The 144,179-nt window shown below is 37.4% G+C and overlaps 3 protein-coding genes across 3 annotated transcripts in view; 2 read left to right on the plus strand and 1 right to left on the minus strand.

Annotated features, from left to right (window-relative positions):
- The window catches only part of LOC139734198 (uncharacterized), a 25,854-nt gene extending 12,389 nt beyond the window's left edge, over positions 1 to 13,465 (plus strand). The window contains exons 5-9 of the mRNA XM_071645008.1: positions 1,195 to 1,293; positions 2,070 to 2,372; positions 3,088 to 3,176; positions 12,803 to 12,902; positions 13,365 to 13,465. Of these exons, the coding sequence (XP_071501109.1) occupies positions 1,195 to 1,293; positions 2,070 to 2,372; positions 3,088 to 3,176; positions 12,803 to 12,902; positions 13,365 to 13,465 (692 nt within the window). The remainder of the gene's footprint in view (positions 1 to 1,194; positions 1,294 to 2,069; positions 2,373 to 3,087; positions 3,177 to 12,802; positions 12,903 to 13,364) is intronic.
- A 6,379-nt stretch (positions 13,466 to 19,844) lies between these two features.
- On the plus strand, positions 19,845 to 76,334 carry LOC139734210 (uncharacterized). The gene is made up of 10 exons (XM_071645015.1): positions 19,845 to 20,286; positions 26,272 to 26,463; positions 54,860 to 55,147; positions 58,186 to 58,476; positions 59,957 to 60,229; positions 62,456 to 62,758; positions 63,471 to 63,559; positions 74,521 to 74,620; positions 75,156 to 75,261; positions 76,253 to 76,334. The coding sequence occupies exons 1-10, from the start codon at positions 20,037 to 20,039 to the stop codon at positions 76,332 to 76,334; spliced, it is 1,974 nt and encodes a 657-aa protein (XP_071501116.1). The 5' UTR covers positions 19,845 to 20,036.
- A 34,159-nt stretch (positions 76,335 to 110,493) lies between these two features.
- LOC139734220 (uncharacterized) lies at positions 110,494 to 120,614 on the minus strand. Its single transcript, XM_071645025.1, has 8 exons — positions 120,479 to 120,614; positions 119,772 to 119,903; positions 117,867 to 117,940; positions 117,133 to 117,403; positions 116,469 to 116,582; positions 115,359 to 115,624; positions 113,057 to 113,309; positions 110,494 to 111,731 (listed from the first exon to the last, which is right to left on the minus strand). The coding sequence occupies exons 1-8, from the start codon at positions 120,612 to 120,614 to the stop codon at positions 110,494 to 110,496; spliced, it is 2,484 nt and encodes an 827-aa protein (XP_071501126.1).
- Positions 120,615 to 144,179: the final 23,565 nt, after the last annotated feature.

Below are 144,179 nucleotides of genomic sequence, written 5' to 3' on the forward strand. Positions count from 1 at the left end.
ACAGTGACCCACAGTGTGTTCGCAATGTGTTCACATAGTCGGTTATGTAAAAACGCTTGAATTTAATGGAAATGTACAGTACTTGTTGAGGTGAGGATTGAGGTTTATAACATTTTTTTTTCTGTGAGATATTGAGAAACCTCTTATGAAATATGAAAGAGCATGTAATTTCAAGAAGAATTCAACGTTCATTTGATGAAAATTGGTCTTGAAATGGCTGAGATGTCCAAAAAGGCAATCCTGATAGAATTGGCAGGCCACGACTTTTATTAGAAGCTCTTTGTTTTACTTTGCTTTTAGATATCTCAGTCATTTCAAAACTGATTTTCATCAAATAAACGTTTGATTACTCTTAGAATTGAATGCTCTTTCACATTTCAAAGAGTGGTTAATATCTCACAATATGTTACAAGATGAATACTCACCTTTACCAGTACTGTTCCCAGTCTCTTTAACAGTGTAAAAATATTTTCACACTGTGAGGTGTGTTTTTCACATAGAAATGTCCCGTTTCAAATTGTGATTTAATGATTCAGAATATCTTATCAATGTTAATTGAATCTCAAATCTTTGAAGCATGGGTAGGCCATTTTTTTTTTCATTCTTCCAAATGGACCTTCGTTTTGAAACTTAGACTTCATGATGGAAAATGTGGATTTATTTGTTTAAGACATGAAATCAAGAAGGAGAATAACATTCATAAACGTACACCGAGAAGAATTTTTAACTTTGAACAAGGCATCTGGGCAAGCTGACACAAGTCGCCGCCTCACTACACGCAGGAATGCTGCTATGGGGTTGATGAGACGACTAGGTCGTTTCGCTTTTCAACCCATCCCCCCCCCCCCCCAAAAAAAAAAAAAAAGAACAAACAAACAATAAAAAAGATACTTTTTGACGGAACACATTATTGTTCTCATCAGGGAGAATATTCATTCTATGGAAAAAAAAAAACAAACCTATTTTGTAAGCCGATGAACCGAATACAATGCAACGAAATACAAACGATCGTTAAGATGAAAAAGAAAACAAACGCACTCCATTAAATTTTATCTCATTATCCTTCAATCTTACCCTAGTTTCGTTTTGCGTCTTTGCTTTATGAAAACTGATTCACTTCAAAGGAATGCTAACTTTAATTAAATTTGAAATTATTTGCTTGTTATGTGCATGTCTGTTTGTGACATCCCGTAGACGCACCACCACGGGACATCGTAGCCATTCAGTACGAAACTCTGGAGCAGGACGGTGAGGGCGCTACTGAATATTTCATGCCACGTGAATCCAGCCGATGTACCCGCCAATCAACACGTTCGTTATAACCGCAGACGTTCCACACCTTCAGCAACACTGAATCCCATACTGCAAAATCTCTTGTACTGGTATAAATGGATACGGAAAGACTGTAACCAGAGAAAACTACTGTCCAGGTAATATTCATGTTCAAAGCTTACGATTCTATCATCATCCTTACATACTTGTTGTTAACCTGTTCCTTACTGAATTCTAAAATGTCCATAGACTTATGCAGGCCACCAGGTGGTTCCTGAAGGGAACGGGTTAATTTCCTTCATTGCGCATCGCATGCGCAGGTCAAGAAGGGACCGACCTAGCACTTCCTGTCAGAACGTGTATTTTCTTTAGATGATGTGACATCTCTGAATTAACGTCCTCCCGTTTTTTCCCCTTCTCAAAAAGTGTAGGGCATAAAATTATATTTTATTCATAGAAATGAAATTTCACAGCTAACAGCTACTAACATGTGTGTCACCTGAAAAGCTATAGGCAGGAAAGCTTGCCAGCCTGGCCTTTTTTACTCTGGGGTCATAGTGCGATCAAGCATGGCCTTTTTGATTGGATCCTGCTGGATTTAGCACCTTTTGTAGCTAAACAGAAATTGATCCAGCACATTTTGGAACAAAACTCATTTTCAATTGCCTGGCTTCGCCCTTTTCACACAAGAATTACAATTTTTGAAGAGATGACTGTGCATGACTTCCAAAAATGAATACATATGAAGCACCTTTTTAACAGCTCTTCAAAACATTGCTTTCATTTTTTTTTAACAGCAACAAAGTCAAGACCCCCGCCAGACCACATTCTAACCATCGAGGTCGTAGAAATCAAGAAGAGAGATGACCAGGTAGCGCTTGTCATTACATGTCACGTTACACTGGACAACCAGCCTTACCCTCACCTCCACACGTACACTATAGGAGCGGACAACACCAACATATCCACGTCTAGCTGCGCATCGGCGATCCTTAGAGCGCGCCCACAACGTTGCATCAATGTCACCTGTGCTGCTACCAACGGACTCGGAACGACATCTGTCCGGCGTGAATACTGTCCGATCGGGGATTCTGTCCAAGGTAGATATCGAGAAGACTTTCTTATAACAGGAACAGTTGTCAAATATACACAATGCACACGAAGCACAATATGTCATGTATGCATTGACGACGTGGGCACACATCTACAATAAGCCAGCATAATAACGATAATAATAAAAAGATGCATTTTGAACATTTATGAAGTCATTTAAGTGTCACGTTTTGGTTTTCCTGATTTCAGATTGTTCTTCCAGAGATTGGATTGATATGTAATTATGATAGTGAATTATTTGTAGACTCTGTTTATACTCTTGATTTCATCTTTGCCCCTTCCTGTAGCTTCAGATTTTTTTCACATAATTTTTTTCTTCCATCGTCTGCAATATAATATAAACGTCAGTATGATTAACCTAGGATGTAAAATATTGTCAGTGTCCCATAATTTAGTCAATGGATGACGTTGCCAAGTTAAACATTATAATGTGTCATATATTATCTAAGTAAGAATAAAGTTCACTTGCTCTCTTTATGGAGCAAATAGAATTATTTGTGAATGGCTGATTCTGAGCATCCCTTCCCACTCATTAATATATCAGATATAGTGCTTGATGGGGCAATGATATAACAATAAAAGATAATTATTCCCTTTACTCTCCTACGGCCTCGATGAATTAAATTGCATTATTGAATTGATGTTATCTGCAACAGTGCATTCGAGACAATTTCCCATTATGATATTGTTGTTTCACTAAAGCTGGTCCGACAGCAGGTTACCGCCAGGGCGCCCTCCAGCGGTCGTCCACCACCTATTCCCTGCTCGTCGTCATTTTTGTCCTGTCGATGGTAACAGGTGCCATGGTAGTCTTGAAGAAAAGAACTTCATACCTGAATTAGGTGAGTTCGTCCAACAAAGAAGAATCACGTATAAATTACAGCAAATATTCGGTGCAAAGTGTTGGTCGCTGGAGGCGATTACGGCATCAACTTATTGTTATTTTACTGGCCACACCATTTAAGATTTAGAGAAATTTGGAGGAAAACAGACTTTGCTATTAATCATTAATCAGCCATCTTGCTTTATTAGATGCCATTATCATTATCGAGACCCCGCTGTCACATCATTCATCACCAAGTATAAATCTAAATGGAAATTAAGCCATTGCATCATTACATAGATCCAGTGTATGGATGGTCAACAATGAAATCATATCAGTCATCAGATCTGTCTTTACAGGTTCCAAGGTTTGCCTGATCATTTGCTGATAGAACACTGAGGGAGCACCTGTTACCTCTACAGTGCACTCCCGTTGTAACGAACACAATTATAACGAAGTTACGCTTACGACAAAGTAAAAATTCAAGCCCCAACATTGTCAGCTCTAGATGACTTTTTCTATTGTTAATTTTGTTCGGTTATAACGAAATTTCGATAAGATCAGGCGGCCTACAACGAAAGAAAACTGCCGGTTATGACGGGAGACAACTGTATTGTTATGATGCATGAGTTCCTAGATTCGTGCACAGGGTATTTTACGTTGGCATCTTACCAAGTGCATACATCATTGAGCAATGTCCTCTGTAAACTCAACCTCCTTAAAATTGGGTTTTTTTAAAGTAATAATTGGTACCTGCCATTGGACTTGGTAATAACGTGTATGAGTAATGACCAGAAGTCATTGAAAGACAAGTGGTCAAACAAGAAAAGAGCAATCTCTTAGCGGAAAAGGCCCTATCATAATGTATAATTACTGAAGTAGCCCCAGCAGCAGTAATCGTGAACTGCAAGAGATAAGTTATGAGTTCTTTAACTTTAACATTTTGTTTTATTTTAATTTTCAACGCAATTGTTAACTCTCATCAATCAATAACTGTTAATAAATGAAAACTATCATTTTATCGGGAATCGGGAACAATCACATAAAGTTATTCATAACAGTGTGTCTTCCTGTACAACGGGAGACAAGAAATTCGTGTTACTTGCTGGATGAGTTATTTCTCAGAAATATCAGACAATGTCAGATGTGCGTGTCGTATGAAAAGATAATGTAATGATTCAGAATACTCGGGTACAATGAACATCCCAACCTTCATCTCTTAGTTATCAAAGTTGTGCTTACCCCTTCTCTATTACAGCTATAACATTTTGATATTCTCTTTTCCTGTCGATGCTTTGTGTGATATTCGTTTGGTTGGAGTATAGGTAGTTGACCGTATTAGATACTTCCACCAAAACATTTTGAAGACTTACATCTTCAACCTTCGTACTCAAAAAGGATTTCATGCAGTCAGATTTAATGTACACCATATTATTATATCCCATGATGGCGTCGACACCAAAACAGCGTTATTCTTAAATCTAAGAAATGGTCATAGTCATACAAAATTAAGTGTATGTATCTTCTTTCTAAAGTTGTTTTGAAATCGTTGATTAATCAAAATTCATATTGGGTCTCACTGGGATAATGTTACAGGTACACCATCCTCTGTTCTGCATTGTATGAGACCTGCGTTTGTTTAGTGAGTGTCATAACCAAGACTGATAATATTAGTATAAGTTTATACAATCATATATCCAATAATGGATCGTCTGTCTTATTCAGTTATATAGATATCTGGTTAACAATCGTGACTATCCGGATTTCTTTACTTTTTTAGACTTTCAAGGGGTTCTCATTCACGGCGTTGTTACGGTGCGTTATTGTGACTGCGGATAGCGCCCTCTCGGGTCGTTAGTTTAACAGGATTGAGGTCTACAAGTGGACATGGATCCCATGACGGCTGTCTGATACATTGAAGAGTTTTGATCGCAAAGTACGTCAAGCGTATTTTTTTTTTTCTTGATTTTAAACAATGATTCAAGGAATAAAACTTCTCCGGTGACATTTCACTTTTTACATAACAAGGAATATTCTTGAATATGATTTAATATGTCTCATATTTTCTTATTTTTAGCAGCTTTAATCACAAATACAACGTACCTCAAATCAACACTTATTGCGTCAACTTATTCGGCTATTAACTCTGTATATATTCATGTAATTACTCATTTTGTAATTGATGGCATGATACAATTGATTGACTGATTGATCAATTGATTTCTTGGCTAATCTAATAATTGATTACGTAAGTTTGGGCTCCTCCTGTACAGCTGTTTGTGTAAACATGAAATAAATTAGATTATGAATTCACCAAAATCCTCTAGGTTAAGTAATCATAAGAGAAATATCACTTGAGCATAAATTGCTAAATTATGAATATCAAGACTTTAAAAACTGATTAAATCTGTTTACAAGTTGACCAATTGGTTGTTGGTTAATCAACATTTATACTCAGAGAGAGAGTGAAATGAAATTGAGATTTTGATTTTGATACATGACGTAGTAGGCTCTATATTTGTACATCGAAACACGGCGCCATAATACTTGTTTTAATACGTTCAGCATACGAAAATAAACAATGAAATGCGTATGAGTTTAATATTACCTATGACGTAGATGAAGCAGATCAGAAAAAAAAAATATCTGTCTTTTAGTTTGTTTGTTTGTTTGTTTGTTTGTTTGTTCTATTGATCATCCATCGCAATGAAAACATTGTACATTGGCATTTTCTTTATTTCTATATTTTATACTACTAGTCTCATAGTCAAACAAATTAGTTATTAACATCTTTTCTGTATGTTCGTGTTAATACACGTAGTTATGTCTTTTTCTTTTCATTACTAATATAATATATTTTGATGTTATACAGTGTTGATTTTGTCATACTGATTTCATGTGTACAAGTGGATTAATAGATTAAAGTGAAGCTAAATTACTTGTCCCTGTAACCATTTTTGGATTTGATCAACGTTTGTCTTATATTGTGAGCTTCAGTGTGACCCGTGATTATCAACGCGTATTGAGATATGTCCATTATGGCGTTTCAGATTATGGGGACTTCGATTTCCGAACTAATTTTCTGTTAAGATACTATTTTATTTCCTTAACTTACACCTCTGAAGCATAATAACATGAATGAACGCAACTACTGCGTTGTTAAGTTAAGAACATGCGTTTTTATCAGTTCAAATGCTTTCAAGGCTCAAAATGTATGTGTGTGTGCGTGTGTATGTGTGTGTGCGTGTGTGTGTTTGTTCTGGAGCTTTTCAGTAAAGTGATTGGTATCAGAGGCCAATAAAAGACGTCTTGATTCTACTTGATTTAGTTGCTCTTGACATGATATATCATGCATCATATTATGACGGTTGAAATGTCAGAATTTCAAAATATCATTTTTATTGTAAAGGCTTGGAATAATTTCAAATAGGAGGATAGACCCCCCCCCAAAAAAAAAAATAATAATAATAATAATAAATAAATAAATAAATGAAATGAAATAAATAAATAAATGAATAAATAAATGAAAGAATAGATAAATAAATAGATAAAAAGATAATAATAATGATAATAAATGATAAATAGATAATAAAAACAAGAGCCCCGATGAAAGACCTCAACACGTAACAGCACTCATTGATTTCTGTTCATGTCAGATATCAGCTTTAAGCTTACAATGACGTCTGAGATAATACAATGCACTGTCAATGGACTTATAGAAATATGGACACCTTTCTTCTTCTTTTATTTCTACTTTATTTTTTTGTCTCTTTCCTCTTCCCCTGTTTCTTTTATCACCTCTCTCTCTCTCTCTCTCTCTTTCTTTCTCTCTCCCTCTTTCCAATTCCGACACACGTAAAACACCTAGACACAAACACATTCATGCCCTCTCATGATGTTTGTAGAAAAGTAAAGAAAACAAAACAAAAACAATCTTACACGATTAATCCACCACATCACAGTTCGGTTCTTCATTTTCATTTTTTTTTTTTAATCAAACGAACAAAACGATGTTTTGTACATGGACTTTATATACGATGCACGCAAAAACATGTACATATATATATATGTATATATACGAAAATAGTCATTTTGCCCACGAGGAGACTGCAAAATGCAAGCTTAGCTTTTCAGCATGTCTCCTCCATTTCCTAAAGTTTTAATTTTAATTCAATTTCATCTGCTTTTGTGATGCGTAGTATTGTTACCTTCATGTATTTTTCTTTGTAGGTACATTGTATTGATATTGTGTTATTTTGTGTATGAAAATGTTTTGCATATTTGGAAATGAAATATAATATATGAATATGAATATTATATATATATATATATATATATATATATATATATATATATGAATTTTTTGTTTGCTGCCAATACATTAACTGTCCTTGCACCGCCCCGCCATGTTGTGTTTAAGTCATTTGCTGTCACTATGAAAATATAAATAACAATTTAAAACACTACTGAAAAGTAATAGTTTTCATTACAGAAAGCATTGGGTGAAATTGGGTATCTTTCTTTCATCCCAGCTCTCAAATTACGTCTCCCTCACACTTTCTCTGTCTTCGCTTCACATACACGTAAATCACAAACAAGCAAAGAAATCTGGTCTCTTGATGTATTACGAAAAAGGATTTCTGTCAACAATGATTCAGACAACAAACTTCTGAGACCACAGAAACCCGCAAAATGATAACATCACAAAACTTTGAAATTATGAAAAGCAAATGAAAACTTATTTATTCCATCGAATAGAAATGATGTAAACATATTGAAAATTTTAAATCATGAATATACGTAGATCAGTGACAATAATAACAACCGAAAACAATGAAAGCCTCTTGGAACTATCGTTGAAATTTGTTTCCGTAGCTCTGACATAATTATAGAAGATTGATTCTCGTCAAAATTATCTGGAGCACAAACGAATGATGCATTGTAATAAGAAAAGGAAATTCACTGCAGAAGAAGGAACGTGAGGCACTATACACCTGTCTCTGAGGTTATTTTGATACATATCATAGAAAATATCAGCAGTTTGAATAGTGTGTTCGTAAGTTTAATTTCATATAGATACCACTAAAATGTGATCAATGCGTTATCACCGAGTCTCATTTTCAGCACACACCAAATCGTTCATGACGTAAAGGCTGTCTATAAATCGTTGATTTACAGTATGTACCTCGGAAACTGCATTATTCATGTATACACATAAACCAGCTCTCTGCAATTAAAGAAAAGTGTTTCCGACATTTTTGTAATAGATTTAGGGTCAAGATATATTACATTTAGATGGTCAAGGTGGTTGTTAAATTTAGGGTTAAGATGTATTAAGTATGGGGCTGGTAGTACATTCAGAGTAGACATGCATTACATTTAGGATTGTCTCCAGTATTACATTTAGGGTCGATATTAGTCCTATATTTAGGGTTAAGATGTACATGTATTGCAGTTAGGGTTGATATTACATTTAGGATCAAAAAGTGTTATGCATTTAGGGCTGGAGGCATGCGCGCTACCGACTGAGCCAAATCCCAACCTTCGATGATACAAACCTATCCCTGTAATCTTGGACCATCATGTTCTATCCCATGATTCTTTCATTTTCAAACTTCTTCCCTTTAAACGCACACGAAGGCTCATGGTCAGTGTGCACCTCAAACTCACGTCCATACGAGCAGTTATCGAACTTCTCAGGTGCTCACACTTATGATTCAATTTCAATTCAATATACTCGTTTGTGCAATTAATAAATGAGAATACATAAGACAATGAGACACATATATCAATTCATCTGCTTAAACAATGTAAAGGTCAAATCAATACAATACAAAATGTATTTTATAATTATACGAATAAGGTAACGAAAAGGGAAACTTTGCTAAACTTTGTTGAGTATAGTATTGTACTCGTGACTAAAACTTTTTACCTGCGTATCCATATGTGATTAAGAATTTTTCTCCCTTTTTTGAATGATTTTAGCTAGTTAGAACTCCATCTATGGAAAGGGTAAATCATAGGTCATTATTCTTCACATCTCTTAGAAATCTAAATTCGTTTGAAAATAAATGATACAATGGGTGTGAATTTTTCATAGTCTGACGAAACTCTGCTTTACAGTTGTCTGCAGGTACTTCAGAAAAAAAAAACGAACTGAAATTATCATGATATCATTGTTAATCATACATTTATGATATGGGTGACTAGAATGATCTGTGACTACCTGTAGAGACTCAGCATATCAATGTTGCTGTGTAATATTGTCGAATATGTACATTATAATGGTAGTCTAATGTATAGATCGTATATTGAGTCGGTAGAATTATCTCCATCAAACGTGTGTTTTTACGCGTCTTCAGAAGAGTCCAGCATGACCTTATGACGATATCACATGTGTTTATAGATATCCCAGGCTTTAAAGAGCTTTCAAGATATTATGTTACAATAATCTTAACCGTCATTGTAATCATTCTCTACTGATACAAGAACTATTAGAACACGTGTGGAGAAGTGTACAGAATATCACATTCTTATTGGAGTATAGGTTCACCGGAAACAAGTTAATACAATCACTCACACACACATATAAATGATTATACACACTGCATGCAAGCAAATCCACCTGAACAAGCATGGGTGCACACACACACACACACACACACACACAGAGCAAAGAGAAAAGAAAGAGAGAAAAGAAGGTCATATAGCAAAAGCATTCAGTAGAAAATAAAATGAATGCCTGAAGAAAATAAATGTATGAAAAAATAAGAAATTTGAGATTAGACCATGTTTACTTGTTTACACAACCATGCGGAGCAGTGTAAATCACTATTTCAAATCTTCTTTTGATACATGTTGTCATCTAGAATACATGTAGGGCCTACTGGAAAGAAAAAGACGTTTTTAAGCTTATATCTATAAATCCGTATGTCCGTTATTAATTAGAATTTAAATTGGACTATTACAAATAGAATTATGGTGCAATATTCGCGGTGTTAGTTTTTATGGTACTTACACTCCGTCTAGTTGAATAGTAATGTATTATCGACTTGCCTGAGCTTCCCCTCCTCAAGTATTTAGTATTCAGATACTGTAATACATGTATTGTAATATCATTGTTGAATGCAAGATGAAAAGTATTTTGATTGGATTATAATAAGCGTAAGTAATGACCGTATAATAACTGTTAAGAACAATAATGACTGCTACAGTTAAAGTACCTTGGCATTATAAAAGCTAGAATGGAATGGTCTCCATGAATACACACATGTGATTGTGTTATTTGGAAAAAAAAAAATGTGGTAGTTTTCCTTTTTCTTGCCATGTTCGTGAATCTATCTCTAATTAATAGATATGCAATATACAATGAAAACAGAAGTGATGAAAGAATAAACTTGTCTAACATTTCATGTCTTCAATAAGGTCAATCGGTATATTTCAGCTTCGAATATATTGTATTAATGCAATTCGTACGCTCTCTTTAAAGCATTTACCTCCCAGTTTCTCTAAACTATCTAGTTAGTTGTAGATGCTGAGTTGCTAAAAACCAACTCTTTAGCTGAAAGCAAGTTTTTCATCCCGTGCTGAAATGAATATATACAATACAATAAAATACTTAATTTATGCAGAGCAGTCACGGACACTCAGCAGGAGAAAACGTATTCGTTTTCCACCAAGTCTCAATCAGAGTCACATTACCGCATGATTGGTTCCAGTGTCATCATTAGTTAGCCGCAAAGCTTATTTAAGAACCAGGAAGTAACATGGCTTGAATTTCCCGATGCTTTGACAAAATTAAAGTTTCGGATACACGCTCTCAGATGATTTTGTGTCTCATGTTTAAGAAGCGGAAGTAGGTCACGATGTCACATTCATCCCACATCAAGCATACTGAAAGTCTTAAAGAAAAAGAAATAGAAAGTGTTATTACATTATGTAAAGAAAGACACATTACGTATTACATTGTTATTTTCGTATCGTTTATTCCGTTTTCAACAAACAGTGACAACGTACACACATACCGCGAGGTAAAGATGTAAATATATATATATTTATTGTTATCATTTTTTTTTTTGCTGTGAATGCAGGGAATGGAATAAGTTAAACATTGTAGTTTCCTCACTGTTTCATAATGTTCAGTCAAACATAAATTTCAAACACTAATTTACCTAATGAAATTTGGGGTGTTTTGGAAAACTACGGCCAGAAATGTCCCAGTGTTTCCCTTTACAAACACAACGTAATCATAAGATTACACAATTCATGTGCATGTTGTTATGGTTCCGTTCATGAATAATGTATAAATCACATCAGAAACAACCATTATGGTGAATCCAAGAGTTAGGCCTGACTAACGTCAGCATATAAAAATGCGACATAAGATAAATATCAATTTTACTACATTGCAAATATTGGCGTGTCGCAGTAATTTTGAGAGAACACTGTTTTTCATAATGAATAGTAAACATGCATGCATATAAATGTTATCCAGAGATAGGGGAGGGGACAAACAGATATAAAAATCATCAGAAAAAAAAAATGCGACAATGAGTAGTCCAGGGAAATTAATTGTCAACATCAAAACGGCTTTGCACGTGTATCACTGTTTGGAATCATATAAAGGAATGCTTTAGAGATGCGTGCACCCGAATAAATACCAAATATCAGTGAGAATAATGCATTGTGCTACACAAAGTCATATCCGGGCAATTACCCCCAGAGGCCAGTTACCCCCGGCTAAATACTGGTTAGTGGTAAGGTGAGAGTAAAGTTTAGGGTTAGGGATAGGGTTAGGGTTAGGAGTTAGGGTTAAGGTTAGAATTAGGTTCAGGATTAGGATTAGGATTAGGGCAAGAGGAAGGGTCCGGGGTAATTGCCCGCGGGGTAATTACCCTAGACCCTCGCAAAGTAGTCTGCTTTTAAGTGAAGGAGGATACAAAAGTTAGTATTGGGTTGTGTTTTTATTGGGAGGGGGGACAAAGTCATGAACCACTAATTATTAAAGGTTGACTATAGATAGGCTACACGAGCCTCTCTCCTTCATCGGAGAACATTGTTTTACTTTGTCAAGTGACACTATTTACATGGTGTAAACAAACTACATTCTCAAAAATCATGTCTGCAATATGATCCCCAAGTCTCGAATCTTCTTCCTATTAAAACTGAATTATGACATTCGACGCTGACGCGCACGCGGAAGGATATTTTTCCGTCCGTTGTGTGATAAGAAAGTGGGCACACCCAACACTGCATATAGGGCACACAAGAAATTCATAAATCTCATACCTACTCTTCCGTCCGACTCCAGACTGGACTTCATAGAACTGTGGTCTGCAAATTCATCGTCCAGATAGTAGAGTATAATTTTCCAAAAAGACAGGTTTGTATATGATGTATATTAAATAATGATTATATATGATTATATAATAAATAGACAGACCCTTTGCTCCTTGAATAATATTTAAAAAAAAGTCATATGGAACGATTCCTTCAACACTTTGAAGATGCGTTTAAACAACGCCAAATAAGTTTTCATGATATTCTGTCATAGCTTGTTATAGTTTTTACTCTCATGTCTTTCTCCAACTATAGGTTCATCGGCTTCCGGTTGACGAGGATCTGTTTATCACAATGAATGGCAACGGGAATTTAGCGCACCTGTGGACTCTTTTCATAGCAATCAACGTATGCGGTAAGGCAGGATTAAAAGAAACATCACAAAAGAAAAACTATTTTCATTGTAGCTGCTTTTCAGGCCTATCATTGCTGTGTGTCTATCATTCAGAATTCATTGAATCATTATTCACGAAACTGCAATCCGTAAACTTTCGTTTTAATATCAAATCAGAGTTCATAGGAAACACTCATTTTCGATGACTGGTAAGAAGATAGACGGTGAAAAGTTAAAACAAAGTCCTATACAGTCCAAAAAGCTTTTTATACACAGAATGTACACTGCATATTGTGATGTCGTAATGACAGCAATACCAATAAAAACTAAGGATATATTGGACTTACATCTCTCCCTTCTCTCTCTATCTCTCTCTCTCGATTCTCACTTTCTCTATCTCCATCTTTCTCTCTGGCTCGCTCTATCCATCTATCGGTCTATGCCTGCATTTCTATCTCCCTATTTTTCTACTCTTACACCCAGCTGCAACGAGTGTTACATTGGAAGTTCCCAGTTCTGTTCAACACGACGACTCGTTTACGGCAGTCTGTTCTGCACAGGAAATCTATGGATCAGACAGATAGAGTGGTACTTGAATGGCGTCCAAATTACTGAGGGCATACAAACTACGAGTGAAGTGAACCGAGTAACACGCATTGCTAGGGTGTTTGAAACAAAATCTAAAAATGGCTTAACGGTCACGTCACTCGAGGATCGACTGTCCCTTTTCATGACAAGAAAAGTTGAAAAGGTTATTTTATCAAATATCTATAACCTGATGTGGTTTTTTGACAAATTAAACTCAAATTCACAACCGTTTTCTGCCACTGGTAGAACTTGGAACGTACCCAGTGATCACTTCATTGTCCTTGAAATATCTGACGTCATTCAAGATGAACTGGATTCCCCCTTACGAGAAAAAAAAAAAACAGGAATGAATTCAAACAGAAAATATGAAGGTTGTTTTCACCAATACATCAAAATCATTTGGGGTATTCTTGACTATAGGCATATAAACACGCTTGCAGCTATACTTGTAAAATCATTATTTGACATCATACTGGTAAAAAGAAGAAGAAGAAGAAGAAGAAGAAGAAGAAGAAGAAGAAGAAGAAGAAGAAGAAGTATAAGGTCGTAGTACACTGATCATCATAACAATTTTCACCACCGTGACTGACCGTTCCTGGCAGCAACTTTTTTAGTACCTTTACCATGACGATCAATAGTGACTCAACATGAATTTTTGGGGGGTTCTTATAGCTTTAAAGTTCTTGCTCCTGCACACCTCTTTTGAAAAAAATTGTACGTCTTTTACATCAACTGAATATTTTGGTGGAAAACAATATGACTCATGAAGCTACAGCATATAGTGGTTTTGGGAAAACTTGAAGAGACATTTCCACTGCAGATACAAAAATCATGGCGTTAAGGTTCATATCCACATGTCTTAATTAGGTGATCCGAGTATCCTCTCGGATCACCTTCTGTTTCTGTACGGATTCTTTCTTCTTCTTCTTCTTCTTATTTCTCCCCAAAAGTTGTGCAGCGGTTAGCTCAAAAAGTCCTCTTCCTATCAATGTCAAAATCATACCATATATGTATCGTGTCCCAAAGACGACAGATCATGTAAAATCATTGTGATCAGTCGACCGTGACGTCACTATGACGTCATTATATGAAAACACATTCTCAATCATATCTCATTAATAGAATAAGATTTTTCAATGAAATTTACGTCACATATATTTTAAGTCAAGTGCATTCTACTCATATTCTCAAAATTCATCTATACCCTTAAAACGTGCGCGTACGCGCGCGTTAAAATATTTCTATGCTCAAATTGTGCTCAAATTTTTTTGGCCCGCGTTTCAGACAATTTGGAGCATTTTTTCAAAAATTGAAAAAATTGGACGGACGCGTACGCGCGCGCACATATACGCACGCACAGCTCTTATGCAATAGAAATCTCCCAATTTTTTACACTTAACGGATGCTTGAAATGTCAAGGAATATTTCTACCAAGTTTCAAGTCAATCCGACTCTAAATGACGTCATACGGGCCCGTCAAAGTTGAAATTCCGTGCGCGCGTCAATGGCGATATACAGTGCAACAATGCCAAAAAACCGCCAATTTTAAATCCGAATTTACTCGCCAGGATGGACGATGACCCCCCCCCCCCCCCCCCCATTTTCTTTACATATTTTGAATGCTGATGAGTTGTACATGTCATTCCATGGGTTGGCGATGCTGGGAAAATGATGAAAAGATATCAAATTTCTTAATAAAATAAAAAAGTAAATTTTCAAAATGACGTCATCAAATTTCAAGTTTACTGTTTACTCGAGCGTATCTCACTTATCCTTGGCCAATTTTCACCCAGATTTCAGTATGTTGTAGCTTATTTAATGGTTTATCAGTTTTCATCATCAACTATTTCGCTGGATGAAGTCTTCACCCCGTAAAAATAGATTGAAGGTAACCTTGTCAAATTTGTCCTATTTGCGAGTTATCTCTATAGGAGTGCAGTTTTTCTTGAAATGAAAATTAACATGACTGTCTTTATCGAGCACTATCTCACTTATCCTACGGTGAATTTCTCCCAGATTTTGATATGTGTTAGCTGAGACTTTGCGCTATTGGTAATGTGTCCTCCGGTTTTTTTTTCATACGACGTCGAAATCACGTCGAAAAACTTCGCTTAAATTAAACCTTAGCTTCGATGTATTTTCATATTTCTTTCTTTTTGCAAATTTCTTTGCAATAACACATGAAAGACATTCCCTAGGAACCCCATATTTTGCACATGTTTAGTTCATGTGACGTACATTATTTTATAAGGTAACAACTACTTGATCGAACACCATCTTGGGTAGGTAAATTAGGGTCAAAGGTCATAAATGTACCATCCTGTATCTCGGTGAATACATGTCTTATCTTTCCAATATTTCGCACACTCAAAGACCACGTTACCAGGATCATTTCACAAAATAACCAGTTTTTTGGTGTTTTTTTTTCAGATGCCATCTTGGCTGTGCAAAGTGGGGTCAATGGTCAAATGTACTTTATTCTGTATCTTCGTTATAGTGTATACGGAATATGGTACCAAAGATGGCAAACCCGACTCCCTTTTTTCTAAATGAGAATCCAAACATCACACGGCCAATGTCCATAACCACAGATGAAACCTTTACGGTCATGCCTATTGGGATCAGGACTCAAATCATTGATTTTCGAAAAGATCGGATCACCTAATTTGTCAGTGTTGACAAATTCCAAGTCTAGTTGATCATGATTATTGTCGTAAATGAACATCATCATTCAAATTTTCGAAACTACAACCCCCCCCCCCCCCAAAGAAAAAAAATTATGTTGCCACTTATGGACTGTATACTATTCGTCCCTCCCCTTTGTCAATATCAGTTTGAGGCACAGCTTAATATACAGGAGTCATTTAAAAAAAAAAAATCATTAGAAATGACGATATGCAGAATATAAAAATATGCATATATAACTACGTAACATAAACAGTCTTAATGGCTAAAACGGAAAAATTAAAATGATTACAGCGAGCATCCGAAAACAAAGGCTAAAATTCATTTTTCTAAATGACACTTTTAGCTTCACGATGGAAACACAAATTTCTTCAATTATTTTCATGATACCATTTGAAACAGGTAAAAGTCATAACAATGAATTAACCAAAAGGTACCTTCCTTTCAAAAACGCATGGAATTAACAAAGTCATGGATAACAAATAAGTTTAAAACATCGAGGTCCAATTAATTCACGTGTACTTATCGGGAAATGACTCAGACATTGCAAAACATACAGTCTTCCGAAACATAACACTGTGAAGCTTTCACTTCTTACCCCAAGACGGAAGTGAACTTTCACCCAAAATACACACATCATTTGCTAGTATGGAAATAATTCCATTAAGATAAGGTAGAATTCCATGATAACTGTGAATATAGATGAAGTAATAACTTGTTTTTCTTTCAGGAACGATAAAGAGGATAAAACAGGCATATCTAAGCCACAATGTCCGCTACAAAAGGCTGGTTGAGCTAAGAAAGAGAAAAACGTGATAAGGAAGAAATGTTACGCCTCTCAACGGACACCCTGGGATATTTATAGGAAGGACGGAGATAATTCAAGATGAGCAAATGAATGGTAATAATGTTAAATTTAGAAGAACCTTTTCCTATGAAATTACAAATCATGAGCCAATCAAGGAAATTCTTAAAGTATCTAAAGGTAAAAGCTGTTATCATTCGGTGATGAAAGTGCATTTTTCTGCTCGTGCTTTCTGTTGTGTAATGCGACGCAGGTTGCCCCAAAAGACAACGTCAGTGGAAATAACATATCCCCATAGCATATTGAGCAAAACCGAATTGACAACACGGTTCGTTCGTCAGCGCCATGAACGTACCGATTATGGCTGTCTTTAATGCTTGGTATCACTCTTACCAACTTTTCTTCAAAAAGATGCAATTAATAGTTCAATACCTTTGGTAGTACGCTTTGATTTTTCCCCAAAAGATGAATTTTACTTAAGTTTTTAAGGCCAGACTCCACAACTGACTGACTAGACAATAAAGACGGAAATGAACTGTAACTTACAAGACTGGTTCTTATCGTTTGGCTCCATTTTCGTAGACAAAACAGCTTTCCATTTTTGTTTAACACCTGTTAGACAAACGAAGAGCTATTGTTCCCTTCGCTGATATTTACTGGGAGTACAGACTTTATCTAAAATGATGCAAATTGTCGAATATGTTTTCACGATCGATTACTACTTGTCTGGTAGAATCGCTTAAATGAACAACGGTCTGTCTAGTGGGAGTAGACAAAACGCAGAAAAATATTAGCAGTCGATTTGAAAACAAAAAGCCTCTTAAAATTAAAGACAAAATGTCAATTTATTCTAAGAGTATGTTTCTGTTTCAGTATCGGTGTCCTCACTCGTGCAAAAACAGAATTTCATGAAGCCCAGTGGAAGAAAATTTCGTCATATTTCGTCACATTGATGAGCACTGCTGGAATCACTTGGAGTTTCCTTCGAAACACGTTCCTGATAACTGCAAATCATGGGAAATATTACAGGTATGAACGCAAGGTAGGCTTAGCAAATAATCGTGACACCTTTCCCGTAGTATGAAGAAGACAAGTTTTGATACCTTATATAGGAATAAACTAACAATAATATTGGAATGTATAGGGAGAAGTTTGTATTTGCTTAACACCCAGTGGTATATGATACACCATTGATGTGGTGGGGACACAGATAACCTCTCACCCATATATCTGTCAATTCAACAAGAAGGAGCTTTTTAACATTACTTACAACTTGCACCTGAACCGCAGTGAGGTCTTCTCAAAAGATGGTTATATCAAGCAGCAGAAACAGCAAAAATCAACGAAATATCCAAGTAATGTCTGCATTTGTACTCTTAGAGAGAGTCATGTTTGTGTCTGTATTTTGCAGCGACATAAAGCAGAAACATCATGTCTTCTAGCGGACTCTCTACCATATGCTAGAGTGGTCCGACAAAAATTAAAGAGTAAGAATTCGCCAATCGCAAACGGGTTCTGTGAAATATGCCATGCTAAAAAGAATAAAAGTCTACTTTTTACAAATGCATGAGTTGCATATCTCAACACAAGATGGACATTTGAACGAACCATTGACACCGTTTTCTTCCAACGACCTAATACACATCCAATAGCGGCAAACTGGTCATAACTTAAAAGTTGTCCTTATTCCACCTCGATCTAGAATTCATTCACCTTGTGCCTCAAAAGGATGTCGCGAAAACCATAAACAGTAGCCAAGGACCAAGCAACAGTTTTCTTGTGTCCAACAGACACAAGGATAATACTTTTAAGTCAACCCTTTTACTTATATTTGACATTAAATTTTGAATCATGCGAAAGACAAAAAATGGTTTCCGTGGTTTGTTTCCATAAGTTCTGTTGAAGCACGTTGTGGTAGTATGGAAAGTTTTCAAGTTGTTTGTTTATTTTGTGAGACTGACGATTTTACCATTCTTGGCAAATTAAATACGACTTCGACAGAGATCTGCATTAAAAGACGGATGCTAGTCCAGACTGTAAAGCATTAAATCTTGCATTCATCAGTTACAGTCTATTCTGAGATAGAAAACTTGAAGATTACACCGTTTAGATTCTCCGTGCCAGTAGTCTAGCACAGTTAAATAGAACATCTGCTTTGATGTAACATCGTTTGAAAGCATGACAGGGATTTTTCGAGTAACTCTAACAAAAGCAGAAAAGAGATACTCCATGATGGGTTCACTAAATTATTACCAACTGCTGGGAGATCAGTGCGCTCGCCCGTGCGACGGTAGAACTGGTGAGTGTTGCACAAACACATGATTTATTGAACTCGTTCCAAAACACATACAGGCACTGTAGCATAGCTCAAGTAAGGTCACATGGAATATATCGGAAAGATTTCCTCTCTCTCCCTCTCTCCTCCTCTCTCTCTCTCTCTCTCTCTCTCTATCTCTGTTCTCTCTTCCTTTCCGTCTTTTTTCTTAAGATTTTGGGAACTTTTGCAAACATAATATGTCATATAATATGTATATATACACACACGCACATACTTATATATGACATGTGTGTGTGTGTGTGTGTGTGTGTGTTTTAGATGCGTTTACACTTTGACAAACTAGGCAAGTTCTAAAAGCTGAACGTTGATATCGACTGCAAATAATACCAATGACATAATGTAGGATAACAACAACTGCGCGGTGTTGTTGTGACATATTTTGTTGCGTCAATTTCTACTTTGATATTGAATTTATGCAATTGAAGAAAGAGCCCAATTACGACTGAATACAACTCCAGAATATACAACACCAGCATGACCTGGTTCAATAAGAGCAAAGTGACGGATGCGTTAAAATGAACACGTACGTTTAATCATCATTGGTGAACATATAATCGTCGATTGCCAAAACGTTAAATATTGCAACAGACACGTCGAATCAGAGCTGATTGAATTAAATTTGTGTTTGATATGTTTCTTTCTTTCAGTGCGTCTTGTCGGAGGGTCGGATGGTCACGAGGGTCGAGTTGAGATATTCTGTGACGGTCAGTGGGGCACGGTTTGTGACTATGGATGGGATATGAAGGAAGCACACGCCGTTTGCAGACAGCTTGGTTACACCGCAGCTGCATCGGTGCATGTCGACGCCCATTTTGGACAAGGATCTGGACCTATTTGGATTGACCACGGAACTTACTGCCCAACGGGAAACGAGAATTCCCTCTTGGAGTGCCAGAGATTACCGTGGGGTTGTTTCTCTCGTCGATCAGGCACTAGTTGGGTCAGTTGCGGTCATGGCAATGACGTGGGTGTACGTTGCCAAGGACAAGGTAAGAAAACGAATGAATCCATCCGATCCCACCCCACCTCGATGTCCCACTAGATTGTTTTTGTTTTTGTTTGATAGATACTTTATTTTCTGCAAATCAACAAATCAATCAGCAAATCAATATACATAAGGCACATGATCATGAACATGTGGGAAATATACAAAATAAATTCAAAACAGAGTCGTTTGACTTGCGTAAACAAAGATATAAAAGGTAATTAATGATACAATATACAGTATGCATGTCTATGCAGCGGGGATTACAACAATTACAATTATGGAGCGATAATGCAGAGGGCCGCCATTGTAAGCATAGCTTGAAAAGATGGCCGGCCAGAGGAAAAGGTAGGGACGTATACTAGTTTCGTAATACTACAAGACAATACAAATTCTGCTGCGGAGATAGCAGGGGAAAAACGTGATGGTGGTGGATGTGCGTGCAAGTGCTAGAAAGTGCAGAAGGGCAGATATGCTGGAATGTAGAATAATCGAATTGGTTTGCTGAAAGAGGGAACGGTATGCGATGTTGCTATTTGGGAGACCAACATTAATCATATGAGTTATTTGTTTTAATTTGTATTTGAAGTATACTGTAATAAAATGTGATTCTTTAAGTTTGCTTTAAATGAAAACAAGGAGGCACACTGTTTCAACTCCTCAGGAAGAGTGTTCCATGTATCCGGACCGTGATGTCTAATCGATTTTTGAGCAAGTAAAAGCTTTGGATTACTTAAATGAAAATCATGGGAACGACGGGTTGGGTATGAATGAATATGGTCATTGGCTACTAAGGCATTATGAAAAAAATGGTAATAAATTTCGAGTGTGTTTATACATAAATATAGCAGTTAGATATATATGTATGTCATGGGCTTTTAAAGTTTTTAGGCGATGAAATATAGGATCGGTGTGAGCCAAAAAATTTGAGTGTGTGCATATACGAAGAGCCTTTTTCTGAAGAATAAAAATTGTATTTAATTTACTTTTGCTACAGTTGCCCCATACAATATTGCAATACATTACATATGGTAAAAATAAAGTGTTATATAACATTATTAAAGTTTGATCATTAATCAAATACTTTATTCTCCTTAAAACACCAGTTGTTTTAGATATTCCTGTAGTAATATTCTGCACATGAGTATTCCAAGTTAAATTGCTATCTAGGGTCACTCCTAGAAACTTGGTTGAGTGTTTCTCAGCAATGTTTATACCATCAATATAAATACCTTTAGGAAGGGTGGGTTGGGATTGAAGAGTATGAAAATGTATAAAACATGTTTTATCAATATTCAATAAAAGCTTGTTACTTCTAAACCATTTCGAAATATTACCTAATTCCATATTAAGTGTATCAATCAGTGTTGCAATATCCTTATGAGAATAAAAAACGTTAGTGTCGTCTGCAAATAAGATGAAGTTCAAACGAGGAGAGCAATTGGTGATGTCATTAATGTAAATCAAAAAAAGTAGGGGCCCGAGGATAGATCCCTGAGGGACACCACATGACACGTTAGAATATAATGAGTGACTAGATTTAAATGCAACATATTGTTTGCGATGACTTAGATAACTTCTGAACCATGACAAAGTAATCCCTCTCACGCCATAATTCTGTAATTTTTCAAGTAAAATGTCATGATCAATAGTGTCAAATGCCTTACTAAGATCCATAAAAACTCCAATTATATGTTCTTTTTTAGTAAGCGCATCAATAATATTATCGACAGATTTGATTATAGCATAATCGGTAGAAAATCCTTTCCTAAAACCAAACTGATTCGTATTCAATATATCATTTTCAATCATAAACGAGTAAAGACGCTTGTAAACTACTTTTTCTAAGATTTTCGATAGAACATTCAACAATGAGATGGGTCTATAATTTTTCACCATTAATGGATTTTCTCTTTTATAGATGGGGATAACTTTGGCGATTTTAAAAGAGTCTGGATACTTGCCATTAAGTAGGGATAGATTGAATATATGGGTGAGAGGGGCTGCTAGGGGGTAAATTATCTTTTTCAACAAATTTACCCTCAAATTATCGGGCCCGCAGGATTTACTACATTTCAAAAGTCGAACAATATCAATAATTTCAGATTCATTAATTGGAGTAAAAAACAAAGAATTTTGATTATTTTCAGGTAAATATTCTTTATAATTTTTTATATCATTTATGGGAATAGATGCTGCTAAAGAAGATTTGATCCGTGTAGCATACAGTTTTGTTTGAAACTTAACTTCAGGTTTCTGACATTTTTTTTTTGCGAGATAATGAGCAATCTCTTGTGAAATATGAAAGAGCATGTAATTCGGAGAGGGATTCAACATTTATTTGATGAAAATTGGTTTTGAAATGGCTGAGATATCCAAAACAGAGCAATCCTGATAACAGGTTTTATGAGGATAGCTTTGTTTTACTTTGCTTTTGGATGTCTCAGCCATTCCAGAGCCGATTTTCATCTAATAAACCTTGAAATCTTCTTAGAATGGTTTGCTCTGTATTATTTATCAAATGGCTTCTTGGTATCTGGCATGCTTGTACAGTGACGGGGCGATCGTTAACCCTATTAAGCCCAAGCTATTTTGACCCCTCGCAGGCCCAAGGGGGGGGGGCACATTGTGCCCCCCCCCCTATATAACTTTTCTATCATTTGATGTATCATCGTCATATTTGGCACGTGGGTAGAGTAACTCACACTCTACATGACCGTACATTTGAATTTTCACAAGGTCACCCATGGAGGGCGCTATTTACCAAAATATGAAGAAAACCATAGGAAATATGCTAAAAACATGATTTTTCTGTATAATTTCTTTATCCCCATTATATATGTTTTATTATAGACCAATCATTTTAATATTTGCCACAAATGATAGGCAAGTGAAATTTCATTATTTGTTATGGTTGAAATTTCTCAAGGTCACCACATGGGGGCGCTATTCATATCAACATAGTGATACATTATGAGACCTGAGATGAAATGTTTGGGATGGGTACATGTATAGTTATGACATTTCATATTTGCATAATACTGGAATTTTGAGATTGCAAATTGATGATATGATAAACTAATGATATCAGAGGCATAACTTGGGTGAAGGAATCAAAATAACTCAAAATATAAGGGCAATCTTTAGAAAATATCATTGTTTTCAATTATCTCTATTATATCTATTGTTTTATGCCTTTGTCACATAAAAACAAAGGAAATAATAAGAAAAACTTTCCAGGACCATAATTACTTCGAATATTGCTCCTTCAACAAATTTCAGCCAAGAAACACCCATTTCATACACTGTAATGCTGTTAAATGAAATGGGAACAGAAAAAAGATGCAAAATCTGACTGACATGGTTGTCAGTTTATGGTTGCCATGGCAACCAGCAACATCAAATATAGCTAAATTATATATCAAGCTGTTTGTAATAAAATTTTAGGAAAAGTCACCAAATTTGGTTGAAATCGGATAAAGGGCGAAGGAGTGGCAAACGAAAATCTGGTAGGGGGGCACAATGTGCCCCCCCCCCCCCCCCTTGGGCTTTATAGGGTTAACGGAAGCGTTAACGATCGCCCCGTCACTGTACAGGCATGCTAACCTGGAAACATTGAAAACCATATTACTTGAATATGAGATCATTCTGAAGCAAACAATCTCACACAACAATAGATATATAATGTATACTCCTTAATGAAACCCACAATGATTGGAACAATCATCCCCCAGCATTCCCACTGATTCCCACTGATCAGTTACTAGCCATCCCCTTTAAGCAACGACAAACGTCAAAAAGTTATGATGGAACCGAAGAGATATGATTCGAAGAGCAGTCACAAATCACATATTGTAAACTTATTTACATTGTGATGATTGAATACAGGGCAGTGAGGTCTTGATCTCTACCATCTCCGTGATTGGATCTATCGTCTTTAACTGTCTTTCAACTTACAGATCGAAGAATTGTACAAAGTTGTCACCTACATTAACTTTTCACTTAATCTAAAGGTCATTGAGAGTTACCCATAGGAATCATCAAAATACATGTTTAAAGGGACGGTATAGCTTCATTTTAAATGGGGCTTCAGGTCTCCAACGTTTTTTGATGATTTTTGGAATGATGAGAAACCTCTCATAAAATATGAAAGAGCATGTAATTCTAAGAGGAATCCAAAGTTTGTTCGATTAAAAAATATATATGTATTTTTTAAATGGCTGAGATATCCAAACAAAGCAATCCTAATTAAAGATCTGACCCACCTTTTTTTTTTGTAATGGTTTTTTGGGCCTGATGTTACCATCATAATATGATGAGAAGTGGCCCTCGGTTACCAAATTGTAAACCATAGTCAAAATAGCGTATACATTATACAAAATAACACCAATCATTTCTTACAACAAACTGATTAAATACGAATTAACACAATTCTTAAATCTCTCCATGTTTGGAGCTTGAGGAAGCTTGGTGGGAAGTGAGTTTCACAGCAGAGTCGTCCTTGGTATGTAGGAAGACTGATGGAGATACCTGTTCGACTTTGGTACGGTAACTCTGTAGGGGTGAGCAGTTGCAGAGGAGCGTGTCAATCGAACATTGGAGACCAATGGGGGAAGGATTCCAGACAGCTCAAGGGACGGTCTCAAGAAGAAGTGGCGGTAGAAGGTACAAAGAGATGCCACATTTCTCCGATGCTCCAGTAGATAAATTCCAACTTTGATGGGGTCATCAATTCTTTGGAGGCGAAGGGCTTTTCTCTGTAGCCTGTCCAGTAGCCCAAGTGCAGTGGCACCAGCTCCAGCCCACATCGGGCATGCATACTCCATTAAGGGCCTAATGTAAGCTTTGTAGATGGGGACTCTTGCCTTGAATGGAACAGGGAGGTGGCTCTCACCTCCCTGAATGGAAGGAGATCTCTTGAACGGCTGGAACGGCTTTTACTTGGATCTGCTTGTTTTACTCTGTTTTTTTATTTCTCCATTTAAAAACGATTTTCATCAAGTAACTTTGAATTCCTCTAGAATTGTTTGCTCTAAAAACGTTTCATTAAGAGATTTCTTATCATCTCGCATAAACTTAAAAGCTGAAATCTCCACTCAACCAATACTATATCATCCCTTTATTTCAGTTTCGGCGCTTGTGTTATGATAACCTCAAGTCGCAAGTTTTCATCTCCTTCCTACCCCCCCCCCCCCACACACACACACACATTTTCCTCTCAGCAATGGAAACGAACACAAAACAAAGACATAAACTGATAAACATCTGATTTAACTCTGACGCACGTTGTTTGAAGCTTCCTGAAATACAATTATTCGATGTGGACTTCTGCGTTCTTCATCTCACATAATGAGGGAATTTAACATTTTGATTTAAGATTTAAAAAACATGGACTTCTCAGCCTAATGTGTGTGTTTTTTTTTTCTTTTCATTTTTCCACCTAGACCCGCCTCTTGGAAAAAAAAAATCCTGGTGGTTGTGCTGCTTAACTTCTCTTGTAGTATTCTCATGTTGACACTAAGAAAGTCAAAATATCCTCTCTAGGGGCTGAGCGTAGTTCCTGCAAAATGAATCTTTGACACCGATTCTGATCAAACAATTCCCGAATTTGTGATGTATGAACTTATTCAGGCCTTCGAAAATCAGTATCTCGGTGAATTCCATTGAGCCTTTAATTGGAAACGAATTGATCTGAATAGTGCGTACCACAAAACTTATATATCAAACACTATGTTTCGTTGTCAATACCACACCCAAGTAAGCCTATGCTCATGAATGAGAAGCTATCATGCCTGCAGATGGACGCAGGGAGTGGGTAGTATACTAGCCCTGTGCAGGAAAGCTCGTTTAATCATACACGAGGGATCTTTTTCAAATTAGATTGATATCTATTCCACGTTTTGTCAGTGGTTTCTGTCTATCTTCCGTATATATTGCGCACTCTTCTTTGTTTCGTTATTCATGAAGTTTGAGTATTCATATTTCCCAGCGGACAGCAGCGCTCCTGCAAGATTGTATGCCGAAGGCACCAGGACCCAAGGTCTCAACTATGGGTTCACCAACCATGTCTACTACAACATGAGAAGCGAGTTGACTTTCACCCCTACAGCTACCAACCACGGTGATCTCCTTCAATGTCACGTGCTTGGACTGCTGCGATCTGCAACCTTACAGGTCTCCGGTAAGTATGACGTCATAATGATCAGGAAATCAAACACCCTATGTAGCTTACAAGCTGACTTCCTCAAACAAGCTAATAAATTCGTTAAATATTCATGAATATTTTGTGAACTTTCAGGTTTTTTCTCCAAGCACTGATTAGTAACACGACTTTGAACTTTCAAGGATTATGTGCTTTAAGTCAACAAGAGCCCTTTTTGTTCCTTGCATTTTTTTAAAAGAAGTTGTTTTTCTTATATCAATATTTAAAGGGATGGTATAGTATTGGTTGAGGTAACTTTTTTGCGAGATACTTAGAAACCACTTTATGAAATATTAAATAATAATATTCTTTTAAAAACTTTGTATTCCTCTTAGAATTGTATATTATACAGTTCTAAGAGGAATTCAAAGTTTATTTCATATATTGGTTTTGAAATGCCTGAGATATCCAAAAACAAAGGAATCCGAGTAAAAGGAGGGGTGTCCCACCTTGGAATTCCTCTTAGAATTACATGCTCTTAATCATGTCATAAGAGGTTCCTCATTATCTCAACAACAACAACAACAACAACAACAACAACAACAAAAATCATTTAAAAGTGAAAACCTGAAGCCCCACCTCAACCAAAGCTGTACCATTCCTTTAAAGTTCTGAATGATGGGGCGAACTACTGGTATGAGATATTTCTTAGCATTTCAAGTAAAAATATAATTTTGCTTTGACCCCGGCTTTCTATTTTCAAGCCGTGTGATGAAAGGAATCGTGCATGGAAACCATACAATCTGATGATCCCTTCGTAGAAGTTTCATTAGAATTGATTTAGTCATAACAGCACCGTTCGCTACGGAATATTGAAGGGGAAATTTAGTCCAAAGTAATATAAGTTAGTCTGATAAAAAAGAGTGAAATATTACGAGTTCAACGGTATAATTTTGATCGAAATCGGATGAAAAATAAGGAAGTTATGACATTTTTAAGTTTTAGCTATGGGGGAAACAGTTCTTGAACAGTCAATAAAGATATGCAAATAGAAAAGTGAGCATGTACCCGCACAATTTGCCATATAGTTTGTACATTAAACTTTGACATTTCCAGTATTTAATTCAAACGCAATTATGTTCGCGGCTCAAATTCTCGTATATCTTATTGATCACTATTCTGAAGTTATTCAACCAGGAATAACATCATGTTTCAGACTGCAATGACAGAAACATGGATTTTTTGTCATTTTTTGATACTCGATCAATGGAAAATTGTGAGGATATGACATAATAATTAGCTCACTCATTTGCATATTCATATCCACTGTACAAGAACTGTTTTGCAGAAAAAAGACAAAGCTTCAAAATATCATAACTTCCTTATTTTTCATCCGATTTAAGTCAAAATTTTACTGTTGAACTCATAAGATTTTACTCTTTTTATCAGACTAACTTATATTGGGACAGGGGTAAGGTCTTCATTATTTATACATTTTGCACAAAACCTTCCAGGCTTCCGTATTTTGTACATAGATACTTTTGCAGGTATCAAGGTCAATCAAAAAGTGCGTTCAATGTTGTACAACTGTACCAATAGTCACAAGTCACATACAGTAATCAAATGTAGACCCCAATACCAAGAAAAAAAGGCTTTGTTTTTCATTTTTTGTGTTACGTGCCGCTTAACATTCCATTTACCATCTGGAAGGTCGCCCGGCGGAACGCATCATTTCCGTGGAATTCGAAGACATTGTGCTCGGCAACGAGCCCGAAAGACTGAAGATAACTTGTCGCATTAACTCGTGCGACCAGCCTTCCCCGCCCATCAGTTGGTTCGACATCACGGTGGATGGTCGCGTCATGTCGTCTTCCAACTCACCTACTGCGATGGTCAGTCCGAGGCCAGCCAGCTGCGTGCAGGTGAACTGTACGGGTATCAACGACCACGGGCGGACGGAGAGTACGAGGACATACTGCCCGCCACCCCGCCGGATAGGTATGACCGGAAGAAAGTAGAAAGTGTCTAAGTGGTACAGTCCCGAGTAAAATGTAAACTTATTGTCACATCATGGAGCTAATTACATTCGTTCCACGGTTATACACAGACAAATCTGGCAATCATAAGAGACGGATATCTGATTATGTAGAAATATGCAGTTCTTCAGGCCTCTCTCAGACAATGTCAAAAGAATTTGAATAGGAGCTGTAGATGGCTCCAAGCATGTTGAAGGATACTAATAACCGGATTCTTCCAGAGATTTCTTGGAACATAAAATGCAGGTGACGTCTTCATTACCTTCTATTGTATCCACAATTAATGAATAAGACCATAATACCAATACGAAAACAATAACACTCTTAAAGACGCTGATAATAGCAACACTAGTAAAGATAATGATAAATACTTTAATCATAATACCTGCGATGAATGCTATTAGTATGGTATACTGTTCTGGGTAAAGTGCACAGTACCTTATTGAAAGGTCTCCGTGCCTACTAAGTGTATATGGTAAAGAATTGTTTGTGTAACAAAAATGTATATACACTTTCGTGACTGTGTGCTCATCATAATGAGGTGATAATTGGGTTCTTTATACTCTTAAATTATGAATACTTAATTCTAAACTCCAACATAATTTCCAGGTATGAAGGTCAAACGAAAATTATCCCACAATCCACGCCAATTTCCCATTACTGTAAAGGAAGCGTTAGGCATGCTGCTATAACTGTCCTATGACCTTTAAACTGGAAAAAAAGGAAAATTTGTCGTGATGTCCGGTTGCACTCTTCGACCAAAGTTCAACATTTACAATTTCTACGGACAGCAAAAGACGGATGAGTGTAAAGCTCTGACTTCCATCTCCTAAATTATCTATATGTTTTTTTTAAATTCCTCTTTGAAATTCAAACGGCATAGCAGTAGATTTGCAAGTCTAAAATGACATCGAAAAGTTGGAGCTTGTTTGAAACTATTCTTCACTTTTGTTCACTTTGTTCGTCAACCTCTTTTTAAGGATTGCTTGTCTATGATATTTATTTATAATATCTGGTCAGATTATGAGATGAGCATGGTATACTATAAACAAGAACAATATGTCTCAAAATGACTATCGGCAGCCTTGTAGGGTTTTTGTTGGGTGCAGGAGTGTACCACGATACATTTGTTAAACAATAGTGGTTTGGTTCGCGGGGTTTCTAAAGGATTACAATATCATTACGAAGCAATTACTCTTTCATTTTTTTATAAAACAAAGATTTAAACGTGTGTTATACAATTCACAAATCAGTTAAGTAAATCTTACAAAGGCATATTAACTGCGTTATTTTGATATAAGCTGTGTGATATACATTTCTAATCTTTGTGAATTAGAAGTTATATTTTCTTGTTCTAATATATTTTTGAGACGGTCACTTTTGTCTGCCAAACAGTGATATATCAAAATAAAGCAAGCAAAATAACCAGCAACCTAACTGTGTCTTTCGTTCTCAATCCAGTGTTTTCCACTTTAACGTGTTTTATGTTTGCGGAATACAGATTATCAAATAGATACAAATCTTTTTCATCGTCGATATCATCCTTCAAACAATTTTACAAATAAATTCAGATCACACTCACAAAAGCAAATCTTGAAAAACAACTTGTTATGTCTGTTATGATGAGTGCACATCACAATTCGTCATCCTGAGCTTGAAAGAAACCCCAGGAATAAGTGAAATAGAGTGTAAGAAGCTACATTATTTCTATGTTATCGTTAACAAACTAGCGCATCGCATGCACCATACGAAATTGGTATGAGCAGTGATGAGGATAAGAACAAATGTGGGTTGAACAAAATGTTTCATCTGCATTTTGCTGAGATTGTATAGTGTCCTTGCATGCAAGACAACAAATTATGCGCGAAAGCCTATCAGTATTGATAGAAGCTTATATGTCTCTATCCTTATCACCCAATGCGGAAAGAGAAATCTATAACATAATGTCAGTAGTATAGGTTGTGTTACATTACACTTAGATCTCAGTAACAGTGGGATACAGGACCCCAGTCTCTTAACACGGAGATCCCGGTTTCGAATCTTAAAAGCACTTAACTCTTTCGGTGCCAGGGACTTTGGACAATGTGTTCAATTCTGTAGGGTTTTCAGTGTCAAGAACTAAGAGTACACAAAATGGTTGAATTCCTGGACAGAGATACGTCACTTTTTATGCAACTCTAAAATAAATTGTATGAAAAATCGTCCTTTAGATTCGTTGGAGAGAGGTTTTTGAATAAAACATTTTTTTTTTTTTGCTCACAATACCATAATATCATAATAGACTGATAGAAGATGTCTCGTTCTCATTTAATAATCTCAATCTAAGCTCAATAATCAAAAACCTCGTAAATAGTGGTTCGCACTGCTTGTCAAATTTCAATTTTAGGTCATTGCTCTCGCTACGTCATATCATTTCAGGATATGTTTCACATTATATGATTTAATACTTCAAGTAGACACTATACCTCAGCGGTAAGCTATCAATTTCGAGGAAATTCATATTCTTTCTAATCTAACATCTTCAGCTAAATATGACAGAAACACTAGCAAAATATTTTCCACACATTATACGTACGAAAGATGTATGAGTAACAGATATTCAAGAAATCTGACTGCGATGATGTTGCCCTTTGATTCTTAAGAGAGAGAGAGGGAGGGAGAGAGAGAAATGTACTTTGAATGGGACGTAACTGATGCAATATTTGGAGATTAGAGCTTGAATAAACAGAATATTTGTGTACCGCTCGGAAAAATTAAAGTGATGCGTCATCGCGAAAGTCATATAATATTGAAAAATATTTAACTTTTTCGTTTGTTTTTTGTAAACCTAAATTTGTTAGATGCTAATCTTTAAATCCATATATAATTGCCATGCACAGAAAATGTCTTTTAAATCAGCTGAAAGTTAGAAAACCGGAGAAGTCATATGGCCAAAGTTGCCAATAGGCTAATTTTTCTTACGTGTATAATTTATGACATCTTCGACTTTACAAGGGTTACGAGATAACGCACCATAAATAACAACAACAAAACGAGGAAACAAAAACCAATTTCTTATATTTTGGTTTATTTTACTTTGAAAGAATGCCAGGAGTCTGAACTCCCAACAGATGGCATCCTAAAAATCGACAACATGGAAATACGAGGAGAAAACAAAGAGATCAATCTATTGATCACGTGTCATGTGAATGTGACCGACCAGCCTTACCCATACATCCACACTTACACCATCGGAGCGGACGATACCACGCTGTCCTCGTCTAGCTCTGGCTCGGCGGTCCTCACGCCACGCCCTAATAGGTGTATCAACGTCACGTGTGAGGCAACCAATGGCGTCGGTGTAACCTCGTCCTGGCTTTTCTACTGTCCTCAAGGTAACCTTTTAATCAAAGCCAAATCTCGTAAATGTGTTTTATACAGATGGCCTGCCATACATTTTCTTCTTTGAGAGCATTATACCTAATATTTCTCCTAATTTAATACATTATTACTGAAGCGGCTTCATTCGCGTTCAGAGCACATTGTCGATTTCTTGTCGGTTCTTAGTGAAATCACAAATTTCTTTGCGACTGATTGACATCTTGACGGAAGAATTTCATGAATTCGAACAAATTTCTTCTTTAGGTCTATGAATATTTTTTTATTGGAAAGTGTTTGTGTCATCATCAAGTACGTGTCTAGGAACAGCTATATCACATGTCAGTTACTGTTAACTTTTTTTTTGTTCATTTATTTATTTTTTTTCATTTATTTATTTTCATACTTCTCATTTATGAACATTACAACAGAAACCAGACAAGTTCTTTTACCTTGTGAACAATGTGCAGAAAACAAACAATATACATGGTGATAACACAGTAATTACATGTAATGCCTTCAGCAACACTCGAACCAATCCCTTACAGATGCATTGAAGTCTCTTGTACCGGTATAAATGGATACGGAAAGACTGTAACCAAAGAAAACTACTGTCCAGGTACAATTCATGTTCAAAGCTTACTATTCTATCATCATTCTTACATGCTTGTTTTTAATTTCCTTTTTCGTACATCGCCTGTCCAGGTGCAGAAAGTCCCTAAAGATTAAAACACGTAAAAGTCGTTTCACTGAGTACAAGTACTTCCTGTATTATCTCTATAACCTCGTCCCGTTTTCTCCATCTCTCCAAAGAGTGTATTTCTTATGCATAGAAATGACGCATTCCACAGCTAATAATCAAGTACTACATGTGTGTCACATGAAAAGCTGCAAAGGCCGGAAAGCTAGTCAGCCGTCCCTGGCCTTTATTACTCTGGGGTCAAAGTTCGATCAAGCACGGCTTTCTGATTGGATCCTGCTGGCTTTAGCACTTTTTGTAGCTAAACAGAAATTGAGTTTTACACGTTTTGGATCAAAGCTCAATTCCAATTGCCCGATTTTGCTCACAAGAATTGCAATGTTTTGAAGAGATGACTGTACATGACTTCCCAAAATGAAAACACTTTTGTCAAAAAGTCCAATTTAATGAAACTTTGATGAAGCACCTTTTTGTCACGGCTCTTTAAAACATTTATTTCATTTTTCAACAGTAACGGAGTCAAGACCCCCACCAGAAGACATTCTGACCATCGAGGTCGTAGAAATCAAGAAGAGAGATGACCAGGTAGCTCTGGTCATTACATGTCACGTGACACTGGACAACCAGCCTTACCCTCACCTCCACACGTACACTATAGGAGCGGACAACACCAACATATCCACGTCTAGCTGCGCATCGGCGATCCTTAGAGCGCGCCCTCACCGTTGCATCAATGTCACCTGTGCGGCTACCAACGGACTCGGAACGACATCTGAACGGCGTGAATACTGTCCGATGGGGGATTCTGTCCCAGGTAGAAATCAAAATGACTTTATCCTAACAGGAAAAGTTACAAAAATTATACGCATTGCTCGCGTAGCATAGTATGTCGTGCATACATTGACGATGTAGGCACACATCTATATAGGCCTAAGCCGGCATGATTTAAAAAAAAAATGCATTTTTGCACAGACAACCATTTTGTTACGTTGTGTTTTGATTTGTTTTTTCCTCAGTTCAGATTGTGCGGTACCGATTGGGCTTAACCCAAGCCTTATATATGATAATGTTAGTGAGTTATTTTTAAACTTTGTTCATACTCTTCATTCCATCTTTGCCCTATCCTCTAACTTCAGAAAGAATATGAATCCTGTTTGATTTTTCATATTATTATTTGTTTGTTTGTTTTTTTTTTGGTTTCAATGTCTGCAAGTATAACATCAGTATGATTTACTGTAAGCTAAGATGTAAGATATTGTCAGCGTCTAAAACGTTAGTCAATAGATAAGGCTGCCAAGTTGTATTAAAATAATAATGTGTAATATATCTCAGATTGGGTAAAGGTCACTGGCTCTCTTTATGAAGTTAGTAGAGTAATTTGTGAATGGCTGATTCTGAGCGTCCCTTTACACTCCGATATATAGTGCATGATGGGTCAATATAAAAATAAATATGTATTCCTTTTACTCTCCTTCGGCCTTCATGAATTAAATTGCAAGAAAATTATTACATGAAACAACGCATTCGAGACAGTCTACCATTAATATGTTGTTGTTGTTGTTGTTTCACTTTCCAATAGCTGGTCCGACAGCAGGTTACCGTCAGGGCGCCCTCCAGCGGTCGTCCACCACCTATTCCCTGCTCGTTGTCATTTTTGTCCTGTCGATGGTAACAGGTGCCATGGTAGTCTTGAAACGAAGAACATCATACCTGAAGTAGGTGAGTTCTTCCAGCGGACAATAATCAAGTATTAAAGGACAAATTCACCTTCATAAACCTGTGGATTGAGTGAATGCCGTAACATTAGTAGAACACATCAGTGAGAGTTTGAAGGAAATCGGACAATAATAAAATCCGTTCAAAAGTTATGAATTTTTGAAGTTTCTGCTCAGTCACTGCTGGATGAGAAGACTACTGTAGCTTGTGATGTCACATGTGTTGAACGATATAAAGAAAGATAATGGAAATTCAACATATTTTCACTTTTCTTGCATGATGGAAGAACGTTTGACTTGCCTCTTTCAGGAGGCAAGGGGGATAAAATTACCCTTATTATACGTCTGTGACAAGTCGAGGAAATCTGCACTTTTAGATAGATAGATAGATAGATAGATCTTGCTTGCGTGTTCTTGATGTAAATATACAAGCAAAACATAATACAGTTAATACGATACAATAATAATTCACATTAAACAGTCTATCCAAAAAATTGAGCCTTATTTCATATTCATATACTAAAAATACTCTTTAAAAGTACATTATTTCATCAACAACTAATTATACATAGATAATTCAATAATCAGAAAAAATATAACAATATACTTATCTACCTTTTACTTTACTATCAGCTAACAATTGGTAACTTCCCCCCCCCCAAAAAAAAAAAAAAAGAAGAGAAACGATAAACTATACAAATCCCCTACACCAAACTTTGAATAAACTACTCAAAAATATCAGGGGGGGGGGTCAGCCAAATCAGCTATCATTTTCACAATACAAAAAGAAATATAATAACCACATAATATCAAAACTCAAATCAAATACTCAAACTTTTAGAGAACCAGATCTACCCCCAAATCTGCTATTATACTTCATACCTCCAGCAACGGCAAAGAATTAATTCTGTGAAATTATCCTCATATTTTCTATGATAATAATAAATGCATACATTTTCTTTTTGAAGTTGTTTTGAAATGGTTAATCGATTAAATTTCATCGGATTCCACGGGCGTATATTACAGGCACACCATACCCTCTGTTCATTGTATTGGGCCTACGTCTGTTCAATGAGTGTCATAAGACTCATAATACTGGCATAACTACTGTAATCATTTAATATGATTGCTCATCTGACTTATTCAGTTATAAATATCTTTTTGATAAGCAAGACTGTTTGGCTTTCATTACTTTCACAGACTTTCAAGGCGTTCACATTCACGGTTTTGTAACGGTGCCTTATTGTGACTGCGGATAGCGCCCTCTCGGGTCGTTAATTTAACAGGATTGAGGTCTGTGATTCGCTGTAGTATAATGGATCCCACGGCGGCTGTCTGGTATATTGAAGAGTTTTGATTACAAAACGAGTTTAACGCAATATTTCAGCATTTTAAAGCATACTTTTAGTTTAAGTACATCATGAAATTGAGCAGAACAAAACCTCTCCGGCAACATTACACTTCTTACGTAACAAGGAATTTTCACTATTCACGAATATGATTTGAAATATTCCATATTTTCCTATTTTCTTGTTCTTAACCGGCACAAATACGGTATACCTCAAATCAACACGAATTAATTCAATTTATTCGGCTATCAAGCTCTGCATTTTAACTATTCATTCTGTAATTGATACATTGCTGATTGATGGCCTGATTAAAATGTATGATCGCACAATTAATCGATTGATTTCTTGATTAATCCAATGATTGATCGCTTGAGTTCGGACTCCTGTGCATCTGTTTGGGTAAACATAAATATTAGATTATTATACATGAATTTGCCAAAATCCTCTGGGTTAAGCAATCACAAGGAAGTATTACCTGAGCATCAATTGCAAGGTTATAAATGCTAAGACTTTACTGAAAGATGAGTGTGATTAAATTTATTTACAAGTTGACCAATCGGTAGTTGGTCAAACAACACGTATACTCAGAGAAATCGAAATCAAATTAAGACTTTGATTTTAATACGATGTAGTAGGCTATATTGTACATCAAAACACGGAGTCATAACACTTGCTTACGTTTTGCATACGAAAATAACAAATGAAATAAAAATGAGTTTAACATACCTATTGCGTCGATGGAGCAAATCAGAAAAAACACTTTATCTGTCTTTAAGTTTGTTTGGTTTTTTGATCATCCATCGCTATGAAAACATTGTACATTGGCACTTTCTTTATTTCTATATTTTATACTACTAGTATCATAGTCAAACTAATTAGTTTTTGATAACAGTCTCTTCTGTATGTTCGTATTGATACACATATTTATGTCTTTTCTTTCGGTTGCTAATATATTCTGATGTTACACAGTGTTGATTTTGTCACACTGATTTCATTTGTACAAGTGGAGAAATAAATCAAAGTGAAGCTAAATTATTTGTCCACGTAACCATTTTGGGATTTGATCAACGTTTGTCTTATATTGTGAGTTTCATTGTGACGCATGATTATCAACGCGTAATCGAGATATGTATGTTTAGGATGGCGTTTGAGATTATGGGGTTTCAATTTTCGAACTAATTTTCCACCGAGATACTATATTTCATTTCCTTAACTTCCACCTCAGAAAGGGTAATAACACGAATAAAGGCAGCTACTGCGTTGTGAAGTTAAGAACATGAGTTTTTATCAGTTCAAATGCTTTCAAGAATCAAAATGTGTGTGTGTGTGTGTGTGTGTGTGTGTGTGTGTTCTGGAGCTTTTCAGTAAAGTGATTGGTATAAGAGGCCAATAAAAGACATCTTGATTCTGCTTGATGTAGTTGCTCTGGACATGTTATATCATGGATCATGGAATGACGGTTGGGATTTCAGAATTCAAAAATATAGTTTGTATTGTTTATTATTTTTGTTATAGGGTTTTCCGGCCAATTTCGCACTTTTTTCAGTCCAATTCCTAGTTGCTGCATTCAATTTAGCACAATTTAGCCTAGATGGCATGTTCGGTATTTCAATTTTATAATCTTTTCATTCAAGTTCATTTTGGAGCATTCAAATTACCTTTAACCTCATTCGAATCAGCACTTTTTCCGTTCAAATTCGTAAGACAAGCACCTTTTCGTAAATCGTTCATTCAATTTAGCATGATATAGTCACGTGATCACGTATACGCTGCGCGCGTTCATTCGAATTCATTCTTGGGCATCCAATTTCGCATTTACTGCAGTCAATTTAGCAGACACGTTTATGCTCTTATTCTTTTTTTTTCCATTTTCATTCATCATAGGTATTGTTTGCAAGAATCATAACATTTCATATTTTCGCATTCATTCTTTATTCTGATATCATCTTTGCAACAGTACTTTCAAAACATGTGTGCATGTGTTTATAATGTTCGACAGCATTATTTCATTCACAGGTACATTAATTTTAGATTTATTTTGATATTAATTGGGAGAAGGGAGTTTCAATTTACATGGTGATTATTTCTTTCATCATTATTTTTTCAATTCAATTCAATTCAATTCATTTATTTTCATTTTCATTTGGTGGGTGCTATATTGCGCCAATCATCATTAGAAATAAAGTTCTTGGATCAGCTCTAGCCATCAATTTGTCAAGGTTATTACCCTCAAATGCTTCTTTGATTCTTTTCCTGTCTTCTTGAGAGATATGCCTGTATCTAACTTGTGCTGCCATGACTGGACATACGACATAAGAAAGTGAAGTGAATCTATGTTACTGGTGCATGTATAGTTCTGATAACATAGTATGAAAGAATATGGGCGTTACAGAACAACGAACTTGAGTATTTAGGGTCAAAGACACCTTTACTATGCTTAACAGTGTGTGGATGAAACAAAAATTCACATTTAAATACGTATAAATCACGGTTCTCACCTTTTCAAATTAGAAATAACATTACGCCAACTTGAATGAACATGTTTGGAATTTGACTGCCCATACGAGAAATTGAATGACTGAAATGCCATTTTCCGCCAGTGCTGGCGAATTTGAATGACTGAAGAGCACGTGCCCATTTGAATGCCCGTTTTACGAATTCAAAAGGCACATGTGCGAATTTCATTGATCGAAATGCTAAATTGAACGAACAACTTGCAATTTTGAATGACAGAATGTGCAGTGACGAGGATTTTTGCTAAATTGAATTAACCTTTTATCAAATGGACTGACAAAAGTGCGAAATTGGCCGGGAAAACCTATATTATTTTGTTTATTATTGTAATGTTATTTCTACTTCGAATGATTCCAAATAGGAGGATACTCCCCCCCCCCCCCCGACATGTTATATCATGCATCTAGGTATGACGGTTGGGATGTCAGAATTTTAAAATATCATTTGTATTGTAAAGGCTTGGAATAATTTCAAATAGGAGGATAGACCCCCCCAAAAAAAAAAATAAATAAATAAATAAATAAATAGATAAAATAGAATAAACGACATAAAATAAAATGAAAATAAATAAGTAAATAAATAAATAATTAAAGATGAAAAATGAAAAATAATGATAAATAAATTATAAAAACAAGAAGCGCGATGAAAGAGCTCAACACGTAACAACACTCATTGATTTATGTTCATGTCAGATATCAGCTGTAAGCTTACGATGACGTCAATGGACTTTATATAGAAATATGGACACCTTTCTTCTTCTTTTATTTCTACTTTCATTTTTTGTCTCTTTCCTCTTCCCCTGTTTCTTTTATCACCTCTCTCTCTCTCTCTCTCTCTTTCTCTCTCCCTCTTTCCAATTCCGACGCACGTAAAGCACCTAGACACAAACACATTCATGCCCTCTCATGATGTTTGTAGAAAAGTAAAGAAAACAAAACAAAAACAATCTTACACGATTAATCCACCACATCACAGTTCGGTTCTTCATTTTCATTTTTTCTTATCAAACGAACAAAACGATGTTTTGTACATGGACTTTATATACGATTCACGCAAAAGCATGTATATTATATATATACACATATACATATATATATATATATATACATATATATACATATATATATATATATATATATATATATATATATGTATATACGAAAATAGTCATTTTGCCCACGAGGAGACTGCAAAATGCAAGCTTAGCTTTTCAGCATGTCTCCTCCATTTCCTAAAGCTTTAATTTTAATTCAATTTCAGCTGCTTTTGTGATGCGTAGTATTGTTACCTTCATGTATTTTTCTTTGTAGGTACATTATATTGATATTGTGTTATTTTGTGTATGAAAATGTTTTGCATTTTTGGAAATGAAATATGATATATGAATATGAATAATATATATATATATATATATATATATATATATGAATTTTTCGTTTGCTGCCAATATATTAACTGTCCTTGCACCGCCCCGCCATATTGTGGTTAAGTCCTTTGCTGTCATTATGAAAATATAAATAACAATTTAGAACACTACTGAAAAGTAATAGTTTTCATTACAGAAAGCATTGGGTGATATGAGGTATCTTTCTTTCATCCCAGCTCTCAAATTATGTCTCGCTCTCACTTTCTCTGTCTTCGCTTCACATACACGTAAATCACAAACAAGCAAAGAAATCTGGTCTTTTGTTGCATTACGCCAAAGAAAAAGTTCTGTCAACAATGATTTTAGACAACAAACTTGCATTGTTAGATCACAAAAAAAAAAACCCGGCAAAATGCTAAAAACACCAAACTTTGAAATGATAACAAGTAAATGAAAACTTTTTAATTCCATCGTATAGAAATAATGCAAACATATTGAATGATTCAAATCATGAGTATAGATCAGTGACAACAATAACAACTAAAACCAATGAAAGCCTCGTATATAGAACTATTGTTGAAATTTGTTTATGTGGATCTGACATATTTTGATGGCACTTTGTTAGAACGAGTTTCTCATATAAAATTCCTTGGTATCACAGTGGACGATAAACTTTCGTGGAGGCCGCATATTACAAACATTAGTACACTAATATCACGCAATATTGGTATTATCAATAGACTCAAGTTTCATATTCCATTGCCCTCTAATTTGTTGACGGTGTATTTTTCTCTAATTTTACCTCATCTTAATTACGGACTCCTAGCGTGGGGTAGTGCCCATCAAAACTTACTAGATAAATTACTTGTATTACAAAAAAGGTTATTCGTATTATTTGTGGCGTCCCGCCACGTTCCCATACAGAGCCATTGTTCACTAAATATAAGATTTTGAGAATTAAAGATTTGTATTTGTTTCAACTTGGTCAGTTTATGTTTAATTATAATGTAAATGCACTTCCCAGTATTTTCAATTCGATGATTATCCCACTAGACAATCTAATGAGTTTCATTTACCCCTCCTAAGAACTTTACTGGCCCAGAATACATTTATATACACCGGTCCTAGATTTTGGAACTCACTGAGCTGTGAAATAAAAAAAATCCCCATCTTAGTATTCTTTTAAGCGCAAGTTGAAATCTTTTCTATTAAATCCTCTCTAATATTTTTTTTTTCTTAGCTATAGGTTTCGTCAACCTCAGGGTTCATCATCCACCCACCAATCATTCAATCACCGAATTCATTATTACGTAAAGAAGTAGCCATTACAATCCTTGCTCAGCTGCATGCAGCACCAACTCTATGAAGCACATTCTCTACCATCCACTGTTCCAGCGTGTAGGCATTCTCTCATTCTCTCATTCTCTCTTTCTTTCTTTCCTTCCATACTTTTCATCTATTCTGGCAAGTTGTGTCATGTTGTTGTGTTTCTTCTGTTTTGTCCCGTCCTGTCGTGTATCATATTTTTTCACAAGTGTTTGTAGTAATTCATAAGTTTTGTGAGTGGTTCACAATCTACAAGCTTTGCTTTTTAGTGGACCTCTCTATTCTTTTTTCCTTTCTTTTTTTCAACTGAAGCATGACTTTGTATAATTATTTGTTTTTGCCAGTATGCGCTCTTATGTTTATCGATATCATTTGTTTATTGCAAAGGCAAATGTTTTTGTTTATGATGTAATACCTGATTAATCTTGTATTATGTTATTGAAAGAAAGAAGAAGAATGAAAATTAATGAATTGAATTGAATTGAATTGAATTGAATATTTAAAAAAAAAATGCTTTCTCCGTCAGTATTATCTGGAACACAACCGAAAATTGCATTGTAAACAAACAAAAAAAGTCACTGCAGAAGACGAAAGGTAAAGCACTGTACGACTGTCTCTGAGGTTATTTGGATACAATAACACATCAAATATCAGCAGTTTGACTGGTGTGTTCCCTAAACTCAATTTCATATAGTTATCACTGACATGTGATACATGCGTTATCACCGAGTCTCATTTTCAGCACACACCAAATCGCTCATGACGTAAAGGCTGTCTATAAATCGTTGGTTTACAGTATGTACCTCGAAAACTGCATCATTCATGTATACATATAAAGCAGCTCTCTGCATTTAAAGATAAAAGTTTCCGACATTTTTGTAATAGATGTATGGTTAAGATGTATTACATTTAGGGTCGAAAAGTATTACATTTAGGATGATTATTACATTGAGGGTTATTCTGGACATTTTGGAGTGGTTGTTAAATTCAGGGTTAAGATTTATTAAATATAGGGCTGGAAATGCATTCAGGGTTGACATGCATTACATTTAGGATTGTCTCCAATTAAAGTAGCTTTAAAATGTATCACATTTAGGGTTAAGATGTATTACAGTTAGAGTTGATATTACATTTAGTATCAAAAAAAATGTTACATTAAGGGCTGGAGGCAGACGCGCTACCGATATAAACCTGTACCTGTAATCTTGGACCATCATGTTCCATCGCATGATCCTTTCATTTTCAAACTTCTTCCCTTTAAATGGAGACCAAAGCTTATGGTCAGTATGCACTTCAAACTCGAGTTCACACAAGCAATAATGGAACTTCTTAGGTGCCATACTTTTGGTTCAATTACAATTATACTTTTTTATTCCATTTATAAATGGGAATACATAATAATAATGTGAAACATCAGTTCATCTGCTTAAACAATTGTAAAGATCGAAGTACAAATCATTACGTACAATACAAAATATATGTATAATATATGATAATGTATGAATAAGGGAAACTGTTGCTGAACATTCCTTCTCTATTTTTAGTATAGTTTTTACTAGTGACAACAACATTCTACTTGCGTATCCATTTGACGACAGATTTTTTTTCTCCGGAATGCCTCTACATGGGCACGTGTGATGGGCACGGCACTTATAAAGGCCTTAACTTTTATCAGATGAGTTTACCTTTAACACAGACAACCTGTGCCTGAAAGAGAACAAAGTCGACTTCAACCCACAGGGGGCCAAAAGTGTTCGTTTTCCACCTATCTAGCCTAATTCAGAGTCACATTACCGCATGCTGGTTCTAGTATCATCATTAGTCAGCCGCAAAGCTTATTTAAGAACCAGGAAGTAACATGGCTTGAATTTCGCTATGTTTTGACAAGATTAAAATTTCGGATACACGCTATCAAATGATTTTGTGTCTCATGTTTAAGAAGCGGAAGTAGGTCACGATGTCACACTCATCCCACATCAGGCATACTGAAAGTCTTAAAGAAAAAGAAATAGAAAGTGTTATTACACTACGTAAAGAAAGAGTAATCACAATGTTATTTTCGTATCGTTTATTCCATTTTCATCAAAGAGTGACGATGTACACACATACCGCGAGGTAAATATATTGTTGTTTTTTTTTTGTGAATGAAGGGAATGGAATAAGTTAAACATTGTAATTTCCTCACTGTTTCATGATGTTGATTTCAACATAAATTTCAACACTAATTCACCTGATGAAATTCGGGGTGTTTTAGAAAACTAAGGCCAGAGATGTCCCATTCTTTTTCCTTCATAAACACAACGTGATCGTAGATTACACATTTCATGTGCATAGTTGTGTTCAGGAATTATGTATAAATCGCGTAAAGAATGGGTTAATTCAGGAGTTAGGCCTAAGCAAAGTCGATATAATCAAGAATGCGAATAAGATAAACATCAGTTTTACAATTTATTGTAAATATTTGCGTGTGGTCAGTAATTTTGAGAGAACACTGTTATCATGATAAATAGTAAACATGCATGCATATAAATGTTATCCAGAGATTGGGGAGAGGACAAACAGAGATAAAAATCATCAGAAAATATGCCACAATGAGTAGTCCAGGGAAATTAATTGGCCACATCCAAACGGCTTTGGACGTGTATCACTGTTTGGAATCGTATGACGGAATGCTTAAAGAGTTGCATGAATCCAAATAGATATCAAGAATCACTGAGAATAATGAATTTTGCTTCGCAAAGTAGTCTTCTTTAAAGGACAAGTCCACCTTCATAGGCCTATACATTTGGTTTGAGTGAATGCAACAATATTAGTAGAACACATCAGTGAAAGTTTAGGGAAAATCGGACAATCCGTTCAAAAGTTGTGAATTTTTAAAGTATCTGCGCAGTCACTGCATGATGGATGAGAAGACTACTGACTATAGTGTATAATCACATGCGTACAACGATATAAGGAAAACAAAAAGAGAATTTCACAAAACTTTACTTTTTGTACAAAGTGCACATTTCTTTGACTTGTTACTGACGTATGTTAAGGGTAATATCATGCCCCTTGCCTTCTGAAAGAGAGAAGTTGAGTATTCTGTTATGAGAGAAAAGTGAAAATATGTTGAAATTTCTTTATTCTTTCTTTCTATCGTTGTACTCATGTGACATCACAAGCTATACGTCTTCTCATCAAGCCGTGACTGAGCAGAAACTTCAAAAATTCATAACTTTTTAACGGATTGTCTAATATTCCTCAATCTCTCACCGATGTGTTGTACTAATATTGTTGCATTCACTCAACCGACATGTCTATGAAGGTGAACTTGTCCTTTAAAGTGAAGGAGGATACAAAATTTAGTATTGGGTTGTGTTTTTATTAGGGGGCGGGGCAAAGTCATGAACCACCAATTGTTAATGGCTGACCATAGATAGGCTACACGAGCCTCTTTCCTTCATTGGAGAACATTATTTTACTTTTTTAATTGACACTACATGTATTTACATGGTGTAAACAAACTACATACTCAGAAATCTAGTCTGAAATGTGATCTCCAAATCTCGAATCTTCTTCCTAAACTGAATTATGACATTCGACACTGGCTCGCACGCGGAAGGATATTATTGCGTCCGTTGTGTGATAAGATAGTGGGCACACCCTACACTGCATATAGGGCACACAAGAGATTCATAAATCTCAGACCTACTCTTCCGTCCGAATCCAGACTGGACTTCATAGAACATTGGTCTGCAAATTTATCTTCCAGATAGTAGAGTACAATTTTCCAAAAAGGACAGGTTTGTATATATATATCAAATAATAATTAGATATGATTATTATAATGAATACACTGTTAAGACCCTTTGCTCTTTTGTACGGTATAAAAATAGCCATATAGAACGATTCCTTCAACTCTTTGAAGATGCGTTTAAATCACGCCAAATAGGTTTACATGTTATTCTATCATAGTTGGTAATAATTTTTACTTTCACGTCTTTCTCCAACTATAGGTTCATCGGCTTTCGGTTGACGAGGATCTGTTAATCACAATGAATGGCAGCGAAAATTTAGCGCACCTGTGGACTCTTTTCATAGCAATCAACGTATGCGGTAAGGCAGGATTTAAAGAAACATCACAAAAAATCTATTTCCTTTCAACATTGCAGATGCTTTTCAAGCGTGTCATTGTGCGTGTCTACTGTCTACTGGAACATTTGTCTCTCATTCAGAATTCATTGAATCTTTAAAGTCACAATTATATATAATATACAATCGGTAAACTATCGTTTTAATATCAAATCAGAGTTCATACGACACACTCATTTTCGGTGACTGGTAAGAAGATAGACGGTGAAAAGTTAAAACAAAGTCCTATACAGTCCAAAAAGCTTTTTATACATATAATGTACACTGCATATTGTGATGTCGTAATGACAGCAATACCAATAAAAACTGAAGGATATATTGCACTTACATCTCTCCCTCCTCTCTGTTTTCTCTCTCTATCTCTCTCTCTCTCTCTCTCTCTCCCTCACACACACACACACACACACTCACTTTATCCATCTGTCCATCAATCTATAAGTGTAAATCCATCTCTCCTTATTTTTTTCTTTTCACATCCAGCTGCAACGAGTGTTACATTGGAAGTACCCAGTTCTGTCCAAGACGACGACTCGTTCACTGCAGTCTGTTCTGCACAGGAAATCTACGGATCAGACAGAGTAGAATGGTACTTGAATGGCGTCCAAATTACTGAGGGCATACAAACTACGAGCGAAGTGAACCGAGTAACACGCATTGCTAGGGTGTTTGAAACAAAATCTAAAAATGGCTTAACGGTCACGTCACTCGAGATTCGACAGTCCCTTTTCATGACAAGAAAACTTGAAAAGGCTATCTTATCAAATATCTATAACCTGATGTGATTTTTTGACAAATTAACCTCAAATTCACTACCATTTTCTGCCACTGGTAGAACTTGGAACGTACCCAGTGATCACTTTATTGTCCTTGAAACATTTGACGTCATTCAAGATGAATTGGATTCCCCCTTACGAGAAGAAAAAAAAAACAGGAATGAATTCAAGCAGAGAATATTATGATGGTTGTTTTCGCCAATACAAGAAAATTATTAGGGGTATTCTTGACTATTGGAATACTGCATACTTGCAACTATACTTTGACATCATTAAGGTCGTGGAACACTGATCATCATAATTTTCACCACCGTCCCTGGTAGCAACTACAGTACCTTTACCATGATGATCAATAATGACTCAACATGAATTTCTTTGGGTTCTTATAGCTTCAAAATTCTTGCTTCAGCACACTTCTTTCGTGATAATTGTACGTCTTTTGCATCAACTAAATATTTTGGTGGAAACAATAATATCATACAAAAAACAGAAGAATTTATGAAACTATATACTGGTTTTGGCAAAACTTGAAGAGACATTTCCCCCTGCAGATACCAACTCATGGCGTTAAGGTTCATATTCACATGTCTTAATTGATCGTGATTATTGTCGTTAATGAACGTTATCATTCAAATTTTCGAAGCGACAATCCCCCCCCCCAGAAAAAATAAATAAATAAATAAGTAAATAAATGTTGCCACTTATGAACTGTTTACAATTCGTTCCTCCCCTTTGTTAAAATTAGTTTGAGGCATACCTATGTACACTTCTGGCAAGTATTCATTGAAAAGAAAAGAACATTAGAAATGACGATATTTACATATAAGTAAACATGAAAACTCTCGATGGACGAAAAAAGAAAAAACTGAAGTGATTGCACCGGGCATCAAAAAACATAGACTAACACCCATTTTTCTAAATGAGATTTTTAGCTTCACGATAGAAACATAATGTTATTCAATTATTTTCACAATGAATACCATTTGCAAGGAATCGTTGCCACCTGAAACAGGTAAAAGCTATCATAATAAATGAAGCACAAGGTACTTTAAATTAATTCACGTGAACAAAATAATTGTATGTCCATCCCAAATGCTCCATTGAAACATAGTGAATAAAGTTATGGATAAAAAATGAGTTTAAAACATCGAGCTCCTAATTCACGTGTACTTATCGGGAAATGACGCAGACATTGCAAAACATACACCTTCCGAAACATAACACAGTGACGCTTTCACTTCTTACTCCAAGACGGAAGTGAACTTTCACCCAGAATACTTACATCGCTTGTCCACATGGAAATGATTCCATCAAAATATAATGATATGCTATTATAATTGTGAGTATATACAAAGTAATAACTTCTTTTTCTTACAGGAACGATAAATAGGATAAAACAGGCATATCTGAACCACAATGTCCCCCACAAAATGCTGCTTCAGCTTAGATTGGGAGAACCGCAATAAGGAAGAAAATGTTTTGCCTCTCAACGGACACCCTAGGATATTTATAGGAAAGACGGAGATATTTCAAGATGAGCACATGAATGGTAATAATGTTCCATATAGAAGAATCTTTTACTATTAAATCAAAAATCATGAGGCAATCAAGGAAATTCTCAAAGTATCTAAAGGTAAAAGCTGTTATCATTCGGTGATGAAAGTGTATTTTTCTGCTCATGCTTTCTGTCGTGTAATGCGACGCAGGCTGCACCAAGAGACAATGCCAGTGAAAATACCATATCCCCATAGCATATTGAGCAAAACCGATTTGACAACACGGTTCGTTCATCAGCGCCCTGAACGCACCAATATGGCCGTCTTTAATGCTTGGCATCACTCTTACCAACTTTTCTTCATAAAGATGCAATTTAAATTTAATACTTTTGGTAGTACGCTTTGATTTTTCCCCAAAAGATGAATTTTACGTAAGTTTTTAAAGGCCAGACTCCACGACTGACTGACTAGACAATGAAGACGGAAATGAACTGTAACTTACAATACTGGTTCGTATCGTTTGGCTCCATTTTCGTAGACAAAACACCTTCCATTTTTGTTTAACAACTGTCAGACAAATGAAGAGTTATTGTTCTCTTCGCTGATATTTACTAGGAGTACAGACTATCTCTAAAATGATGCAAATTGTCGAAATATGTTTTCACGATCGAATACCCCTTGTCTCACAGAATCGCTTGAATGAACAACGGCCTGTCTAGTGGGAGTAGGCAAAACGCAGAAAAATATTAGCAGTCGATTTGAAAACAAAACGTCTCTTAAAATTAAAGACAAACGGTCAATTTATTCTAAGAGTATGTTTCTGTTTCAGTATCGGTGTCCTCACTCGTGCAAAAACAGAATTTCATGAATCCCAGTGGAAGACATTTTCGTCATATTTCGTCACATTGATGAGCATTGCTGGAATCACTCGGAGTTTCCTTTGAAACACGTTCCTGATAACTGCAAATCACGAAAAATATTACAGGTATGAACGCAAGGTAAGCTTAGCAAATAATCATGATACCTTTCACGTAGTAAAAAGAAGACAAGTTTTGGTACCTTACAGGAATAATCTAACAATAAAAATAGTATAGGGAGAAGTTTGCATTTGTTTTACACCCATTGGTATACGATACACCATTGATGTGGTTTGGACACAGATAACCTCTCACCTATATATCTGTCAATTCAACAAGAAGGAGGTATTTAACATTACTTACAACTTGCAACTGGACCGCAGTGAGGTCATCTCAACAGATGGTTATCTTAAGTAGCAGAAACAGCAAAAATCAACGAAATATCCAAGTAATGTCTGCATTTGTACTCTTAGAGAGAGTCAAGTTTGTGTCTGTATTTTGCAGCGACATAAAGCAGAAACATCATGTCTTCTAGCGGACTCTCTATCATATGCTAGAGTGGTCTGACAAAAATTAAAGAATAAGAATTCGCCAATCGCAAACGGGCCCTGTGAAATATGCCATGCTGAAAAGAATAACAGTCCATCTTTTAGATAAGCCTGAGTTGCATATCTCAACACAAGATGGACATTTGAACGAACCATTGACATCGTTTTCTTCCAGCGACCTAATACACATCCAATAGCGGCAAACTGGTCATAACTTAAAAGTTGTCCTTATTCCACCTCGATCTAGAATTCACTCCCTTTTGTCTCAAAAGGATGTCGTGAAAACCATAAACAGTAGCCAAGGACTACGCAACAGTTTTCTTGTGTCCGACAGACACAACGATAATACTTTTAAGTCAACCATTTTACTTATATTTGACATTAAATTTCGAATTATGCGAAAGACAAAAATCACTTCCGTGGTTTGTTTCCACGAGCTCTGTTGAAGCATGTTGCGGTATTATGGACATGTTCGAATCGTTTTGTGTTCTTTGTGAGATTGACGATTGTACCATTCTTGGAAAATTGAAAACGACTTCGACAAAGATCTGGAGATAAAGACGGATGTGAGACCAAATGATCATAAATTAAATCTTTAATTCATCAGTATACAGTCGATTTTCAGATAGTAACTTCAGGCTTGCAGCGTTTAGATTCTCCGTGCCAGCATTCTAGAACAGCTAAATTGAACATTGGCTTGGATGCAACAGGGTTAGAAAACATAAAAGACATTTTTCGACTAACTCTAACAAAAGCAGAAAAGAGATTCTCCATGACGGGATCACTAAAACTATTACTACCAACTCCTGGGAGATCAGTGCGCTCGTTCGTGTGACGGCAGAACTGGTGAGTGTTGCACAAACAGATGATTTATTGAACTCGTTCCAAAAAAAAGAAGGCACAATAACATTGCTCAAGCATTATTTAGCAATTTGCAAGGTTAATTGAAACCAAGTTCGAAATATGATTGAAAAGATTTCCTCTCCCCCTCTCTCTCTCTCTCTCTTACTTCCTGTATCTGATTTTTGGAACTGTTGCACATATACAATCAGTCTTGTTTCTATATTACGACATACAAATATATATCATATATAAATGTGTGTGTGTTTGTATATAATTATGTTATATTTACATATATAAATATTATACAGATATTGAGTGGTACGGGGTGGAATATAACCTTCTTTGGACCGCCAGGGAGTTATAATTTCCCAAGGGATTATATTTTCCCGAAGCGCGCACCGCTGAGGGAAAATATGATCACGAGGGAAAATATAACTCCCTGGCGTTCCAAAGATTGTTACATTCCACCCCCTACCAGTCGATATCTGTTATATTAGATGGCCTTGCCCTTGATTATGCTTTACAGAAGAGCCTACAATAACGACGCATAGCCTAACCGCTTATACGCTCATGTTAGCCCGACCAGGGGACCGTTTCATGAAACTTTTTGTCAGTGATTTACACTGACAACTGTTAAAAGCTACTGAAATCCTTGCGTCTGATTGGCTGATAGCAAATTTGTCGGTGAAAACCTCCGACGAACTCGTTGATGAAACGCCCCCAGACGCTGTGTGTGCGCGCTGTCGCGATTTTGTTGTACAGCGGCCACTCGACTAGACTGTGTAGTGTGTAACGTTAGTTAGGCTCTAATGTCCTCTAACGACAGTAGGAGCCTATAGGCCCTACTTTTTCTATACGTTAATGTTAGGCTCAAGTCAAGTAACGACGCTTTGCCTTTATAGGTAGGCCTAAATTTAGGCCTAGGTCCAAAAGATCAACAGATGTTTTAGGGTCTACTCACAAAACAATTCTAACTTTAAGTCTAACGTTATGGCCTATACTGGGCAATTTTTATCATTTGACATTTAACTTTAGACCCAGTGCAGTGTCTAACGCCGTAACGGAATATAGGTAGATTCTAATGTTTGTTAAATGTTATATTCTAGGCCTAATTACGTAGTCATAAATCGCTTAGGTTATCCACTGTCATTATTACTATAGATGTGACCTACAATCAATGCTAGATGACAAAACATAACTTCTTTTGTGCCATGTTAATAGCTGTGTGCGTGGAATTTGTGCTCATTGGACAATATTATACTTTTTTTCCCGGAATGATGCGTTTAGAAACATCAGTATTAAGCGCTAAATAAATGTTATTTATTAACATTATCATTATCATTGGACGCATTGACACAGAAAGCGTTAAGAATTCCAACAGACCTGTCGAACCAGGGCTGACTGAATTATATTTGTGTTTGATACATGTATTGTGTTTCCTTGTTTTCAGTGCGTCTTGTCGGAGGATCGGATGATCACGAGGGACGAGTTGAGATATTCTGCGACGGTCAGTGGGGCACGGTGTGTGACGGAGGATGGGACATGAAGGAAGCACACGCCGTTTGCAGGCAGCTTGGTTACACGGCGGCGGCATCGGTGCATCACAACGCCCACTTCGGACAAGGGTCTGGACCTATTTGGATTGACCACGGAACTTACTGTCCAACGGGAAACGAGAATTCCCTCTTGGAGTGTCAGAGATTACCGTGGGGTTGTTTCTCTCGTCGATCAGACACCAGTTGGGGCAGTTGCGGTCATGGCAATGACGTAGGTGTTCGTTGTCAAGGACAAGGTAAGCAAACAAATGAATCCATCCGATCCAACCTCGCCCCTATGTCCCACTAGATTTAAACCATGTAGGTTACAGTTTTGTTTGAAACCTAACTTCAGGTTTCTAACATTTTTTGGTGAGATAATGAGCAATCTGTTATGAAATATGAAAGAGCATATAATTCCCAGAGGGATTTAACGTTTATTCGATGAAAATTGGTTTTCATACGGCTGTGATAGCCAAAACAGAACAATCCTAATAACAGGTGGGAACCGTCTTTTATTAGGATAGCTTTATTTTACTTTGTTTCTTTAATGTTTCACCCATTCCAGAGCCGATTTTCATCTAATAAACTTTGAAATCCTCTTAGAATGGTATGCGCTGTATTATTCATTAAGTGGTTTCTTGGTATCTCCCAAAAAGTTAAAAACCCAATCTCCACCAATACTATAGCATCCCTTGAATATAACAACTTTTTTTAAAACAACGACAAACGTCCAAAATCCATAATGGAACCGAAGAGATCTGATCCAAAGAGCACTCCCAAATCACATATTGTAAACTTATTTACGTATTCATGTGATGATTGAATATAGGTAATTAGGGTCTCGATCTCTACAAATTCCCTGATTGCATCTATAATATTATCGTTTTTAACTGTGTATCAATTTACAGATCGAAGAATTGTACAAAGTTGTCACCCACATAAACTTTTCACTTAATCTAAAGGTCATTGTGAGTTACCCAAATGAATCATTAGATTCACATTTAAAAGGATGGTGCTGCCACAGTTTCGTTTGAGATGGGGATTCAGGTGTCCACCACTTATTGATGAATTTTGGGGGCTGATAAGAAAATTCTCATTAAATATATGAAAGAGCATAAATTCCAAGAGGAGTCCAGGGTTTTTTCGATAAAAAATTGAAATGGCTGAGATATTCAAAACAAAGCGATCCTAATTAAAGAAGGGACCCACCATTTATTTAGATCTGTTTGTTTTATTGTGTTTTTGGATATTGCTCCATTTAAAACGATTTTCATAAATAAACTTTGAATTCCTTTAGAATTGTATGCTCTAAAACGTTTCATAAATAAATTTCTAATCATCTCACATAAACTTAAAAGTTGAAATCACACCTCAACCACTACTATAATCATCCCTCTACTTCAGTTTCGGCGCTTGTCGCAAGTCGCAAGTTTGTATCACCTTCCTACCCCCCCCCCCCCCCCTACACACACACTTACACACACACACACACAAACACACACGCATTTCGCTGAAAACAAACACAAAACAAGACATAAACTGATAAACATCTGATGTAACTCTGACGCATGTTGTTTGAAGCTACCTAAAATACGATTCGATGCTGACTTAGTCATTCTAGGTTCTCACATAATAACGGAATTGTTTGATCATGGTTAGATGAAAAAAACAGAACTTCTCATCCTGATATTTGTTCATTTTCTTGCTTCCACTAATATCCGCCTCCCCATGAAAAAAAATGGAATGATAACGATAGTAATGATAATGATAATAATAATGATAACAATAAGAAGAAGAAGAACAAGAAGAAGAAAAAGAAGAAGAAGAATAAGAAGAAAAAGAAAAAGAAAAAGAATTGGAACACAATTTGTCTGAATAGTGCATACCTTAAAACATATCACAAATTAATTATTTCGTTGTCAATGCCACACCCAAGTAAGTCTATACTCATGAATGAGAAGTTATCATGCATGCCGATAGACGCAGGGAGTGGTTAGTATACTAGCCCTTTGCAGTAAAGCTTGTTTAATCGTGCATTAATAGTGCTCTTTTTCAAATCAAATTGATATCTATTCCACGATATATTATTGGTTTCTGTATGTCTTCAGAAGTATCGCACACTCTTCTTGTTTCGTAGTGTTTTTCGTAATGTTTTGTTCGTAATTCATGACGTTTGAGTATTCATATTTCCCAGCGGACAGCAGCGCTCCTACAAGATTGTACGCCGAAGGCACCAGAACCCTGGGTCTCAACTATGGGCTTACCAACTATGTCTACTACAACATGAGAAGCGAGTTGACTTTCACCCCTACAGCTACCAACAACGGTGATCTCCTTCAGTGTCACGTGCTTGGACTGCTGCGATCTACAACCTTACAGGTCTCCGGTAAGTATGACGTCATAATGATCAGGAAATCAAACCCCGTATGTACAAGCTGACTTCATTAAAACAAGCTAATAAATTAGTTAGATATTCATGAATATTGTGGGAACTTTCAGGTTTTATCAAAGCACTAATTGGTCACGTGACTTTGAATTTTCAAGGATCATGTGCTTTAAGCCAACAAGCGCAATTTTTGTTTTTTTGCAGTATTGAAAAGAAGTTGTTCTTCTTATTTCAATATTTTAAGGAATTGTATATTATTGGCTGAGGTGAGGATCACGCAGCTTTTAACTTTTTGCGAGATACTTAGAAACCACTGTATGAAATATTAAAGAGTATAAGTCTAAGAAGAATTCAAAGTTTTGATGAATATTGGTTCTGAAATGCCTGAGATATCCAAAAACAAAGGGATTCGAACAAAAGGGGGTCTCACCTTTGAATTCCTCTTAGAATTACATGCTCTTCATCATTTCATAAGAGATTCCTCATTATCTCAACAACAACAAAATCATTAAGTAGTGGATACCTGAAGCCCCACCTCAACCGAAACTGTACCATCATTTTAAAGTTGTGAATAATGGAGCGAACTACTGGTATGAGATATTTCTTCGCATTTCAAGTAAAATTATATTTTTGGTTTGACCCCGGCTATCTATTTTCAAGCAGTGTGGTGCATGGAATCTTACATGGAAACCATACAACCTGATGATCCCTTCGTAGAAGTCAGTAGAATTGATTTAGTCATAACAGCAACGTTCACTACGGAATATTACAGAGGAAATTCAGCCCAATTATAGATTAGTCTGATAAGAAAGAGCAAACCACTACGAGTTCAACGGCACAATTTTGATCGAAATCGGATGAAAAATAATGACTTATAATATGACATTTTGAGGTTTTAGCTATTTTTTATTTATTTATTTTTTTTTTGGGGGGGGGGGGGGAACAGTCAATATGAATATGCAAATGACAAAGTGTGTATGTCATACCCTCACAACTTGCCAAATAGTTTGTATACGAAACTTTGAAATATCCAGTATCTACTTCAAACGCAATTATGTCCGAGGCTTAAATCCTCGTATATCTAACTGATCACTATTCTAAAGTTATTCAACCAGGAATAAAATCATGTTTCAAACTTCAATGACAGAAGCATTGAATTTTCGTCCCTTTTTTGTACCCAAACAACGGAAGTATGTGAGGATATGACATGGTTAGCTCACTCATTTGCACATTCATATCAACTGTATGCAAGAACTGTTTTGCAGAAAAAAAAAATAATAGAATTTCTTCATTTCCTTATTTCCTTATAACTTCCTTACATAGATACCTTTGCAGGGTCTCAAGGTCAATCCAAAAAGTGCGTTCAATGTTTTACCATAACTGTACCAATAGTCACAAGTCACATAGATTAATCAAATGTAGACCCCAACACCAAGAAAAAAAAAGTTATTTTTCATGTGTAACGTGGAGCTCAACATTCCATTTACCATCTGAAAGGTCGCCCGGCGGAACGCATCATTTCCGTGGAATTCGAAGACATCGTGCTCGGTAACGAGCCCGGAAGGCTGAAGATAACTTGTCGCATTAACTCGTGCGACCAGCCTTCTCCGCCCATCAGTTGGTTCGACATCACGGTGGATGGTCGCGTCATGTCGTCTTCCAACTCACCTACTGCGATGGTCAGTCCGAGGCCAGCCAGCTGCGTGCAGGTGAACTGTACGGGTATCAACGACCACGGGCGGACGGAGAGTACGAGGACATACTGCCCGCCACCCCGCCGGACAGGTATGACGGGAAGGAAGTAGAAGGTGTCTAAGCGGTACAGTAACGAGTAACAAATGGTTACATCATGAAGCTAACATACATTCGTTCCATGGTTTATATACAGACAAGTCTGGCAATCATAAGAGACGGATAATATTATGTAGAAATATGCAGTTCTTCAGACCTCTCTCGAAAGAATCTGAATAGGAGTCGTAGATGTCTGCAAGCATGCTAAAGGATACTAGTAACCGGGTTCTTCCAGAGATTACTTGGAACATAAAATGCAGATGACGTCATCATTACCTTCTATTGCATCCACACTCTGTGAATGAGATCTTAATACCAATATGAACAGCAATGAAAACAATAACAACGAAAAAGTTGATAATAAGAGTTACATTAATAATGATAATGATAGATATAAGAATCATAATACAGTGTACCTGCAATGAATGTAGTATGGTATACTGTTCTGGGCATAGTGTATAGTACCGAAAAGTCTCCGTGCTTGCAAAGTGTATTATGATGAACTAATGTCTGTGTAACAAAAATATAGGTACACTTTCGTGACTGAGTGCTCATCATAATCAGGTGATAATCGGGTTCATCATTTACTGTTGAATTATGAATGCTGAATTCTAGCCTCCAACATATAATTTCCAGGCATTAAGGTCAAACGAAAATTATTTTAAAGTACACGGCACCCGATGGTTTTACTTTCCCATTAAAGTATAACAGGAAGCGTTAGGCATGCTGCTATCCCTGTTCTATGACCTTTAAACAGCCACATTTATTTCAAGTGGAAAATTCTTTGCCCTGATGTCTGGTTGCACTCTTCGACCAAAGTGAAATATTTACAATTTCTACGGACGGTAAGAGACGGATGAGTGTAAAGTTTTGACTTCCATCTCCTCTTATTTTTTTTTTTTTGAAGTTCCTCTTTACCTAAGTTCCTCTTTGAAATTCAAACGGCATAGCAGGAGATTTGCAGTCCTAAAATAACATCGAAAAGTTGGAGCTTGCGTGAAACTATTCTTCACTTTGGTTTACTTCGTTCATCAACCTCTTTCATAGGGATTTTCTTGTCTAGAATATTCGTTTATATTATTGTCAGTACATGTGAGATGAGCATGATATGCTATACAAACATGTACAGTATGTCTCAAAAATAAGTGCTTATCGGCAGCCTTTTAGGGGGTTTTTTTTTGGGGGGGGGACGGGAGAGTACCACGATGTATTTGTTAAACAATAGTGGTTTGGTTCGCGGAGTTTCTGAAGAATTGCAATAGTGTTACGATGCAATTACTCTTTCATTCATATAAAACAATTATTCAAACGTGTGTTATACAGTGTACATATTGATTTCACAAATCAGTTTAGCCGTGTTAGTAAATAATTTTTTGCTAAAAGTTCGTTCCGCTCTATTCATATACTTACAGAGGCATGTTAACTGCATTATTTTGTTAAGGTGTGTGATATCCATTTCCAGTCCTTGTGAGTTTGAAAATAAATGATATTTTCTTACTCTATTATACTTTCAAACAGTCACTTCAGTGTGCCAAACAGTGGTATATCAAAATAAAGCAAGCAGAATCACAAGCAACCTAACTGTGTCTTTCGTTCTCAATCCAGTGTTTCCCACTTTAACGTGTTCTACGTTTTGCGAAATACCGACTGTCAAATAGATACAAGTCTTTTTTATTCCCGATATGGCCTATCTATTTAACAATACAAATAAATTCAGATCACTCTCACAAAAGCAAATGTTGGAAAACAATTATTTGTTATGCCTGTTATGGTGAGTGCACATCACATGTCGTCATTGTTAGGTTAAAAGAGATCCCAGGAATAAAAAACTTTGTATTAAAGCTAAGTGAAGTATAGAGCGTAAGATTCTATGTTCTTAAACTAGCGCATCACACATCACATGTACCATACAAAATTTGCATTAGCAGTGATGGGGATAAAAATATATGAGCGTATGGGTTTAATACAATGTTTTCAAGTAACCTGCACTGTGTGCTAAGGTTGTATAACGCGTACAATGCTATGGGATTTCAACACCAATTAGTACTCAAAGCACACAAACAATTAAATCTCTCGCTGTACAGACATTCTTTACTTTTTATGCACCTCGTGAAGGAACAAAAGATCAATTTCAGATAGCAACAGAGTCCTATATGAGACACGTTGGGAGAGCAGTGTTTAAATTTAAGAAATTTACCGTGACAATCAAATACGACAATATAAAAGTAAATGAGGTCTCGTTCTTCACTAAATTGATTACAGCTCGATAGTCAATAGCTTCATAATTCTTGGTATACGCACTGCTTGCAATTTGTCATTTTTAGTCATTACTCTCGCTATACCATATCATTTCAGATTATGTATCAGGTTGCTAGGATTTTATACCTCCAGTAGACCCTGCACCTCAGCGGTAAACTATCAGTTTCGAGGAAATTTATCTTCTTTCTTATCTAACGTCTTCAACTAAATATGACAGAAACACTAGCAAAATATTTTCCACACACCATGTACACGACACATGGAGTAACAGATATTCCAGAAATCTGACTTATGATGCCCTTTGATTCTTAATGAGAGAGTGAGAGAAAGAAATGTACTTTGAATGAGACGTAATTGGTGCAATATTAAGAGATAACACTGAATGGAATGTTTGCGTCTTGTTGGTCGCCCCTCCAAAATATGTGACGCGTTATTACGAAAGGCATATAGGAATATAATGTGGGGAAAGTATTCCACTTTTTTTACAGACCTAAATTTGTTAGATGCTAGGCTCTCAGTCAATATCTAATATGCCCTACTTCCATGCACGGAAGATGTCCTTTTTTTTAAGAATTGAAAGTTAGAAAAAAACGGAAAGGTCATATTGCTAAAGTTGCCAGAAGGCTCATTTTTCTCTCGTGTATATATATACGTATATCATTATTACATCTTCGACTTTATACGTGTTAAGAGACAACGATCCACAAATAACAACAACAAAACGAGGAAACAGCAACAAATCTCTTATATTTTGGCTTATTTTACTTTGAAAGAATGCGAGGAGTCTGAACTCCCAACAGATGGCATCCTAAAAATCGACAACATGGAAATACGAGGAGAAAACAAAGAGATCAATCTATTGATCACGTGTCATGTGAATGTGACCGACCAGCCTTACCCATACATCCACACCTACACCATTGGAGCAGACGACACCACGCTGTCCTCTTCTAGCTCTGGCTCGGCGGTACTCACGCCACGCCCTAATAAATGTATCAATGTCACGTGTGAGGCAACCAATGGCGTCGGTGTAACCTCGTCCTGGCTTTTCTACTGTCCTCAAGGTAACCTTTCAACCAAATCTCACAAATCTTTCTTATACAGATGACCCGCCATCATCTTTTATAGCATTTCGAGTAGTTTAACCTGATTATTACTGATACAGCTTAAATCGCGTTCACAGCACAAAATGCTTTATTCTCGAATTTTTGTCCGGTCTTAGTGAAATGATGAACTTCCTTTTAGATAATGAACATTTTATTGAAAGGTGTTTGTGGCATCATTGAAGTGTACATGTCCAGGAACAGTTATCACATGTCAGCTACTGTTAACTTTCGTCCTTGCTGAAAAGGCACAGTGACCCACAGTGTGTTCGCAATGTGTTCACATAGTCGGTTATGTAAAAACGCTTGAATTTAATGGAAATGTACAGTACTTGTTGAGGTGAGGATTGAGGTTTATAACATTTTTTTTTCTGTGAGATATTGAGAAGCCTCTTATGAAATATGAAAGAGCATGTAATTTCAAGAAGAATTCAACGTTCATTTGATGAAAATTGGTCTTGAAATGGCTGAGATGTCCAAAAAGGCAATCCTGATAGAATTGGCAGGCCACGACTTTTATTAGAAGCTCTTTGTTTTACTTTGCTTTTAGATATCTCAGTCATTTCAAAACTGATTTTCATCAAATAAACGTTTGATTACTCTTAGAATTGAATGCTCTTTCACATTTCAAAGAGTGGTTAATATCTCACAATATGTTACAAGATGAATACTCACCTTTACCAGTACTGTTCCCAGTCTCTTTAACAGTGTAAAAATATTTTCACACTGTGAGGTGTGTTTTTCACATAGAAATGTCCCGTTTCAAATTGTGATTTAATGATTCAGAATATCTTATCAATGTTAATTGAATCTCAAATCTTTGAAGCATGGGTAGGCCATTTTTTTTTTCATTCTTCCAAATGGACCTTCGTTTTGAAACTTAGACTTCATGATGGAAAATGTGGATTTATTTGTTTAAGACATGAAATCAAGAAGGAGAATAACATTCATAAACGTACACCGAGAAGAATTTTTAACTTTGAACAAGGCATCTGGGCAAGCTGACACAAGTCGCCGCCTCACTACACGCAGGAATGCTGCTATGGGGTTGATGAGACGACTAGGTCGTTTCGCTTTTCAACCCATCCCCCCCCCCCCAAAAAAAAAAAAAAACAAACAAACAAACAATAAAAAAGATACTTTTTGACGGAACACATTATTGTTCTCATCAGGGAGAATATTCATTCTATGGAAAAAAAAACAAACCTATTTTGTAAGCCGATGAACCGAATACAATGCAACGAAATACAAACGATCGTTAAGATGAAAAAGAAAACAAACGCACTCCATTAAATTTTATCTCATTATCCTTCAATCTTACCCTAGTTTCGTTTTGCGTCTTTGCTTTATGAAAACTGATTCACTTCAAAGGAATGCTAACTTTAATTAAATTTGAAATTATTTGCTTGTTATGTGCATGTCTGTTTGTGACATCCCGTAGACGCACCACCACGGGACATCGTAGCCATTCAGTACGAAACTCTGGAGCAGGACGGTGAGGGCGCTATTCTGAATATTTCATGCCACGTGAATCCAGCCGATCAGCCGTACCCGCCAATCAACACGTTCGTTATAACCGCAGACGACCACACTCTCCTAACCTCTTCCACACCTTCAGCAACACTCGAACCAATCCCATACAGATGCATTGAAATCTCTTGTACTGGTATAAATGGATACGGAAAGACTGTAACCAGAGAAAACTACTGTCCAGGTAATATTCATGTTCAAAGCTTACGATTCTATCATCATCCTTACATACTTGTTGTTAACCAGTTCCTTACTGAATTCTAAAATGTCCATAGACTTATGCAGGCCACCAGGTGGTTCCTGAAGGGAACGGGTTAATTTCCTTCATTGCGCATCGCATGCGCAGGTCAAGAAGGGACCGACCTAGCACTTCCTGTCAGAACGTGTATTTTCTTTAGATGATGGAAAAGTGAGCAAAGAAAATGGGATTCCATCGGGATTCGAACCCGAGACCTCCGGATTGCTAGACCGGTGCTCTACCGACTGAGCTATAGAAAGCCCTAGTGCAGTGTTCGTCCCAGAAACCCTTAATTCTCAATGCTCGGGTGGTCAGAAGCTATAGCAGTGTGTTTGTGTGTGACACACACGCACACACTTGAACCTGGCATAAACCCGAAGGATAATTCAACTTGGGGATAAATGCTTTCTGGTCAGTTTATTCTGTCTTTATTTGTTACAAACTCAAAAAGCTGCATCACTTCGGTGATCCCTCGCATTTATCCCCAAGTTGAATTATCCTTCGGGTTTATGCCAGGTTCAAGTGTGTGCGTGTGTGTCACACACAAACACACTGCTATAGCTTCTGACCACCCGAGCATTGAGAATTAAGGGTTTCTGGGACGAACACTGCACTAGGGCTTTCTATAGCTCAGTCGGTAGAGCACCGGTCTAGCAATCCGGAGGTCTCGGGTTCGAATCCCGATGGAATCCCATTTTCTTTGCTCACTTTTCCACTAATAATTTATATTCTTTCTGGTCAGTTTATTCTGTCTTTATTTGTTACAAACTCAAAAAGCTGCATCACTTCGGTGATCCCTCGCATTTATCCCCAAGTTGAATTATCCTTCGGGTTTATGCCAGGTTCAAGTGTGTGCGTGTGTGTCACACACAAACACACTGCTATAGCTTCTGACCACCCGAGCATTGAGAATTAAGGGTTTCTGGGACGAACACTGCACTAGGGCTTTCTATAGCTCAGTCGGTAGAGCACCGGTCTAGCAATCCGGAGGTCTCGGGTTCGAATCCCGATGGAATCCCATTTTCTTTGCTCACTTTTCCACTAATAATTTATATTCTTTCTGGTCAGTTTATTCTGTCTTTATTTGTTACAAACTCAAAAAGCTGCATCACTTCGGTGATCCCTCGCATTTATCCCCAAGTTGAATTATCCTTCGGGTTTATGCCAGGTTCAAGTGTGTGCGTGTGTGTCACACACAAACACACTGCTATAGCTTCTGACCACCCGAGCATTGAGAATTAAGGGTTTCTGGGACGAACACTGCACTAGGGCTTTCTATAGCTCAGTCGGTAGAGCACCGGTCTAGCAATCCGGAGGTCTCGGGTTCGAATCCCGATGGAATCCCATTTTCTTTGCTCACTTTTCCACTAATAATTTATATTCTTTCTGGTCAGTTTATTCTGTCTTTATTTGTTACAAACTCAAAAAGCTGCATCACTTCGGTGATCCCTCGCATTTATCCCCAAGTTGAATTATCCTTCGGGTTTATGCCAGGTTCAAGTGTGTGCGTGTGTGTCACACACAAACACACTGCTATAGCTTCTGACCACCCGAGCATTGAGAATTAAGGGTTTCTGGGACGAACACTGCACTAGGGCTTTCTATAGCTCAGTCGGTAGAGCACCGGTCTAGCAATCCGGAGGTCTCGGGTTCGAATCCCGATGGAATCCCATTTTCTTTGCTCACTTTTCCACTAATAATTTATATTCTTTCTGGTCAGTTTATTCTGTCTTTATTTCTTTAGATGATGTGACATCTCTGAATTAACGTCCTCCCGTTTTTTCCCCTTCTCAAAAAGTGTAGGGCATAAAATTATATTTTATTCATAGAAATGAAATTTCACAGCTAACAGCTACTAACATGTGTGTCACCTGAAAAGCTATAGGCAGGAAAGCTTGCCAGCCTGGCCTTTTTTACTCTGGGGTCATAGTGCGATCAAGCATGGCCTTTTTGATTGGATCCTGCTGGATTTAGCACCTTTCGTAGCTAAACAGAAATTGATCCAGCACATTTTGGAACAAAACTCATTTTCAATTGCCTGGCTTCGCCCTTTTCACACAAGAATTACAATTTTTGAAGAGATGACTGTGCATGACTTCCAAAAATGAATACATATGAAGCACCTTTTTAACAGCTCTTCAAAACATTGCTTTCATTTTTTTTTTTTAACAGCAACAAAGTCAAGACCCCCGCCAGACCACATTCTGACCATCGAGGTCGTAGAAATCAAGAAGAGAGATGACCAGGTAGCGCTTGTCATTACATGTCACGTTACACTGGACAACCAGCCTTACCCTCACCTCCACACGTACACTATAGGAGCGGACAACACCAACATATCCACGTCTAGCTGCGCATCGGCGATCCTTAGAGCGCGCCCTCACCGTTGCATCAATGTCACCTGTGCTGCTACCAACGGACTCGGAACGACATCTGCCCGGCGTGAATACTGTCCGATCGGGGATTCTGTCCAAGGTAGATATCGAGAAGACTTTCTTATAACAGGAACAGTTGCCAAATATACACAATGCACACGAAGCACAATATGTCATGTATGCATTGACGACGTGGGCACACATCTACAATAAGCCAGCATAATAACGATAATAATAAAAAGATGCATTTTGAACATTTATGAAGTCATTTAAGTGTCACGTTTTGTTTTTCCTGATTTCAGATTGTTCTTCCAGAGATTGGGTTGATATGTAATTATGATAGTGAATTATTTGTAGACTCTGTTTATACTCTTGATTTCATCTTTGCCCCTTCCTGTAGCTTCAGATTTTTTTCACATAATTTTTTTCTTCCATCGTCTGCAATATAATATAAACGTCAGTATGATTAACCTAGGATGTAAAATATTGTCAGTGTCCCATAATTTAGTCAATGGATGACGTTGCCAAGTTAAACATTATAATGTGTCATATATTATCTAAGTAAGAATAAAGTTCACTTGCTCTCTTTATGGAGCAAATAGAATTATTTGTGAATGGCTGATTCTGAGCATCCCTTCCCACTCATTATATCAGATATAGTGCTTGATGGGGCAATGATATAACAATAAAAGATAATTATTCCCTTTACTCTCCTACGGCCTCGATGAATTAAATTGCATTATTGAATTGATGTTATCTGCAACAGCGCATTCGAGACAATTTCCCATTATGATATTGTTGTTTCACTAAAGCTGGTCCGACAGCAGGTTACCGCCAGGGCGCCCTCCAGCGGTCGTCCACCACCTATTCCCTGCTCGTCGTCATTTTTGTCCTGTCGATGGTAACAGGTGCCATGGTAGTCTTGAAGAGAAGAACTTCATACCTGAATTAGGTGAGTTCGTCCAACAAAGAAGAATCACGTATAAATTACAGCAAATATTCGGTGCAAAGTGTTGGTCGCTGGAGGCGATTACGGCATCAACTTATTGTTATTTTACTGGCCACACCATTTAAGATTTAGAGAAATTTGGAGGAAAACAGACTTTGCTATTAATCATTAATCAGCCATCTTGCTTTATTAGATGCCATTATCATTATCGAGACCCCGCTGTCACGTCATCCATCACCAAGTATAAATCTAAAGGGAAATTAAGCCATTGCATCATTACATGGATCCAGTGTATGGATGGTCAACAATGAAATCATATCAGTCATCAGATCTGTCTTTACAGGTTCCAAGGTTTGCCTGATCATTTGCTGATAGAACACTGAGGGAGCACCTGTTTACCTCTACAGTGCACTCCCGTTGTAACGAACACAATTAGGCCAAGTAAAAAAAGAAACCAGTTTCTCGTCCTCGCGCGCATCGATTTTGGCCGCCGCATCGATTTTTTTACTATTTACTATTTTCAAAATGGCGCTGAAAATACCAAGAAATTCATAATTCTCGTCCCAGCCCGCTCCCCGCCCGCATCGATTTTCAGTTGCCGCATCGACTTTTTTGATATTTACTATTTTTTCGGCCGCCGAAAAAAAAAATCGACAATTCACCTACCAATCGTGATGTCTCATTTCTAATTACGCCTTGCGTCCTCTACTTAGCTGTAGTACAGCTGTAGCTTCTGGTATGTATATAAACGCATGCATTTCACTGCGAGCTCGGCAAGAAGGAATGACCCACAAAGCAGTCGAACTGTAGTTGGATGGGCGCGGGCGCGGTCCTGGGCTAGCTGTGATGTACAGCGCACTCGGTACGTCGTGAGCGCGATAGCGGCAACATTTTTTGCGATCAATCGCTGATATTCCACGCATATTTCGCGCATTGTTCGTATTTTTCCCCGTTTCTCATATTTCAAGCGGATGAATTGCACTGTACAAATGCTTGTAAGGATTGTATCGAGTTTGTATACATTTTCATGTCATTGTGACTACAATTGTATGTGCATGTGTGTGCAGTGTCGGAAGGTACGGTGCCGGTGCAGTGGCCTTGCCGCACCGTATTGGCAAAGTGTGCGTGTCTGTAGCTGTCCAGGGTCGCCATCCCCTGGTCTGTCAGCTGTCTGCACGCACGCATGAACACATTCGAATGTGTAGAGGCCCGTACACTCTGCTCTGTAACGTTGCATCGCTGACGGCGATTTATTGTTCTATTTTGAAGAGAAAATGAATGCGCTTTTCCAGCAAATGTAGAATTATCGAATGGGTGTATCTACAAAATAAATAACTTTTCCACGGATTCTGGTTTGTCTCGTATTTCTGCGGGATACTTTTCTTTACGATGTAAATTCACGGACACGGCCGTGAGTCGTATCATCTGTAGTGTGGTATACAATCATTCGTCATCCAAATGATGAGTGATTTTCAAATGTCTTTTTAGAACATGAAGAAACATCTTTAAATGTTTAATACTATAATGACATATCAGTATCATTTTGACATCCATCTGCAATATTGTACAACAGTTTCCAGTTAAATGTGCTACAATTGTACTGTGAAGAAATGCAGATACATACCAGCTGTGTGGACACAAAAAGTCACAAACACCAATGATGAATAAAGCAGTTTTTTGAATATCATGGAATTTATTTCAGTCGTACATTCTTTGTTGAAAGACATGTTTTATACCTGTTTCTAAATAGCGCAATACATCAGAATTGCAAGTACACTGGTATCAGAAATGCCATAAACACTAAATACCAGTATTAAGATGGTCATTTTTCCTTGACATCTGTAGTGGAAAGAAAAAGCAAATGTATTTCTGCATGCATGAAGTTTCATTTCAAGTATGGTACATAATCTATTTGTTTGAAAATGCACAGAGTGCAGGCAAAACATACACTTGGGACCTGGGGGGCATTTCATGAAGGAACTTGTCGGATAAAATATCTGACAAGTCAATTATATCCGACAAGTTTTGAGAAATTCTTTAGTCTGATTGGCTGATTTCTCTGAACTTGTCGGATATAATTGACATGTCGGACATTTTATCCGACAAGTTCCTTCATGAAATGCCCCCCTGGGGGGCATTTCATGAAGCATTTTGTCTGACAAGTTGTCGGACAAATTGGGCTCTCAGCCAATCAGATGCAAGGATTTCAATATATAGCTTGTAACAGTTTGTCAGAAAAATATCCAACCAAAATGCTTCATGAAATGCCCCCCAGGGGGCGTTTCAAGAAGGAACCTGTCGGATAAAATGTCCGACAAGTCAATTATATCCGACAAGTTCAGAGAAATCAGCCAATCAGACTAAAGAATTTCTCAAAACTTGTCGGATAAAAGTGACTTGTCAGATATTTTATCCGACAAGGTCCTTCATGAAATGCCCCCCAGGGGGGCATTTCATGAAGCATTTTTGTCCGACAACTTGTCTGACAAATTTGCTCCCAGCCAATCAGATGCAAGGATTTCAGTAGCTTTTAACATTTTGTCAGATGAAATATCTGAAAAAACGCTTCATGAAATGCCCCCAGGTCTCTCATAACACAGCTACCAGAGTGATATTTCATTTCATAAATTGGATATAGAAAATAGTAAAGCCCTCTCTCGTTAGGTACCTTTCTCAGAATTACCGGTCGAGAAACACACTTTCATTTTGACAATCCTCGAAAAAATAGTAAGATATCAAATAGTAAGGACCTCCCTCATCGCCTTGCTCAAAAAACCCGGACGAGAAACTACTATCTTTTTTTACTTGGCCTTATAACGAAATTACGCTTACGACAAAGTAAAAATTCAAGCCCCAACATTGTCAGCTCTAGATGACTTTTTCTATTGTTAATTTTGTTCGGTTATAACGAAATTTCGATAAGATCAGGCGGCCTACAACGAAAGAAAACTGCCGGTTATGACGGGAGACAACTGTATTGTTTGAGTTCCTAGATTCGTGCACAGGGTATTTTAAGTTGGCATCTTACCAAGTGCATACATCATTGAGCAATGTCCTCTGTAAACTCAACCTCCTTAAAATTGGGTTTTTTTTAAAGTAATAATTGGTACCTGCCATTGGGCTTGGTAATAACGTGTATGAGTAATGACCAGAAGTCATTGAAAGACAAGTGGTCAAACAAGAAAAGAGCAATCTCTTAGCGGAAAAGGCCCTATCATAAATGTATAATTACTGAAGTAGCCCCAGCAGCAGTACTCGTGAACTGCAAAAGATAATTTATGAGTTCTTTAACTTTAACATTTTGTTTTATTTTAATTTTTAACGCAATTGTTAACTCTCATCAATCAATAACTGTTTATAGGTGAAAACTATCATTTTATCGGGAATCGGGAACAATCACATAAAGTTATTCATAACAGTGTGTCTTCCTGTACAACGGGAGACAAGAAATTCGTGTTACTTGCTGGATGAGTTATTGGAAAATTTTTCTCAGAAATATCAGACAATGTCAGATGTGCGTGTCGTATGAAAAGATAATGTAATGATTCAGAATACTCGGGTACAATGAACATCCCAACCTTCATTTCTTAGTTATCAGAGTTGTGCTCACCCCTTCTCTATTACAGCTTTAAGATTTTGATATTCTCTTTTCCTGTCGATGCTTTGTGTGATATTCGTTTGGTTGGAGTATAGGTAGTTGACCGTATTAGATACTTCCACCAAAACATTTTGAAGACTTACATCTTCAACCTTCGTACTCAAAAAGGATTTCATGCAGTCAGATTTAATGTACACCATATTATTATATCCCATGATGGCGTGTCGACACCAAAACAGCGTTATTCTTAAATCTAAGAAATGGTCATAGTCATACAAAATTAAGTGTATGTATTTTCTTTCTAAAGTTGTTTTGAAATCGTTGATTAATCAAAATTCATATTGGGTTTCACTGGGATAATGTTACAGGTACACCATCCTCTGTTCTGCATTGTATGAGACCTGCGTTTGTTTAGTGAGTGTCATAACTAAGACTGATAATATTAGTATAAGTTTATACAATCATATATCCAATAATGGATCGTCTGTCTTATTCAGTTATATAGATATCTGGTTAACAATCGTGACTATCCGGATTTCTTTACTTTTTTAGACTTTCAAGGGGTTCTCATTCACGGCGTTGTTACGGTGCTTTATTGTGATTGCGGATAGCGCCCTCTCGGGTCGTTAGTTTAACAGGATTGAGGTCTACAAGTGGACGTGGATCCCATGACGGCTCTCTGATACATTGAAGAGTTTTGATCGCAAAGTACGTCAAGCGTATTTTTTTTTTCTTGATTTTAAACAATGATTCAAGGAATAAAACTTCTCCGGTGACATTTCACTTTTTACATAACAAGGAATATTCTTGAATATGATTTAATATGTCTCATATTTTCTTATTTTTAGCAGCTTTAATCACAAATACAACGTACCTCAAATCAACACTTATTGCGTCAACTTATTCGGCTATTAACTCTGTATATATTCATGTAATTACTCATTTTGTAATTGATGGCATGATATAATTGATTGACTGATTGATCAATTGATTTCTTGGCTAATCTAATAATTGATTACGTAAGTTTGGGCTCCTCCTGTACAGCTGTTTGTGTAAACATGAAATAAATTAGATTATGAATTCACCCAAATCCTCTAGGTTAAGTAATCATAAGAGAAATATCACTTGAGCATAAATTGCTAAATTATGAATATCAAGACTTTAAAAACTGATTAAATCTGTTTACAAGTTGACCAATTGGTTGTTGGTTAATCAACACTTATACTCAGAGAGAGAGTGAAATGAAATTGAGATTTTGATTTTGATACATGACGTAGTAGGCTCTATATTTGTACATCGAAACACGGCGCCATAACACTTGTTTTAATACGTTCAGCATACGAAAATAAACAATGAAATGCGTATGAGTTTAATATTACCTATGACGTCGATGAAGCAAATCAGAAAAAAAAATTATCTGTCTTTTAGTTTGTTTGTTTGTTTGTTTGTTTGTTCTATTGATCATCCATTGCAATGAAAACATTGTACATTGGCATTTTCTTTATTTCTATATCTTATACTACTAGTCTCATAGTCAAACAAATTAGTTATTAACATCTTTTCTGTATGTTCGTGTTAATACACGTAGTTATGTCTTTTTCTTTTCATTACTAATATAATATATTTTGATGTTATACAGTGTTGATTTTGTCATACTGATTTCATGTGTACAAGTGGGTTAATAGATTAAAGTGAAGCTAAATTACTTGTCCCTGTAACCATTTTTGGATTTGATCAACGTTTGTCTTATATTGTGAGCTTCAGTGTGACCCGTGATTATCAACGCGTATTGAGATATGTCCATTATGGCGTTTCAGATTATGGGGACTTCGATTTCCGAACTAATTTTCTGTTAAGATACTATTTTATTTCCTTAACTTACACCTCTGAAGCATAATAACATGAATGAACGCAACTACTGCGTTGTTAAGTTAAGAACATGAGTTTTTATCAGTTCAAATGCTTTCAAGGCTCAAAATGTATGTGTGTGTGCGTGTGTGTGTGTGTGTGTGCGTGTGTGTGTTTGTTCTGGAGCTTTTCAGTAAAGTGATTGGTATCAGAGGCCAATAAAAGACGTCTTGATTCTACTTGATTTAGTTGCTCTTGACATGATATATTATGCATCATATTATGACGGTTGAAATGTCAGAATTTCAAAATATCATTTTTATTGTAAAGGCTTGGAATAATTTCAAATAGGAGGATAGACCCCCCCCCCCAAAAAAAAAATAATAATAATAAATAAATAAATAAATGAAATAAAATAAATAAATAAATAAATGAAAGAATAGATAAATGAATAGATAAAAAGATAATAATAATAATGATAAATGATAAATAAATAATAAAAACAAGAGCCCCGATGAAAGAGCTCAACACGTAACAGCACTCATTGATTTCTGTTCATGTCAGATATCAGCTTTAAGCTCACAATGACGTCTGAGATAATACAATGCACTGTCAATGGACTTATAGAAATATGGACACCTTTCTTCTTCTTTTATTTCTACTTTATTTTTTTGTCTCTTTCCTCTTCCCCTGTTTCTTTTATCACCTCTCTCTCTCTCTCTCTCTCTCTCTCTCTCTTTCTCTCTCCCTCTTTCCAGTTCCGACACACGTAAAACACCTAGACACAAACACATTCATGCCCTCTCATGATGTTTGTAGAAAAGTAAAGAAAACAAAACAAAAACAATCTTACACGATTAATCCACCACATCACAGTTCGGTTCTTCATTTTCATTTTTTTCTCATCAAACGAACAAAACGATGTTTTGTACATGGACTTTATATACGATTCACGCAAAAGCATGTATATTATATATATACACATATACACATACATATATACACATATATATACACACATATATATATATACATATGTATATATATATGTGTATATATATATATATATATATATATATATATATATATATATATATATATATAATATACGAAAATAGTCATTTTGCCCACGAGGAGACTGCAAAATTCAAGCTTAGCTTTTCAGCATGTCTCCTCCATTTCCTAAAGCTTTAATTTTAATTCAATTTCAGCTGCTTTTGTGATGCGTAGTATTGTTACCTTCATGTATTTTTCTTTGTAGGTACATTATATTGATATTGTGTTATTTTGTGTATGAAAATGTTTTGCATTTTTTGAAATGAAATATGATATATGAATATGAATAATATATATATATATATATATATGAATTTTTCGTTTGCTGCCAATATATTAACTGTCCTTGCACCGCCCCGCCATGTTGTGGTTAAGTCCTTTGCTGTCATTATGAAAATATAAATAACAATTTAGAACACTACTGAAAAGTAATAGTTTTCATTACAGAAAGCATTGGGTGAAATGAGGTATCTTTCCTTCATCCCTGCTCTCAAATTATGTCTCGCTCTCACTTTCTCTGTCTTCGCTTCACATACACGTAAATCACAAACAAGCAAAGAAATCTGGTCTTTTGTTGCATTACGCCAAAGAAAAAGTTCTGTCAACAATGATTTTAGACAACAAACTTGCATTGTTAGATCACAAAAAAAAACCCGGCAAAATGCTAAAAACACCAAACTTTGAAATGATAACAAGTAAATGAAAACTTTTTAATTCCATCGTATAGAAATAATGCAAACATATTGAATGATTCAAATCATGAGTATAGATCAGTGACAACAATAACAACTAAAACCAATGAAAGCCTCGTATATAGAACTATGGTTGAAATTTGTTTCTGTGGATCTGACATATTTTGATGGCACTTTGTTAGAACGAGTTTCTCATATAAAATTCCTAGGTATCACAGTGGACGAGAAACTTTCGTGGAGGCCGCATATTACAAACATTAGTACACTAATTTCACGCAATATTGGTATTATTAATAGACTCAAGTTTCATATTCCATTGCCCTCTAATTTGTTGACGGTGTATTTTTCTCTAATTTTACCTTATCTTAATTACGGACTCCTAGCGTGGGGTAGTGCCCATCAAAACTTACTAGATAAATTACTTTTATTACAAAAAAGGTTATTCGTATTATTTGTGGCGTCCCGCCACGTTCCCATACAGAGCCATTGTTCACTAAATATAAGATTTTGAAAATTAAAGATTTGTATTTGTTTCAACTTGGTCAGTTTATGTTTAATTATAATGTAAATGCACTTCCCAGTATTTTCAATTCAATGATTATCCCACTAGACAATCTAATGAGTTTCATTTACCCCTCCTGAGAACTTTACTGGCCCAGAATACATTTATATACACCGGTCCTAGATTTTGGAACTCACTGAGCTGTGAAATAAAAAATTCCCCATCTTAGTATTCTTTTAAGCGCAAGTTGAAATCTTTTCTATTAAATCCTCTCTAATATTTTTTTTTCCTTAGCTATAGGTTTCGTCAACCTCAGGGTTCATCATCCACCCGCCAATCATTCAATCACCGAATTCATTATTACGTAAAGAAGTAGCCATTACAATCCTTGCTCAGCTGCATGCAGCACCAACTCTATGAAGCACATTCTCTACCATCCCCTGTTCTAGCGTGTAGGCATTCTCTCATTCTCTCTTTCTCTCTTTCTTTCTTTCCTTCCATACTTTTCATCTATTCTGGCAAGTTGTGTCATGTTGTTGTGTTTCTTCTGTTTTGTCCCGTCCTGTCGTATATCATATTTTGTCACAAGTGTTTGTAGTAATTCATAAGTTTTGTGAGTGGTTCACAATCTACAAGCTTTGCTTTTTAGTGGACCTCTCTATTCTTTCTTCCTTTTTTTTTTCAACTGAAGCATGACTTTGTATAATTATTCTTTCTTTTTTGCCAGTATGCGCTCTTATGTTTATCGATATCATTTGTTTATTGCAAAGGCAAATGTTTTTGTTTATGATGTAATACCTGATTAATCTTGTATTATGTTATTGAAAGAAAGAAGAAGAATGAAAATAAATGAATTGAATTGAATTGAATTGAATTGAATTGAATATTTAAAAAAAATTGCTTTCTCCGTCAGTATTATCTGGAACACAACCGAAAATTGCATTGTAAACAAACAAAAAAAGTCACTGCAGAAGACGAAAGGTAAAGCACTGTACGATTGTCTCTGAGGTTATTTGGATACAATAACACATCAAATATCAGCAGTTTGACTGGTGTGTTCCCTAAACTCAATTTCATATAGTTATCACTGACATGTGATACATGCGTTATCACCGAGTCTCATTTTCAGCACACACCAAATCGTTCATGACGTAAAGGCTGTCTATAAATCGTTGGTTTACAGTATGTACCTCGAAAACTGCATCATTCATGTATACATATAAAGTAGCTCTCTGCATTTAAAGATAAAAGTTTCCGACATTTTTGTAATAGATGTATGGTTAAGATGTATTACATTTAGGGTCGAAAAGTATTACATTTAGGATGATTATTACATTAAGGGTTATTCTCGACATTTTGGGGTGGTTGTTAAATTCAGGGTTAAGATTTATTAAATATAGGGCTGGAAATGCATTCAGGGTTGACATGCATTACATTTAGGATTGTCTCCAATTAAAGTAGCTTTAAAATGTATCACATTTAGGGTTAAGATGTATTACAGTTAGAGTTGATATTACATTTAGTATCAAAAAGTGTTACATTAAGGGCTGGAGGCAAACGCGCTACCGATATAAACCTGTACCTGTAATCTTGGACCATCATGTTCCATCGCATGATCCTTTCATTTTCAAACTTCTTCCCTTTAAATGCAGACCAAAGCTTATGGTCAGTATGCACTTCAAACTCGAGTTCACACAAGCAGTAATGGAACTTCTTAGGTGCTCACACTTTTGGTTCAATTACAATTATACTTTTTTACTCCATTTATAAATGGGAATACATAATATAATGTGAAACATCAGTTCATCTGCTTAAACAATTGTAAAGATCGAAGTACAAATCATTATGTACAATACAAAATATATGTATAATATATGATAATGTATGAATAACGAAAAGGGAAACTGTTGCTGAACATTCCTTCTCTATTTTTAGTATAGTTTTTACTAGTGACAACAACATTCTACTTGCGTATCCATTTAACGACAGATTTTTTTCTCCGGAATGCCTCTACATGGGCACGTGTGATGGGCACGGCACTTATAAAGGCCTTAACTTTTATCAGATGAGTTTACCTTTAACACAGACAACCTGTGCCTGAAAGAGAACAAAGTCGACTTCAACCCACAGGGGGCCAAAAGTGTTCGTTTTCCACCTATATAGCCTAATTCAGAGTCACATTACCTCATGCTGGTTCTAGTATCATCATTAGTCAGCCGCAAAGCTTATTTAAGAACCAGGAAGTAACATGGCTTGAATTTCGCTATGTTTTGACAAGATTAAAATTTCGGATACACGCTCTCAGATGATTTTGTGTCTCATGTTTAAGAAGCGGAAGTAGGTTCACGATGTCACCTTCATCCCACATAAGGCGTGACGTACAGTGTATAATAATACTGATAGTGTTACAGAAAATGAAATAGAACGTGTTATTACATTATGTAAAGAAAAAGTAATTACATTGTTATTTTCGTATCGTGTATTTCATTTTCGACAAAAAGTGACAATGTACACACAAAGCATGAGAAAGGAACAAACAATGAGTTTAGCTTCAATGAATGAAGGGAACTAAATAAATGGAAAATTGTTATTTCTTCACTGTTTCGTAATGTTCAATCTAACATGACTATACTCAGTCTATACGAGCCTCTCTCCTTCACTGGCATGATTGGAGAGTATCGTTTTACTTTTTCAAGTGACACTATTTACACGGTGTAAACAAATTACACACTCAAAAACCTGTCTGAAATATGAGCTCCAAGTCTCAAATCTTCTTCCTTAACTGAATTATTGCATTCGACGCTGACGCGAACGCGGAAGGATATTAGTCCGTCCGTTGTGTGAAATGATAGTGGGCACATCCTACTCTGCATATAAGGGCACACAAGAGATTCATGCATCTCAGACCTACTCTTCCGTCCGAATCCAGACTGGACTTCATAGAACTGTGGTCAGTAAATTCATCGTCCAGATAGTAGAGTATAATTTTCCAAAAAGGAAGGTTTGTATCCATATTGAATAATGACTAGATATGATTATAAAATATTCACTACAATGTTAAGACCTTTTGGCTCTTTGGTACAGTATAAAAAAGTCATATAGAACGATTCCTTTAACACTTTGAAGATGCGTTTAAACTACGCCAAATAAATTTTCATAATATTCTATCATTGGTTAAGCTGGTAATAGTTTTAACTTTCATGTCTTTCTCATATAGGTTCATCGGCTTCCGGTTGACAAGGATCTGTTTATCACAATGGATGGCAGCGGGAATTTAGCGCACCTGTGGACTCTTTTCATAGCTATCAACGTATGCGGTGAGGCAGGATTTAAAGAAACATTAAAAAAAATCCTTTCAACTTTCAATTTCCTTTCAACATTGTGGAAGATGCTTTTCAAGTGTGTCATTGCTTTGTGTCTACTGTCTACTGGAACATTTGTCTCTCATTCATAATTCATTGAATCATTACAGTCGCAATTATGATATAGAATTCCTAAACTTTCATTTTAACATCAAGTCAGAGTTCATAGAACACATTCATTTTTGGTGACTGGTAAGGCACATGTATGGAGATAGTTGGGGAAAAGTTAAAACAACGTCTGATACAGTACAAAAAAGCTTGTACTCGTACACAGAATGTACATTGCATATTGCGATATTGTAAGGATAGCAATATTGATGAAACTAAGGATATATTGGACTTACATCTCCCCTCCTCTCTCTTTCTCTCTCTCTCTCTCTCTCTCTCTCTCCCTCACACACACACACACACACACACACACACACTATTCATCTGTTCATTGGTCTATATCTGTATTTCTATCTCTCCCTATTTTTCTTTTCACATCCAGCTGCAACGAGTGTTACATTGGAAGTACCCAGTTCTGTCCAAGACGACGACTCGTTCACGGCAGTCTGTTCGGCACAGGAAATCTACGGATCAGACAGAGTAGAATGGTACTTGAATGGCGTCCAAATTACTGAGGGCATACAAACTACGAGCGAAGTGAACCGAGTAACACGCATTGACGGATATATTTGTAGGAAAAACGGAGATAATTCAAGATGAGCAAATGAATGGTAGTACTGTCAAATATAGACGAATCTTTTACTATTATATCATAGATCATGACGCAATCAAGGAAAATCTTAAAGACTTAGTATCTAAAAGTAAAAGCTGTTATCCTTCGGTGATGAAGGTGTATTCTTCTGCTCGCTTTCTGTTGTGTAATGCGACGCAGGTTGCCCCAAGAGACAGTGCCAGTGAAAATACCATATCCCCATAGCATATTGAGCAAAACCAACTTGACAACATGGTTCGTGTCAGCGCCATGAAAGCACTGATTATGGCCGTCTTTTATACTTTGATGAATGTTACGTGAGTTTTTAAAGGTCAGACTCCACGACTGACTGACTAGACAATGAAGACGGAAATGAACTGTAATTTACAAGACTGGTTCGTATTGTTTGGCTCCATTTTCGTAGACAAAACACCTGTCCATTTTTGTTTAACACCTTTCAGACAAATGAAGAGCTATTTTTCTCTTCGCTGATACTTACTAGGAGTATAGACATTCTCTAAAATGGTGTAAATTGCCGAAATATGTTTAAAGATCGAATACCCCTTGTCTGGCAGAATCGCTTGAACGAACAACGGTCTGTCTAGTGGGACGTCATATGCTAGAGTGGTCCGACAAAAATTAAAGAGTAAGAATTCGCCAGTCGCAAACGGGTTCTGTGAAATATGCCATGCTAACAAGAATAACAGTCCACTTTTTACATATGCATGAGTTGCATATCTCAACACAAGATGGACATTTGAACGAACCATTGACACTGTTTTCTTCCAGCGACCTAATACACATCCAATAGCGGCAAACTGGTCATAACTTAAAAGTTGTCCTTATTTCACCTTGATCTAGAATTCATTCCCCTTTTGTCTCCAAAGGATGTCACGAAAACCATACACAGTAGCCAAGGACCAAGCAACAGTTTTCTTGTGTCCGGCAGACACAAGGAAATACTTTTAAGTCAACCCTTTTACTTATATTTGACATCAAATTTCGAATTATGCGAAAGACAAAAATCGTTTCCATGGTTTGTTTCCATAAGCTCTGTTGAAGCATGTTGTGGTATTATGGCCATTTTAGAATTGTTTGTTTATTTTATGAGTTTGACGATCGTACCATTTTTGGCAAATTAATAACGACTTTGACAAAGATCTGAAGAAAAAGACGGATGTGAGTCCGGGTTGTAAAGCATCAAATCTTGCATTCATCAGCTACAGTCGATTCTCAGATAGACAACTTGAAGATTACAGCGTCTAGATCCCCGGTGCCAATCATGTAGCAAAGCTAAATAGAATATCTGCTTGGTTGTAACAGCGTTATAAAACATAACAGACATTTTTCGAGTAACTCTAACAAAAGCAGAAAAGAGATCCTCCATGATGGGATCACTATGACTACCAACTGCTGGGAGATCAGTGCGCTCGTTCGTGTGACGGCAGAACTGGTAAGTGTTGCACAAACACATGATTTATTGAACTCGTTCCAAAACACACACAGGTACTGTAGCATAGCTCAAAAAAAAAAAAAAACTCTATTGAAGTTCACACGGAATATGATTGCAAAGATTTCCACTCGTTCATTCCCCCGCCCCTCTCTCTCTCTCTCTCTCTCTCTCTCTCTCTCTTCTGTTTGTACAACAACATCAGATATGGGGGGTTGGGTAAGTTGTTAGAAACATGATGAATTTCGTTCGGTTAATTCAGGTATGAGATTTTTATTTTTGTTTGTTTTGTTTTTTTAGTTCACAGCAGGATTTGGGAAATGCTGTATTCTCAAGAGAGCTTGAGGAAGTTTATGCAAATGAAGCAGATATTGATTAATTTGATCAAGTTGAACAAAACAGTTTTTTTTTCTATAATGGTTATGCAGAATCTACCTTTTATACAGAGTATGTTCTGCCCCCCCCCCCCTTAAAAAATAGAAGACGATTCAGCAGCACAATTTTTTTGTGTAATGAGGCAGATATGGATTGGCTTGATTAAGTTGATCAAGATAAAAAGCTTTTTTCTGAGTCATGAAGAATTTTATGTCATTTTGTTATACATGGAATGACTTTCAAAAAAAAACCACTCCAAAATATCTTGTACTATATGTTTCATTTCATTTTATTGTTTCTGTATGGCACAATATAATCAACTCTGATCACTTTCAGAAATAAACATATGATTCATAATAATTCATGGCTGATTTTGCACATGACAGGTAATCAAATCTTAGTGACAAAGAACAAAGACATAATGATAATAAACAAAAAGTCAAGGTACCATACAGGAGGATCCCCAGTAAGCCGAGCTTGATATTGGGGCCTCATACACAGATAAATGAATAAACAGTTTCAACCAACTGTCGGTTCACTTAACTACAACAAGACAAACTAGTTTTACACAACAAAACAGTTACATAACAAAACATACACGGACATGTACGCAGGTGATGCTAAGAAAGAAAAAATAAAGAAGAAGGGGACAGCGATAATGAAAGATGGTGAGAAAGAACAGGAGACAGAGAGAAATAGAAAGACTCCTCGTTCGCTGTACAATAACACACTGTGCAAATACAACACTATTGCAGGTGCATACACCCTGTTGCCAGGTAACGGCTGGGTGTAGCAACGTACGGACCAGTTACATCTGTATATAAAAATAGAGAAACATTCCATGGCATGCCTACAACAGAAGGCAGAGTACAACATAGAATGAAGATGCTTCAAGTAACAAAAGAAATTCATGTTCTGGATATGTTAATCAAGTCACTGATATTTAGCAACAAGCATATGTTTAACAAATCTTTTGAAGGAACCAATCGTGCGAATTGCACGGGACTGAGATGGTAAAGAATTCCATACGTCTGGGCCAGTGTGCCGAATTGATTTTTTAGCTAAACAAGTTCTGGGATTTATAAGATGAATATTGGAGGCATTTCTTGTAGGGTAGGAGTGGATTTGTTTATTGAGTTGGAAAATATTCATGAAATAAGAAGGTAAACACTGAATGGTGTAGCGAAACATGAAGGCAGCAGTCTGTAAAAAATTAATGTCATCAATTTTCAGAATTCTATGCTTTTGAAATATTGGGTCTGTGTGAGCTCTATAATCAGTCCCAGCACAAATACGCATGGCTTTCTTTTGGAGCAAAAATATTGAATTTGTACTACTGTATGAAGTTGCCCAGACAATGTTGCAATAATTTATATATGGCAAAACGAGTGAGTTATACAATACAAAAAGAGTTTCTACCGGAAGAAAATACCGTAATTTACGTAGAACACCAATATTGCGTGCAATAGGATTTGATATATGTCTGACATGATCAGACCAATTTAAATATTCATTAATAACAACACCCAAAAATTTTATACATGATTTTTGTTCAATTGCAATATCATCTATGAGTAACACATTATTTTCTGGATCATGATTTGTTCTTCTATAACCTTTAAAATGAATAAAACTCGTTTTCGACAAGTTGAGAGATAACACATTGCTCCGGAACCAACGTGACAATTTCGGTAGTTCAGCATTCAGTTTCGAAATAAGACTATTGTAATCAGCATGGGAAAAGAATACATTGGTATCATCGGCAAAGAGAATATATTGCAATGAATCTGACACATTAACCAAATCATTTACATATATCAGGAATAAAAGCGGGCCTAAAATGGATCCTTGGGGAACACCACATGTTAACGGAAGCAAAGTAGATGAATGAGAATCGTGAACAGTATATTGATATCTATTTGATAAGTAACTAAGAAACCAATCAAGGGCGACGCCCCGTACACCATAATACTGCAATTTGGAAAGTAAGATACCATGATCTAGAGTACATGCTACATAGAATCGAACGAGGAGGAAGTAAGAGGTATAGGAGAAGGATGCATCACAAGGCACATGAACTAGACTTACAATACAAGTAGAAACATGATATATCGTCAACATGTAATTATAAAGTATGATAGAATGAATTGTTCCTCTCCACTTTGTACAGAAACAGCGTAAAGACAAGTACAAGGACTGTGTGGCTACTCCATGTTGGGTTATGCAGAATAGAAGCAATTCAGAGTAAAGCGTACAAAGAATGCAAAAGGGCTGAGAAGAGCAACAGTGTGAATGCAAGACACAGGCAAAGAAGGGCAGACAAGCATACAGATGTTACGAAGGAATGCACGTTCTACTCAATAATGCATAACAAAAGCATTGGGAAATTGAGGTGGCTTAAAGCTACATTGCACTAATGAGTCAAAAGTCATAGGGGACACCGTTGTAGGTGCGCCATTTCCCTGCAAAGAAACGTAATTTGGTCCCTTTCGCGTACAACTCCTTCACTTCTTTCCCCCACTTTTTCTTCTCCAGGTCAGGCTTCGTGAGATCGTCGATGACGTAGAACGACTCCCTTGCGAGATTTTTCCGTGCATTTTTCATGATCTCAACTTTCTCACGATACGACAACATTTTCACCAGAATGTGCCTTGGTCGATCATTAGCTTTCCTGCCGTCGCGATGAGCTCGCTCAACTTTCGTATCCATGCCAAACTTCTCCTTCATGATTTTCTCCACAATCTTAGGGCAATCCTCCCGGGTGTTATCCTTGGCTTCAGGGACGCCGACGATGCGGAAGTTGTTCCTCCTGGAGAAGCGTTCGGCCTTGTTTACCTCAACTGCATGGCGGCTTAGCTGATCCTTCATGGATGAAACTTCCTTTTCCATTGCTGCTACCCTTTCCTCCAGGTGTTTGTTTCTCTTTTCCAGTTCGTCGGCTCTAGCACTCTGATACTCCACAGCCTTTTCCACATTCTGTATGCGATCAATGAGTCGACCGCTCTCTTGATCATTCGTTCGAAATCGGCGGTTGCAGCTTTAAAGTAGTCGTTAATAGACTGTGTAGAGAGTTCAGGTGCTTTCTGCTGCTCAGGCGTATCGGGGATCTCATCAACGTCAGAACGGGCAGCTTCCCCGACAGCAGTGGCGCCAAATCCTGTCCCAGACGAACTGTCGTCGCTACAGGTGCCGCCATCTTCCAAATCCAGCAGTTTCCCACGTTTTGGATACCTTTTGCGTCCGTCCTTGCTCATGGTGGAATTAGCAGATGATTATATGATAATAAATCCAGGTAAGTATTCCGAGAAATTAGGCTAAATCCAGGAAATGGAATCTAAAAGTGGAGAGGACGATTCGCGTGTCTACCAATGACGAGGCGCCATCTTTCTTTTTTTTTTTTTTGTTGAAAAAGAAAATTATTTAGCAGCACAAGAAAGAAACAGCTGCTTATTTGTTAATATTACTTTCATTGTTTACATGGACCTGATATCGAATGAAATTCAAATAAAGAATATCATAAAACAAGAAAAGTGTGTGTGTGTGTGTGTGTGTGTGTGTGTGTAATCTGTGCATGTTCTTGACGCATTGGTACAAAAGAAGGTTAAAACTGCAATAAACCCGTCGAATCGGGACTGATCTAATGAAACCTGTGTTGGATCTATTTCCTTGTTTTCAGTGCGTCTTGTCGGAGGCTCGGATGATCACGAGGGACGAGTTGAGATATTCTGCGACGGTCAGTGGGGCACGGTGTGTAACGATGGATGGGACATGAAGGAAGCACACGTCGTTTGCAGACAGCTGGGTTACACCAGGGCTGCATCCGTGCATCACAACGCCCACTTCGGACAAGGATCTGGACCTATTTGGATTGACCACGGAACTTACTGCCCAACGGGAAACGAGAATTCCCTCTTGGAGTGCCAGAGATTACCATGGGGTTGTTTCTCTCGTCGATCAGACAACAGCTGGGTCAGTTGCGGTCATTCTTATGACGTAGGTGTGCGTTGCCAGGACAAGGTAAGCAAACGGATAACTACATCCCAACCCACCCACACCTCGATGTCCCGCTAGATTTGATCCATGTATAAACAAGTCCTATGGTGCAACGACAAACGTCGAAAATCCATGATGGAACCGAAGAGATTTGATCCGAAGAGCACTCATGATTCAAAAAAGTAAATTTATTTACCTATAAGTGATAATTGAATACAGGGATGTAATAGGGTATCTTTTCCACCTTCCTGATTGAATCTATCATATCGTCTCTGTGTTTCAACTCACAGTACATTTCAGAGGCTCTTTTGTTAGACAAAGTTTTCACCAACATATTATTTTCAGTCAATCTACAAGGTCACTGTGAATTAACCAAAGGAATCATCAAAATACACGTTTAAATATCAGTTTCGGCTCTACTGTTATGACAACCTCAAGTCACAATTAAGTTTATACCACCTATTACCCCACCCACCCCCCCCCCCCCTCACACGCATTTCCCTCGCAGCAATGGAAACGAACACACAAAAAAGAAAACATCAACTGATAAAAAACTGAAATATAATACTTTATAGTACGATTCGATGTAGACTTCTGCGTTCTTCATCTCACATAAAGAAGGAATCGCTTGATTTAAATTAAAGAACATGGACTTCTCCGATTTTCTCATATTTGTTCCTTTTCATGTTCCACGAAGATCCGCCTCTTCAAAGAAAAAAAAAAAGATGTCTTGGTGGTTGTGCGGCTTAACTTCGCCTGTACTTTCCCATGATGACACCAGGAAATCAAAAGATATTTTGTCCTCTGTGGGGCTAGAGCGTAGTTGCGGCAAAATGAATCTTTGACACCGATTCTGATCAAACAGTTCTCGAATTAATGAACAAGCTTATTTATACCCATGGGAGTCAGCATGTCGGTGAAATCTACGGAACCTTTAATCGGAACTGAATTTATCTGAATAGTGCATACCACAAAACTTATCAAAATCTACGCTTCCTTGTTAATGCCCCACCCAAGTAAGCCTATGATAATGAATGAGCCCTGTTATCATGCATGCCGATGGACGCAGGGAGTGTTACTATACTAGCCCTGCGCAGAAAAACTCGTTTAATCATGCATGAGGGATCTTTTTCAAATTAAATTGATATCTATTCCACGTTATGTCAGTGGTTTCTGTCTACCTTCAGTATATATTGCACACTCTTCTTGTTTTCACAAATCATCGGACAGTGGACAGTACAGCCCCTGCAAGATTGTACGCCGAAGGGACAAGGAACCAAGGTCTCAACTACGGACTCACCAACCATGTCTACTACAACGTGAGAAGTGAGTTGACTTTTACCCCTACAGCTACCAACAACGGTGATCTTCTTCAGTGTCACGTGCTTGGACTGCTGCGATCTGCAACCTTACAGGTCTCCGGTAAGTGTCACGTCATACTGATCAGGAAATCAAACACCCTATTTAGCTTACAAGCTGACTTCATTAAACAAACTGATAAATTAGTTAGATATTCATGAATATTGTTTGAACTTTCAGGTTTTCTCCAAGCACTAATTGGTCACGGGACTTTGAATTTTCAAGGATTGTGTGCTTTAAGTCAACAAGCGCATTTTTTGTCGGGTCTTTTTTTTTTGCAATTTTGAAAAGAAGTTGTTCTTCTTATAAGTCAATATTTTAAGGAGTTGTATAGTATTAGCTGAGGTGAGGATCAGCTTTTAACTTTTTGCGAGATACTTACAAACCATGCATGAAATATAAAAAAGTATAAAAGTCTAAGAGGAAATCAAAGTTTTGATGAATATTGGTTCTGAAATGCCTGACATATCCAAAAACAAAGGGATTCGAATAAAAGGGGGTCCCACCTTTGAATTCCTCTTAGAATTACATGCTCTTCATCATTTCATAAGAGGTTCCTCATTATCTCAACAACAACTAAATACAAGATGTCATTAAAAAGTGGATACCTGAAGCCCCACCTCAACCGAAACTGTACCATTCTTTTACAGTTCTGAATGATCAAGAGCGAACTACTGGTACACAGTATGAGATATTTCTTAGCATTTCAAGTAAAAATGTATTTTTGGTTTGACCCCGGCCATCTATTTTCAAGCCGTGTGGTACAAGGAAACGTACATGGAAACCATACAATCTCATGATCCTTTCGTAGAAGTTTCATTAGAATTGATTTAGTCATAACAGCACCGTTCGCTACGGAATATTAAAGGGAAAATTCACCCCAATTATAGATTAAAGTGAGCATATCATTATACCCTCACAACTTCCCATATTATAGTTTGTACATAAAACTTTGAAATTTCCAGTATTTAATTCAAATGCAATTATGTCCGAGGCTCAATTCCTCGTATATGTAACTCATCGCTATTTTGAAGTTATTCAACCAGGAATATCTTTATGTCTCAAACTTTAATGGAAGAAACATTGAATTTTCGTCATTTTTTTTTGTACCCAATCAATGGAAAATTCATTTCCTTATTTCCTTATAACTTCCTTATTTTTCATCCGATTTCAGTCAATGTTTACCTTTGAACTCATAAGATTTTACTCTTTTTTTGTGAGCCTTATCTTATAATTTGACTGGATTTCCCCTTTAAGATTTTCATTAGATTTCGCACGAAACCTTCAAGGTTCCCGTATTTTGTACAAAGATACCTTTCGAGGGTATCAAGGTCAATCAAAAGGCGCGTTCAATGCTGTACCATAACTGTACCAATAGTCACAAGTCACATACAGTAATCAAATGTAGACCCAAATACCAAGGAAAAAAAAACACCTTGTTTTCCATGTGTTACGTGCCGCTTAACATTCCATTTACTATCTGAAAGGTCGCCCGGCGAAGACATCGTGCTCGATAACGAGCCCGGAAGACTGAAGATAACTTGTCGCATTAACTCGTGCGACCAGCCTTACCCGCCCATCAGTCGGTACGACATCACGGTGGATGGTCGCGTCATGTCGTCTTCCAACTCATGTACTGTGATAGTCAGTCCGAGGCCAGCCTGTTGCGTGCAGGTGAACTGTACGGGTATCAACGACCACGGGCGGACGGAGAGTACGAGGACATACTGCCCGCCACCCTGCCGGACAGGTATGACCGGAAGAAAGTAGAAAGTGTCTTGCCAGTGCAGGCCCGAGTTGGATGTAAACTAAATGGTTACATCATGGAGCTAATTACATTCGTTCCATGGTTTATACACAGACAGGTCTGGCAATCATAAGAGACGGATATGTGATTATGTAGAAATACGCAGTTCCTCAGCCTTCTCTCAAAAGAATTTGAATATGAGTCGTACATGGCTGCAACCGTTTAAGTTAAAGGATACTATAGTAATCGGATTCTTCCAGAGATTATTAATGTTTGGAACGCAGATGACGTCATCATCACCTTCTATTCAATCCACACTGTATGAACAAGACTTTAATACCGATAGTATGAAAATAATAACAATTAAAAAGTAGGTAATAATAGCTACATTAATAAAGATAATGATAGATATAAGAATCTTAATACCAGCAATGAATGTAATCATTATGATATACTGTTCTGGGTATAGTGCATAGTACGTTTTTGAAAGGTCTCCGTGTCTGCTAAGCATTATGGTAAAGTATTGTTTGTGTAACAAAAATGTATACTTAATGTCATGGATAGGTACACTTTCGTGACTGTGTGCTCATCATAATCAGGTGATAATCGGGTTCATCATTTGCTGTCAAATTATGAAAACTTAATTTTAGCCTCCAACATAATTTCCAGTTATAAAGGTCAAACAAAATTTATCCCACAACCTACGCCAGCCGATGGTTTGACTTTCCCATTCTGTAAAGGAATCGTTAGGCATGCTGCTATCACTGTTCTATGACTTTTAAACTGCCACATTTATTTCAAGTAGAAAATTCTTTGTCGTGATGTCTGATTGCACTCTTCGACCAAATTTGAACATTCACAATTTCTACGGACAGCAAAAGACGGATGAGTGTAAAGCTCTGACTTCCATCTCCTGTTGAATTATCTATACATTTTTTTCATTGAAATTCCTCTTTGAAATTCAAACAGCAAAGCAGTAGATTTGCAAGTCTAAAATAACATCGAAAAGTTGGAGCTGGTTTGAAACTATTCTTCATTTTGGTTCACTTTATTCGTCAACCTCTTTTATAGGGATTTTCTTTTCCATACCATCTTATCTTGTTTGATTATGATATGAGCATGGTATGCTATTCAAACATGTACACTCTGTCTCAAAATGACTATCGGCAGCCTAGTAGGGTTTTTGGTTGGGGGCAGGAGTGTACCACGATGAATCTATTAAACAATAGTGGTTTAGTTCGCGGGGTTTCTGAAGGATTGCAATATCATTACGATGCAATTACTCATTTATTCTTATAAAACCAACATTTAAACGTGTGTTCTACAGTTCACAAATCAGTTTAGTAAATCTTATTTTTGCTAAAAGTTCGTTCCGCTCTTTATATACAAATACTTACAAAGGCATATTAACTGCGTTATTTCGGTATAAGCTGTGTGATATACATTTCTAGTCTTTGTGAATCATAAATGATATTTCCTTACTTTAATATACTTTTCAGACAGTCACTTCTGTGTGCCAAACAGTGGTATATCAAAATAAAGCAAGCAGAATCACAAGCAACCTATCTGTGTCTTTCGTTCTCAATCCAGTGTTTCCCACATTAACGTGTTCTATGTTTGCCCAATACATAGTGGGTCCCTCCATTTTTCGAATTATCCACAATGTTTACTTACTTCAAATCACTTGTGTTTTATGATAATGTGTAACTATTGCAAGTTGCTACAAATATTATTGTATATTCTTTTCATCCTACATGGTTTTACGCACCTGATTTTCTGTTACCAAAAAGAGAAGTGATGTTTATATGTTCTTGTCGAAAAATGAAATAAAACATTGAATTGAATTGAATTGAATTATCAAATAATACAAATCTTTTTCATCGTCGATATCGCCCATTTTTTAAAACAATTTTACAAATAATTTCAACTTATTATGCCTGTTATGATGAGTGCACATCACAAGTCGTCGGTCTGAGGTTGAAAGAAATCCCAGGAATAAAAACTTTGTATCAAAGCTAAGTGAAGTAGAGCGTGAGAAGCTACATTAATTTTATGTTATCGTTAACAAACTAGCGCATCGCATGCACCATACGAAATTGGTATGAGCCACTATGAGGATATCGCCCATTTTTAAAAGCAATTTTACAAATAATTTCAGATCACTCTCACAAAAGCAAATAAAAATTATTGAAAACAACTTATTATGCCTGTTATAATGAGTGCACATCACAAGTCGTCAGTCTGAGGTTGAAAGAAATCGCAGGAATGAAAACTTTGTATCAAAGCTAAGTGAAGTAGAGTGTAAGAAGCTGCATTATTTTCATGTTATCGCTAACAAACTAGCGCATCGCATGCACCATACGAAATTGGTATGAGCAGCGATGAGGATAAAAACAAATGTGGGTTGAACACAGAGTGTAAACTGCATTTTGCTGAGATTGTAACGTGTCATGCTTGCATGGAAGACAACAAGTTATGTGCGAAAGCCTATTAATATCAATAGAAGCTTATATGTCTCCTTCCTGATCATCTAATGCCGAAAGAGAAATCTAGTCATGACATAATGTCAGTAGTAGGTTGTGTTACATTACACTTAGATCGCTGCAACGGTGGAATACAGGACCCCAGTCTCTTACCACGGAGATCCCGGTTTCGAATCTTAAAAGCACTTAACTCTTTCGGTGCCAGGGACTTTGGACAATGTGTTCAATTCAATAGAATTTTCAGTGTCAAGCACTAAGAGTACACAAAATGGTTGAATTCCTGGACAGAGATACGTCACTTTTTATGCAACTCTAAAATAAATTGTATGAAAAATCGATGTTATAGATAACAGCAGCGTCCGTTAGATTCGTTGGGAGCGCAACGTTTAAATAAAACTTTTTTTCCTTACATCATAATACCATAATATCATAATAGACTGATAGAAGATGTCTCGTTCTCATTGAGTACACTAAATTCATTACACTAAATTACACTAATTACACTAAATTCATTTCAACTCAATAATCAAAAACCTCATAATTAGTGGTTCGCACTGCTTGTCAAATTTCAATTTTAGGTCTTTGCTCTCGCTACGTCATATCATTTCAGGATATGTTTCACATTATATGATTTAATACTTCAAGAGGACACTGTACCTCAGAGGTAAACTATCAATTTCTAGGAAATTTATCTCCTTTCTTATCTAGCATCTTCAACTAAATATGACAGAAACACTAGCAAAATATTCTTCACACATTATAAGTACGAAAGATGTATGAGTAACAGATATTCAAGAAATCTGACTGCGATTATGTTTCCCTTTGGTTCTTAAGAGAGAGAGAGAGGGGGGAGGGAGGGAGCGAGAGAAATGTACTTTGAATGGGACGTAACTGATGCAATATTTGGAGAGTGGAGCTCGAATAAACATAATATTTGTGAACCCCTCCGAAAAATTAAAGTGATGCGTCATCGCGAAAGCCACATAATATTGAAAAACATTTAACTTTTTTGTTTGTTTTTTGTAAACCTAAATTTGTTAGATGCTAATCTTTAAATCAATATGTAATTGCCGTGCACAGAAAATGTCTTTTAAATCAACGGAAAGTTAGAGAACCGGAGAAGTCATTTGGCCAAAGTCATGAAAGTTACGTGTATAACTTATGACATAGTTACGAGATAACGCACCACAAATAACAACAACAAAACGAGGAAACAACAACCAATCTCTTATATTTTGGTTTATTTTACTTTGAAAGAATGCCAGGAGTCTGAACTCCCAACAGATGGCATCCTAAAAATCGGCAACATGGAAATACGAGGAGAAAACAAAGAGATCAATATATTGATCACGTGTCATGTGAATGTGACCGACCAGCCTTACCCATACATCCACACCTATGCCATCGGAGCAGACGATACCACGCTGTCCTCGTCTAGCTCTGGCTCGGCGGTCCTCACGCCACGCCCTAATAGGTGTATCAACGTCACGTGTGAGGCAACCAATGGCGTCGGTGTAACCTCGTCCTGGCTTTTCTACTGTCCTCAAGGTAACCTTTCAACCAAATCTCACGAATCTTTCTTGAGGCCCATCATTTACTTTCATCTTTTATACCATACAGAACATAACCTTTCTCCCTATTCGACTGATTATTACTGATGCGGCTTAATTCGCGTTCAGGACGCATTCTCGATTTTTTTATCGATTCTTTCTTTAATAGTGAAATCAGAAACTTCCTTTTTAGGCTTATGAACAATGTTATTGAAAAGTTTTATTGAGCGTTGGTCATTATATTTCACGTGACGCTGGACAACCAGCAGTACCCTCACCTCCAGTTATTGAAAAGTATAGGTCCTATATGTCCAGCAAGTGATTCATGTCAGTTTCTGTAAATTTTCGTCCATATACTGGAAAGACAGTGTCCCACAGTGTGTTCACATAATCAACTATGTGAAAACGCTCGAATTTAACAGTGTGAAGATTATTTCACACTGCGGTGTGGTTTTTTGCATGGTGTCTACATAGTAACATAGTAACATAGTAATGCTATGCTTCATACCTTAAATTGATGACTCACATTGTTTGTTTGTTAACGCTCGAATTTAACAGTGTGAAAAGATTTCACACTGTATTTCTCAAAATGTGTGACACTGTGTTCTGAAAAAGCACAGTGTCAAACAGTGTGTTCACAAGTGTTCAATAGTCGGCTAAGTGGAAACGTCTGAATGTAGCAGTGTGAAATTATTTTCACACAGTGATGTAGTTTTTCACATAGTGTTCACATATTAATGTCCATTTCACACTGTGATTTGATCTTTCCAGCAGGGATATGCTATTTTTTTCTGTGTTCCTAATGGACCTTGGTTTCGAAACTTAGACTTCATATGATGGAAAATGTAGATTGATTTGTTGAAGACAAGAAAGACAGAATGAGACTTATTTTTAAACCTGCACCGAGAAGCCTTTTTTTTTTTTTTTGCTGTAAACAACCCCGCTGAAAAGAACAGTGTCCCACAATGTGAAAAACACAGTGTGATCACAATGTAAACTCATTTTGAACACAGTGTGAACACATTGTGAAACATCAGTTCGCAGCGTGGCACAGATCATTACCATGTGAACACTGTGTAAAAACCAAAGCACATTGTGAAATCATCTCAAAACTGTTAAATTCGAGCGTTTTCACATAGTCGAGTATGTGATCACACTGTGAACACACTGTGGAACCATGTCTTCTTTCTAGTAGGGAAGTACTTAGGCGAGCTGACACAAGTCGCACTTCTCGCCTCACGCAGGAATGCTGCTTTGGGGTAACCTTGATGTGATGACGAGGTCATTTGGTTTTTCAACACCCCTCCCAACCTAAAAACAAACGAACAAACAAACGGTATATCTGTTTTTTGACGGAACACATTATTTTGTTTTCGTTTTCGTCCATGACTGTGGTAAGTAACATAGTCTCTTTAAACTGAATACAATACAACGAAATAACCGGTAGGCCTGTAAAGATCAAAAACTCATGCACTTCAATTTTTATCTTGTCATTTTGCAGTCTCAGCCGATATAGTTTCGTCGTGCGACTTCGCTTGATGAATGATTCATATCAAGGGAATGCTAACTTTTATTAGATTACAATCTAATAATGTGGTTGTTATGCGCATGCTTGTCTGTTACATACATGTACCATGATAGACGCACCATCACGGGACATTGTATCCATTCGGTACGAAACTCTGGAGCAGGACGGTGAGGGCGCTGTTCTGAACATTTCATGCCACGTGAATCCAGACGATCAGCCTTACCCGCCAATCCACACGTTCGTTATAACAGCAGACGACCACACCCTCCTAACCTCTTCCCTGCCTTCAGCAACACTCGAACCAATCCCTTACAGATGCATTGAAGTCTCTTGTACCGGTATGAATGGATACGGAAAGACTGTAACCAGAGAAAACTACTGTCCAGGTAAAATTCATGTTCAAAGCTTACGATCCTATCATCATCCTTACATGCTCGGTGTTAATTTCCTTCTTTGTACATCGCTTGTCCAGGTGCAGAAAGGCCCTAAAGCTTACAACACGTATCAGGGTGGCGTTTCATCAACGAGTTCGTCGGAGTTTTCACCGACAAATTTGCTATCAGCCAATCAGACGCAAGGATTTACACTGACAACTGTTAAAAGCTAATGAAATCCTTGGTCTGATTGGCTGAGAGCAAATTTGTCGGTGAAAACTCCGACGAACTCGTTGATGAAACGCCCCCAATACTTCCTGTGTTATCTCTATAACGTCCTCCCGTTTTCTCCATCTCTCCAAAGAGTGTATTCCTTATACATAGAAATGAAGCATTTTACACCTAACGACTAACGTGCGTAATAGATAATCAACTACTACCATGTGCGTCACCTGAAAAGCTACTTAGGCCGGAAAGCTCGTCAGCCTGGCCTTTATTACTCTTGAGGTCAAAGTTCGATCAAGCATGGCTTTCTGGTTGTTTCCTGCCTGATTTATCATCAGTTTTTTTTTTTTTGTTTGTTTGTTTGTTTGTTTTTTTTTTTGTTTTTTTTTTGTTTTTTTTGTTTTTTTTTTTTTTTTTTTTGGGGGGGGGGGGGGGGGGGGGGGGGGGCTAAACATTGATTCAACACATTCTGGAATAGAACCCATTTCCAATTGAAGACCTGAATATAAGAACGACCCAAGTCCAATTTTTGGCCAAATTCAGTTTGACATGGGAAATTGTAGCTTATGCATGGACTCATCTTGTGTATAAATGATAAATCCTAATTACCCCCGGAAGTGCTTGAAATAAATGAGTTAAATCTTATAGGAATGTAAGAATGAAGGACTTGGGTCATTCTTACATTCATATTATAGCGCCCTCTCTCGTCCTTCTCTCATCTCTATTGACCGATTCGGGTTCGTTGAGGGCAGCAGACATTTTGCGGCACAGGGCGCAGCCATAGTGGGTGTATCAGCCGACCCCCCCCCCCCCCCCCCCCCCCCTGCTCTCCCCCACCACATGTTTATCGCGCACGTGTAACAAAGGTTCGCGCACTAAGCAAGCATTAGCGCACTCAGTACGAGACGCCCATTGGCTAAAGCAGTTTTTCATTCTGCGCGCGTGCTAATGTAGGGAGAGGGGTGGGGGAGTGCGGAGGGGGGGTCGGCTGATACACCCAATATGGCTGCGCCCATGCCAAAAATACACATAGCGCGTCACAGAATCGGTCAATAACAGAATATCATGTATGATGAATCAAAGAACGACCCAAGTCCATATGATTCAAAGAACGACCCAAGTCCATCACACAAAATGGCCTCTCCACAACTAATGTAAATGTTAATTGCCATAATAATATATGTTCTAATTGGTATATACAATGTTGCCTTCCCATCACAGTTAGATAGAATATTATTGGACAAATAAAAAAAGATATGAAGTTTTGTTTTAAGTTTACTCGAAATGGTCTTCTATGGACTTGGGTCGTTCTTATATTCAGATACTCAATTGCCTGATTTCGTCATTTTCTCACAAAAATTGGCTTGTTTTTTGTTGTTGTTTTTTTTGAAGAGGTGACTGTAGATGACTTTGAAAAATGCATACATTTCTTTCAGAAAGTCCAATTTGATGAAAAATAATATATTGATGAAGCACTTTTTTAACGGCTCTTCAAAATATTTATTTCATTTTTCAACAGCAACAGAGTCAAGACCGCCGCCAGATGATATTCTGACCATCGAGATCGTAGAAATAAAGAAGAGAAATGACCAGGTAGCGTTGGTCATTACATGTCACGTGACTCGGGACAACCAGCCTTACCCTCATCTCCACACGTACACTATAGGAGCGGACAACACCAACATATCCACGTCTAGCTGCGCATCGGCGATCCTTGGAGCGCGCCCTCAACGTTGCATCAATGTCACCTGTGCTGCTACCAACGGACTCGGCACGACATCTGCCCGCCGTGAATACTGTCCGATCGGGGATTCTGTCCCAGGTAGAAATCGAGAAGACTTTCATATAACAGGAACAGTTGCCAAATATACACAATGTACGCGTAGCACAATATGTCATGTATGCATTAACGATGTGGGTACGCATCTATGTAAGCCTTTATCATGAAAAAGAAGGAATTTTTGCACATACGATAATTTGGTCTCGTTTTGTTTTTCCTCATTTCAGATGTTCTTTTCCAGAGCGGTAACCGATACAGGTCGATACATAATTGTGATAGTGAATTATTTGATAACATTGTTCATATATACTCTTGATTTTCATATTAGCTTTATCCTGTAACTTCAGAAAGAACAATCCTTTTTACGTTTCCAATTTTTTGCTTCCATCGTCTGCAAGTATAATAAAGGTTGGATGTAGGATATCATTAGCGCCCCATATCTTAGTCGATGGACGATGGTGCCCAGTTGTAAATTTTAATGTGTCGATACATCTCAGAGAGGGCATAATTCAGTAGCTTTTTCTTTTACGGGGTACATTGAGTAATCGTGAATGGCTGATTCTGAGCATCCCTTTACACTCATTATTTCCGATATAGTGCATGACGGGGCAATTATAAATATTCATTTTACTCTTTTTCACCCTTGATGATCCAAACTGCAAGTAAATTATTATCTGAAACAGATTCGAGACAATCTACCATTAATATATTATCGTTGTTTCACTACTATCTGGTCCGACAGCAGGTTACCGCCAGGGCGCCCTCCAGCGGTCGTCCACCACCTATTCCCTGCTCGTCGTCATTTTTGTCCTGTCGATGGTAACAGGCGCCATGGTTGTTTTGAAGAGAAGAACTCCATACCTGAATTAGGTGAGTTCTTCCAACAGTGAAGAATCAAGTATTAAAGGACAAATTCACCTTCATAAACATGTGGATTGAGTGAATGCAGTAACATTATTGGTAGAGCACATCAGTGAGAGCTCGAAGGAAATCGGACAATAATTGTGTTAAAAGTTATGAATTTTTGAAGTTTCTGCTCAGTCACTGCTGGATAAGAAGACTACTATAGCTTGTGGTGTCACATGTGTTGAACAATATGAAGAAAAGATAAAGAAAATTCAACATATTTTCGCTTTTCTTCCATGATGAAAGAACGTTTGACTTGTCGAGGAAATCAAGTCAAGTCGTGGAAATGTGCACTTTTTCAAAAGAAAAATAGTTCTGTGAAATTCTCCTTATATTTTCTATGATAATAATAAATGCACATATTTTCTTTCTGAAGTTGTCTTGAAATGGTTGATCAATCAAATTTCATCGGATTCTACCGGCGTATATTACAGGTACATCATCATCTGTTCATTGTATTGGACCTACGTCTGTTCAATTAGTGCCATAAGACTCATAATACTGGTAAAACTAATCAGTCGATCATCTGGCTTATTCAGCTGAAGATATCTGGTTAATAATCATGACTATCTGGCTTTCTTCACTTTTACAGACTTTCAAGGGGTTCTCATTCACGGCGTTGTAACGGTGCCTTTCACTGTGACTGCTGATAGCGCTCTCTAGGGTCGTTACTTTAACAGGATTGAGGTCTGCAATATTTGATATGGATCCCACGACGGTTCTCTGATACATTGAAGAGTTTTGGTCGCAAAGTATGTCAAGCGTATTTTATTTTTTACTTACTTTAAATACATCATGAAATAGAAAAGAATAAAACTTCTCCGGTGACAGCTGACTTTTTACACAACAAGGAATATTCTTGAATATGATTTAGAATATCCCATATTTTCCTATTTTCTTGTTCTGAGCAGTTTAATCACAAATACGGTGTACTTCAAATCAACACAAATTGAGTCAACATGTAATTATACGGCTATCAAGCTCTGCATTTTATTCATGTAATTACTCATTTCGTAATTGATCAATTGCTGAATTGATGGCATGATAAATTTGATTGACTGATTAATTAATTGATTTCTTGACTAATGCAGTGATTGATTGCAGAAGTTTGGGCTCCTTCTGTACAGCTGTTTGGGTAAACATATAATAAATCAGATTATTCTTATACATGAATTCACCAAAAGCAATAGGTTAAGCAACCATGAGAGAGATATTACCTAAGCATCAATCGTAAGGTTATAGATACTAAAGACTTTACTGAAAGATGAGCGTGATTAGATTTATTTACAAGTTGACCAATCGGTAGTTGGTCAATAAACACGTATACTCAGAGAAATCTAAATCAAATTAAGACTTTGATTTTAATACACAGAGTAGGCTATAAAATCTTATATAACACGGAGTCATAACACTTGTTTACGTTTAGCATACAAAAGTAAACAATGATATGCGTATGAGTTTAACCTTACCAATGACGTCAATAAAGCAAATAGGAACAAACAGGACTTTTTCTGTTTTTGTTTCAGTTTGTTGATCGTCCGTTGTAATACGCGCAGTACATTATACATTGGCATTTTCTCTATCATTTTGTATGATCTTAGTAAAACAAATGGGTTTATACCTGTCTCTTCTGTATGTTCGTATGCACGTATATAAATATCCTTTCATTACTTATATGTATTTTTATGTGATACAGTGTTGATATTGCCATCCTCATTTCAGTTGTACAAGTGGAGAAATAAAACAAAGCAAGCCTGAATTATCTATCCATGACGGTAACCCTTTGGGATTTGGTCTTCGTTGGTCACGTATTGTGAGTCTCATTGTGATTAGTGATTATGAACGCGTAAAAGAGATATGTCTAGGATTGCGTATTAGATTTCCAGAATAATGTTCCGCTAAGATACTATCCTTAACTTCTACCTCAGAAGCGTAATAACACGAATGAAGCCAACTACTTCGTGTTGAGGGTTAAGAACATAGGTTTTGGCAGTTTAAATGCTTTCAATTCTCCAAATGTGTGTGTGTGCGTGATGGTGTGTGTGTGTGTGTGTGTGTGTGTATGTGTGTGTGTGTGTGTGTGTTTGTTTGTTTGTTTGTTCTGGAGCTTTTCAGTAACGTGACTAGTATCAGAAGCAAGTAAAAGAGATCTTAATTCTGCTTGATTTAGTTGCTCTTGACATGTTATATAATGTTCATACATCAGGTATGACGGTTGGGTTTTCAGAATTTCAAAAATACCATTAATTTTGTATTGTAAGGCTTTGAATAATGACAAATAGGAGGATAGACCCCCTCCCACCTCCCCCCCCCCCAAAAAAAAAATAATAGTAATGAATACATAAATAAAAACAAGAGCCCAGATGAAAGAGCTCAACACGTAACAACACTCATTGATTTCTGTTCATGTCAGATATCAGCTTTAAGCTTACAATGACGTCTGAGATAATACAATGCACTGTCAATGGACTTATAGAATAATATGGACACCTTTCTTCTTCTTTTTTGTCTACTTTCATTTTTTGTCTCTCTCCTCTTCCCCTCTCTCTTTTATCACCTCTCTCCCTCTCTCTCTCTCTGTGTCTTTGAAATTTGTTTCTGCAGATCTGACATATCTAGAAAAGAACAATTCTTGTCAAAATTATCTGGAACACAAACGAATCATGTATTGTACCCCCCCCCCCAAAAAAAAAAAGAAATCACCGCAGAAGAAGGAACGTAAGGCACTATGCACCTGTCTCTGAGGTTATTTTTATACATAACATAGTGAATATCGGCAGTTTGAATGGTGTGTTCCTAAGCTTCATTTCATATAGTTATCATCGAGTCTCATTTTCAGCACACACCAAATCGTTCATGACGTAAAGGTTGTCTATAAATCGTTGACTCACAGTATGTACCTCGGAAACTGCATTATTCATGTATAAACCAGCTCTCTGCATTAAAACAAAAAGTGTTTCCGACATTTTTGTAATAGATTTAGGGTTAAGATGTATTACATTTAGGGTCGATATTACATTTAAGGTTGAAAAGTATTACATTTTGGATAGTTAATACATTAAGGGTTATTCTCGACATTTAGGGTGGTTGTTGGATTTAGGGTTAAAGGGACTGTACGGTAGTGGTTGAGGTGGGGATTCATGTTTTGACCATTCCTAAGTGAGATAATGAGAAACCTCTTATGAAATATGAAAGAGGATGTAATTTTAAGAAGGATTCAACGTTTATTTGATGAAAATTGGTTTTCAAATGGCTGAGATATCCCCAAAAAAAGTGATGATGATAATGATAAAAGGCGATAGGCCACGTCTTTTATTAGGATCTCTTTGTTTCACCTTGTTTTTCGATATCTCTGCCATTTCAAAACAGATTTTGATCAAATAAACTTTTGATACTCCTTGGAATTGCATGCTCTCTGACATCTCGTGGAGTGGTTTCTGAATATCTCGCAAAACGTTAAATGGTAAATCCTCACCTCGACCAGAACTGTACACACCCTTTGAAGTCGGACGATCGTCACCCCTAATGGTACGTTATTGCGTAACTCCTCCTCCGAACGAACGAAATTTGTGTATGCAATTGCGCAATGCCAGACTGCAGTGCTATCCATAAACGTGTGGGTGTGTGTGTGTGTGTGTGTGTGTGTGTGTGTGTGTGTGTGTGTGTTGTACGCATCATACACAAACACTGTGACCGCGAGCTGCGGTGATTGGAAGAGAGAGGCCAGAAGACGCTTGGCTCTTTAAGCCTCTCTTCATGCGCATGCGCACTGTGAGTGTGCGTCCATTTGGATCCCTTCGGAAGCTTCGCGTGGCTCGGACAGCCATTTTGGGTAAGACCAGTGTGAGTTCGCTGACCCATTGAGCCAGCGCTATTCTCATTCGGTGTCACGACATTTGATACAGTAGTCCATGGGCCAGGCCAGATATTGGTACCATCTGAGGTGGCACAACCTTTTTGGTGTCATTTTGTTTGTCGGGCATAGATATGCTTATCAAGCTATGATAGCATTTCCAAATGAGTAGCTTAGTCATAATAAATGAATTTTTAACCAATTTGGTCTCGTTGTTATATCCCTATATTTCTGAATCGAAACTAACCGCTATACAAAGAAGAGCACTGTCTTCTGTATGTTCCATAGAGCTGTAAAATGCAGCTCTGTGGTATGTTCACAGGTGTTCTGTTGTAAACGCTGTGCGCTTAGTCTTTATTCAAGGCAGTGAAGGGAATATCCAAAGGTTATGACGTCCACAGCGCTTAGTCTTTATTCTAGACGGCGAAGGGAATATCTAAAGGGTATGATACAGTGTATATCCTTTTATCTAAACACAACAACAACAACAAAAACAATTCCTCGTGAATTTTACCGTATTTTTCAATTATTTATCTTTTTCCGGCGAAAACGCTACGGTGAAAACGCTAATACAATGTACCACGCCAATGTCGCTTTATTTCCATCCAACAATATAAGATGATTAAAAAACAGTGTACCGGTACACTACGATACATTATAATGAATGATATTGTAAATGAACAGAGTGATTTTTGTTTAAAACTGATGTATTTGTTGATAGGGTAGTATAAAAACAGTATAGATAATCCCTTTTATGAGGAACTTTAGATATGATAACGGTACATTGGTCTAGATAAAGACTAAGCGCACCGCGTGACAGCTGTGGACATCATAACCCTTTGGATCTTACCTTCGCTGCCTTGAATAAAGACTAAGCCCACCGCGTTTACAACAGAACACCTGTGGACATACGGAAGACAGTTGGAAGCATTTGGAAATGCTATCATAGCTTGATAAGCATATCTATGCCCGACAAACAAACTGACACCAAAAAGGTTGTGCCACCTCAGGTGGTACCAACAACCCATTTTTCGGGTCTTGGCCCATGGACTACAGAATGGGGGGAGGCAGCGTGTTGCGTTCGTCTCCGTGCCGCACAAACCACTCGCCACGATTGTAAGGCTTTAAGATTTATTAAATATAGGGCTGGTATAATACATTCAGGGTTGACATGCATTTCATTTAGGATTGTCCCAAGTTATTACATTGAGCGTTAAACTATAATTACATTTGTGTTGACTTGAAAATTACATTCTCGCTGAATGATTTACATTTAGGGTAAATATTGCATTATTTAAATGGTTAAGATGTATTACATCTATGGTCGATATTAGGCCAACATTTATGGTTAATATGTATTACATTTAGGGTAGATATTAGGCATACATTTAGGGTTAAGATGTATTACAGTTAGGGTTGATATTACATTTAGGATAAAAAAAAAAAGTATTATATAATTAGGGCTGGAGGCAGACGCGCTACCGACTGAGCCAAATCCCAACCTTCACTGATACAAACCTATACCTATAATCTTGGACCATCATGTTACATCGCATGATTCTTTAATTTTCCAACTTCTTCCCTTAAATGCAGACCAAAGCTTATGGTCAGTGTGCACCTCAAACTCACAACCATATAAGCAGTAATCGAACTTCTTAGGTGTTCGCACTTTTGACTCAATTTCAATTCAATTATACTTTTTACTCCACTATAATAAATGGGAATACATAATACAACGTGAAACATCAATTCATCTGCTTAAACATTTGTAAAGATCGAAGTACAAATCATTATAGTACAATACAAAATATATGTCCAAGTTGAGAGTTAACAAAAAGGGAAACTTTTGCTAAACATCAATAATTCTCTATTTTTTAATAGCATTGTACTAGTGACAACAAACATTCTATACTTGCGTATCCATTGAGATAAGGAATTTTTCTCCAGAATGCCTCTACATCGGCACAGCACTTATAAAGATCCTATACGTTAATCAGATGAGTCTACCTTTAACACAAACAACCTGTGCTTGAAAGAGAACAAAGTCGTCTTCAACCCACAGGGGATTTAAAAAAATCGTTTTCTACTAAAGGGCTTTTTACACTTGTAAATTTTTGCTTAGCCCCGGACCAACGGTGGGGCTAAGGGGGGGGGGGGGGGGGGCCTTAGCCCCACCGTTGGTACGGGACTATCCTTAGCCCACTTTCTGTTTACACTTGTTTTTGCCAAAGTGGGCTAGCCCCACCGATAGTACGGTACTATCTGGCCCTGCAAAATAGCAGGGGTTAGCACCGCAATTGCGGTGCCAAGCAAGTGAGTGTAAACAGAACGAAAAAATAATCCTGGGCTAAGCGACGGAGACGAAGTCCGACCCTCACTGACCAATCAGAAACGAGGTAATCAAGTGCTGCCGGTGCGTGCGTGTACGTGTACAGTACACAGCGTAATTATGAATATTCATGTGGTTTGGAAAGTCCGGGGCTAAGAAATACGAGTGTAAAAAGGTCAGTTTTCTCCTTAGCCCCGGACAAGAGATAGTACGGGACTAATTGGCGAGTGTAAAAAGCTGAAAAAATTGGTACGGGACTAACGATAGTCCTGGGTCAGAGAAAGTCCGGGGTTAAGAAACACGAGTGTAAAAAGCCCTTAAGTCTAAATCAGAATCGTATTACCGCATGTTTGGTTCCAGTGTTATCATTAGTCAACCGCGAAGCTTATTTAAGAACGAGGAAGTAACCATGGCTTGAATTTCCCGATGCTTTGACAACATTAAAGTTTCGGATACATGCTCTCAAATAATTTTGTGTCTCATGTTTAAGAAGCGGAAATAGGTTCACGATGTCATATTCATCCCACATCAGGCGTGGCGTATATATTTATAGTGTTACAGAAAATAAAATAGAAAGTGTTATTACATTAGGTAAAGACAGAGTAATTACATTGTTATTTTCGTATCGTTTATTTCATTTTCAACAAAGAGTGACAATGTGCACACAAAGCACGAGAAAGGAACAAACAATATTATTTAGCTTCTGTGAATGAAGGGAACTAAAATAGATTGAACATTGTAGTTTCCGAACTGTTTCGTAATGTTTAATCTAACATGGATTTCGAACACATACCTGATGAAATTTGGGGTGTTTTGGTAAACTACGGACAGAAATGTTCCATTCTTTTCCCTGCCCTTTATAAACACCACTAATAATCGTAAGATTACACATTTCATGTGAATAGCTGTGTCCAAGAATTACGTATAAATCACAGGCTAGGGTTAATCCAGGAGTTAGGCCTAAGTAAAGTCAGTATAATTAAGAATGCGAAATTAGATAAGCATCACTTTTACCTATAGGTATATATTGTAAATATTGGCGTCTCTTCGGTAATTTTGAGAGAATACTGTAATCATAATAAATGTGTAGTAAACATGAATGCTTAGAAATGTAATCCAGAGATGGGGGGGGGGGGCAAACAGAGATATAAATTATCAGAAATATGCCAATGAGTGGTCCGGGAATATTAATTGGCAACATTAAGACGGCTTTACACGTGTATCACAGTTTGGAATGGTATCAAGGAAGGCTAAGAGTGGCATGAACCATAAAAAAGAATGTACTTTGCTTCGTAAATCATCTGCTTTAAAGTGAAGCAGGATACAAAATTTATATTGGGTTGTGTTTTTTATAGGGGGGGCAAAGTCATGAACTACTTATTGTTTTTGGCTGACCATAGCTAGGCTACATGAGCCTCTCTCTTTCATTGGAGAACATAGTTTTACTTTTTCAAGTGACACTATTTCCACGGTGTTAACAAATTACATACTCAAAAATCATGTCTGAAATATGATCTCCAAGTCTCGAATGTTCTTCCTATTAAAACTGAATTATGACATTCGACGATGACGCGCAATCCAGACTTTACTTCATAGAACTGTGGTCTGCAAATTCATCGTCCAGATAGTAGAGTATAATTTTCCAAAAAGACAGTTTTGTATATGATATATATTAAATAATGATTAGATATGATTATATAATGAATACACAGACCCTTCGCTCTTTGAATAATGTAAAAAAAAAGTCATACAGAACGATTCCTTCAACACTTTGAAGATGCGTTTAAACCACGCCAAATAAGTTCTCATGATATTCTATCATAGCTAGTTATAGTTTTTACTTTCATGTCTTTCTCCAACTATAGGTTCATCGGCTTCCGGTTGACGAGGATCTGTTTATCACAGTGAATGGCAGCGGGAATTTAGCGCACCTGTGGATTCTTTTCGTAGCAATCAACGTATGCGGTAAGGCAGGATTAAACGAAACATTACAAAAGAAAAACTATTTTCATTGTAGCTGCTTTTCAGGCCTATCATTGCTGTGTGTCTATCATTCAGAATTCATTGAATCATCATTCACTGAAACTGCAATCCGTAAACTTTCGTTTTAATATTGGGTTTCAAATCAGAGTTCATAGGACACACTCATTTTCGGTGACTGGTAAGAGGATAGACGGTGAAAAGTTAAAACAAAGTCCTATACAGTCACAAAACTTTTTATACACAGAACATGTACATTGCATATTGTGATGTCGTATAATGACAGCAATACCAATAAAAACTAAGGATATATTGGACTTACATCTCTCCCTCCTCTCTCTCTCTCTCTCTCTCTCTCTCTATCTCTATCTCTATCTCTCTCTCTCTCTCTCTCTCTCTCTCTCACACACTCACTTTATCCATCTGTCCATCAATCTATACGTGTGTTTTCATCTCTCCTTATTTTTTTCTTTTCACATCCAGCTGCAACGAGTGTTACATTGGAAGTACCCAGTTCTGTCCAAGACGACGACTCGTTCACGGCAGTCTGTTCGGCACATGTTGTACGGATCAGACAGAATAGAATGGTACTTGAATGGCGTCCAAATTACTGAGGGCATACAAACTACAAGCGAAATGAACCGAGTAACACGCATTGCTAGAGTGTTTGAAATCAAATCTAAAAATGGCTTAACGGTCACGTCACTCGAGAATCGACAGTCCCTTTTCATGACAAAAAAAGTTGAAAAGGCAATTTTACCAAAATATCTAGACATGATGCAGTTTTTTGACAAATTAAACTCAAATTCACAACCGTTTTCTGCCACTGGTAGAACTTGGAACGTACCCAGTGATCACTTCATTGTCCTTGAAATATTTGACGTCATTCAAGATGAACTGGATTCCCCCTTACGAGAAGAAAAAAAAACCATTAATGAATGCAATCAGAGAACTTTATTAAGGTTGTTTTCAACAATACAAGAAAATAATTAGGGGTATACTTGACTATAGGTATACTAGTACTGCATACTTGCAACTATACTTTGACATCATAATGGTTAAAACAACAAAAAAAGAAGTTTAAGGTCGTGGACCACTAATCACCATACTTTTCACCACCGTCCCTGGTAGCAACTACAGTACCTTTACCATGATGATCAATAATGACTCAACATGAATGTCTTTGGGTTCATTATAACTTCAAAATCCTTGCTCCGCACACTACTTTCGTGAAAATTGTACGTCTTTAAGTGATTGCACCGGGCATCAGAAAACATAGGATGGAAACACAATTTTCTTGAATCATTTTCACGATACCATCTGCACAAAAATCGTTGTCACCTGAAACAGGTAAAAACCATCATAATGAATGGAACAGAAGGTATCTTAAATTGATTCACGTGAACAAATAATATGTCCATCCCAAAAGTTCCATTGAAACATAGTGAATAAAGTTATGGATAACAAATTAGTTTCAAACATCCAGCTTCTAATTCACGTGTACTTATTGGGAAATGACTCAGAAATTGCAAAATATACACGCTTCCGAAACACAACACATTCACTTTCACTTCTTACCCCAAGACGGAAGTGAACTTTCACCCAGAATACTTACGTCGTTTGCCAGTATGGAAATAATTCCATTAAGATATAATGGTATGCCATCATAATTGTAAGTGTATATAAAGTAATAACTTTTCTTTCTTTCAGGAACGATAAAGAGGATAAAACAGACATATCTGAGCCACAATGTCTGTCACAAAATGCTGCTTGAGCTAAGAAAGAGAAAACCGCAATAAGGAAGAAATGTTACGCCTCTCAGCGGACACCCTGGGATATTTATAGGAAAGACGGAGACAATTCAAGATGAGCAAATGAATGGTAATAATGTTCAATATAGAAGAATCTTTTACTATTAAATTAAATATCATTAGGCAAACAAAGGTAAAAGCTGTTATCATTTGGTGATGAAAGTGTATTTTTCTGCTCATGCTTTCTGTTGTGCAATGTGACGCAGGTTGCCCCAAAAGACAGTGCCAGTGAAAATACCATATCCCCATAGCATATTGAGCAAAACCGAATTGATAACAAGGTTCGTTTGTCAGCGCCATGAATGTACCGATTATGGCCGTCTTTAATGCTTTGGTATCACTCTTACCAACTTTTCTTCATAAAGATGCAATTTAAGTTCAATGCTCTTGTAGTACGCTTTGATTTTTCCCCAAAAGATGAATTTTCCGTGAGCTTTTAAAGGTCAGACTCCACGACCGACTGACTAGACAATGAAGACGGAAATGAACTGTAACTTACAAGACTGGTTCGTATCGTTTGGCTCCATTTTCGTAGACAAAACACCTTCCATTTTTGTTTAACAACTGTCAGACAAATTAAAAGTTATTGTTCTCTTCGCTGATATTTACTGGGAGTACAGACTATCTCTAAAATGATGCAGATTGTGGAAATATGTTTTCACGATCGAATACAACTTGTCTAGCAGAATCGCTTGAATGAACAACGGTCTGTCTAGTGGAAGTAGGCAAAACGCAGAAAAGCGTTGCCAGGTACCGATTAATACACCTGGGTCGAGAGAGATGATGGTGGGTAAAAACATCTTGTCCAAGGACGTAAGCACTGGGCGGGATTCGAACTCGGGTCTTCCAATCGGGAGTCGGGAGTCTTAATCCACTATGCTATGACTGTTAATACGTGAAAACTATCATGCTCTCGTGTACATAAGATCAAATCTGGTACAATATATCACATGAAGTTGTTTCTTCGTTTTTATGAAAGTTATAACTTATTCACAACAATGTCTGTTCATGTCTGAGCCAAGAATTCCGTTTTACCTGCAGAACGAAATATTGGAATATTTTTCTCAGACAATGTCAGAAGTGTGTGTGGTATATGGAAGGATAATGTAAAAATTCAGATTACACAGGTACTATGAGCATCCCAACCTGATTTTCTTCGTTGTCAAAGTTGTGCTCTCCCGTTCGCTATGAAAGCTTTAAGATTTTGATATTCTCTTCTCCTTTCGATACTTGATATGATATTCGTCCGTATTAGATACTTACCACCAATCCATTTTAAAAACTTGCATCTTCCAGCTTTGTACTTTAAAAGGATTTCATGCAATACAGATTCAGTGTACACCATAAAATTATTATTATCATATCCCACACTCTAAAAAGATTCGAGTCAGAACTGACCCGGAACTGGGTCCGTTGGGGTCACACACCGTTCCGGGTCAAAAATGACTTGGAAATTGGTCATGAAGACCCCGAATGGTGTCACGCTCTGACCCAATTCATGACTCTGAATGGGTCATATCTGACCCCATTCCTTGTCATTTCTGGCCCGGAACGGTGTGTGACCCCAACGGACCCAGTTCCGGGTCATTTCTGATTCGGATGTTTTAAGAGTGCATGATGACGTGTCGACACGACGTAAATTCAAGTAATGGTCATAGTCATACAAAATAAAGTGTATATATTTTCTTTCTAAATTTTGAAATCGTTGCTTAATCAAAATTCACATTGGGTTTCACTGGGTTAATTTTACGGGTGCGCAAGTCTCTGTTCTACATTGTATGAGATCTGCGTCTGTTCAATTGGTGTCATAAGATGATAATAATATATATACAGTCATATTCAATAATTGATCGTCTGGCGTATTTAGTTATAGATATCTGGTTAATAATCATGATTATCTGACTATGTTTACTTTTACAGACTTTCAAGGCGTTCACATTCACGACGTTGTAACGGTGCTTTATTGTGACTCTGGATAGCGCCCTCTCGGGTCGTTAGTTTAACAGGCTTGAGGTCTGCGATTCGCTGTAGATACGGAACACACGACGGCTTTCTGGTACATTGAACAGTTTTGATCGCTAACCGACTTAAACGCAATTTTTTAACATTTTAAGGCATACGTTCAATTTAAGTACATTATGAAATAGAGAAGAACAAAAAATCTTCAGCGACATTACACTTCTTACGTAACAAGGAATAATCTCGAATATGATTTGAAATATTCCATATCTTCCTATTTTCTTGTTTTTAGTAGTTTTAATCACAAATTCAGTGTACCTCAAACCAACAAGAATTGAGTCAACTTATTCGGTTGTCAAGCTCTGCATTTTTTTTTCATGTAACTATTCATTCTGTTATTGATCGATTGCTGAATAATTGGTAGATTGATTAATCAATTGATTTCTTGACTAATCCAATGGTAGATCGAATAAGTTTGGGCACAGACTTCGGAGCACCTGTTTAGGTTAATAGATCGTTTTTGCATGAAATCATCAAAATCCTCCACGTTATAAGCATTCATAGGAAAGATGTCACCTCAGCATCGATTGCAACATCATAAATATTAGGAGTTTATTAAAAGATGAGTGTGATGAAATTCATTTACAAGTTGACCAATCGGTAGTTGGTCAATCAACACGTATTGAAATCGATATCAAATTGAGAGTTCGATTGTAATACAAAGAGTAGGCTATACTGTACATCATACGCTGTCATAACATGGAGTTAAAACATTTGTTTACGTTTAGCACACGAAAATAAACAATTAAATGCGTATGAGTTTAACCTTACCAATGACGTCAATAAAATGAATAAGAACAAGGAAGACTTTATTGTTTGTGTTTTTGTTTGTTGATCGTCCGCTGCAACACGTGCAGTTCTCGGTACACTAGCATTTTCTATGTTTCTATATTTTCCATGATCTTAGTACAGTGTAGAACAAGTTGATTAATGATGACGGCCTCCTCCGTATATTTGTGTGTAGATATAAATGCACGTAATTATATTTCTTTGTTTAGGTAACTCATAAAATGATGTTGAACAGTATTGTGTCATTCTGATTTCATTTGTACAAGTGGAGAAATAAAACAATGTGAAACTATTCATACTATTTTCGGATTTCATCAATGCTTGCTATGTCATGCGAGTTTCATGGTGAACCGTGATTACGAACGCGTAGCTATGTGTAATAATAATAATAATATGATACATTTATATGGCGCTTTATGCACGTTTCCAAGTTCACAATTCAGTGGAACATTAATATCTAGTCCAAGATAAAACGAATATATATATATTGTAATATTGTAATTCATCTAGGATTGCACTTTAAATTATGAGGTCTTCGATTTCCATTTTGTTTTTTCGCCAAGATATCATTTTGTTTCCTTAACTTTTACCTCAGAAGGGTAATAACACGCATGAAGCCAGTTTCTGCGTTGAGGATTAAGCACATAGGTTTTGACAGTTTAAATGTTTTCAAGGCACAGTATATGGTACTTGGGAGTGAGGGTGTGTGTTTCATACCTTTTCACTGAAATGTTTGATGTAAGAGGCAAAAATACAGTAAAATGTATCTTAATTCTGCTTGATTTAGTTGCTCTTGACATGTTATATCATGTTCATACACCCATGTGAAATGACGGTTAGGAAATGTATTTCTTATTATAAGGCTTGGAATGATTATTCCAAATAGTAGGCTAAAATATACATATTTATATAATATAATAAAACAAGAAGCCTTGTAATATCACTCATGGATTTCTGTTCATGAGGGTCAGTTTTCAGCTTACAATTACGTATAAGTAATACAATGTAAACAATGAATGGACGTATACAAACATAGACATCTTCTCTCCTCTCTTTGTATTTCTTTTTACTTTTTTTTTTTGCTTTTCTCTCTCCTTCCTCTCCCCCTCTTTCGTTTATCATTTGTCTTTCTGTCCCTTTCTTTCTCTCTCTCTCTCTCTCTCCATCTCTCTTTCCTATTCCTGCAAACGTAATCACGCAGACACAAACACATTCATGCACTCATATGACGTTACATGCCAAAATCAAAACAAAACAAAAACAATCTCCCACGATCCATCCACCACATCACCGTTAGCTTCTTCGTTTTCATTTTTTAAACAAACAAAAAGATATGCACGCAAAAACATGCATATATGTATACAATTTTATTATTCTTCAAGGGCGGGAATGCCAACCTCGTGAACATCATTGCACTATTCTTTCTTTTTTTTCTTTTTTTTTTTTTGGTCATTATTTCTTGTTAGTATTTTGTCATTATCAAGGACTGACAGGGCTTACCTTCGGTTGTAAAATGGTATTTCCATCTTAAGCTGTAGTATATAAAGCTAATACCAGGGGCGGCGCAGCCGTGGGGGCCGTGGGGGCTCGGGCCCCCACACTTTTTCTGCACCATACAAAGGAATACATAAGGTGTCATTACTCTGGGCCCCCACACTTTTTTTAACCCGGAAGTACGTAAGTGGCACTAAAATAGAAAAAGATAGAGATCTTGAAGTATGGCGGCGGTTGTTTTTTGTTTTTGTTTTTGTTTTGTTTTGTTTTTGTTTTTTTGCTTGTTAGCTCATGAAACCTGGAAGTAGGCCCCCCACACTTTTGAAACACTGCGCCGGCCCTGAATACCAATACAAAACACTGCTGAAAAATTGTAATAGTTGGCATTACAGGAAGGATTTTACCGAAATGAGAGTATCTTTCTTCCATGTAGACTCTCAAGGTGAGTCTCCCTCTCGCTTTCTCCGTCTTCGATTCACATATACACGTAAATCACAAAAACGCGAAGAAGTGTGGTCTTTTGTTGTACTATACATCCAAGAAATCAAGGAGTTCTGTCAACAATCAATGCAGACAACAAACTTGTTTTGTATTTCATAAAATTGAGAGATATCCAGATGAGATCACAAAAATTTTATAAAACGCTGAAAACATCAACATTCCTGAAAAAAAAAAAACATGATGAAAATGTCAACACTTTGTTTCCATCAAATAGCAATAATAAGAACATTTTGAACATGTTGAATTCATGAATTTAGATAAGTAACAACAATCACTACTTTAACAGTTCGTCAAATAACTATTTTCTCCATGCTAATAACATACAGCTGTATATCGATTACACAATCGCGCTGCAACCATTAACGAAACGTACAAATGAAAATGTTGTTGAAATTGTACCGTTTGTCAAAAGGCGACATGTTCATGTTAGCGGCTTGAAATTTCGAAGGTACAGTATCAAAATACCGATACTGAACCAAACATGTGAATGAAGCAAGCGCAATGCTTTTAATATCGAATGCAAGCCGTATGAAATTTCTTCTCAGACTGATAATATACACATCTATTTACAGCATTGAAAATATTCTCTCAAACAAGCATAGGCCAGCCTAGATAGAATCTACTCCTAACTTAAACGGACATGACCATTGATTGTCTGATTCTAACCATTTAAAAGTTTGGAAATAGTATTTCTTAAAGAGGCACACTATATGAATATAAACATACGATATGAAAAATCCAAGTGCAACATTCGTCTTTGTATGTTATTCACTATTTACAGTCGTACAATAGATAAATTACGCATTACGTTTGTTCGGCAGATCAAGTAGAAAATAATTCATCGGTATCCGAGTAGGTACCTACTTACATCGGGAGGGAACAGAAGAAAACCTACTTTAGATGTTCTAAACAAAGCCAGTTAACTTGCAAAACTTTGTTCTATCGATTGGCAAAGACTAAAATTGAAGAAAACATATATATATATATATATATATATATATATATATATATATATGTATACTATACGCATCATGTGACACGCACTTACATGTACTTCGAACTTGGCCATATCGGGAAGATCGAACAGAACTCATCATACTACATACGAGTTCATTGTGTCTACTAGTATGTTACGAAAAAAAAAACCAACAACAAAACTGTTGGTTTCAATACCAAGTGTTCAATTTGTCATCGGGTTTTTACTATTCCCGACATATCATCACAAGCGTAATTACCTTTTGAAATCCAAGTAGACTAAATATCAATGACAGCCTCTTTTGAGCAGTTGAAAATGTAAGAACTGAATTGACACTGCAGATAAGTGGCATTCAATAAGTGAGATTATCATTGGATATTTCATATATTTCAAACAGTAAACTCCCCTGCCACACTCATTTATCCTCTCATAAAACTACTCGTACAGGTGTAGATGTATGGCCAAAAAAAAAAAAAAATGTGTTTAGTCCAATCATGCATACTAAAGCTGCAGTTAATTGAAGACGAACTTTTAGGAAAGTCAACAAAAAAACGAAACCAGGAATGCCATCAAGTTAGAAAGCCTTCAGTACGTCCCTGAATGTGCTTTGCTTTGTTGTTGATGTTTTTTTTTCTCAAATTTCATGCCAGTGATTTTTCTGGCCTTTTATCCAACGATGAGCATATTCGTAAGTTTGCTTCTTCTGGTTTTCATTTTGCTCAGTTTTATTTCGCTTTACATTATTGGGCAGCTTTAGATCTGTGACGTTATTACTATTACGCACTTCCCTCCTCAGATTGACAACAAGAGTTCTTTTGACACAACTGTCTAACTCATGCCCGGAACGTTTTCCTTTTTATATATGTATTTCTTTCTTTTTATCTTCCTTCTTTTTATTCTTTTTGTTGGCCTGATAGAAGTGTCATGGATCTAAAGCTGCCCATCATCTTGTTGCGTTCTTTAATACAAAGTAGTGACAATTCGATCGACCAATTACTAAGTATCAGGCCCCGGCCAGGCACCTGTTCAGCAACAACTATGGTTGACATTAGGAACAATAGCTGTCAATCATTGTTAGGAGCTGCACCTGTTAGGAACAATAGACCCAGCTGGGCGATGGAATGTAAATTACACAAAACTTGTTTACACTGTGGAATGGTACCTTAAATGTCAATATCATCAAGCCAAGACATATTATAATTATGGTCTGCTGCACTGGCTATACTAAGTTTATACAGTAAATCCTTAAAAGTTATTGCTGACGTGAGATTTATTTGTACGGTGATTTCAAATTTCCCTTATTTTCTCACTGGTTTATGCATTAACATGATACACAGTGTACATCTCTTATCACACTCTTTAGGACTCGAGATATTCATCCAGTATTTGATCATTAGACGATTGTATAATATCGTCTGAAATAGTTTCCTCAAATTTCATTTTATACTGTTTTCACTTCATGAAATGGTAATAAAAACTACTCTGGCGTAATTATGAGTAATACAATACAATAGGTGTAATGTTCAATTATTCAATGCATATTCATATGCGGGGACAAACATGCATACTTATGAAAATAAACAATTTTTCTTTCATCTATCAAATTCTAGTCCTCTTTTTCTACAATAGGTAGCACAGTGTTTTTGTCCTGTGAATTCATTTTGCTCTCTGCAGACCTGCTGCGCGAAGCTTCCCATGGAATATTGCACTTACTTCTATGTGTCCTGAGATGAGCTGATCGACTGAATGCCTTTTGACACACATCACACACAAATGGTTTCTCACCACTGTGAATACGCTGGTGTCTCCTGAGATCAGATGATTGACTGAATGTCTTTTGACACACATCACACACAAATGGTTTCTCACCACTGTGAATACGCTGGTGTGTCCTGAGAATAAATAATCGACTGAATGCCTTTTGACACACATCACACACAAATGGTTTCTCACCACTGTGAATACGCTGGTGTGTCCTGAGATTACATAATTGGCTGAATGCCTTTTGACACACATCACACACAAATGGTTTCTCACCACTGTGAATACGCTGGTGTGTCCTGAGATCAGATGATTGACTGAATGTCTTTTGACACACATCACACACAAATGGTTTCTCACCACTGTGAATACGCTGGTGTGTCCTGAGAATAAATAATCGACTGAATGCCTTTTGACACACATCACACACAAATGGTTTCTCACCACTGTGAATACGCTGGTGTGTCCTGAGATTACATAATTGGCTGAATGCCTTTTGACACACATCACACACAAATGGTTTCTCACAATCCTGACTGATTCTACACTTTTCTGACTGCCCAACGCGCTTCTGAAATTTAGTATTTGAGGTTATGCTTTTCTTTGAACGAGGGAGAATTTGCTTACTAATTCCAGTTGCCTGGTGAAGTTTTATTTTTGATGAACTGGAGATATTTTGGTCTGTTCTAAGGATTATGCTGATATTAACACAAGGGGAATCATTACCTGTGGTTTGATGGCTTTCCTCTGACTCATACACTTTGGACTTCAGACTACATAGTTCCTCAGGGTGGTTTGTCAAGTGCTGTGTGAATAGCTTTATAGACTGGAACATTTGACCACACTTCTTGCATGCTGGGTATTTGGCATGGCTCTGCTTAGATACGTCTGAACGTCCGCCATTGCTTCCTTGCATCGGCCACGGCTGCTGTTGACGATTGATGAAGGCCAAGAAGGCCGCATTGGGAGCATCTTGGTCTGGTAATAACCCAACGTGACTATGGCTGTGCTTGAGATGTCCGGCTAGATACCTGGGTCGTGAGAACACCCTCCCGCACACCTCACATGTGTAGAGTCCAGGGTCTACAGAAAGTGAAACATATAATAATCTTAGGAAGATATGAACTAACTTGTCACTTCTGTGGACGAAAAGAAAACAGTAGTATACTTATCTCATATTAGAAAGAAAATATTTCATTAGTAACATATGAATTATAAGGTTTTAATGCTGTTGTTTTTAGATAAAAGTACTGCTACAGATTGTGATATCACTGTAGGACAATGATATCAAGAAAATGTGGGAAAGAAATCCACAAAATTATAAGATTTATTTTTTTGTTTCAATATAAAATGCACAAGAATAGAATAAATATCAAGGGTAACATCATTATTAATAAGAGTATCATTGATTCTTGATGCTCCTTCATTTTGCAAGAAAATAAAAACGTGAAATGTCTGCATATTTCCTTATGTTGTTATCCTACTGTGAAATTACAAATTGTTGTAGTTTTCTGATCTATGAAGCGACGACATTACATGAGAATTTAAAAACCAAAATGTAACAGTTCTTAGCCTTTGAAGGGATTGTCCAATTTTCCTTAAACTTCAACAATGTTTACTACTAGCAGTTCTGCATAATTTATACTGAATTCACTTTATTATACATTTGGGCAAAATCCCAATTAATTATCGATAAGCTGTTATCCTTAGAAACGGATAATATCAATTTATATTCGGAGCAACAGATTTTTGTTCAAGGATTATTTTAAAACATGAACATTACATATGAGTTCTGACGTAACAATAACATTATGGCCATGCAAATGGTTGCAAATATTCTGTGTATCGTTTAGCCATAACAACAGGGGAATTTTGAAATTTAAGTAATGCCTCAACCCACAGGCATTTTCTGGAGGCGTAGGCATACATAACAAAAAACCCGGTATGATCTCCGCAATATATGTCTCAATACCTAGTAAATGTAAGTCATTATTCAAACAAAGTCATGACACCAGTGTTGAAATCCGATGGACATTTGTGTTTATAGCTAAATCGCAAATTGCCGTAAGAAAAATTATTTCGTTTCATACAAAAAAAGCAAAAACGAAAACGAAGGACATTCAAAGAGTAAATTAAAAAGAAATTAAAGATACATTTCATATTACGTCAAACATGATCCACGGTTGCTGTCCTGCGTTAACGTTTAGCTTGCGTTTTTTTTTTCTTTTCTTTTCTTGTTTTGATGTTTACATAACCTTTCGTTAATGAAAATTATAAGTCGTAGTTTCCAGAAAATTCAGATTAAGCAACGGAATCATTATGTCGACACATACGGTCCATAATACATTCGCCTCTACGATAGAAACCTAAATTTCTATTGCCATAGCTTCTGTAATTGAGTAGATTACCTGTGCAGGTCTTAAGTTTGTTGCGGTGCAGCTGTATTCCAAGTTCCTTTGCATACTGATCCCCATAGAAGACCAACAGTTCAGTGCCAGGGCAGATTGGTTTGAAGGTGCGGTAGTAGATCTGTCCGAGATACTGGAAAGACACGAGGTTCTGCTCCGTCTCGTTTCGGGCGCAGTTGATATATCTCATCCAGTTGCCCGTTTCCTCGCTTCTACTGTCGACGTAGTGATGCGGCTTGCCATCTAAACACACCTACATTTGAAAGAGGAAACTATGTTAACAACAAGGAGTGTTTTATATATTTAACATATAAGTCTGACAAATTGACATTTTGATGCAAATTTTGAAGGAGGTTTAAGTTTCTGATCGACTTGTGATTCTGCAAGGGCCGGAAACTGGCTAAAAGTAATATACAAGTGTACATGTATGTAGTACATATACAGGTTCTATACAAAACACTTGTTGCTCGCATGGCATCGAAGACAGTAGGGAGCTTTAGATTTTAGACGCGCGGACGTTCAAAGGGAAAAAAAAAAAACATGGTCTGAGCGTGTGCAGTAACTTGACGTGCGTTACTGCACACGCTCAGACCATGTTTTTTCCCTTTGAACGTCCGCGCGTCTAAAATCTAAAGCTCCCTATTCTCAAACTTTATTACGTTGTCTACGTCCTTTTTTTTTTTTCTGCCAGTGAGGAAAGAGTTATTTTCAGGAAAAAAGAATTCTACATGCACACACAGCCAGATGCACACGCACATACACACACTAATCTTTATATAATTTCTCACCGAATGTTTAATCTAAACGTCACGTTATGATAGTCGACTTTCACTAAGCCCCTTGACCCAGAAAGTAAATGAAACACATTTTAATTCACGCTTTTCTCAGACACAAAGGTACAGTACTGAATCATGAAATCATCAATGGCGTTATTTTGACAGAGCTGGTCAAATAGCTTCTTGTTTTTCAAAGAAAGCCCTGGGTATTTTCTTTTTGATAATGTTAAATCTTCAACAAAGGAAGACTCAAAAATAAAAGCTCTCTTTATCATTTTCCCATCTCTGAGTAAATCGCGTCTTTGTGTCACTGCTGAAATCGAACAGTTTCGGTTTATGACTTTGACTTCACACAATTGAGCACACCTTTCGAACATGATTTCTTACTCTTTTTCATTTTTGCTGAACTTCTGTTTTTGTTTTTGTTTTTTGCTGGAGTTCTGGGAAGAAATAAGCAAGAGAGGTCATTCTCTAATTCACAGTTACTAACAAACTGGGTTCATGATTTTGGTATCTAACAGCATGTTCATACACCACAGTTTAAAAGAAAGAACGCAACCTAAAACCAGAAATGTCGCTATGGCGACTGGTATGCCTCCGCCATAATGCATGGTTCTCCAAATAGGTCTATAGCACAATGCCTTGACAATGTGTGATGACAGTTTCACATAACTGGCAAAATATCAAAATGACAGGTTTGTCACACATGCACTGAATGTTCGCTTTCCTTGAACTAGGTTTATTTGGATGAATGGCTACACTGTCTAATAAGAGTGCAGATATTTGGGGATTTGTACCCAAATTTTGACCCTTTTATAAGTTTAAAGAAGAAGTGAAATTTAACACTTTCACTTGACCTTTGACCTTTTGGCCCTTGACTTTTGACAAGAAACTTCCCAGAGAATCTGTATTGGGTAATGAATGCATACACAAGTTTCAAGAAAAAAAAATCCTACTGGCATTGCATATATAAGAGGGAAATAATGGCATTTTGATGAGTGGACCTCGACCTTTGACCCCTGACTTTTGACCCATGACCCCTAAATTGATCACTGCCAGTCAGCACATGCATATATACTAAGTTCCATGAAGATACCTTGAAATATCAGTGAGATATGGAGAAAAAAGTGAAATTTTAACATTTTCACTTGACCTTTGACCCTTAACCTTTGACCTCATGACCCAAAACTCTCTCTGGGGAATCTTTATTTGGTATTCCATGTATACACCAAGTTTCAAGAAGATACCTCCAGGCATTGCAGAAATATAGGTAAAATAGTATAATTCTGAGCATTTGACCTTGACCTTTGACCTTTGACATTGAGCATGTGCACCCAAAAATTGATAGGCACAACTTCGCCCACTCATACATATACATGCCAAGTTTCATTAGGATACGTCACACAGTTTTTTAGATACGCTGTCCACAAAATTGATTACGGACGGACGGACGGACAACCCGAAAACATAATGCCTCCGGCGACACTTCGTGGCGGAGGCATAAAAAAAGGGGGGACTCAACTTACTTCCCACGCATATCCGCTGTCGAAGCCTGTCTCTGCGTACACTATGTCACCTTCATATGGTCCGAATCGATGGCCCTTGGGTATGTGCTCAGTAGCTTTGACCCCTAGTCCAGCTCCGGGAATAGAAGACTGTCCGATCACAAGGCCTCCTGGGAGGGTGTTGCTAGCTCTGTTTTTGCAACCCTTTGGTACGGCTGTGTCTCGGATGATTACCAGTGGATGTTTCTCGCACTCACCCTCATAGATCTCATTACATTCTTCACAAACTGACAAAAGGGGAAGGAAACAATTATTTTGTTTTTGGTAACTCTCAGTGAAGTCACTGTAAACCTAGATCATCTTAATTATCACTATTTAAATCACTTGTGACTAACATTGTGCTCGTCATTGGGAATTTACAGAATAGAATCAACTTATTTATTACAACATGTTGCTACTCCATGACTGATGACGTAATCACCTTTATATTGTAGGTTAAATTATGCCATGATAGCTCTTATATGCGTTGATCAAATCTGACTCTTGTTTGAACCGTTGGCTTTGCCGATATTCTTGTCAAAGGAAAACCCACAACATTTCGCAAGGGATAGTTTGTTCGATTTCTACCGATACCGATTTTATGGAAAACAATGTTGTTTTGTTTCTCCATCTTATCTCTTTGAGGAATCATTTTATCTGGACTTTCATAGATTGCCTCCATCATATCATTTCCAGACAAGTTTAAAGGGGGAAAAAGATGATATTGTCGAGGATACATACCCATCAAATAACAAATAAAAAGTGATATCAATATCGCACTTCCGCCTCAACATTTGCTTCATTTGAATCAAGTATATAAGAGAACGAGTCTGGCAACCGTTTACAAGAATTTTTTTAAAGTCTTAAGTAAAGAGTAAAACTGCTTTTGTTTATCTAGGTTGCAGAATGATTCAAGACAAATCCCAAAAGCACCGATGTCAACATCAATGTGTATGCTACTAATCATTCACTGTTCATATGTTCCTTCTTACCTGTATTCTAAAGCTCATAAATTCTTGCTATATCTGCGACAAGATCTTAACAAAACGTAACAAAAAAGTTACAATACCATCGTCTAACTAGAATACTCACATATGTAGTGGTCCTCATCTGGTACGTCGTCTTCCTTGTAGCACTTCTTGGTTACTGCTCTTCTGGGATAACGAGATGTTGGAGCTGGTGCTGTCGAATCTGTGCGTCGTTTCCCTAAGAATTAAAAGAATTAAGATTTTGTCTTCATCATGTTATTACAGCGTTCTTCCATTTCTCATATTTGTTCTCATGCTTATTGTTACGGAGTTGTAAAATGTACATTTAAATTGCCTGTTTGTTTTACTTACTTTATCAACATACAGTGTAATTTCATTGATTTTCTTTTCAGTAATATCACAGGAAATATCAATTAACAGATTGCAATGTACATACTTCGAAGAAATTAAATATGTACATTAATTCCATAACAAACTTATAGTGTATTACAAAATTATACCGATAATCAATGAATTATGCAAGATTACCAGTATAAGCTTTTCTTTGAACACGTGGCAGTCAAGAAGAACTACTTGAAGGATGATAAATGTCCAACTGACTGGAATCAAAACCCAGAACACGAGGTGTTCCAGCACGTCATTTCATGACTTTATAAACATTGATATATTCATATGTCATCTCATTCACATCATATTTATCAAATGACTATAAGTGATTACAAGGTTCACTGGATTACTGTTCTCTTTTTTGTCATTCTCAATTTTACCTAATGGTGGCCCTGCTTTCTGTCCAACTTGCATTGGTACAGGCGGTCTGAATGGAGCAGGACTGTCAGTTGTCTCTCTTTTGGTAGATTTTGCTTGACCACGAGTCCCGTCGCCCGGTGCGCTTGACCGAGAGTCTACGTTGGATGCCTCCTGCTGGTCACCGCATTCCTTCCAGTCCAAAAGATCTGATATCTGTCCATCCCTGATTTTGTCCCCGTCGGAGAGGGTATCTCCAAGGTCACCAGTGGGTGACCTAGCAGATTCTGCCTTCTACATTTCCGATGAAAGGAAGTTACATTGAAGTTGAATTTCCCCCTTGTCTTCGTAAAATTTTCATAGCTCTTGCTTAAACTCCTTGCAATCACCGTAATCTCCAGTCATTAACACGGCGATGCACTAGATTACTCATCAAAGGTGATCTTTCTGTTGTCTCTGCACAAAGGAAAAGGTCTTATTCCTTCTTTTTATTACACCAACCGCCATTACTGACGGACTTATACTGAGTAGAGTTAGTATCAAATCTATTTCTCACTTTCTCCTTGACCCTTACCTTTTCCCCGTCATACTGTGTAATATTGCTTTTATTTTCCATTTTTGCCAGATATTGCCAACTCATTCACTTATCTTCAGCTTTTTAATAGAATAAAATATCTAATCGAATTACAATGAATGTTTCGTGGTTTGGTAAAACTATGTTGTATGTAAATATTGTACCACTCGTCATTTTACTCACCTTTGAAGGATTTCCTGAAGAGCTTTTCTTCTTTACCTTCCGAGGCGATGTTTTAAAGGGTGTCTGAAACGATGCTGAGGAATAAAACAAAGTCATTTGAGAGAAAAATACCAGACATGCATTGTTGGGTTTATTTATACCTCGGTTATAGCGATTTTTTTTTTTATAACAACCGGGTAAGTCTTTTCCTAGCGCCTCTGACAAAGAAAAACAAAAGAAATGTGCTCCGTTATAACGAAATCCGAATCGCTTCCGAAAATACGTAGCGGAACAAGCATTTAAAGCGTCTCTGTATGACCGAATGCTTCACATTACTGTGTTAACACTGTGTGTTCGCTCCGTGTGTCATGCACATTTTCCGAGGGGTACGTGTGTTATTGTAATACAATAATCTGAAATTAATTAAGGGTCGTTTGATTGTTCCGAAGATTCTTTATAACAAAACATGCAGATTCTGTTACATGTACACCATTAGTTCGGAAATGAAGTAGGGATTGTTATTACGGACATTTTGGCGTTTAAATACTGTATTCCAAAGGTTCGTTATTAATAAGGTTCTTAATCCGACAAATATATATATATATATATATATATATATGTCTAGTGAGAGATCTATATACACTTGTATATGTATAATATGTATATGTATATAAATATATATATATATATATATATATATGTGTGTGTATGTATATGTATATATACATATATACATATTATATTTATATATATATATATGTATATATATATATATATATATATATATAAAGGGCTCTTATTACGACGGTTCGTTAGTCCGAAAAATGATAGGAATTTCAAACATTCATTAATCGGAACATGAAAACAAAGTTTCATTAATCCAGAAGTGAAGAAGGTGAGTCCACTAACAAAACTTAGAAACTGCAAACCTTATAATCGTCGTAAGATAACTGAACCTTCGAAATAAGTAACCTTTGTCATTTCTTTTCTTAATTGACAGATCTTCTTCGAAATGACAAACTTTATTTCATTTTCGGATTAAAAAAAAAAACGTTCGGAACAACGAAACTTCGGAATAGTGATCCTTTCTCATTCCTTGAATTATAACCCTTTGGAATGACGAACCTCATTTCATTTTCCGATCAACGAACCTTCTGAAACGAATAATATATCTATGTAAATTATGAACTTTCGAAAAAACAAATCTTCAAAAGTGTGGAGCTTAAAATGAACAAACTTTCGGAATCCCGAGAATGGCAAAACTTCGGAATAAGGGGTCTTTGGAGTAACAAAAGAGTAAGAAATAAACCTTTGGAATAGCGAACTGTAACTGAATCCTTAACCGTCATTTTCTATACATGCGTGACAATACAAAGCAATATAGCGAATGGGATAGTCTTTCCTTTGACATGCCATGATGGCTTAATTTTTTGAGTAAGACAGCTAGGATTTGGACAGGACATATTGTTTGACCATTAATCCAAAAATGTCATTTTCACCAAAATATCAGATACAAGGTCTTGTCACCCCAGCGACTGCTCTCTTTTAAATGTAATATTCAAACGAAATTAAAAGGTACCATCCCATTTCACCTAGCTTTCCAGTGTATGATGAGTATTCAACAAATGCGTGGTTTCCTGCTGTTTATCGTTATACTTAAGTACGTGGACACCATCTTTCAGTGTTCTTTTGCTTCCCGTGACCTTTACCCATCCACTTTATTCTGCAATGTAGCAGACTTATATCCATCAGCATCGAAGATCTTATTAAATCTCACCCTCTTTTTTTATTAGTTATGACGTACAGATAGAGAAGTAGAAATGATGGCTGGACACAACAAAGAACAATTCTACCTGTGCTTTATGCTCTGGCATGTTAAAAGAAGAAACATTACAGCCTGTAAACAAGAACAGCCGCGACGTTAACCTTTTGGTTTGGTATATTTCTTCTTCCAGCCTCCGGGCGTCCATTCCTCGTCTTCACTGTCACTCTCTCTTTTTGTTGATTTTTTCCTCTTTCGACTACTCTGCATGAAGTCGGGAGCTGGAACATTTAGTCCTGTTTAAAGGGAAACGGGATTGTAAAGATGGATACCAAACATGACCCTGAACACAAATTCACTTTCATGTAGTGGTGATCCTTGAGTCCTGAAAGCATTTCATTAATGAATTACCAATGAAGGCTCAACAACGTTCTCTATGTGTTAAACCTATGCATAAATGGTATGCACACGATATAATCTACTGCAACTGTTTCAATGCAAACAAAATGTGATGGACTAAAATAATTTTGAAAAATTTGGCCCATAGTAATCTTGCCCCAAACCCAACACCCACAAGGGAGCATACATACTTTTCCAATTCTATTCTTGCCTCCATGTTCAAGAGGTGGCATAAAATAAACATACAAATTAGTACGAAATTCTGTCACATGATTGAAATAAATACATAATTCCGTGAGGAGTGTATTCTTACAGGAATTTTTATTTTGATGTTTACACACAGCTCGAGATCTAATTTCAAAGTACAATTATTATTACAGAAATAAAAGATCTAGACTCTAATGTTCATATGCTAGAATACCTAGATATATTTCATTTCTTATACATCATCACTCTATTATTTGCTTCTTACCAACTTCTCGCATCATCTCATAGTTTTCTTTGATGTTCTTCAATCTCATCTTCTCATAGTCGTTCATGTCCGCCCATTCTTTAGTTGAGAAATACGCCTTCACCTGAGAAAAGTCATTCTTGGCCCGAAGAGCCATGCCGGAACTGTTTTTGTGAGTTCTTCACCGATGGATTTTGCTAGAAAATTAAAAGAGTTAAAACTCGATAAGAAAAAAAAATTTTCAATTTATCTTAAACAATACTTGCAGAGCAAAGGAAGCAAATAATGCCCTTATGGCGTTAAGAGCAGAGGCAACAACATAAATCTAGAATCTAATGTCTTAAGTGATAGGAGTAAAATATAGATAGCCTTGATGAAACTTGCAACATCTTAGGTCTGGCCTTGAATAACAAGTATGACCAAGCGTTGTGGAACCGGACGCGTTCCAATTCGCGAAAAATTCATGCCGCGAATACGTGGTTAGAGTTAGAGATCTAACAATTAATACCTAACGGTTAGGCCCTAAGCCTGGGTTAGCTTTAATATTATACTTTGTGGTGTAACGATAGTATAGAAATAGGATTAGGAGTAACTTAGGACTATCACTTAACGTTTAATACACTCTAACTGTGCTAGTCTACGTTAAAGGCCAGCGACTGACCGTAGGCGTAGGCCTATTAAACCGTTAACACTTTAACAGTTAGTTAGGTATTTCTGGAGTGTTAGATCTCTAACGTTGAATATTCTAGGCCCTTACCGTTGTAACGTCAGATGGGTCTAACTCAACTGTTAGTGTAATGTTAGTCATTGTTAACCAGACTCTAACGTTAGACAAATTCTAACGTTAACGTTTAAACAGACCATACCGTATCACTATCACGATGAATAGCATAGTTCTAATAGATAGTTGGTGAGAAAGGTGTTTATCATTGATCAATAGCACATCATTGTTTTTATACCGTAAATGTTAACGGTTTAATACTGCTTTACTAGTCGAGTGTTGTAGTGATACTTCGTTAGCGTTTCTCTACTACACTAGTCTATGGACTCTAACATGTTACTACACGTTTATTGCAAATAGACTCTCTATTTCTAGGTCCTAAGACATGTTACTGTACTGGAACTACTGCACTGGCTCAAATATCTTTCTGTAGTGACGGGTAAGACCTCTACTGTGTGTTCTATGAGTAATGACTATTATAAACGGGTTAACGGGTTACCGTTAAGACTGTCGTAATACGTTAACGTTTCATAGAAGCCCAACAAGCGTGCAAGTTTAATTTACTAACGTTAGCTTAGATTTAATAGATTTTAGGACACCTCTAGATCTAGTCTAACGTTAGACCTCTCTATCAACGCTAACCTAACGACAACGTTAATCATTAACGTTCGTTAAGTTGTTAGCTGCTGTTAAAAGTGTTAATGATGTAAAGGATTTAGATCTCTAACGCTATGCTGAATTGTTAGTGTTATAAAGTTAACGTTAACAATGTTAGACGGATAGGAGTTGACAAAGACAATAAGTTATTTTAGGCTACCATTATTACACTACTAGTCTAGAGTTCTACGTCAGTTTTCGTGTATTTCTCTAGAACACCCTTCTGAAATGTCATGTTCATACGTTCACAGGGCTGCCAACAATGGAAACTCGGTTAGATATTTGTATAGTTGAGAGTGAGACTCCCACAGGCCAATGCTAACGTTATTAATTAACAGTTAACGTAGGAGTCAAAATGAGTGAGATCAATAGTAATGCATGCAAATGAAATAAAGTTTTAGAGTGAGAAAGGACCAAAATGAGTGAGTCTCACTCTCAATGAGTGAGAGTTGGCAGCCCTGTGTTCAAATATCTTACCTTTGAAAATTACCCAGCTTTACCGTTCCACGTTTTGGAGCGCTAGCGTACCAGTTATTGAGGTTAGCATGCAAGATCGACCATCAGCTGCAATAATCACAGACGACAAGTACAAGTATCGTACTGGAGCGCGAGCTACAAATGTAGCTGTATTACTGGGCCGGCATGCAATGTACCGGTACGTACCTAAACACACTGCGGTGCCGTACGCGTTGACGTACGTGCATAATGCAAGCCAAACAGTCATGCCCGATATACGTACAAAATAGTTTCTCAATGCTGTTCAAGGTAAAACTCAGGGATTCAATGCTCCATAAAATTGCACTATATCATGGTCAAAGAAATGTGGTCAAAATGTGGTCATTTCTCTATGACCGCTTAACCAAGTTGAATGGGGTTTTCTGCAAAATAGAGCTCAGAATGATGTTATGTTTTAAGACCCTGAAGTAGCATTTAGACAATTTAATCATATTGGGCATGTTATCAACGCGAAAATCTGATTGTATTCCTTTGGGGGCATACTGTAAAGGGGAGAGTGGGGTACAAGAACTGGGAAGCTTTCAGGTCGTATCCTCTATTTGGCATGGAGTATTCATAATCATATTAATGGTAACGCCTCGCGGCAATGAACTCTGACGGAAAGCTTAATTCATTTTGAATTCTTTTTCATGATACTTTTTTCCTTTTTTGTATTCAGTGTAAAGTGTCTTCTGAATTCATTAATTGCTACGGCTTCAAGAGGACATTAAAAGCACGCTCTATTGATGATATATATAGGGCTTAAAATGAGTTAAGCAAATTAACATTAAAAGGCTTTGCAATAAGTGAGAATGCGACATCAGCTCTCATTTTGATCTTTTGGGGGTGCTGGGGTAAAATGGGACATCACTGTCCCATCATCCACTTCTCCCTCTATTCAAAGTTATGATAGCGATATCACAGATATTCTTATTATTTTCTTTAAATTTCAGGCTCGTTTGACTGTATTATAACGTTTTCATTTCATTTCATTTCATTTCATTTTTATTTCATTTCCGGCCAAAGCATATAATATGACAATTTCATATGAACAAATTAAGTACAATGTAATTTTTACATTATTTTCCAAATGAAATTTAGATACACGTCATTTGTTTACATGAATCAATAAACATATAGTTGAAGAAATACATGGGCAAAATGTCACTGAATCATAAGAAAGAAAAGGTCGGAAATGGAGGGGACTGGGCAAAGCCAAGCTTGTAGAATGCAGTCCCCTCGTGAGTCGTGAAAATTATAGTAATGATGCAACAAGACAATTTGACATAGTCCTCGGGAAACAGAACATAAAACGAGTACGCACATAACACAAAACGAGTACACACAGTTGCGATGAAACTCTTCATATTGTGTTTACATTCACACGCGCACGTGCACACACACACACACACACACACACACATACAATCATGCTTGTAATAGTAGCCTACAATAATATACAAATGATGCACAGGATAGAGTGCGTTAGTGTAGGCGTAGTGCACTCGAGGGTATTTACAATTGTGAAACATGCACGAGGCGAAGCCGAGTGCATGTTGCACTACATTGTAAATACCCGAGAGTGAGCTACGCCTACACTAACGCCACGAAATAATCCTGTGCATCATTTGTTTTATAAAATGGGTCGAAAATTCGAAAACTAACATCATTTTTCAGCGTTTTTCACGTACCTTTGTGGGTCAAGACGTCCGAAGATGTTCGTCCCAAACTTTTACGCACGTCGCACTCGCGGAAGTCCCGCACATACAGTATAAGTATAATGGGGGGTTGGGTTTCCGGACACCCGCATGAAAACTTACTTATTTTACATAGAATACGCACCCTTTACCTTAAAGACTTGATATAGACTCCTCATATAGGCCTACTAGACAACATACTCTGAAAACGGCGTGAGAATTAACCTGCTAAATCGTTGGATTTGCTCTTCAAAGTGACTCCATGTACGCGTCCGGTCCCATAACGCTTGGTCTACTGTACTGTACAAAGTGTACGTATAGTACAGTATACGTACGTACGCCACATATGTTATGCACAAGGGATCAGAAGACAGGCCGGCCGGCCGGCAGCCTAGCCCGAACTATCTAGAAGTTGTTTACAGGATTGACAGCGCGTACGCGTATGCATGCAATTCTCGCTATCGCCAATGACGTAAAAAGTACCCGGATGTGGCTTTTTCGTCAAGATTTAGTGCACTTGGTAGCAAGGGCACTTCCGGCGCGGGACATAATTTGCACAATGCTAGCGTGCGCGTACGTGTACCTTACCTATAGCGCAGCGCCGACCACGTATACTAGTACATAGGCCGCTGTACCGCCCGAGCCAGCGAGTGGCCAGGCCTGTCATACTCGTACACTGTAGTCCCCGCCGCCGCCGGCGGCCGGCCTTGCTAGCATGCACCACTCACTGCACGCAGCGCATAAGCTAACACATACCGGTACGGCGTACATCACAGATCAGTCATCTCTGCATACGCTGAAAATATGCTGGAAAATATTCACCCACCTGGATATACAGTATAATCGTCATGGAATGCCCATCTCTTTTTTTTTGTTATTTGTTCTCTGTCGAAATGTCGCGAACAAAATCGGGAACGAACAGTGATCTCGAACTTATCCTGTCTCCGAAGCAATTTCTTCCAAGTACTGTAAGTACGTACAATGTACGTAGGCACTAGGCCTACTACCTAGTGCTACTATAATACATACTAAAGTCGCGCGTGCACGTACTGCGCTGTGGAGTCACCCGCAAACTTCACCCACGTGGCCACGTCACGTCCCGCATGCCAGTAAGGGTCCTATTTCTGCAGATTTTTTTCATTTATTGTCGTGCGAACAACACATGGCAGCTTCGCAGCAACAACCAATAGTCGTATTAACAGCAATTTCTTAAGAATGGAGAAATTTCAAATCATATTAAAGCTGTAATTCAAGTCGAGAAAACCGGAAGTACACGTAGAATACAGTCGCTTGTGTGTGTAAATAGCATTAGTCACGTATCACGCGCGTACGAACGGAAGTGACTTTGCTACCGGGCTATCCCATAATGCACCGTAAATGACGCTCAAATCAACATCCGGGTACTTTTTACGTCATTGGCGATAGCGAGAATTCATCAAAGGAGCCGCCGCGCGCACAGACGATCGGCAATCTACCATAGGATTACAGGCAGTGCAGTTGTACTGAAGTAAAGGAAGGAGGTGTGTCTCATTTCAGCGCTTCCTATTGGCTACATTCTTGAACCCATTTTATAATACTGTTTGTCACTCTTCACTGTCCCTATAATGTCCCTTTTTTCCCAGGGGGTGGGCAATTCACCCCATTCAGAAGCCCCCCCCCCTTTTTTTTTTACATCATTTGGGGCCTACACAATAATAATGGATAACACAATGACACTTGTATGTCGAGGAACATGAAGTAACAACACATCATGTGGCTTTGCATGCAGTCTTCGGGTCCGAGACAGGAGTGCCCTATATATTCTGAATGTCAGAAAATTAAACAAGAAATATTCATCAAATCAATTTCATTTCATTTCATTTCATACAATTCATTGTACCACTTCATCCCAGTCTCCCTTATACATGCAGTGAAGAATATCCTTATAACATTACCCCTTGAGTGTTCCCAAAAACACCATTATGCGCTGAAAAAAAAAAATATATATATATGTTGGGGTCAACTGCGGGTTGAGAGGTTGAGCCCTTCAGATGGCACTGATTAAAATCAAATCCTTTCTCTCCCTCTCTCTCTCCCTCCCCCACCCTCACACACACACACACATACACACTTTCCCTTTCTCTGTTTCTCATGAAAGAAATCACAAAAGGGAAAGGGTACTGGGCGTTGCCCTCAGGTGACCGGAACCCATCATCAAACGAGCAATGACGGCCCCTTTACGGGCCGCAGCCTATACACAGTGATGTGGAAGTGTATAGGAGCCTATTGGTTTACAGAGAGCGTAGATCTACTTCTTGCAACGACAGGCGGTGCTATGTATATTTATCTATTTATTATGTTTCTCTTTTTCCATTTCCAGCAGAATACCTTACAGAAGTTGAATGTATGATTTGCATCACAATGCGTGATGATAAAGGAAATGGAAAAGTTTGGAAATATTGAGAGTATACGGAAGTGTTGGAAATGGGAAAGAACGCTGACACGCAATGCTTGTTGGGTGCACCCCCTCCCTCCCCCCCCCCCCCCCACCACACTCTATTCACTATTGAAGGAGTGATACAAAAATGAGTGAAGTTAGAGTGAAACTGGAGCGAATTTTTAGTGAAAATGTTCATTTTCACTCATTTTTTAGTGACCTCAAGGATCACTCGAAGATTTTGGAGTGATCCCTGAGGTCACTCTAAAACGAGTGAAAATGAACATTTTCACTAAAAATTCGCTCCAGTTTCACTCTAACTTCACTCATTTTTTTTTCACTCCGTCAATAGTGAATATTTTCACTCGATTTTTTTTAGAGAGCACACAAGAAATACAAGAAATCACATGACTGACTGCTTTTCATAAAAAGTGGAATTACGAAATAAACTAAGACATGGAAACCTACAAACCCGAAACAAACACTCTGTATTATCCCTTTAAGTCGCTGTCATGCAATATCGAGAAAGAAGAGAAAGAGAGGGGGAGGGGGAGAGAAACTAATATTGAACATAAAAATGTAGAAGAATGATTGATGCAGCTGCATGGAGCCGATCAGCAATAACTGCCTTTTTTTGTGAGAAAAAGAAATTTCATAGATGAAGATTCTTTTGAAACAATAAACATCAGCACAATAAGTTTTACGGTTTTTGTCATTGTGTTTAAGAATGTGATTCAAATGCGCTTAGGCCCATTGTAGTGTCGTCTGATGTATACGGCTCAGCATAGGATAAGGTCTAGAAAATTAGCTGTCAAGCAATTTTGTTCTTACGTTTGGTTTCGGCGTTATGAAACCTATATAGTCCAGCGGATATAGAAAAAATCATGTACTTAATGGTAAAAGCACCATATTTGGTACACATGTACATGATGCCAATACAAGTCATTTCTGATATGGAAGCCACTCTGATTCTCCCTTGGGCGGCCGTGGCGGCCATTTTTCAAAATGGCCGCCATGTGATATAGCAATGCTGTGTATTTTGGAAAGTATAAGTCCGATTGTCGTAATTCTTTTACCAAAGTATAGGATTTTAGGGTCAAGGATTCCAATAAAATAATTTTTGAGAGGATAAAACCATGGCAACCTACTTATTGGCGGCCATTTTGAAAAAAATATGGCCACCATGCTAGATATAACATATCCTTAAAACGTATGGACAAAAGGTCATGACTCTGGTACCAACATATATGTTTCTGGGTCAAGGATTCTGATAACTTCAACTGTAAGTGAATATGAATCGTTTCATCCTACGTTTTGGCGGCCATTTTAATAAATATGGCTGCCATACAACAGATGATGAATATTGTATATCTTCGAACTCAAAAGATATATAATCAAGATTCAAGTGTAAAAGTATAGTTTTTGGGTGAAGGTTTTCAATATAATGATGTTTTAGCAAAGTGAATAGGTTCATCACATCCTTTGTTTTGGCGGCCATTTATAATAAATAGCGTACGAGTGTTATGAAAGCGGGATGCCCATTGTGGATTGATTCTGGTGTAAACGTTTGTTTTAGGGGTCAACAATTACTTGTTCACTCATTTTTAGTATTCTAATGTGGGACATCTGGGCATAGTTAACTTTGTAATCATTTTGGAAAATATGCTCAACTTCCTTTATAGGATTTCTGTGTGTACAGTGTATGTGAAAAACATGATCTTCACAATTTCGTGTCTGAAATATTAATCAAGATTATAATATTTTCTAGAAATATCGACTCTCGCTTTCTCTGGTCCCTGGACTATGGAATGAAAATCATAGTTTCCAACCAATTGTTTAGTACATCTGTTTTCTTTGGAAAAATGACACAAAGTGTGAGAAAACTTCTAAAACTTCTTGGGTCACTTACATCACATGTAAACACACTATATGTATGTCTATAAAATCCATGATTGACCAGGCTGTTCTGATACTTATAACTACACTGAATCTTGTACATCAAACGATAAAGTAAATAGTGGCAGTGGGCAGGTCCTTCTGGTCCTGTACGGGTAGAAAGACGTCCCCGCCCTCCACGAGTCTCGTGCTTCCTTGCGGGCAGTTTTTTGGTTAATCAAAGGCTAGGGAGTAAACCTTATGCAAATCCGGAGCGTAACCCCTAAGGCGGTTAGGTGTTGGTTCATCATCTCTCCGGCAAATATAATTAGGTATTATACAATACATCTTTTTAGGTTTACATCTAATTGTCATTTGCAGCTCCACATGAGTCTACTATCAAAATATAAACTACAAGAAAAATTATGCTAATTTATGAATTTAAGGAAAACCTCAAAGAAATTTTTAAAATTTTTAGGTTCATAATTATTGGAAGACAAAACTGCAGAATAAAATATTCAGTAAATCGATCTTACTTACCGGCACCAGTAGAAATACTGAAGACGTTCTCTAAAGCGCACCTGCATCTATATATGCATTTACGTTCATCACCGCTCAGCAATGAGTAATCAGGAACAATAATTGCTTTCGATTGTCAGAGCAAATTCGATTCCTTCATATGATTCCTTATAATTTTGTGTAACAGTTTTGACAAGGTCATACTATGAAATAATGAACAAGAACTGAAAACAAACTTTATAAATCAGTAGGTCTTATAAGACTGCAATTATCATGTCTTTGTGGCTGGAAGCTATGACAGTACACTAATTGTACTCTCATGTCTATGCATCCAAAATTGGGGGAAAGTCTTCTATTCCATTCTCACCATTTCATTCTACCTTTGATATTCAACATAATTATCTTTAGTATTCCAGGTATGCAACAATTGTACTTATGTGACGTTGAATACCTTATACTTGAATAGTGAATGTGATAGAGGTATGGTCAATCAACAACAATCAATGAACAATAAATAACTAAACGCCGCAACGACATAGGAGGTTCATTTGCCAATAATAGGTGAACGATTCTTGTCAATGGGACAAGACATATGGCAAGTGAGGGTATAATACATACAGGGTGGCCCCTCAGAAAATGGAAACGGATATTTTTCCAAAATCAAAACGAAATTGTCCAATTTGGTTGAGTACTTTTCTTTCTAGACATGTTTTTGTTAACCATTAATTTCTTACTTTATTTTATCAAAGCTCAGCAACGGAGGCTACCCAACAATTGAAGGTCAATTTTCGACAATAATCCTATTCAAGCATTCCACATTGTGATGTGCGGCCTCAATTCTTTGTTAGTCTCCCAAGTGGCTTTTGTTCGATGCTGAAATTTGTTGAATTGAGCTGAGAAATTTACGCTCGACCCGTCTTTACAAAAACATCTGTAGAATGAAAACTACTCAACCAAATCGGATGATTTTGGTGTCATTCTTCTTCTAGATAAATTCTCTACAACTCTATGTCATTCATTTTGGCATCAAAGTAATGCAAATGTGCAGATATTTGCGAAAACTCGCGTTTCCGTTAATTCTAGGCCACACTGTTATAATGTGTGTGTGTGTGTGTGTGTGTGTGTGTGTGTGCATACTCTATGTAGTGCGGCAGTCATACTTATCAAAATGGACATGAAAACGAAATGTGTTAGTTCTATTCATCAACAAATGCTTGTTTAAAATCATTGACTAATGACCCCAATTAGTTTCAAAGACGTACAGTATAGTATATATTGCGGTGGCCATATTTTAAAATGGCAGCCAAAACATAGGATGTGATGATTGTATACACGAAAAGATGTATCCATTTAAGTAATTGAACCTCAAAAACATATTTTTGTACCAGAATCATGAAGATGCATCCATTGGTTTTAAAGATATATGAATAGAAGATAGAGCGGCAGCCATGTTTAACTGGAGGGAGGCCACATTTATTAAATGGCCGCCAAAACAAAGGATGTGATGAACCTATTCACTTTGCAAAAACATCATTATATTGAAAATCTTCACCCCAAATCTATACTTTTACACTTGAATCACGATTATATATTCATTGAGTTCGAAGATATACAATGTTTATTATCCGTTGTATGGCAGCCATATTTATTAAAATGGCCGCCAAAACGTAGGATGAAACGATTCATACTCACAGTTGAATTCATCGGAGTCCTTGACGCCAAAAAACATATAAGTTTGTATCAGAGTCATGACGCTTTGTCCATACGTTTTAAGGATATGTTATATCACGCATGGATGCCATATTTTTTCAAAATGGCCGCCAATAAGTAGGTTGCCATGGTTTTATCCTCTCAAAAATTATTTTATTGGAATCCTTGACCCTCAAAACCTATACTTTGGTACAAGAATCACGACAATTGGACTTATAGTTTCCAAAATACACAGCATTGCTATATCACATGGTGGCCAGTTTGAAAAATGGCCGCCACGGCCGCCACAGGCAGAATCAGAGTGGCTTCCATATCAGAAATGACTTGTATTGACATCATATACATGTGTACCAAATATGGTGCTTTTACCATAATGTGCATGATTCACCATATATGTGCCCTATATCCGCTAGACTAATAGGAAATCATTTGTTCTCTACTCATTACTAAATGAAACCGCATGCTGGCCCGAAAATCACAGTACATGGTATCTGCATCATATATCAATGAGTATGTACATTAGTATTTAGAACAATTTAATATGAATATGTTGTATTGGTATAACAAATTGTTGCTGTTAGTGTTTAGTTCCAGTGTTCCATGTCTTTTAAGTGGAACGCTGTTTTCCATCGTAGTGATTAATTACTTCTTCTTTTTTTTTGGCCATGGCAAAGTGCATTGTTTCTTTTTTTGTATGATATCATTCGAGCATAATTATACTGTATATTGTATTTGAAAAATAATTGCCTTTATCAGACGAATGAAAGACAAATTGAAAACTTGTGCCACTTTTGATCATGTTCCCTATTTCTTTTTCTTTCTTGATGATAGAAATAAACTATTGAATTGCATTGAATTGAAATTGAACATTTTAAAAATCAAATCGTGTACAGATTATCACAGTGTTAACGTGCATCCTTCGAATCGCGTCCCTCATCCCCTACCATGCCTACATTCCGCACCAATCTTTTCGCTCGTTCACTCTCTCTCTCTCTCAAAAAAAAATCAAAAATCAGTAAATTATATTTTCAAAATGTCAAAGGTTTTGAAGTGTAAAAATACATGAGACTTTGTGAAGAAATTGTGTTTCTGACAGGTTAGTGTTTATCTGCTGGTGTGGTCTTTATGGCATAGTGTGTTTCCTCTGATACCTTTTTTCCTGTGGTTTAATGTACAGATCGATGTTTTATTCTTTCATAAAGCATGATTATGAGCCCTATACGTCTATTATTGTTCCCATTATTAATATGGTTTGTTTATCGTTGACGCTATTGTTGAATCAAACTTCTTTGTTAATATTCCATGGCCTAGGATCGGTTGGCCAGTTCAAGAATAAAGATATATTGTCATTTTCTATCTTTCCCCCACTCTCTGTCACACACACACACACACACACACACACCACGTGCAGATTGCACACTTTTCGTTTCTCTCTTTATTGCACAGCCGCTGAACGAACTTAACAATCATATCGAAGTAAATCAAGTAGACCGCTCGGAGTGATTTAGTTACAATAAAAGGGCGTTTATTTACATATTTCTGAGCAAATATAGTGCAGTATTATATTTTATTCATCGTTACATACTTATTCAAGCATGGCATTGCTCAGTCTTCATGGGATGCACTTGCGATATGTTTATGAAGTCATTTCCCACAATAATATTAATATCGCCGGTCATGAGATGAAAATAAATTATCATGAACGTATATCAACAGAGAGTACAATAATTCTCTCATCTCCATGGTACAATGCAACAAAGCCTTATACTGTATACGATAGAGTTGTCAAATGTCAATGTAACAATTTCATACGGCCTAAATATTTACAAACACTTTCGTAGAATCTGCTTATCGACGCAGCCTTTTAGTTAAAACTTACAAACTGCATTGTCTCAAACGGATAACACGCACACACTGTAGAAACATGAGCGAACTTTCAAGAAATTTACATCGCACTTGTATAACATCGTTAATAAATTCACAAAGCTGTATAACCGCTCATCAATAGTACACTATGAAGGCTTGCAACAGTTTGATGTGATTAAAATCGTGCAAAGAGGTCCACTGCAGTAATATACATTCTTTCCTCTAAATGAAAAAATAAAACAAAACAAAACAAAACAAAAATAGAAACAAAAATGCGTCGGACGGTGATAACTGCAGTGATATCCACATAGAAGGTATACAAAAGACCAAATTCACATGGAAATTTAAAGATTATTGTAATGTTGAGGGCTGACCAGAATCTGCTTCTTCTTGCCTCAAAATACAGAGTTGAAAAGTCACAGTCAATTCAACGAATGTGACATTTACACATGCCGGTTTGGGGTCTTCCCATAAGATATAGCCTACCCGCGAGTCACACGCGGCAGACGAGCTCGACATTGATGGTCCATATTATAAGTCTTATGTATACTTTTTGAGTCTTAAAACCTTCAAGTTATACAGACCACAAGCTAATGGCCACCAAGTAAAACAGATAGTGCAGACAATGACAGGCCCCACGAGCTCGACACCGCAAAAGAGCAAAAAAAAAAAGTTTTGAGCTCGACACTATAATCGATAATTACACATAATGCCCCATCGTGTATTGTATAGAGCTCGCGGGCCGTTTCCCCCGATGAGTAGGGTCTAGCTCGTGTCTAACTCATGGGCTTAATGACTCGTGTCGAGTTCACGACGTGAACTCACTAATAGTTAAACTGGTGCTGTTCTTTGAACACCATGTGACCGCTTACGGTAAAATGTAGAGGGAGATCACCCAGCCTTAAGTCGTGAAAGTTTGAAACGACATTCCTGACTGTGAATATAAAACTTGAAATAGAGTGTAACATGTATGAGAAAAGCATAACCATATCAATATAACAATGAAATAAACAAAACAAAAGAAATATACCTGTAGTGCTAAACATTCAAATCAGTTATTCAGAATTTCATTTATACAATATACAGCGGCGCCCGGCAGCCGCAGTGGTAGAACGATATTACTGAAATTCATAATTATTATGATTACAACATTTAAAAGTAAACCAGTATTGTAGATTAAAGTTAAAGGGGATGGCTAGTAAGCGATCAGTGGGAATCAGTGGGAATGCTGGGGGATGATTGTTGCAATTCTTGTGGGATTCATCAAAGAGCACATTATATATCTATTGTTGTGTGAAAATTATTTGCTTCAGAACGGTCTCATATTCAAGTAATGTGCAGATTAATGCCCCGTCACTGACCAGGCACGCTAACCTGGAAACATTAAACTGCACATTACTTGATTATAAGACCATTCTGGAGCAAATAATTTTCACACAACAATAGATATATAATATACTCTTAAATGAATCCCACAAGGATTGGAACAGTCATCCTTCAGCATTCCCACTGATTCCCACTGATCCCCTTTAATGCTCCCATTTCAGGTGAAGAATAAGTAACAGGATGGTGGTTAACAGTACAACCCTTAAACCTTATGATTGTCCATATCATTCTAAATCATACGAGAGAGCAGCAAAATGTAATGCTTACTCGATATTGTAGACCCTAATGGGATACTTCCAAAGAACGTAGACATCCAAGTGCTCAAATTTCAAATAGTCATGTTCTCACTCCAATTTCTTTAGCAGATATCTTATACAAAATCAACTGCAATGTATCAAGTTGAATATGATATTCAACAGTATTATAACGAGCTGCTGCTGCTTTTCGTTTTCTGTGGCAACTGAGACCCTTTTTTCACAGACAACGGTCAAGTCGAAGGATCCGTTCCATGTGGTTTCTTCACGAGGGATTTGCCTTTTTTAGACCGGCCGTAAACGTTCTTTCCTGGTCTGGTGACGGCGCAGTTCTTTTCTCTGTGTTCTACTTCAATTCTTTCGAAGCACTGGGATTGATCGCGTTTCATCTCTTCGCTCTCTGTAGTTTGCCGGATCGATTGTGACTGTTTGCAATGACCATCATTTGAATCATTTGGTGAAGGGCAGGAGTTGAATCCAGAATTGAAAATGTCAACACTTTCGCGGCTTTCTGTCCCGTCCGGAGAGCTAAGGTATGAACAATCAATAAACTGACCTTCAAGTAAAAAAGGCCCTGGCAGTTCGGAATCCGAACTTTGACGCGATTCGTGTTGGTTGACCGATCGTCTCATTACCTCTACAGGATCCTCGGATGGTACTTCTTTCTGAGAGGAGTCAATTATTTCTTGCTGCAGTACAGTGGCCCTCTCTTTGAATCGCTCAATGTACTGGGCAAGTGGAAGATCGTCGTCTGAGTCCGATGATTCAGTGACAGTATTCTGGCGTTTAGTGACTGCACGATCCTGTCTTCTGCGATTTCTACCAGGGTTAGAGGCTGTGGATACTGCTCTTTGAAATTCCAGGTCACCTGCACCGTTGATTTGTAAAGCATGTGCCCCATCTGTATCAACAACACTTCCGCTACTCGTCCTTGCGGAGTCCCCTTCTTCATGGCAGTTATTTCGGTTAGCCGTGCCCGCCGAATAGTCTGGTGATGAAGATGGTCTATCATTTGACCCGTGCATTACCCCTCTGTGAGCTGGCCACTGCAGACGTTCAAAGACAGCTCTCTGTGTGGAGATACCCTGAAAATGAGCTTGCAAAGGAGGAGGGGATTGAGCTGATTCCGATGCGTGGTAATCTTCATGGGACAGTCTCGTCTCAACACTGTTTGGTGTCAAACCTTCGAAGGACAATCCATTGGGAACGTCTAATATCTGATTAGTGCCGTCCTTCTGAGCCGTTTCCTCTTGCACAGATGCACTTTCACTTCGTTCATCCCATGCAGTTTGTGCGGTTTCGTCGTGAAATGATCTCTCACGTACAGTCCCTTCAACACTGTATACAGATTCGTCAGAATCAGCATCACAACTTTCATGTGGTTTGGAGGACTGCTTTGCCAGTTGGTACCCCTCTAAGAGTACCATCAACGAATTAGCCACAGCCGGAGGAAGGTTCATACCTTCTATATCTTCAGCCGTGACCGGAAGTGACTCCATGTCGCTGTAATTTCCCGTGTAGCGCAACAGATCCTCCCATAGCTTCATCATCTTTGATTCCAGGCCAGTTCGTCGGGTAGCTGGAGGACTGTTGTTACAAGGAAGATGTGCTTCTTTTGAAACTGTCGTCTCAAATTTCGCGTCGTTAAGAGTTGCCCAGTAGCATTCATTCCAAAGCCGTGCGGAAAGCGAAGCTAGAGTACTTCTCCTTTTAGGTTTGTGCTCGAAGTTACCCTTTTCATTCACGTCTTGAGAGTTTTGTTTCTGCACAGAATCATCGTTGTCAAGTTTCTGAACATCTTTGACAGGCGTCTTCTTCCTCAGTTTTGAATTCTTTTTCCTATTGCCAGACAAGCTCTTTCGACGTGACGTCGAGGTTCGGTCGAGTGACTTTTTCTTGCACCATCTATATTTGGTGTAGCCTCTGGTCTTAGTTGCAAATTGCTTCACAGTTCTTTTCGAAAGCTTACGTGATGAGAGGTTTGATGACTGCTTCGGAGAGTGGCATTCACTTGACGTCATAGTTCCAGTGTTTCTCAGTTTCATCTTGACATCCGAACGTTTCTTGATACGTCTGACAGTCTCCTCAATTGAAATGAGACTACTATCATACTCAAGTGTTCTCTCACTCGAATTTGACTGCCTGGATAGGACTTCCTCTCGAAGGGAGATTAAATCCTCTAGTTCTGACGTTTCTGTGGATGTTAATGGTTTTTCCTGTTCATCGGTGCAGGAAGGGGATCCAGTTCGCGGAATTTTGTCGCGTGGCTTGCAGACACTGCCGGTTGATTCGCGATCGCGTTTTTTCTTTTTCTGTCTCTCCTTACACGAATCACTAGTTGAAATGGCAGAATCGGAAATACCCTCACTATCAACCCCGTTTAAAGGATTTTTGACAAACGAATCTGAACTTGCTTGAATTCCTCTTGAGATCAAGGAAACATATTCGTTCGGTTCATCATCATTGCTGTTTCTCTCGCCTGCTTCACGTGATCGCTCTCCTCCACGCATGATCCGTTTTGTTGAAATTGCACCCTTTCTTTGTTTTTGTAGCTGTTTTAGCAAACGCTGGAATTTCACTGCAGCACTACTTCCAACAGACTTCGTGATGTTTATATTGCCGATGCTCGTCAGATTTCCTCGAATAATAGGATTCCCGTTGACATGTTTCACTGTTGAGCCTGGTCTCCCCTGTTTCATGCATCTGTGCATATTCGCACTTCGCGACTCCAGTTCCCCGTCACCCTTGTCTTTAGCCTCATTACCGTGATCAACTGTCGAGGAAGCGCCAGGGAATGCACGTCTCCAGACATCTTTGACCAGTTCTCTGTCTTCTTTGTCGATTAGATCCACATGCTCTTTGGATGGTCCTGAGAACAGCTTGTCTTTGATAGATTTCATGTGGTTCTTAAGCAGGACTGGTTCTGTCGTTTCTCTTACCTCTTCTACAACACTTCTAGGCAGGGTTGACTTTGTTTTGTCTTTGACTGAGGGTTCTTCGTATCTTGAAGATTCTTCACTTTGAACATCAACCACCATATCATTTCTGGACATCATTGCCGCTGACGTGACATTTTTGGCAGTATTGGAATTCATGTCTGCATCAAAGATTCTTGGAAATGACTCTATTCCGTTGAACTCTTTATCACCTTTCTTTCCCCTCAGAGTGACCTGCGAGAGTTCTTCACACGTGCTATCAGTCTTATTCACCTTTTCGTATATTTTACCAACTCTCTCCAAGCGTAAGACAAGTTTTTCCTTACCTCCCATACGCGTCGTCTCAACTGGCATAAAGCAATCACTCTCTGCAGTACTAGAACTGGTGCACTCATTAACCTCCATTTCGACCGAGGCAGAAGTTATACTCGAAACGGGACTATGGGAAGACGTGTCTTCGCCTAGAGAGATGTCTTTTACCCACCCTTGTCTTTCATCTTTCGTATCAGCGCATTTAGCTTGTTTTTTCGTAGCCATTGCCGTAATGCAATTTCTAAGAAACCTCACTGAGCTCAAGGGTTGCTGCTCTCTTTTCACATCGGATTCTTTAGCTGGTGTTACAGGCTTCTTCTGGGGAATGCTTTCACTTGCGACAGAAGCTCCGTCACACATTCTCGTAGAATCGTTCCTAGCTGGAGGTAATGCTGTCATATTACCTGATACATTCTCTTGGGGTTTGATTTCAGTTCCATCGCGTTCTTGTGTTGCAACTGACCGACTGGTCGACTCATCTTGCTTTGTCAAAGAAGTCATTTCTTTAGTGCATTCATGAAGTCGTCGGATAAGCAGATCCTCCACCTGTTTCAATCGTTCAATTCTTCTCGCGCATTCCCCATCTTCAGTTTTTCCGTGTTTTGAAAGGAAACTGCGGACATTTCGTAGTTCTTTAACCTTTGATGCAATAGCCCGCTGTCGGGACCACCACTGCTGAATCTTGTTGCAGTATTGCATTGCTTCAGCCATTAATGCCTTCTCTGACACATCGGTTTCGCTGCATTCTTCTGTCACGTCTTTGGGATCCGCTTTGGTCGAGACATTGACTACCGTAGCTGATGCATTCCCCCTCTCAGAATCAGGCCCATGCGGTTGATCTTGTATGGATACATCTTCATGACAAGGGACTTTGGGAGTTGACGGGCATAAAGCAAGGGAACCGCTCTTTGCCTTTGAAGGGCATGTCACATGGCCAGTAGCTTTAGGAGTTGAACCTATGTTGAGAGTTGAAATTTCCTGTCCACCAATCCCTTTGTCCACTTTCGCTGGCTGAAGTAGCTCTTGCTTGTGGGAGGTGCTGCTCTTAGGATTTCCTTCTTTTGGCCCAACAGCACTTCGCGTGACGCCCATGAGGGATTGGTTGTTGGGAAGTATCACAACAAGATTTCCTTTACCATCTTTAACAACTGGCACGTTGATATAACCGAGTAGTCCTTGAAGAGAATTTGCACTCTCTGTAGTTCCACGATGTGGCGTGTTACCATCCGGCTTGACAACACAGGATGTAGCCGTATTCACACTGGACTTTCGACTCTCTCCCTCGTGCATGACGTCTGAAGTTGGGACTCTCAAGCTACTACTGCGTGAAGGTTGAGAATTGCCTTGATAAGCTGTAGCGATTGTCGGCTGCACAGCAGCTTGACTTATTTGGGGGTGTGATGCATTTTGCTGCTCACCTGTCCTCTGCTGAGTTACATTGGTTGCTCCTGTTTGAAAGCTATTACATCCTCCATTCGTTTTAACAAGAACATATGGAGAAATTTTCGATGATGTCGACAAGCTAGCGTTACATGACCTCACCCCAGTCGAATGTAATGCTACTGAGCCTTGATTTTCCCCTGGAAGGCCGTTCAACACTATGTTTCCAAGTCCTGGCAGAACGGCGTTGTTACGTGGCGTGAGAAAGGCACCATGACCTGTCGGAAAGGTGAATGAGCCGTTATTTTGAAACTGTTGGAATGGATTCTGCAGTCCAAGCTGACATGAAGACAGTGTTCCGTTAATAATTGGCGTGTTCCCGCCTACACTGTAAGCCTGACCGTAAATATTATACAAGCTGCTCTGAGCGGGGGCAGCTGAGAAGGAAACTGGTGCTAGTTTCTCCCATATCACGACTGGCTCTTCACGAGGCTTCATACATCGCCTCGAAAGCTCGAGAAAATTAGATCCTGCTTCAATATTTCTGTCGCGGTGACCATCTTGGACACAAGCGTTCGTACTGGTATGTGAAGAGTCAGTACCGGTCTGTGGTCTGTGGTCTCCCATGGAACCAACTGGCTTACTATCAGTTTCCCCAGCAGGAGTTTCAGGGTGTCGGACGTTGCTGTCTTGCCCCGTCACATTCGATGTCTCTACAGTCTTTTCATCTACTAAGACTGAATGCCGTTCCCTGCTTTCATGCTTACTGGCTGAAGTGAGGCTCTCAGTAGAACTGCCTTTGGTGGAAGAGGAAACATCAGTGTGTGAGTTTTCTGGCGCTTTAATGATTATGGAATCCGTCTTATTCGCTGGTATCGCTAAACTGCTGACACCTTCTAAATGATCAACAACAACGGGAAGTCCTTGATGTCTACCGTTTATTCGACTTCCAGTCTTGTCCGACTGATATTGTTCAGCAAGAACATTATCGATGTGCGGTGATTTCGCTTTACCTTCAGTTCCCAAAACGCCTCCGGTAGAAGTTGTCATGAGGCACTCAACTACTTTGCAGCTCCCTGTTTCGTCCTTGTCATATGAACTCCTTATGTTTGCATCAATATCTTCTAGAGCAAAAATCCTTTGCGATGCTTTTTGGGCTGGAATAATCTTAATCTCCTCGACATTAATTGGACTCACTTTCTGTGCGCATACATCAGAATTGCCATTCGCCTGGCAAGGAGTGTCTTCGCCAGTGTCTGTTGTAGCACTATTGTTTTTGTTTAAACAGTCATGCGGTGCGGTCTCATGGCAATTTGTCAATTCTGGCGTCTCGTTTGTCCCTTCACTCGGGTGCACATTTTCAGAGAGTGTCTGTTGCATGGAAACAATGGAATTCTTCATTGTGTTATTTGCTGTCTTGTCAACAGGTTTTCTACTTTCGGAGTGGTTACACGCAGAAGTCATTACTTCCGATCTGTTCATACCGATAATTCCTTGTTTCATAGATTCTTTTAGTGTCCTGCTCACGTCTTTGACGACTGATGCATCCATTGATGTAGTTTTGTTTTGTACCTCGGCGTTTTCATGATCCTTCTTTCTTTTTTCTTGTTCCTTCATGTGCATCATGAAAATTGCTCTCTTTCTGAACATTTCGTCTTCCGCTTTTTTAGACAATTCTGTTTTTCTCGCTGGCTGGCTGTTTTTGTTGTTAAAGCCGTAGGAGTAGAGTCTCGGTTGGAACAGAGGCAAATAGCCTAAATATTCTTTCCTTCTTTTCTCGATGAGATCCTGAAGCAATTTTTGTGACTGCTTACTGGTCTTTTTCATGTTGCTACTGTCTGTGCTTTCGCTGGATTTACCAGAAGAAAATTCGTTGCTACCTGTCACCTTGGTTTTCTCATTTTGGAATATTTTCGAAGCAAAATCGAATCCTTCTGTTTGCTCATGTGCTGTATCCATAAGTTTCAATCGCCCGTTATCGTCAATCAGCTCAACGTCCCCCGGGCTGTTCGAATCTGGTTCGTTTGCTGACGTCTCATCTGCTACCAACGTTGCTGGGGGCTGGGTTTTACCCCCACTTTCTCCAACAGAATCAAGACAAGGGCTGCCAATAGATGGAATTTCCAGCGACGTCTTCTTGCGCCAAGAAAGATTTACGTCAGCTCGATACCCCTTTTGGAATCCTTTGGACGTTCTCGGTTTCTGGTATTTGCGTTCATTCCTGATGGCGTAAGCGAGAGTCTTGCTTTTGGTCCATGTGCCTGAACTTTTGTTGAGGTTACGCACTTGGTGGGAATGTGCAGATGTGCGATCGAGTATTCCAAACGATGAGCAGTCACGATGATATTGTGTGGACCGTGGATTGTTGGTCTGTGTGAAGAAAATAATGAAACAGCTCAAGAGACAATGTAATCTGTAATAACAAATTTAAGTCCACAGGATTTGAATGAGAAAGGGAACAAAGAAAAAGCCACTTTTGCTCTTGGCGAAATATGTCGTTATAGTTGGAAAAAAATTGTTGACAGCGTTTATAGATGTCATTCATTTGAATGGATTACAGTATTACCTGCGGAAGTATTCTTGAATATGATGGCAGTAGTTATAGGTTAAAGCATTAAAACAATATGCTGTTTCCGTGGCAACGTATACTTTCAGTTATTTTCTTTTTTTACGTCCACTTCCCCACTAACGTCTAAAGAAATCATGTAGTTCCAATAGTTATAGGGTTTTTTTTCTCTCTCTCTCTTTAAAAGACAAGAAAAGAAAAACCTTCATACATCTATGAGACATATTCCATTAGATTTCGTTGCAATTCTGAACCACTGAAAATTATTACCTATTCAGCTAGAGCAACTGTCATCTACAGAAACATTCAAATCCAAACTTAAAATGCATGTATCTGTTCCTCTCATGCTGCTGGACTATAATTCTGTCTAGAATGTTCGAAACAATTGCATTCTTTATCTGATATGTCTTTATTATTTGTTTGTTGTTTTCCATTTTCTTCTCTGTTGCCATGTTTGAACATATTATATACACTGTATTATATCTTTTCATTTCTGAAGCGCCATGATCACTGAAAGGTGGACCTGTGCCCGATACAAGAAGCCAATATTATTATTATTATTATTATCATCATCATCATTATTATTATCATTATTATTACTATTATTACTCACTTAGCAGGTTTCATTCCCTCATTAAATCTTCCTTTGGAGATGCGTCTTACATGTTATACACGCTGTAAAAGCAAACCATCATGTAATTTTAGTTGCTTCACACACAGAAAGCTGTCTACTCAGTGATGTTTTCTCTAATTTCCGTAATATTTCATGACCTTGAAAGCACATCTCGGAATAATCATTGTGCAAATCTGAACGTCAATTTTTGAATACGTGACAGAATACGTGACAAATCACTTGGCCATTTAGGGACTAATTCGGTCTGCAATCTTGCAACAGGTCAACCTATACGGAGAGTACACTCGCCGACAGTACACAGAGATCCGTTTACCATACAGGCCTAAATTTTGTTTAGCGAGGTAATACAAAATAATTAGCTAAACAGCCATGTTATCAGCGACTTGGTAGTTTTGCAAATTACATGTTGGCATTAAATGACTTACTGCACAACTTGTTATAAGCTACAAATGTACCACTGAAGATGATGGGATTCTTTTTTGCCCGCCTAAAGTTTTGTGCGACTATATAATATTCTTGGGGGGAATAAACGTAAGTGAGTGAGTGTGTGTGTGTGTGTGTGTTTGTGTGTGTTTTACCCAAGTTTAAATCACAACCACGTTGTGATATTATGTTGCGAAAGTTCCTCTGCATCCAGAAGAATTAGTCTGCAAGACTTATCCCTCATTTTTTTTAGGCAGCAACGTACTGTTACCATGGCAACATACTTCTGCTATATACTCTAATATTTTTTCCTCCACAATTTAGTATGAAATTCCACAAGCGTATACCAAATTTGACTTGAATCACTTAAAAACTGGAGAGGTTCTTTCTGCTAGGCTTATCCTGATTTGGAGGCCATGCATAATGGACTCTTTCCATGGCAAATTCACTTTCCGCTTTTCTTACGAGTTCAATTAGGGACTACAAACTTTGAGTGATCATTGCTTCAAAACTGGACAAGTTCTATCTGCAGGTTTTACATTACATAGGGCCATAATCAACTGCCACAAATTTCACCTGCACAACTTTATATCACATTCAACACGGATTGTGTGCCAAGTTTCTTTTTAATCGCTAAAAAAACACCCAAAAAAAGGAAAATTTCGTCTGCAAGGTTCTTAACTATTTGGGGGCCAAAATACACATGTACATTTTTACCATGACAGGATTTCCATTACATTTTGATGAATGTGTCTTGTACAACATCATAGTTTCATGTTTGTTTGTTCTTTTTTTTTGGGGGGGGGGGATGCCCTTACAAAAACTTTAGAAGTTTTTTGATCAGCTAGAGTTTTGCCTAATATTGATCATGTTGATGGCTATAATTTACTCCTCCCATGGCGACGCACTTCTGATGCTGTTTAAGAAAAACCAAATCTTTCACGAATTTATATTGAGCCTATAGTGTGCCGAATTTCTGTCAAATCGCTTGAAAACTGTTCGATCCGCGAGCATTTTACCTATACAGTATATATAAATCATGTTATCATGGCAATGCACTTTATGCTACTGCTGGAAAAATTTACACCGAGTTGGGCATGTTTGCCGAATCTCGTTTGACTTACTTGAAAACTGCAAAAGTGGTTCGATCCGCGAGCCTTTTATGTGGTTTTGATGGGGATTATGAGGACGCTAATGTGATCTTCCCATAATAACACAATTTCCGGTGTATGTGTCTAGGCAATTTGACATGAAAGAACTACTATTGACGTAGATTGAGTAAAATCATCAATGTCAGTTTGAGAAAAATCGGACAATCCATATTCAAAAGTTTTTTTTTTAATTTCTTAAGTTTCAGTGCTGCCATTGCTGGATAAGAAAACTTTACATTTCATGACGTCATGTGTAGACAAAAATACATTTTTTTTTTTCAAGCACAAGGAGAATTCCACAAATCTTCATATTTAACAAAAAGTACATATTTCCCAATGTGTCTGGTTGATAACGTTTGCTGCTTATAAGCTAGTCACCTGGGGCGAACCACACGAGGTCGGCATCTTTCGCCTGTTTTCTTGTGTGGGTAGGTAGGAGGACCACTTTCGGTTAAAAACAACCTTCGCGATGAACGAAGGAAGTGGGATCTTTGACGTAAAAGTGAGTCGTGGTTATTCACACACGGGACCACATCATAACCGTGTCAGACCTTTCCGCGGGGCAAGCCTGCGTGCGACTTGCGAAGAACAATTTTTGCAACCCGCAGGCCCGTGTCCCCGCAGATGCCCCGCACATGACAGTATACCTATATAGCACGTATTTTACCTGTAGTTACTCGGAGTTGTGCACGCAAGTCCTCTTTACCCGCAGCAAAGTTTTGGC

The sequence above is a fragment of the Diadema antillarum genome, unplaced genomic scaffold, assembly GCF_040938485.1.
Source record: "Diadema antillarum isolate AM-2024a unplaced genomic scaffold, OU_Dant_1.0 scf00000025, whole genome shotgun sequence".
NCBI classification, from domain to species: Eukaryota; Metazoa; Echinodermata; class Echinoidea; order Diadematoida; family Diadematidae; genus Diadema; species Diadema antillarum.

Bases quoted from the DNA above. Each gene is read 5' to 3' on its own strand.
- LOC139734210 (XM_071645015.1), top strand. From the start codon at position 20,037: ATGAAGGAAGCACACGCCGTTTGCAGACAGCTTGGTTACACCGCAGCT. The intron at 62,759-63,470 runs GTAGATATCGAG...GTTTCACTAAAG, and splicing joins GATCGGGGATTCTGTCCAAG to CTGGTCCGACAGCAGGTTAC. The intron at 63,560-74,520 runs GTAACAGGTGCC...TTTCTCATATAG, and splicing joins TCATTTTTGTCCTGTCGATG to GTTCATCGGCTTCCGGTTGA.
- LOC139734220 (XM_071645025.1), bottom strand. From the start codon at position 120,614: ATGGCTCTTCGGGCCAAGAATGACTTTTCTCAGGTGAAGGCGTATTTC. The intron at 117,941-119,771 runs GTTAACGTCGCG...TTTATTCCTCAG, and splicing joins GAAATATACCAAACCAAAAG to CATCGTTTCAGACACCCTTT. The intron at 116,583-117,132 runs GTAAAATTGAGA...TTTAATTCTTAG, and splicing joins GAAAGCAGGGCCACCATTAG to GGAAACGACGCACAGATTCG.